This window comes from Galleria mellonella, unplaced genomic scaffold (genome assembly GCF_026898425.1).
Source record: "Galleria mellonella isolate WM207_F2 unplaced genomic scaffold, CSIRO_AGI_GalMel_v1 utg139, whole genome shotgun sequence".
Taxonomy (NCBI): domain Eukaryota; kingdom Metazoa; phylum Arthropoda; class Insecta; order Lepidoptera; family Pyralidae; genus Galleria; species Galleria mellonella.
This window is the reverse complement of record NW_026441995.1, coordinates 6012008-6156186: the sequence shown is the minus strand read 5'-3', so window position 1 is coordinate 6156186 and position 144179 is coordinate 6012008. Positions and strand designations below refer to the sequence as shown.

General features: G+C 30.5%; 1 protein-coding gene across 3 annotated transcripts; it reads right to left on the bottom strand.

Annotated features, from left to right (window-relative positions):
- Positions 1–42545: 42545 nt before the first annotated feature.
- LOC113514894 (cell adhesion molecule Dscam2-like) lies at positions 42546–101297 on the bottom strand. 3 transcript variants are annotated; one of them, XM_052903532.1, is made up of 34 exons: positions 101090–101297; positions 93162–93378; positions 82996–83141; positions 72052–72210; positions 69885–70013; positions 69196–69301; positions 68725–68929; positions 68401–68620; positions 67960–68107; positions 67702–67868; positions 67533–67623; positions 67061–67239; positions 66833–66978; positions 66620–66755; positions 66424–66543; positions 66028–66213; positions 65446–65590; positions 65209–65366; positions 64682–64919; positions 63885–64024; positions 61203–61273; positions 59697–59946; positions 58224–58405; positions 56068–56191; positions 55135–55264; positions 54709–54893; positions 54047–54223; positions 53725–53954; positions 53340–53652; positions 52820–53048; positions 48836–48945; positions 47034–47186; positions 44098–44169; positions 42546–42649 (listed from the first exon to the last, which is right to left on the bottom strand). In XM_052903532.1, the coding sequence occupies exons 1-34, from the start codon at positions 101094–101096 to the stop codon at positions 42624–42626; spliced, it is 5295 nt and encodes a 1764-aa protein (XP_052759492.1). In that variant the 5' UTR covers positions 101097–101297; the 3' UTR covers positions 42546–42623. The 3 variants fall into 3 exon arrangements, with proteins under 3 accessions (XP_052759492.1, XP_052759493.1, XP_052759495.1); XM_052903533.1 differs by having other exon boundaries at positions 48836–48942; XM_052903535.1 differs by lacking the exons at positions 72052–72210; positions 82996–83141; positions 93162–93378; positions 101090–101297 and having other exon boundaries at positions 68725–68922; positions 69885–70011.
- Between the last annotated feature and the right edge of the window lie 42882 nt (positions 101298–144179).

Here is a 144179-nt window from a genome sequence, read left to right as displayed (position 1 = left end):
TACAAGACTTATTATATTATAAGTATATCTATTTAATTAATATATCTATTTAAGTAAAACTAATAAATTAGATAAATATATTAAACACTATAACTGCACCAATCGTATTTATTAATGATGTACTAAACACGAGTGTTATAAATAACATACGAGTACATAATCAATATAATAAATTTCTATCAAGAAGTCACAACAAAAACCGTGAATAATATTTTATATAACAGTTCTAATGATAAATAGCTACCGTAGTCTATTGACATGTACAGTATCAAAAAGTCATCTGCTTGTTGCTAACCCTTAACAAACCTTATTATGGTTGTTTTTGATCACCATCAATTTGTCTGGTTCTAGTACCCCTCCATACATAACCCTCATGGAATGGATTTTACCGTGAATATTATAGAAAATGATAAATAGGTACAGAGCAACTTGATGGTAAGTAAAAACGATCATAATAAGGGTCATTAAGGGTTAGCAACAAGCAGGTGACGCTCTTGATATTGTAGATAACAATAGGCCACGGTAACTATTTATCATACGAACTGTTATATATTTTATTATATTTCCTTGCTTCAATGTCGTATAAAATACAAGATAGGCTTACTGTTGCCTTAGCAACAATTATGAGGACGACTTCTTCAGATTATATTATGCTATTCTCCATTAATCTGGAGATAATAAATCCCTATCACTGAATGTTAAAGCGAAATGTTTAAATGGAGAACTAAGAATCAGATTACTATTGATATTCTAACAATATTGGTTGAAATTTATTTATTTAATACTATCATTATGATAAAACTATTAAAATTTTCACGTAAATTGTATTTTTTTTATACAACTTAGAATGGCAAACAAGCTGACGGCCACTTGATGGAAAGTAGTAACCGTCGCCTATAGACATGAGCAGTACCATGGACATAACAGAGTATACTCTTTCACCCATGATACTCCCCATGTGTTGCCATTCCTGAGGACTTAGGTGTTATTCCTCTGTACCCTGTAAATTCGCTGCCATATCCCACCCTTCAAACCGAAACACAGCTATGCAAACACAACTGCTTTACGATTGAAACACGAATTCTATTATCAAAAACTTAAAATATATATCTATGCATCTAAATTAATTTCAAACCTGCAAGCCGAAGACCAAGTTTAACAATTTAGTTGTTTTTTTAGACGTATGTATGCAGCTGACCATTTGTCAATTTTTTACTTCTTATTTAGTATATTTTCTGTATTTTGTAAATATTCCACAATTTTATCGTCTGATACTTATACAGAAAACTTAATATTTTTATAAACGAATTTTATTATACATAGTAATTGCTTATTTTCTAGATCTAAAGTAGACAAATATGCTCAATATTATTACTATATAGCGGAGATCACACATTAAAAAGCTTATTTCGACTAGAGCAATCAAAATTGTCGAATTATTATATTGCAAATAGGCCAAAATAAACAAATGAAAATGCCCTCAGGATCAAAAGAAAAATAAGTTTTATGAATCATTCGATGCGTTTCTTCTCTAAGTTTTTATTGTAAATAAAATTTTTATGAAAATATTGGAAATAAGCGCTACAATATACTTCAAAATGTTTACTGGTAAACAACGGCAATGTTATAAACATTAATAAATTCCCATTAGCTAACACGAAATATGAATTTTCTGCTATAGAACTGTTTACACAATAATCTGTATATAACTTGCAATGATATAGAATAAAAGATAATTCAATTATTATCCGCATTGCTATTAATACTCGCTATTTTTTTTTTATAAAAATGATAGTTTCTTAATATACATAAAATATTTTCGATACGTATCAGAAATTTTAATAATTTGTCCACCAACTTGGCCGTGTTCTTAGACACATTTAGTAAAAACGAGGTCGTATATCGAATAACCTATTAATTTAATTATCTATAGACCTAGCCTTATATGTAAATTGATATTGCCTTATTAATATACTAAAACGCATAAAAAATGCCCTCGATTTTAAGTAATAACATTAAATGTAACCAAATAAAATTTTACAGGACGTTTAATAAACTTTGTAAAAACATAACAAACTTTTTGTTGCAGATAAAATAAAAGAAAATATAAAATATGTACATATTTTTTTTTACAAAATATGCAATTTTCCGTGTAGTCTCGACATAAAATGTGGTCCCTTCCTTTCCCGTAGATATCGTAAGAGGTGACTAAGGGAGAGCGAGGGATAGGCAGCAGCGTCCCTTTTAAAACATCTTTAAAGCCTAACAGCGGTTGTCAATCCAAGCGTGGCAATTACTGGAAAAAATCCCCTAAAGGGAGGCCTATGTTCAGCAGTGGACAGTTAAAAGCTGATATGATGATGATGCAATTATTAAAATGGTAACATACTCGTAAGCAATCTCTTACAAACAGCCTCATAAAAAACAGTAGTTATAAGAATAGAAGAATAAAAGAAGAAGATATATATTTGGTGTTTATGATTTGATGAAATAAATTAATAAATTTAAGATAATAATATCTTTTTTCAAACTGACTTTTATGTATATTACTGGGATGGCAAACAAGCATACTGCCCATTTTATGGTAAGTTGTTGCCGTAGCCTATGAACGGCTGCAATACCAGGGGCATTACGCGAACGTTGTCAACCCTGAAGAAACCTCTTTACTCGCTTTTTGAAATGCTGTAATCTCTTGGAAAAACCTCGACAAGGAGTTCATTCCATAACCTGATCATTTGTGAGAGGAAACATCTCTGAAAATGTGCTGTACTACGCGACCATTTAGGCTTTAAGGTATGGGGTGAACTCCCTATCGATAGCGCACTATACAATGGTAGAAAGTGTCCGTGGGCTTATTTAGAAGTATTATTATTCATTTACTCAACGACGACTTAAGTCATCACAGTTTATATTTTACTGGAATTAAGAATTAGTGCTCTGTCGTAAATAACCCTCGATAATTATGCACTACTTAATTTATATTCAAATTCTATCTCTAAAGTAAAATTTCCTTCAACTAATTGTCAATTAAATTTCTATTTCTATGTAAACCTAAACTTTACTCAAAACTAGTAATAATAGTAGTCTCTGAATTCAGATATCCAAATAAAATAGGTTTAATATTTAATTTTGCCCAATTTTACCAAATGGAGAGTAGGCACTTAATTTATTCGAAATTGATTAAATAAATATGGAGCAGATTAATTTTGATATATGTTTATTGTCGAACATAGGTTAGTAAAAATAGTTCAATATTATGATAGGACATCTATAACTGTAAAAACTAACATGACCTAAAGATCTTCAAATATAAAATAAATTTCAATTCAAATAACCACACTCGTAATTTAAATAATCTACTTTAATAATTAATTAGCTAAAATATAATACAAAAATATTATAAACGATTAATTTATATTCCTTTATAGTATGTAGAATTTGTATCACTATTTGTAAAAAGATCTTAAAATGTCCAGCTATTTTATAATCAAATATTAATACATATTTGATTATAACATTTATTGTGATATACATTCTGTTTTTATTTTATTATTATAATGTTATTGTTTATAAAGCAAATATGGCAATATTTGTAAATACAATTTGGTATTATGTATTATAATAAACTAATAAATATTTAGTGTTCAGAATTTGATATTTATGTATGACTGACTACAATATTCGTAGGTTGAGTGTTAATAAAACAAATAAAATAAAAATTGGATTCAAGTTTAATACTATAATGTTTAAGAGTAATTAATGTAATTTGGAAATTTCTAATAAATGATTCTATATTAAATGATTACCTGTAAATTATTTGCGTAAATATTTATAAATAAATATTTCAGAACAGTAAAACTCGTATTTATATCATTTATTTAATTATTACAACAAAGTTATTAGTGATTTGTCATTTAAAGCTTATAAATATTACACCATAAGACTTTTTATATGATTTTTTCCATGTTACAATTGAATATTATAAGCCCATCAGTAAAAATTCATTTTCATTAATTATACTGCCTTGATGACTGTTATATACCCGATTAATATACCTCGTATCATATAACTATGATAGTACATTTAGTTAGAAAAGCTAACCGTCGTCTTAAACGACGGTTAGCTTTTCGTATGTGGTGCTGTTCGTGTTAATACACAAACAGCATCTCATAGTGCATATATGCAAATATGGTAGCAATTATAATGATAATATGTAATTTCACTGTTGTATACATGTCTATACTTCAGTTTGAAGAGACCACCGATACAAGCAACACTGCGTAACGACAGAAAGAGGCTCCCATGTACACGACATTTGTACTAAATCCTATTAAGGTAGCTGGGAGTAACAAACAAATAAATTCAATGTCACATAGTCATTTTATAACAATAATAAAAATTTGATGGCATTTTCATGGCATTTATTAATATCTAAGTAATCTATTATTATGTACTATAATCATCTAAACTACTTAAACTAATATTATAAACATAATAAACATTATATATTCGTATTTTATTTATAACAGACAAACTAAAAAAAATATTTTATCAATTTGAAAACTTTCACCTATAGACCTTTATTATCAGCATACTCGCTGCGTACATCCTAAGTCACTATTTAGACTGGATTTTATTAAAAAAACAGACCATGCTACGCAGCGGTTTGTTTATATTACGTTATTAAATTGTAAAACTATAACGGTATATGATGTGAAGAAACCAACGCAAAAGGGTAGCAAGCTCATGTCCATAGCGAAAGATCCGAAGACATGTAAGCGTATGGGGTGAGTTGCTACCAGTCGTGTGAAATCCTTTGCTGCTTGATATTCATGTTGATCTGAAATAATAGATTTAAATATGAGGGAATGATCATAATCATCACAAGCTTGGATTTACCAGAGACTTTATATTATACTATCGTGAATAATATTAGCTAGTAACTATGATAGCATTATTAAACAATATGTCCCACATACAAAAAAAAAACACTTCAGTTGTGATAAAATTTGAACTAATTTTGATCTAAAAATTAAACACCTAATCCTATTTTGATAAAATTTCTATAGGACCCATCGTACTTACAGATTTTTATTTATGCTTTTGGATAAAAAGATAATTTTCTAAATCGGTTTAGAACTGACATAGTTATGTGGTAACAAAATTTAAAAAATGCAATTGAATTGAGAACCTCATTCTTTTGAAGTCGGATTAAATTTTATTAAAAAAAGCTTTAGTGTGTAGTATTGTGTTGGAAATGTTGTTTAAAAATTTTATACTATCCATTTTCTTTACAATTTCTGCATGTTTAAATTAGGCAATGTTGTGGGTAAAAGTATCTTCAAGTCAGGTTTCTTACGGGACAAGCAGAGACAACCAAGTTACAATGACTTATGTTTAAAAAGTAATGTGTATGACATTTATACATCCCTTATTCGCACTATTTTTATAAAATATTTCATCGGTGTTAAGTTTCAGAGCTCTTTATTTCAGATTTAGAAACATTTCTTCTTCAGTGCATTATCGACCTGTATATATACCTGTATAATAGTATATTGATCGGTTTGTCTTCCCTCCGTGTCTTGAATAAATTGTTTTATCTTTGAAACTTCTAATATAGATATTTTACCATATAATATTAATTTGTTATGATGATGATAATATTAATATGACAGGAATCGAGTTTGTATTGGAGTATTCATCGAATCCTCTAAGGCTTTGGACACGGTTTCTCATGTTCTCTTGCAAAGGCTCGAGCTTATTGGAGTGAAAGAACTTTCATTAATGGTTTAAACCTATTTTTAGGTTAACAAATTAAAGGATATTCAAGTTTGTCTTTAAAGGTACCTTTTGATGTACCTCAAGGCAGCATTTTGGATCATTTATTATTATTCATTATCTATATAGATACAGATACAGAAATAATATGTCATGTTGACGACACTGTGATTGCCATTCGGGATTGTTCTTAGACAGAAGTCTTCAAAAAAGCAGAAAGGAGCATGGCAAGGAGCAGACAATGGTTGAATCATAATCTATTCATTCTTAACACAGAAAAGGTCAGTTATATGTGTTTCTATAAAACAAAGCCTTCCAGCACACCTGCTTCTTTGGCAATTAAGGTACATTCTTACTCGGGTTATTTCATCTGTTCTGTGAAACTTTGAAGAGATCATCTTTACTAAAGTACTTGGGTATTCTTCTCAATGAGAAACTTACGTTCAGGGATCAAATTTGTGCATTGTTAAATCCCGTTTGAAAAACTATACATAGCATGAAACTTCTCTGAAATAGATTGAATAGTGAAACACTGTTACTTCTTCATAAATAATCTGTCAATTTATATTGTTTTATGGGATTACCGCATGAGGTCGTGCTGCAAAAACTGATATGCTCTGTCTTAAGCGTGCTCTAAGATCTATTTTTAAGAACAATGCTTAGGAAAAATTTCAATATCCCACATGTTTTCTACATTCTGAGGCCGAGGTACTGATGGTTCCACAATTATTTATTTTAAAAGCAGTCACTTTATATCACAAAACTTTTTAATTCTTTAATTTCTTTTTAACTCCTTTTAATTTCTTGTTACATTTCAGGCGGCTAAAATTAGACATTCCTACCAACAAATCTTTCTTTGCTCATCGTTTTGGTGCATTTGCATTTTCATCAATTTATCATAAAAAAATGTGTCCGCTTGTAGATATAATTGACATATTATAAAACACAAATTAAATAATTATCTTTTTTTATTATATTACGAGGCAACTGAAAAACTGTAACTTTCCCTCACTAGTTGTAAAAGTTTTGCAGCCCCAAGTCAGTTCACTAGTCGGGGTCTACGAACTGCCTTAGTCAAAAGGTCAGCTACTTGTTCAGCGGAACTTGTCTTCTATATATCTACTAGACCTTCTTGTACTGTCTCCCGTATTGCAAGTATTCATAGGCTACGGTTAACGCTTACCATCAGGTGGGCCAAATGTTTGTTTGCCATCTGAGGGGTATAAAAAAGTATTTAAGTTATATTAATTGAAAAAATAACAAAATTGATTTACGTGTATTTTGTCTATAAAAATCCATAACTACTCTATAGCCAACAGATCCCACTCTTCATCAGGTGGACCGTCTGCTATTTTTCAGTCCAATTTGCATTAAAATATTATATTATAATCCAAAAGTTCAAGTTAAATGCTTTCTCTGAACATACTTACGGATATTTGTCAATGAAATAAGGCGAAGTTTGCTCAGTTTACGACGTAAAGTATTCGCACTATTATGAACTCGTTGAGCCGAACGCGACATCACGTACAATGAGCTTACTAACAATACCAGTTCTACAATATATACCCATGGTTCAATAGGTAATGGTCCCGACTCCTGCCAACAATGTATTTATTTATATTTAAGAGCGTTCATAACTTTTGCCTACCGATTTGTCACAATGTCACAATTATCCATCGATTTGAAAACAATTTCATTAATTTGAATGTTTCTAATTAATTTATCTAAATAATGTTAATCATGCAATAATATTATTATCAATTTCATTTTTATTTTGATTGCATAAATATATTTGAAAAATTCCGAAGCGGAATATGAAGTGCAAAATTTTTTGTAGTAAATTCTTATGCAATATATTTTATGATTAACGTATTAGTTCGGTAGAAGACCACTTTTTAAACACATAACTCACTGTATCTACAAGTATATTGCTTCATAAAAAATCTTCTGTTATTTTATTACTTATGTTTAACATTGTTTACATATTTATTTTATTTATTTGATAATGATTATTATTATACATAATTATTACCTTTAAGCTGCTAGTGATCACTTTATAAGGGATGGTAAGATGATACAACAATGTAGAAGTTAATATTATCACGAGCTGAAAAAATAAATTGAGTAATTCATTTATATTATTTTTAAAACTTATATTATTTTTTTACGATATATATATATTTATATATTCATCATCATTTATAAATCTAAGATAGGTTCAAAGTACCTCTAAAGAGAAGAGTGAGTACAATAGCTCAGTAGTTTCTTTGAGTCGTATGTATGCGGCAGACCATTCATCAAGTTTCGTTTTCAGATCGGGTGTATTTTCTGTACATCGATTATACTTCACAATTCGGTTATCAAACACTTCTACAATTGATATGATATTCTTATCAATGAATCTCGTTACACACAACAACTGTTCATTTATCACGTCTAAAGAAGATGAATATGTCAACGATTGTACTATTAAGCGGAAGTCACACACAAACATATTTATTTCGTTATAAACCATAAAAAGTGGTACCGATCTAACGTAGTAATAATGTACAAAATACATAAATAAACTCGCCCTTAGTGTCATTAATACAAATAATTTGATGAACAATTCGATACGTAAATTCTCCATGTTTTTGCAGTAAATATAATTTTTACGAAAATATTGAAAATTGACACACACTTTATTATAATACATTTCAAATTGTTTGCTGGTAAACAACGGCAATATTATATACATCGAAGCACTTCCATTAGTTAAAGCAAAATATGTGTTATCTGCTATAGAACTCTTTAAACAACATTCTATATACAATTTGTAATAGTAAAGAATTAGAAATAGTTCGATTATTACTCGTGTTAATATTAGTACACGCCATTTTCTTTTATAAAAACTATAGTTTCTGAATACACATAAAATATTTTCGATTCGTATCAAAAAAGTCAAGAGTTTATCCACCATTTTTATATTATTCTTGAGCACGTCTATGAAAAACGATATCGTCAGTTGATTACGTGTAAATACTTCTATTTATAAATTACTTATAAATTAATAAACCTATTGTAAATTACATTACTTAGTTATCTATTTACTTTAAATTAAATTAAAATTCCATAAAAAGAACCAAACACAACTAATTTAGATTTATTTGAATATATTAATTTTATAAACTCATTGTTGCACACAAAATTGAAGTAGATACAGCAGTTTGTTACAGAGTTTTTTCTTAGAAGGAACCTCACAAAAACCTTTATGAGCAAAGGTAAATAGATAGGAACAGTCTTTATTAAGTAGATGTACCATAAAATGTAGTTTGAAATCGTCTCATCTCTTTTATATTACTCAAACTAACTAGACGAAATGTTAATTATAAGAATAAACTTCTGTATAATTTTAATATTTATGATGACCATGAGACTGTCAAGTGATTAATGGGTTGGTTTGGAAATTTGTAATCCATTTTCTGTTCTACATTAAACGAGTACTTGTACTTGATTATTCTGAGAAAGTAATTATCGTCAAAGTAATAATTTTACCAAAATACTTTATTTTTTACAGGATTAAGTTACATTTGTCATAGAAATTTAATTAATTACTCGTATAACAAGTAAGTACAATTAAAAAAAAATCATTCCATCATTTTTAAACACAATTTATGCACTATTAATACAGAAAAACTTATATAATATTATTGAACTGCAGAGCCATAATAGTATACGAGATGACAAATGCGAAACATGTGGTCGGCAGGGTCATGTCTATAGCGAAAGAGCCGAAAATATATAAGCGTATGGGATAAGTCGCTACCAATCGTTTCAGATCATTTGCTGCTTGATATTCATACTCATCTGAAATAATAGATTTAAAATATGTGAAAGCATTACTTTACTATTATAATAACTTTCTTTATGCCTTACAAATTAGTCGTCACATTTAATGATAATGTAGCCATGATAAATTGAGTTAAACGGACCATAATTACCTACTCATATATTCTATTACTATTTTTTTTTTATATTTTGTGTAAATGAAATTGTAACTAATTAAATAAACTAATATGGTTAATCAATTATTGTGATTTTAAAGATTAACCCTTTCGATAATGACCCTGAATTATGTTGACCCAATATGATTTTAAACAGACATTTTGTTTTGCGTTTATCGTATATTTTCAACTAAAGATACAACCGTCCTCTCTCTAAACTGCAATCAAAATGAATCATAATTATCCAGTGTCATCATCGACTTTAATTTTTTTATTTGACATCTGGTGTTAATTCATTCTTTTCATAGAGAGCATATTATCAGTGTTAGTAGAATCGGAGTTCGAAGAAAGATTCCGACTTTGGACGTGGGTAAACTAACTTGCCATAGAATTTCTGTTACGATTTCGGCAACTTCAAATGATATCTAATATCATCGTATCAGTAGTTAACTGAACATAGGCCTCACCCATAAAGTGGATTTTGCAAGTAATTGCCATGCTTGTCAGACATATTGGCAACCGCGGTTAGGCTTTAGTGACGTTTTAAGAGAGACACTGCTGCCCATCTCTTGACATTAAATTCCCTTACAACACTCACGGGAAGGGAAGGGGTGGCCCATTCTATGTTGCGACCATAAGGCTCATCTCTAATATGTATGTACATCTAAAAAGGATAAGAAAACATAAATTGAATACCCGTTTACATAATTATATCCAGATGAGTAATAATCATCATTTAATAAATCAATTCTATTTTAATGTTTATCAAATCAAACACAAGGCATGCTGTGATTGCCTATAAATGTAAGAACAGTTAGATCTAATCTACCAGTGTATTGTATTGAAATGTTTAGCTGTATCTTATGTTGGTAATCCTATAAATAAATAATATGATTTCATACACTCTCTAAATAAGAAAGTAGAAGACAGATTCTATAATTATTATACTTTTGACATGAAGTTCGTTTCGTCATATCTCTCTTTTAGTAGTTGATCTGAAAGACGTCGTTCTATCAAAAGCTATTAAACTGGCAGTCTACGATTGATGTGTCTGAAATGATTAAATTGTTAGCGAGGAACAGTATATATGAGGAATTAAAAAATAGTGTTTTTTATAGATTTCCGGGCAATTTTTCCAATTATTTTTTCATAAGAAACTTTCTAGGATTTCAACGAATAACAAATAAATAAAAAAATACATCCGAATTGGTCCATGGGATTCATTTTTATTTAAAATTAAAAACAGAAGTGCTCTCTTATATGTACTTACGGATATGTGTTAGTGAAACGGTAAGAAATTTCTTGAGTCTACGTCGTAAAGTATTCACGCTATTCTGGATTTCTTGAGCTGACCTTGACACCACGTACAGAAGGCATACTAACACCATTACTTCTACACCTTCTATTATGTTTCTGGTTAAAAATATTCCTTTTATCTGTTGACAAGACGTTTATCAGTATTTAGAATCCGTGGCTTCGGCACTTCAGTGAAGAGGTAGAATACCGTGATATTTTAGCCAGTAGAAGTCCGGCAGTATTCACTCGTCTACCTTGAGACGAATGGATGTTCATGACGGATTTTTCTAGATAAAAAAAAATCCCAACAACAGCCATCCAATTATTAGATGTTGTATTTTTTTATATTCTATTAGTGATCCACTCCGGCTTTGCATGAATAGGCGGATAGTTGAAATTTAAATTAATATTTTATAATAGCTTTAATAGGCAAATGTTTGATCTTTTGAGCTACATTATTTAAATTTTGGTAGGGATCTATATTTCTTTATATCTTATGTAGCTTATGTATATATTTCTATATATATGAAAGATTTTTAAATCGATAGAGTGGTTGTTCCATAACAAACATGTACACAAAAAAAAATCAAATCTTTCGACTAGTATTTAAGTAAATCAATAAATCAATTATTCAAATAAATTATTTTTGAAAAGTAAATCTTTCAAGAATACTAGTACCCAAATTTCAAAATTCGGAATGCAATATCAGCTGAAAATAAGGGGCAAGACAATTAGGAATCAACAGGTTTTTTTCAAATAATAGTCTAATTAGAACAAAAAAGCTAATAGATAAAATAAGTATTACAAACTTTATATTGATAAAAAAATTACAGTCGGTAACAATAATTTTGAACATACCAGACCTTACTAGAAACATCCGTTTACGAGTATGATGGATCAACTAGCCATCATTGTGTTCAACTATATTATATGGATCCCAACGACCCGGCCCGGGGGCAAAGGTATAGTTAGTAATAGAGTCTATTTTCCCCATTACTAGCAGTACAATTTAAATTATCAGGTCGACCTCCACGCGGTTCCCATAGAAATTATCGTAGTTAATTCTAGTGGAACTCGTCACGACCTGCTTTCATCCTCACCTATCACCTCTCACTGGTGCGTCACCAGTGTATGTCGATAGCGCAGACAGGGATACTATTTCATTATTACCCATTAAAAAAAATCGACCCGGCCCACCACCCTGTCAATCGCAAGATGCGTAATTACAACAAAAGTATCGATATGAAATTGAATCAATCAGTCTGTCTGAAAATCAGTATATCCACTCACTGCAAAATTAAAATGTTATTTATATAATTAATTCAATATGTCAAAAATTACTAATGGTTAAAATAACAAAATGTCAACATTTTAATAAATAAACAACGTCAGCAACTCTGTACTTATAGAAATTCAATTTGAGTTTACTTCAACCAAACATTTTTGTGATTAATATATTCCTCCATATTATAATAGGCCTTTCCACAAAGTTTCTTTTTTATAACAGCTTTAAAATGCCTTTCAGGTAGGTTCAGGATAGATTTTGACAGTTTATTGTAAAACTTTACACAATTTCACAAGAATGAATTAAGAACGAACCTTTTCCAGTCAACAGAGTGGCAACAGTAATTATAAGTTTCTATTATTATGGTTGTTTACTTGGGTAAAAGAATTTAAGTTATAAACATTATGTTTTTGTAATAAAACTATAGTGTGTATATCTGTAGCTTTACCCCACAGTAAAATACCACAAGCCATAATGCAGTGAAAACAATTAAAATAAACAATTTTGTCTGTTGCTACATATGTTGTCTCATTCTTCCAATCGCATAGGCAACAGAATTAAGCCTACCAGTTTTCTTTTGTATATTCAGTCAGTAATACCATGTTTATTGGTATCACCATCATGTATTATATTTATATATAATTATTATATTAATTTAATAATAAAAAAATGTAGGTAATTATTACCTTAACTTTGTGGGTTATCGCAGTATATGTAACGCTAACATGGTACAACATTGTAGTTGATATCATTACCATAAGCTGAAAAAAATGCATAAGCTTTTATCTACTAGTTCCTATTACTAACTCTTCTCTTTACCCCAGATGGCGATTTACCCCAGATATCAAAGAAACTCCATTTTGTTGAAGATAATTAATTCTCCATTATGTACATTTCGAATATTATTTTAAAATTAAATAACAAGAAACTATTCTTTAATAAAAACCGCGTAAAACTAATGAGAACATTGCGGGGGGAAAGGGATTGTTAGTTATGAAGTTTGACAGCCCCATTGTTAGCAATATGCCCTATTAGGTCGACCTCCACGTAGTTCCCTCTGGAAACCATCATGAACAATTCTTATTGAATTCGTCATGATAGGCTAACTGACCTGCTTCATCCTCACCTATCATCCTTCACTGGTGCCCCGCCGGTGTATACCGATAGCGCGGGTGGGGCTACTATTCCATTATCATCCATTAAAAAAAAAAGAGAACATGGCTCTGAAAACTTACACCTACATATAAAATAGATTCAAACCTGTAAACCGAACACTGAATTTAATAGTTCAGTGGATTCTTTGAGTCTTACGTATGCGGCGGACCATTCGTGAAGTTTCGTTTCCTCTTGTAGCATATTTTCTATATTTCGATAATTTACAATTCTTTTATTTGGCGTTTTTATAACTGATTCAATATTACTATCAATTAATCTTATTATGCATAGCAATTGCTCATTTACTACGCCTAAACAAGACGAATAAGTTATATATAGCATTATAGAGCGAAGATCATACACTAAAAAATTTATTTCGTTTATAGCCATAAAATAGCGCGGGACGTGTAGAAAGAAATTTACAAAATAGGTAAATGTAATTACTCTTAAAGTTCCAAAAACAAATACTTTGATGAATAATTCGATGCGTTTTTTCTTCAAATTTCTATTGTAAATACAATTTTTTTGGAAAAATAAAGAGTTGTCGCTTATTTTATTAAAAAATTTTTCAAAGTGTTTACTAGTAAACAACGGCAATATTATTGACAATAATGCATTGCTTTGAATGAACATATAATGTGTAGTTTCCGTTAGATCAGGGCTATTAAAACAACAACTTATATAATATTGAATAAAGAAAATAATTAGAAATAATTCGAATAGTATGCGCACTGATATTATTACGCGCCAATTTCCGTTATATAAACAATAATTTCTGAATATACACAAAGCATTTTCGAATCGGATCAATGATTTTAATATTTTTTTCACCATTTTGACGATATTCTTTAATTCGTCTATAAGGAAAACGGAACTGTCCATTAAACACACACGTGTATTAATTTATAGACTACACATAAAAGATTGGTCCCATTAACGATATGCATAATTTAGCATTACTTTAGTAACATTTATTACTTTAGTAGTAAATATTATTATATTTATAAAGCAGTTACAGTTCAATCAGATAATGCTTGATTGCAATCTGAGGATCTCAAAGTCGAATCTCAGTTTTGACTCGGTTTCGGTTTTGAATGTTTAATTGATGTTTGCGTCTTTTAAAAATGAACTTAAGTAGCATTTTTTTTATACATGTATATATTATTACTACTACTTGGGTGAGGATGTCACCCTCTGTTGTCAGGAGCTTCTGAATCGCATTATTTATAGACTAAATTTCTTAAACCGACTTCTTAATCATCAAAGGACTTTGAGCAAAATGTATCTCGCTTACAGTCAATTTAGATCCTTCTCTGCTTCTAATCTTTCAAATAGCCTCTAAGTCGTTGAGCGATCTATAAAGAAAACTTCTTGTGATTTCTGTGCGAGATTATAATCCGAAGGTAGAGGGACTAAAAGATAATCCATACTGGCAATGTTATATAACATACCATGCAGCGTAAAATTTCCGTCTACTAGATAGAACAACAACGTCAAATGCAAAAAATCAGTATACGTAGATGACTTAGGACCGTTGCTCATCAATCAATGTGAGTAATCATTGAGAGAAAAGCCAGTATTTAACATAGAACAGTTGATGGCTAAAATTATTATGATGAATACGTACTATAAAGGGTTATGTAGCTGTGTTTAGACCTAATGGAAACAGTAACTGAGGCCTAGAGACAGGAGCATTCTTATTCGATGTCTTCTTTGAGGACGATTTGATAGTTTGATATGTTAACCAAGTAAAGTTGACTGATTTATCTATAATTTCCGTGAAGTAGAAACCATTAACTAAATGTAACTTTGAATTCGTAAATAATAATATGGACTGAATAGTTATGTTTACTCTCCAAGAATACTTTACACTTACTTTACGACTCATCCCAATTTCGCTCGAGTAAATAGGTAAAAAGTTTAATTAAATAAAATAAAGACTACTTTACGTATTTTGAAAATATACTTTTCGAAGTAAAAGTATTTAAACAAAGTACTTTTTTTTATTATATATGTATATATATTTAGCTATTATAAAAAAATCATTCTTCTTTAATTTAATTTTCTTTTTCATTTAATTATATATTATCGTTATACTGTGGTAAGAGTGTGTAAGTTTAGTGAATGCTAAAGTAAATTATGAAAGCACTTTGTGATACTGTTTCATAAATAACTTGGCCTTTGAAAATCATGTAAATAATTTCTTATTATAGCGCCACTATACTGCTTTTCTTTATCTCTGTTATGCATAATCATATGGATAGTCAATCGTTATACAAAAATGGGCATCTTACACGTACCAATAATTTATGCAATACTCTTTTGACTTGTTCCAGTAGTTAGCTGACTATGCGATGTCGCCAGTGTTTGTACAGCACTGCAACGCGCGGTAATGGATTCTGAAGTAACTTAGCAAAAATTTTATATTTTCAATTAAAAATAAGGTTGGTCTTGTTCAGTGATAAACATAGTATAATGTACTCATTGATGATCACTTTATTACATTTCTGAACTTATGCTAATTATAATAATGTTCATATTGTATTGTTATACATATCAGGTGTTAACTTTTTTATGCAACTTATGTAGTATTTTGAATTTTATGCAAGTAAATCTTATTAATTTAACCACTTTTATCTGTTCTCCATTAACTAAAGGTTTTCTGTATGATATTTTCTTACTGGTAAGATCACTTTTGTACCTTTTATGTCTATAATTCGTACTTTATCGTACTGTCTTTTAATTTCTTCTTTAATTGTCACTATATATTTTCATATATTAAGCAACAAATATATAAATATACAATAAATTAAATAAATAAATAAAATTTATATAATTTTGTTAAACTGTAGAGCAAGTATAGTATATGAGATGACAAATGCGATGTATGTGGTTAGTAAGGTCATGTCGATAGCGAAAGAGCCGAAGGTATATAAACGTATGGGATGAATTGCTACCAATCGTACGAAATCCTTTGCTGCTTGATATTCATGCTGATCTGAAATAACAGATATAATAATTATACGCTTAACTGTCTGTTTCATTCATTAAAACTATCCTAAATTATGTAATCAAATGAAATAGATATAACTGTAATACTTAACTATATGTTAATCAAAGTAATGTATAGACTATTGCTTTAATGATGAATATTACATTCGTTTCATATTTTGTTAATCAATAAAATAAAATATATGATATACCAATTCTATTGAAAATGTAATAACATCAACCATGTAGATGACTTTGCGGACAGAGATAGACATTATCTTGACTCTTGAACACTGGTCTCCCTCATTTTTTGCCACAATAAACGATTCTGCGCCACTTGCATCCAGCGACTGCCTGCAAAACTTTTGACATCATCATCACACAGAGGCTCGCCTCAGACTATGCTTGCCTGCACGGCGTCACCACTCGAAAACCTTTCATCCCTATCGGTTAATCTTTACTTGAATTATACAGCTGGCCAATTGCCACTTCAGCTTGCAAACAACTGAAGTAACTGACTATATTGGTTATTTTTGTTTTTCTACTAATATTCAGACTTTAGATATTACTGTTCTTACTATCTTATTATTCTATTATTCTCTAAATATACTTACGGATTTTTGGTAGTGAAATTATAAGAAATTTACTAATTCTACGTCGTAAGAAATCTGAACTATTCAGGACTTGCTGAGCCGATCTTGACACCATGTGCAATACATATAGTGACGTCATTACTTCTATACATCCCATCCATATTGTGGCCGATAATGATCCTTGTTCCTGTAAATAAAATATGTATTAATTTTTAAATGCAAAATAAAAACGAATAGTTGCAAATTGTTATACAGACTATAGCTGCAAGTTGCATCTATGAGATAAAGACAAAATTTCAAAACATATTATTTTGACTAAGCGCTCTTTTTAAGTAAAACCCTTCTAATTATTTTTTCTTAAATATCTTCTGCACATAATATAGTCATCATTTAGTTACAATTTCACTATATTAGTAAAACAAGATTTAACACCTCTTTAAAAATAACAAGATTTAAGTAGACAATTTTCTATTAAATAATATAATATAAAATTTATTTAAATAAAATTATATAAAAGCTCGTTTAAATTGCAAAATAAAACTCTGTTGAATTGTTATATAAAAGTTTTTGTTAGATTATTGTAAATCATTTTTCTTATTTAATGACAGATTGTAAAAAAACTAACTCTTCTCTATTTAGTAATTGTTATTCTACTTAAATAAAATATTCTAATAATTGTTTATTGGAATTAAAATTTTTATTATAAAACTAGAGTAGTCAACATATTGTCAACATGATTCGATCAAAGTATATATATAATATTTTCCCTGAGAAAAAATATATAAACTGCACATGCCCTAAAATTATTATTTATTTCATATTTTGTTGTAGACACTAAAATATAACAAAGGTTAACAAATGTACAAAGACAAGCTTTACCCTACAAGACTTCTCTTCTAGCAAGCTCAAAGCGGGAAAGAGCATCAATGTCAATTGTTAATTAACAAATTACATATAGGTAATTATTACCTTTACACTATTGATTATCACGTCGTATACAAGAGTAACGTGATGCATCATTATTATTGATAGCATTATCATGAGCTGAAAAAAAAAACATTATCACTTTTTCTGTAATTATATTTCTATAAAGAAATGTATGTGTATATGTGTATATTATACACATATACACAACTTATAAAAAGAAATTATAGTCACACAGGATAGTTTTTATTCCGATAAGAAAAAATGGAGCCGATAGATATCGTATAGTCGGTAGGGAACAAAACAACGTTTGCTATTTATTTTTTAAAGGGATGAAAATAAAATGAATCCACATGTGCGATCAGTATGTGCTTGTAAAGTACCGATTATTGATGACAGGTGAGGATGAAATCAGCTCGGTTGGCTCATCGTAACGAATTCGTTTGTCTTAATAGGTATATTAATTTATAAACGAAAGTAGCATAATACAAAATTTGAAATATTTTTTCAAATTTCATTCTTTATGCACCTTAGAATGACAAACAAGCTCATCTGATGAAAAGTGGTAACCGTCGCCTATAGACATGAACAGCACCATGACCGTCACAGGCAGTATATTGTTGATATCCATGATACCCATATGTATTACCGTTCCTGAGTACTAAGGTTCAATATATAAATTTCACCCTTCACCCCGAAACACAGACATGTAATCACAACTGCTTCTGTCTGTCTCTTATAATAAAAAGAAATTGTATTTTGTGAAAAACGAAGACTGGAACCACCACACGGCGAGATAGCGTATTATACCATTACACTAACACAATCGTTACGACATAATGTTAAGAATTATAATCCTAAATGAGATAATGCAAAAAAATTATACAGATCATGTTTCTAACCTGCAAGCCATATACCGTGTTTAACAGTTGTGTAGTTACTTTGAGTCGTGTGTAAGCGGTGGACCATTCGTGAAGTTTTGTTATGGCTTCATCAAACATTTTTATAACTGATACAATATTTTTATCAATAGATCTCGTTATACACATCAATTGCTCATTTATAACATCTAAAGAAGATGAATAAACTAAATATTGTACAATAGCACGAACATCGTACACAAAAAACATTATTTCCATAAAAGCCATGAAAAAGTCTGAGGTGTATAAAAAGTAAAGTAAATAATGTACAATTGGAATTGCTCTTATCGTTATCAATAAAAATAATTTGATAAATAATTTGATGCGTTTCTTCTTCATGTTATTCTTGTAAATATAATTGTTATGGAAATATTGAAAATTGATGTTCAGTTTGCTAAAATATATTTCAAAGTCTTTGTTGGCAAACAATGGTAATGTTATTATTAATAATGCATTGCTTGGAATCAACACAAGCTCCATGAATTCTACAACATCATTAGGATTATAATAATAGATTATATAATAATATGTAATACAAAGAATTAATAATGATTCTATTAATATTCGCATTAATATTATTATGCGCCAATTTCTCTTATAAAAACGATAGTTCCTAAATATACCCAAAATATTTTCGAAACGGATCAAAGTTTTTAACAATTTGTCCACCATTTTAACGATGTTCTTCGAGTCGTCTCTAATATAAAATGAAGCCATCTATCAAACACGTTCATTAATTTGTTACGCTACACATAAAATATTATTCCCATTAACGACATACTACTTTGTTATGACATCACTATACTCTTGACTGACTAATACCACAGTATAAGTAATAATACTAGAGTACAGTATGCATACACCCCATGGGGAGGGAAGGAAATGTTAGCAATGCAGACTACCACTCTCATTACTAATAATATACTTGGACTTGAATAAGTGGTCCCTCTTGGAAACCATCATGCCGAAGTCCAAGTGTATTTATTACGGTAGGCTAACTGACCTGCCTTTTCATTCTCACCTATCATCCCTCATTGGTGCCCTACCAGCGTATACCGTTAGCGCAGGCGGTGTTACCACTCTATTGTAATCCATTAAAAAAAGTATGCACACACCCTGCCGCCCACTGCGATCTGACCTCACCCCTCTCAAACACGTGTCTGCTATCATATTCTAATGATTGTCTCTAGTTTATGTTCCAATAGCCACCTATGTCAGAGAAGGATAGACGATGCATTATTTACGAAGTATGAAGAAAATAACGTCACAGCACAATCTACATTATACAATACATTAAAGCGCGCTTTTCGTGCGCTATCTTTAACTATACACACACACATTTTCACATTTACAAACATTACTTATTTCTGTAGTTGTAGCAATCATAGATCGTTGCATTTTTACCGAAGTGTCCGGGGTGTGCTTATACTAAACTACTAGATAAAATTGTATTTAAAATAGTTACTATTTAATATGTTTAGTCAGATCTGTAAACATAAACATAATTTTTTTTAGTAGGTCAGTTTGGAGAGCTCAACAGGTTTGATAGAAGTTTACTTTATAGGAGACAACGGCGTCATTTCTTTTATTACAATTATGATGTAATATTAAGATAAAACATACGCCACGTTTTAAGTAAGACCTTTAGAAATATAACTATGAAAACCACATCTAATTTGGTGCAGTAGTTTTTGTTTGACACTGTAACCAGAGGGAGACTTTGTACAAAAGTCAATTGCTTGGGTACTTTTATCCCATTCGTGTTTCAACTGCGAAGCAGTTGTGTTTGCATGGCTGTATTTCAGTTTGAAGGGTGGGATATGGTGTGAATTTACAGGGTACAGAGGAATAATACATGAGTCCTCAGGAATGCGTTGCGCATGGGGGGTATCATGGGCGAAACGGTATACTCTGTTATGTCCATGGTACTGCTCATATTTATAGACGACGGTTACCACTTTCCATCAGGTGAGCTGTCAGCTAATTTGCCATTCTAAGTTGTATAAAAAAAATAACAAATATATTCAAGTTTACAACTTTATTATATTAGTAGAATAAATTAGTGTGGGATAATAGGTGAGGTGAATTTAGACAGTCGTCCCATCAGGAAATATACAATGGGAATTAAACACGATGGTTTCTAAGAAAACAACAATGGAATATGGAAAATAAAAAAAGCAATATCAAAACTAATTCTATAATAATTTCAAACACACATATTAGATATGATGAATATAGTAAAACTTATATAACGTTGTTGAACTGCAGAGCTATAACAGTATATGAGGTAAGAAATGCGATGCAAGCAGACAGCAGCGTCATATCCATAGGGAAAAACCCAAAGACATACAAACGTATGGGATGAGCTGACACCAATCGTGTAAGATCTTTTATTGATTGATATTCACTCTGATCTGAAATATGGAAAAGTAATTTTATACACATATGAATGAGTCTCCTAAATTATTTTACAAATTAAATTTTGAGAATGAGGCATTTGTAGAATTTCCATTATGGTGGTGTTATGTTCACATTACATTTATACACGTTACATTTATATTCTGCCATGGAGCATATATAACATATTAAAATTTAAAAAAATTTCGCGTACTGAAATCCTTACAATATTTATTCGTTTAATGATTAGATTTCAATATCATGACATCTCCCGCACGGAACTGGCCATCTCCCACGGGTATCTTTAAAATAAACTTAGAACAAAACTTACATCATCATCATATACAAAATTTAGGGTAAGAAAAATTTATAATTATAGAGATAATATGTCTAACCAACAAGTGGGATGGTTCTTTTATAAAGATAATCATAATTGCATGAGCTAAATATTCTATTTTTTTATAAATATACTTACGTAAATTTGTTAGTGAAATCGTGAGGAGTTTACCGAGTCTACGTCGTAAAGTATCTGCGCTATTTTGAACTGCTTGAGCCGACCGGGACACCACGAACAATAGGGATGTTAGTACTGTTATTTCTAGTGTTTCTATCCATGTTATGACTGATAATTGTATTTGTTCCTGTCGACATTTTATTTATCTAGCAATGTAGTGTAATGTACTCACCTATTGATTGACTGGCAATACGGTTATAAAAACAAGACAATAAACATACGAGTGAACGTATAATGTAAATCTGTAAATGTTTTAAATTTATATGGAATAGCAAAAATAGAAGTATTTGCTAAATTTATAATTTCAATTCATGGATGTTCAAAACTGTACTTACATTAAATTACATATTTTTTCTATCAGTTCTTCTACAAATTATTTTTGATGAGTTCATAACATTACATTTAAAGAAAATAAATGTTTAAAACGTACGTAAAAAATATAATATATATAAATAATTAAATATAATTTTGTGATAATATGGTTCCTAAATTAGTTATTAGAATTAAACGACTCTTTAGTAGTTTCATTTGAGTAGCATCATTATATCCAGTTGGATAGAAATATATTTATGAAACAGCTATTAAATTCTGCGATTTCATAAATTTTGAGATTTTAATATTAAATTAACATGAAAAAAATAATTATTACCTTTACCACAGGTAATACAATACTTGCCTTTATTTTGTTAGTCACCGCAGTGTATATAACAATAAGATGATAGAACACTGTTGTTGATATCATGATCATTAGCTGAAAAAAGAATTCGTACAATCTTTTGTCTAAGATAGATATAGTTTATGTATAAATAACCCTGAATAAAGTATATTTTTTATACGGATATTATTTCAACTTTTGATTAAAATGCTATTTTCTATTACAAGAAACTTAATGAAAAAAAATATACATATAAAACAGATTCAAACCTGCAAGCCGAACACTGAATTCAATAATTCAGTAGTTTCTTTGAGTCGTACGTATGCTGTGGACCATTCGTGAAGTTCCGTTTTCTCTTCTAAATTGGTTTCTATTTTTTGATCATTTTTAATTACTTTATCAGGCGTTTTTACAACTGATGCAATATTTTTATTAATGAATCCAGTTATGCACAGCAATTGTTCATTTACTACGTCTAAAGATGATGAATAAGCTAAATATTGTACTATGAAACGAAGATCATAAATAAAAAAATTTATTTCGTTAAAAACCATAAAAAATTCCGAGGTAAGTATATAGGAAATTCCAAAAAATACAAATGTAATTCCTCTTAATGTTGCAAAAACAAACAATCTAATGAGAAATACAATTCGTTTCTTCTCCACATTTCTGCTGTAAATATATTTTTTATTGAAATATTGAGAATTATCGTTCACTTTATTATAATATATTTTAAAGTGTTTGGTGGTAAATAAGGGCAATGTTATCAACAATAATGCATTGCCTTGTATCAACACAAAATGTGTGGTTTCTGTTACATCGGAACTATTAAAACAACATTTCACATAATAGTGGATACAGAAAAGAATAAAAGATAATTCTATTATTATTCTCATTAATATTATCAATCGCCAGTGTTCGTTGTAAAAACGATAGTTTCTGAATATACACAAAATATTTTCGAAACGGATCAAAGTTTTTAACAATTTATCCACCATTTTGACTTGATGTTCTTCGAAACGCTTATAATAAAAAATGAAGCTGTCAATGAAACACGTTCATAAAGTAGACTGCGTTATATATTATAATAAATACTAAAACTAAAATATTAACCCGTAAGTAATGCTACTTTGAATTAGGTAATTATATTATACTATGACGTCAACTCTATATTCTCATGACTGCAAAATATTGAACTGTAACTAGACGAAATCGTATTTAAAACAGTTACTATTTAATATTTTTTAGCCAGATGATCACCACGACAGGGACGTAATTAATTTATTTTAGCAGGTCTATTTGGAGAACTCAGGTTTGCTGGAATGGTATTACTTTATAAGACATAGCGACATTATTTGTTTCTTTAAAACTAGATATAAGTACATAATAATTTAATTTACCATATCAGCCGTTAACTGTCCACTGCTGAACATGAGCTTCCTCCTATTAAGGGATTATACCAATAGTTGCCACGCTTGGCAGGCGGGTTGACAAACGCAGTTAGATTTTGGTGATGTTTAAAGAGGGACTCTGCTGTACATCTCTTGACCATTACGTCTCTTAGTATCTCATTTTATGCAGGGATTACACGACCTAATATTTTTATAAACAAAAATAAATTTTAACAAATTATTGTAATTTCCCGCCTTGCGTGTTCAAAATATGATTTTCGAACTTGCGAAGCAATATTATATATATTATATTTATATATAAATATTGCACTTGCCAAGTGTAGTATAATCGCTTTACATAAAGTTTATTATTATGTCCACCGAAAGGACAACAGTAGATGCGTTCCTTTACCTCATTTAGGACTACTAAATTTCGAGTGCCTCGCCAATTAACTAAAAAAATTAATGAATAGAATAATCTTGTTATTCATTATATATATACAACTTCTTTTTGGAATTGTTTATAAAAATGTTCAGTATTATCGACTTTGAAATTTTAATTTATTTAGACTACTACTATATAAATGTGTTATGTACTAAAATTAATAAATTTGTATATGCACTCAGACGTCTACGCAATACAGCCAGTAAAAATGCAGCTCTTACCGCGTATCATGGCTACGTTGGATCTATATTGCGATATGGAATCTTACTTTGGGGTAATGCAACATTGATTAACAAAGTATTCATTTCACAAAAGAAATGCGTTAGAGCTATCTGTGGATTAGCGCCTATGGAATCATGTAGAAACTATTTTAAAGATATAAAAATATTAACAGTTACGAGTTTATATATCTTAGAAATTGGAATCTTTGTTAAAAAACACCCACAGTTATTTAATAAAATTTGTGAAATTAATAAATTTATCAAAAGGGACCCTACCAAACTACACATGCCTATATGTAAGAGTAGCCTTTATCATAAAAATTGTTTTGTGATGTGCATAAATATTTACAATAAGATACCCCAGTCATTTCGTGAAATGCCCTTTGAAATTTTCCGAAGAAAACTACGAAATTGGCTTATTGAAAAGTGTTTTTACACGATAAAAGAATTTGTAAGTCTGAATGGCAGATTAGACTAAGAATGCATTTTACGTAATAATATTAATAATATGACATGTACAATTTTAATGCTTTATAACTATAATATCGACTATTTTTAAATGTTGACATAATTAACTAATTCAATGTAACAATTAATATGTATTTAGAATAATTATTTGGACATACATAATTGATAAACTTTTACTTAACATGTGCTAAGACAAAATTTGCATGCCTTTAGATAAGGCGAAATGTGTAGTTCAGTTACCATTTTAAGACCTTTGTACCACATTTCGAGCAAATAAATTATTCTTATTCTTATTCTTATTCTTACTTTTTTAAGCATCTATTTACTCTTGTGCTAAAACCAATAAATGAACCTACGACTAACGAATGTATGCTGCAAACATAACCACAAAGATTGTACAAAAATTGTTATTCGCTTAATGATTCAAGATCTCCTATTTTTGTATTAGGTACGAACTTACATCATGATATGAGCATACATATTATTGGCCCTTATACAAAAATGGATATTCAATAAATAATGAATGCAAATCTCTTATGACTCGTTCCAGTAGATAGCTGACTATACGCTGTCGCCAGTGTTTGCACAGCACTGCAACACTGGTTGCTGCGCGGTAATGGATATTGAAGTATCTTAGCTAGCTGATTTTTTATATTTTAAATTACCAGTAGAACTGATCTTCTTTAATTTTTATATCCATGTATTGACAATTTTATAACATTTTAAAAAAGGTAATCCAGTTAATAATACCTAGACATAAGTTAAGTTAAATAGTAGAAAGTAGTAAGTAGTTAGATTGGAAGTGGAAAGTCTAGACTAATGATATAGACTAACGACTAAGTAGGCGTATGAGTAATAAGGGTTTCCGCTAACGATAGACAATTCATATTGAAACTTTTCTCCGTCAAAATATAAAACACAAAATTTCACCGGCCCAGCTTTGCACGGACAGGTGGAATAAAATAAAACGCTTATGTTGCTCGTTAATATTGTAGCTTTCACTTTTGTTAATAATGCATAATGCTAATAAAAATCAATTTTGATAAAATAGTGAAATAATTTTTAAATAGATTGAGTAGTTTTTAAATATATCTATTACAAATATACAATCAAATCTAAACAATCAAATCTTTTCTCTTCATAATATTAGTATTAATGAAATTGAATGACACTAAGCACTTTGACATGACACTTTACTGATGTGATATTCTTTGCCGCATAGACGTGAAAACAAAGTGTAAAGATACAAACCGCATAAATCTATAGGAAAGATTCTGAAATGTAATGTAATATACAGGCATTTTATCCAACTTTATAAATAAAATTTTATATTCAAATCAATGGGGTATAAATAAACTGATTTAAATGTGGTCTTATAGCTTTTATGCAGCATACGATCAGCATCTCTTTTGGAATATCTCAATATAATCTAGATCACCTAAAAAGTTATTTATATTCCTCACACTATTTTCATTTCCTTTGCAATTTCCATTTTCACTATTTTCATATCCGGTTCCTTTCGGGATAGATAGAAAAAAGAAATTAAATACCAATAACTCAGAAGTAATATTACTTACTAGAAGTAGTATAACTATAGTTACATTTGAAATATATGCACAAAATCCAAAATAATTTTGGAGCATTTAAAGTTTCTACATAATTAAACCTTTATAACTTTCGTGGATCATATGTAATTATTTATCGTGCAGTACTGCTCCTGACATAGTCACAAACCGCACTCATGAATAAGGGATATTGAGTTCGAAACTAATCGGGCAACCCCGAAATTAAAACGTGAGTAAAGCCGACGTAAATAATTACAATAAACATTTATACATTTTTTCAGCTTTTTTCAAAATTTTATTTTACCTACATAATAATACATATTTTTAAAAGAACACTTTCGAATTACTTGTTGAGTCAACAAAATCAGCTCTAATTACAGGTGACTCAATAGTTACTATATCTCATAATATTATGACAGTCTAGTCGAAGGAAAATATCACTATATATATTATTAAACTATATATATATATATATATATATATATATATATATATATCAGTTTAACTATATATATTATAAATATTACTATGTATAATTATTTCAGTATGTTGCTATAATTATGTCACATATTTTCACCACATCTGCCCTTCATACGCTTTCTGTTTTTACCTAACGGTTAGCTGGTAGAGAATGCCATATGGCATTAAGCTCGTCATTTGGACAAAGTTTTATTGTGAAATAAAGAATAAATAAATAAAATAAATAATAGTCCCATTACTTCAAATATAATATAATGTTAAAAAAAACCAAGAAGATAGAATCACCCAATACAGCGACTTACAAGATCACAAAAATTCAAGACAACTTTAGAATTTAGAGTACCTAAATGAAATACTCTGAACAATACGCTTAAATTTCTAAACTACTTTTTAAACAAAATTAAAATATAAATATCTTCTTTATACAAACCAGATAATCCACCGTGACCTAAACACGGTATATAACCCTGATCATTAAAGACCATCCCTTCTAATGGAGGGAAAGTGGTCGATTACTATTACGACCTACTGAGTGGGAAGTTAGTTGGACTTTTATGGTATCAATTTAAGGTCAAAACCGGAGCTGGGCATTATTAACATTGCAGTATCGGATTATCAAAAACGTTTATTAAGGATTTGTATTATTTAACAATTTACAGTCTTCTACAATGTTTTTTTTTTTGTTTTTAATTATACGTGACGGTTGCTACTTTTCATTAGGTGATGTAGCAACTTATTTGTCATTCTGTTTTGCATAAAATTATATGTAACGTGAACTGTGTATTGATGAGAATGGAATAGTAACCTCACTGGCACTATCGGTTTATATTGACATGGTATTATTGAAGAATATAAGTGAAGTCACATCATTTGGGTTACTCGTATCGTCATTCCATTCACCACAAATTTACAACATTGTTTACTAAAGGGAATAGCGTAAATTGACCTCCTTGCATACGACGACGACCACGATCAAGAATATATTGAAGCAATAAGGCGATTTGATCCTGTTACCAATAATTCCTCCTCACATCCCACTGTGAATGTTCAACCGATATTTGTAAAGCGTTGAATCCTATTTTGCGGCCAGTGAACATATTTGAGCAATGAACAATTTTAAACATGTAACCGGATATTATAAGTATCTAACAACCAAATCGATTCACGTGAACGCAGTAAGTCATCATTTCGCTCGTGAACACCAAAGGTATCATTTAAGTTGAGCCCTTTGAAGCCAACCTTAATGGATGAGGCGTAATGTAATGACAGTTCTCACAAAGAAACGACAATAATTTTCCAAGCCAACGATTTACAAATGACTGTGTTCCATAAATTCAACATTGATATTTATTATGGGAGTTTTCAACGTCTTTCCCAGTCGCTCTCTACAATCTATTCGGTTGGAAAATTGCTAATGAGGTTGAATGGTACTGAGAAAGGGACATACTTGCACACTGTAGAATTTCCTTATCCCAACTCAATCATTTTTGCAAGTATCTCTTGACTTTCTTATTTACTCTCAATGCAAAAAGATTGATTTTATGTCGTTTTTGTATTTGTTGACTTACTTATTCACTTCCGATGCAAAAAGATAAGTTTTATGTTTAATAACAATAGTTGTTTTATTTTTATATTAAATTATTAAATTTTGTTTATTTTTATATTATATTTTTTATATTGTTGTGATTCTTCCATTTGGAGAATAGTTTAATTGGCATAGCTATTACTTGTATAAATGAGACTACACACAACATGTTACTGAAGGCAATGTCTGAAGGCAATCAATAGAAAAATTTACTGCTAATTTATTCCGTGGGGTTCTTTTGTATTATAATGTAAACAAACTTCATTTCATTGCTTCAGTTTGTAGTAGTAGAAAGGAAAACATAATTATTAAAAACTTTATTTTCCCGCCATTATGGAGTATTTACTCATTATCAATAGACTTTTAATGACTTTTTGATATTATTTACATTATAATATGCTTTGTCGCATAGTTTTGTGTAAATTTCACTATTATTATAATAGCTACATATATTCGTAACATTTAGAACATCAAGTTAAGAGTCGCATACTTCTCTTTTTATAAGTTAAAGATATTTAAAAAAAATTCTATTAACATTTATTCAGATAATAGTGCTTTGTGTGCAAATTATAATTAAATACATAAAAAAATAATTATATGTAGTACCTGAATAAAGATAGTTCTTTAATTAACAATACCGTGGAGACCATTTTTAATTTGAGATTAATAGCGAATAAGTGAAAAAGTAGACAATATTCCCTTCACTTTTTCTTGATAATTTCTCCGTGCGGAAAATTGCAAAAGGGTTTTAAAGTGCTACGGATAAGCGGGAGTGGGTGGATTAAAAGTAGGGGGTGATACGGGAGAGGGAACAAGCTCGTTAGCGACAATTTTTCTCAAAGCCCTCCCGAGGGTATTGTCACAATTCCGATTGTGACGAATTGCGCTAGGAACAATAACTTCTCTTTTTTTATTATATTATATGGATCCTTATAGGTTTTATTATTATTTTAAAAATTTATTGGGATAGCAAAAAGAATTTTCAATTCCTCAAGAATATCTAATTTAAAAGCTTCAAATTGGAATTAGGTAAATTACAATGGAAAACTGAAATTTATGGAGTAGAATCAAAGACAGAAGTAAATAAAGCAAACGTTTGTAAGGAAAAATCAGGATTCTTTTTAGCGTAATACCTACATAATTTGTGTAGGTATGACTAAAAATTTAACTTACGACTATGTTTGTGAGCTGCAATAAATCATATTGAAATGCATTTAAAGTCATGTCTATATTTCTTTTATACTACCAAGATGACAAACAAGCATACGGTGCACGTGATGATAAACGGTTATCGTAGCCAATGAACGCCTGCAATACTATTACCAATTCGCGCGCTTTACTGTCCTTTAAGAAAAATTTTTACCCCTTTTGAAGGATCTTGGAAAAATCTCAACAGTGTGCTCATTGCGTAACCTAAGCTTTCGTGGGAGAAAAAAATCTCTGAAACTGCACTGTACGCGACCATCTAGGCTCTAAATTATGTGGGGCGGACTGGACTTCCTGTCTGTGGTGAGCTGTATGATGGTAGAAAGTGACCATAGGTATTATGTTAAACATTTCCATAAGCAGAATGTTCTAAGCACAATTCATTGTACAAGCCATACGTAGAGTGAGACAAAGTCTCTCTTATAACTTAAGGGTTTGATACTGCTTGTAAGCCTGGGATCATTAAAAATTCTCATAGCTAGCTCATCATTGTACTGAGTTGAAGCCATCAAGCTGCTATCTAAATACTCCTGTCATACAGCAATATTCCATGTGGGACCGGACTTGCGATTTTTTATTATATATATATAATCTTCTTCAGAGTAAGTATTTAGTGCGATAATTATTCACAATATAAAATTAAGGATTCAATATTTCCATTAAACCTATTATCAGTATTTAATTGTATTGTATATAAATAAATTTATTATTTTGTTCGTAGCTAGATAGGTTTTATTTAATGTAGTTGTTTAGTGGAAGTTAAATCGTAGTATGATTTTTCCTAGGTTACTATTCATTTTCAACTTTAAATTTATAAATAAATTATACAAATACGTTATTGCTTTATATCTTTTAATCGTATTACATTTTATAAAAAAATTGCATCAAAAATTTTTTAACGAATTAATAAAAATAGCATTATATATTGGATTAATAAATATGCTGACTTTTCATAAATCATAATATATTTTAATTTCCGAATTTCCTTTTATAGTACTACGTGCTTACTCCTAGGGCTTAATATTATAGCATTATGCTTATGTACTCCTAGGGTCTTACAATATCCTGGAGAATAGAAGAATAACATGGTATTGTTATTTTACTGGGTCATCACAACAAACATCTTTTTCCATCACCCAACAAATTTTATCGTTGTCTTCTTAGTATACAAGCAACTAAAAAGACAACAATAAATTTTAATCAAAAAATATTTATTAAATTTCTTTCATAAAAACCAAAAAATAACAAAGAAGAAGGGAGAAAAGAACTTAATTTTATGAAAGTAATATACAATATCTGCTGTTTACTAAATAAAATTGATATCGCCTCTAATATTGGATATTGGGAAATTCTTAAAGGTGTCTATATACCTAGTACTACATACCTAGTAACTACTGGCAATTTAATCTCAGTCCGCCAAGTGATTGTATTAAAAGCTAATTTATTTTAGTTCGTCGGAAGCCTGCCACGCGGCTGTTAATTACGAAACTAATTAAAACTGTCGATTTCGCAATTAATCTTTTCTGCTCTATGGGGGGAGTGTTCAACAAAAATAATAGCTAGCTTGTTCATGGTTGAAGCGTTTCCATGTACATTAGTATTAATATATTAATAATGTTTTAATGCACCTACTCATCCGTAATGGAGTCCATATCGTCATAGTTGTAGAATAGTGACGGATCTTTATATATAATCTTCGTCAGATCCGTCAGTATTCTACGACTATGACGATATGAGCCACAAGTAGATACTCTTTGCTGGATGTCGATATTTAAATAAAGATAACAACGATTGATCAGTCAGTAATTTAAAAGCTCACTCTGCTTTATAATAATACTAAACTACTGTACTACTTAACTATTGACTGTAAATTATATATGGTATTTACTACTGGCACAATGGCTTCTTATGATAGGTATTACAGAATGACGACTCTCAAAAGTCATATGTTCAGATCTAATTGACACTTTAATCTATGAATCAATAATGTGTAAGCTGATCTTATTTATAAAATTAATAGCTATATTTATGAGATCATCTTCATCTGTGTTGATGACTATAATAAACATCTTACATATACGGTGTGATAAGACAATGGTATCCAATATCCATATCCATTAACATGTCTGTAAATACATAAAATAATTGAAATAAAAATATATATAAGCTTATGGTTAAACTGCACCCACCTTAAGTAGACTTACGTATTGAAAATATTTTTGGCACGGTCTGCAGAAATGTAGCAAAATTTCATAAAAGGTAATTGTCTTCAGCGTAACTAGATCCACTTTTTTTGACAATCAGATGAAGAAAGTGACCTTATTTGCATAAAAATATAAAATTGGCATAGTATTATGTATGGAATCAATTTTTTTCTATTATAATTTTCTATCAGGTTTTCAACTACTAGAGAGTGTTCAGCTCTTGGTTCCATTTACATTTGACTTTCAACAAGACTTGCTGTAGTTGCGAGCAGTTATTGACCGATTAGAATGGAAAGTAATTCAAGGAAATAGTGGCGTAGGCTTTGAAATTATTTGGCGCTTATATTATTTGTATTATAGCAGTAGAGGAACAATATAATTAGCAATGAGAATCCATCACAGAGTTCTGGTCCATATTGATTAAGTCGCAGAGACGAAGATTGATTGCACTAGCGACGATCGTAATTGTTTAGGCCTTGGCATACTTAATGACGTTCTGCCGACAAAACGTCCCCCTGATTTAAATAGGCTTGAAATTAACTTTTTAATAAACCTTAAGGTACTGAAGAACAAATTCATTAATCATCTGTGGAAATTTATTTGGTTATTCTATTATTATTCGTTATCATAATTAGAACTCGTCTATTTGATTAGCGTTTCGAAAGAATACCTACATCTTCAGGAATGGAATTATTGAAGTCACAGTGAATTCTGTACTGTTCGTAAGTGCTGTTAATGTTAATAAGAAAATGGTTACCACTTTCCATGGTATCAGTCAACATCTACTTTATTCTTGTTCTTACTATTTTAAGTTGCACAAAAAATATAAAAATCATTGAATACTGACCGTATTAGTACTTTAAAATAATATAATAATAACTTGTACCTACGACTACATTGGTGTGAATAAGAAGAAGCCTACGAAACCTATCTCAAGTATTAGGTATATGCCAAAATTCATAACAATTTTTTAAACCATTAAGCCAACAATCAGACAATCAAAAATTTTAAATTCGTAAATACTATATGCAAACGGTTACAAACCCCATATAGATTTGGATGAGATTAGATCTTGATATCTCCAGACTGCGGTCTACCTACTAAGTCGTTCCCGCTAACGAAATATAATGAGAGCTTAGTAGGGATATACCACGAAACGTCATTCCGATTGTTTGAAAAGGGTACACGATGTTAGGTCGAAATAGTGTTGATTACTAATCGATAGTGAATATTATCGATTGATATAAATTAATTGATGGTGCTCACCCAAAATAATCCGAATAAAGATTGTCCTACTTACATGAAGTTTTGCACAATTTAATCGATTATAAGTTAATAATCTATCTATAATATTAATTATATTATTAGGTTTTTCAAAACTATACTATCAACTAATTATAAATAATCAATCATATCGATTAATCGATTGCTTTAATTTATATTTGATATTATCATATAGTTAATATTACAATATTTGTTGCATAAATTATTTGATAGTTTTTTTAGTAAATTATTATCAATTTCTTGTTAATAATCCATTTATCTTAATATTGACTAGCTTTTACCCACAACTTTGTCTGCGTGACCGGAATATGTTCAGTGATCAGGATAAAAACTAGCCTATATGTATATATAATGTATATAAAATTTCGTAGTCATAATTAAAGACTCTAAGAGGTAATAATCATAAACATATGAACTACCTCTCACGTTAGTACTATTAGTAAAAATTACCTAATAAATTATTATTATACAATATTTATGACTCCAGTCAATATATTTTTTTTTAATCTATGCGCCATCATTTACTCTCTTTGTTTAGCGTAACAGTTGACTGGTAGAGAATGCCATCAGGCATTAAGTCCGCCCTATAGACATATTTTAATGTGTGCAAAAGTATAAACAAATAATTAATTAATTAATAATCGATATCAATAAATATTCTACAACACTAATGCAGTTAAGAAATATAAATGGAAACGCTAGACATGCGGGTTTATCAATTATGTAGCATCCAGTCAGTTTCACAGTGACTTTAAAATCAATTTGTCACCTGTTGTTTACAATTAATAAGAACGTACCACAGTTACGTACCCTTAGTTCCTAATATTTTTAGAGCAGTATTTTGGTAGTAACTAATCATGTTCATGTAAGTTCATTAAGTTTAAAAACTATTTAATATGATTCAACATTATGCCATAGACTACGGTAAATCATAGAGCATCTACGGTTTAACATCAGGTTCATCTTATTGGTGCTACTTTGTTACTTCAGCGGCATAAAATAATTAACGCTTACTTTATGTATTACCTTTATATAGCCGAAAATTTATATTGGAACTGTATTGAAGGAACTAAATATATTTTGATAGAATTTGGTGCGGAAATAGTTTGGTATCTGGGCTAAATTTTATAGCATATTTTTACTGCAATTATATATTTTATAATATCTCATTCCATGTAAAAAAACTACAACCTACTTATAACAAAAATGATATGACAATCAAACGTACAACTTTGTTAATAAAAACATATAAAAATGAGTTTACAAAATTTGACTATGATATAATTTAATATATTATATAAGTTCTAGGACTCAAAAATATAGATTTTTTTGTGGACAAGTTCATAAAAATGCATGATTTCTATTGTCCTCCATCCAAGTCGAGTGAAAAAAAAATTTTATAAGTATATATAATACGTTATTTAGATTTTTCAGTAATAAATAATATCAGTTGTTATTCTCTTAAAAAAATGTTTTTTTTTCTTGTTTATAATAATTATAGTTAACACTGACATACTACAGGCTGTTCTAGTTTAATTATTCATCTACGAGTATAAATACTTATATAATTCAATATTCTATCTTTGTAAATATTCCCAAAGCTATAATTCAAGGACAGGTAAGGTAAGCCCTCGAGAGGTGTAAGTTTCTAAAACTGATGATTAATTAGACACTGAAGACAGGATAATCTCATGTTAGTTGTAAGGATAGTGTTTAATAACCTTTCATTTCTTAACTATCTATTTTTTTATTTAAACACTGACAGATCTCTGTTTTTGCGATAAATTAAAAAATGCTTTAATAACAATTATAACGTCAAATTTTTGAGGTTCCGTACCAAAAAATTTTGTATCTCCCAACGCTATAAATATGTAATGCACTAATAACAACGAGTTGAGTATTATTATTATTATTACTTTAGTTAGTTATTAGTTGAATATTATTACGTGTCTATTGCAAAAAAAATATTAGTAAATTTTCTTTGCAAGAGAATCCAATGAGGTATTATGATAATAGATTTTATTTCACGAAACAAAAAAAAAAACATAGACTTTAGTCGTGACAAAGCTAGTTATTTTGTTTTAGAAATCAAACTACTGAACCTTAAGAATTGTCATGTGAAAACACAAAAACCTATTCACATGAAACCTGTGTGAGAATCAAACTGCACTTGACCGATTTTAATTCCTACGAATAATGTATGTAAACACCGCAGACTATATGCCAGCGTATTAGATAGATATATAGATAGAGTGTTCCCATACAAATGCTTGAACCAAAAACAGGTCAAATTTTTCATCCATATGTGCGAAAATCGAGTTTTCTGTATGTAGATTTTAATTAATACATTAATATTAATTTATGAGCAACATTTAAATATGTACTGTGTGGTCCTGACATAGAATGAGTCACCCCTTTTTTTCCCGTGGGTATTGTAAAAGGCGACTAAGGGGATTTAATGGTCGACGGATGGGTCACAGCATCTCTGTTAAAATATCACTAAAACCTAACTGCGATTGCCCACTCGCCTACCAAGCATAACAACTATTGCCTAAGAAATGTCTAAGTAATGTAATGTAAAATGTCTAGCAAAGGACAATTAGCGGCTGATATAACCATCATCATCATCATCATCATCATATCAGCCTTTAACTTTCCACTGCTGAACATTATGGAGGCTTACGTTCAGCAGTGGAAAGTTAAAGTTAAAACCTTGGGCGGTTTTGCCAATAGTTGCCACGCTTGGTAGGTGGATTGGCAACCACAGCCAGGTTTTAGAGATGTTGTAAAAGGATCGCTGTTGCCCATGCCTCTGCCTTCTTTAGTCGGCTTGACAGCTGAAATAATAATATATAATTATAACATATGTATATTTATATTAGAGAAATTAAATGTTTTGATAACAAAAAATGTCAACCAAACATAAAATTAGCTGACTAAATATTAACACGTTTTGATACTCAATGCTGCATTTTTATAATCTAAGATTCTGGCGTATATGCTGCTTAATATTCGACTTTCGATTTTCAAAGTTTCTCCATCTCTTCGTACAGAGTCCTCAGTTTTGTAAAATTTTATTTGTGCACGTAATATATATTCATTGCTTCAAAAGCTTTCAACGAGTAACAACAAACAAAATACGCATTATGGAAAAGAAACAAGTACGAAATAATAATGACGGTAAACCTTTGGGTATATACAAAAAGTACTTATCCACGTCGAAGCAATTTATGTAAACGACCTCTGTTATCCATGTTTTAATGTCCACTCAATCCCATTGTTTTCTATTTGACCTAAAACTTGGGGAAAATATACATTACAAAGAATAAATACAATTTATATCTAAATAAGAGGCGATACTACGAATTTATTTTATCTTATTTTTTTGAAAAAAAAAAATTACAATGAATAATCGGAACTTTCGTAATGCTTATAATTGTGTCTGATTCTAAATATTGCACAGACTTCAATATATAATTTTGCTTTTTTTATATATATTTTTGGGTGACACTAACATCATGCACTTAACAATCCTGCTACATAATTATTACAACCTTTGAGGTGTAGCAATTTTTTATACTCTTAAATTTTTTGATGATTGGTTCGGGTAAAAAATATAAAATTGCTTATGCGTCATAGTATCCTAGTATCCTATGACGGATAAGCAATTTTACATTTTTACTCGGTGGCCCTAAAGAAGAAATATGTATATATTACAGAAAACTATTACAAACTGCCTTCGATATAAAATTCGTATTTTTGTGTGATTATATTCATAAATCGTGGCTTTCGTGGAATTTTGTCTACATGATAAGGTAATAGACATATTGAGTGGTGTATATAGGGATATGTTATCAAGTCGACCCAAAAGTTCTTCGGGTCTGGCCGTCTGCCCCGATAATACTTCGAGGGACCGTTTTCCATCAGGCCGGATTTTGGGAATAAAATTTGCATACAAACGTGTTATATACGGTAATGTACCGAAATTCGTTTTGAAACTACATCCGTAGATACTCGGAATTTTGAGATAGGAATAATAATTGTACGGCTTTACTGTCCTTTATTAAAATTAATCTAAATATATCGTTAAAATGACCACGTTTGGAATTAATAAAGTAAAAAATAATACCTCCAATGCTTTATAAACAAATGGTCGCCAATTAACATAAAGTGGCCATGTCTATTAAGTACCTAAACACTTGCTACATATTCATAGGACAAGACCAAAAACCTTAGTCGGCTATATCGAATATTTAGTGTCCCGTAATATCCATAATGATGTTTTTTTTTTTTTATATTATATAAAAAAATATCTATCGATTCAACCGTTTTAAAATTTTGCACCTACAACGAAAAAGGTTTTATTTTACATTTTACTAACTGACCTGATAAACGTTATTTTGCCTCTTACAATTTTCAAGTTGGAGCAAACAATACATATTTACAAAATTTCATTCGATTCAGAAGATTATTCTGAACGAACATTGGGAATTTTTATATATAAAAATTTCAACGATATATTCTTGAAAATGTGTCACAGCTGTCACTATTCTGTATACCTTTAATTACATTGAATATAAAGACAGCGAATCACTGCCATAAATATTGCACTAACATTTTAACGTTCTGGCATTTTCCTATACGTTTTGTAGCCAAGCCATATGTTACCAGCGGTATAGTGACGGCATTCTTAATTGTTACGGCTCAAAACCCTTTTGCGGATTGCGGCCAGTGGGGATGCGGCCTAGTAATTTTCATTTAAAGTATTGTATCTACCTTTTTCAGTCACAATTTCATTTATATATACACATATACAATTTCGGTGATGAAATGGTTTTGTATACCCAACTGTCAAAGAAAGTAGATGAAATGGTTACGTTTTCAATGCGTATGTACATATATAATATTATGTTTTTTATATATATTTGTTGCATATATCTAATGCAACTTATATTTATAACTAATTTAACTAATTAACTTATAATGAATAATGTTATACTAATTATTCGAGATAATAAATTTAATCGAAACTTATAAAAAATATTAAGACAAAGAAAGTAAGACAAAGAAACGAAGAAGTACATTTTATTTACAAAAAATAAATTGTAAATATCTCGGAACTATTATAACTGTGTTATTTTAATTTTCCTACCTACACTAATGTACTTACTTGCACATAATCCCTCAAAGCTAGAAAGTTAGGCCCCATTTATTGAATTAGAAATTACACTAGTCACTTACCATCTTATCTTTAATAAAGTACGCCGTAGTATAACTACGTATTGGGGGGAAAGGGATTGTTAGTAATGGAGACTGAGAATCCCATTGCTAGCAATATACCCAACTAGGTCGACCTCCTCACGGCTCTCCCTGAAAACTATCATTGTTAATTCCTGATGAATTCATCATGATGGGCTAACTGGCCTGTTTCACTTCATCGATCACCCTTCACTGGTGCCCCGCCAGCGTATCCCATTAGCGCAGGCGAGGTTACCATTCCATTTTCACCAATCAAAAAAAAAAAAATACTACGTATTATACAAAACTCTACCACCACTGAATTCACAACAATACGAAACCAACTAAAAGAGAACTCAACAGGTTTTCGTGGAACTGCGCACGTGTATCTGACGTGTAATATCTTTCCTTGATATCGCAAAACTTTTATCATTTTAGCCTGTTAATTCATTTTTCGTCTACCAGAATTCACAATAAATAGTTTAGCAGGTAATTATAACATTTAATATCACCAGTTTCAGGAATTGGGAAGAAAGTTATTAACCATTTCCTTATCTGTATATACCTAATTATGTATTATTTTTTATTTATATAAAAAGGGTATAGTACGGTTTCTTCAGGGTTAGCAACGAGCACGTGACATCCCTAGTTGCAGGCGTCTATAAGATACAGTAAACATTACCATCAGATGGGGTGTATGCATGTTTGCCACCTTTGTGGTATAAAAAAAGGCAGAATAAAAAAAAATACTTATATATAGATACCATGCCTAGTTTTAATAAATATCTATCTACTAATATATAAATACTTTATTATATAAATACATACATCTCCTATTTTATTTGTACAATAAGCATGTTTATATATTTTTGTTTATGAAATAAAAATATAAACAAGAGTTAACAAAGTCCTAAGGGTAATCTAAATACTTTAACTCAAATGAATCTTTATGGTTTGAGTCGGCTGTAATATTACATAACGGTGCCACAAACTTCTCCACCTCGTAGGACATGTCATTACATTATCAACACAATATAATACTATACTAGATATCACTAATTCGAATACGTCAGCTGAAATACTTATTATTCAAAATCATCCATTAATTTTAGGATATATTTGACTATTTTACTGAACTAGGTGTTACCAGTTAGTGTTAGGTGAACTAGGTGTGCAGAAGTCCATACCACTAGTTTTTTTTATTGGAATTATTATTATGTTACCATTAGTATGTGTGTAACTGTCAACACTCGAAGATTTACCGCCACTATAACTATCAAAAGTTCCACAACCTTCCATGCCATACCATAGTATAGTTTAACAGCTGTTAAACTATTCACTGCTGAAAATAGGTATCCCCTATAAGTGAGGTTTTGCTAGTAGTTGCTATATTTGGCAAGCAGGTTGACTGCAACCGCAGTAAGGCTTTAATGATGTTTAAAGAGATGCTGCTGCCTCTCCCTCGACCATTTAGTTCTCTTAATCGCCTTTTACAACACCCATGGGAAAAGAAGTGTGACCCATTCTATACCGGAATCACAAGTCGGACCAAACCTTCGATATAAGTTATAAATCTCCGACTGTCATTTTATTCACATACGTTTTGCGACACGTTTCACTTCTACATGAGGCATCTTCAGGTAAATTATTAGATAGTTACTTAGAGCTTAGTGTTAACTATTCGGCAGTCAAACTGCAAATGACCAATTTAAAAAAAAAAAGACTTCCAAATGAAGTCTAAACAAATATCCGAAACGACAAATACAGTTTGTTAAATTTACGTTGCGCATGTAGACATCATATTAAATATGAACATAAGTTTTAAAAATATTATATTTCATTAATATATGCATAACATATCATATTATGTTTACGCTTTAACTTCTTATCTATACAAATTTTAATTGTAAATAATTACATAGCCTATTTAATTTCCTGTTTGCCCTTTGGTTGACTTGTAAAGAACGTCAATGTATTGTATATTTATTTATATATTTATGCATTAAACTATAAACAAAAAAAAATTATGAGAATAAGAAAAGTATTTATATATCTATTTGTTATCAATCGTTTGTTTGTTTGCAACAATTCAATTAAACCTTTAGATTTGAGACAAAGCGCTTGGGCAAAATTTAAGTTCCCTTATAGTATTTTTGGTCATGTATCATATTCAACAAAACCTAGTAGTATTTGTGGGGTACTGAATTACATAAGTAATTCAGTACCCCACAAATATGGTAAACATACTCCCACTAATATAATAACACGGTGAGGTAAAGCAAAGCATCAATTTATTTATCCAAGCGTTAATGTTGGCAGCAACATGGGAAGACCTTCGTAAATAACGAGTATAGTGTTTTTATATGTGTATACTCTATTCAACATTTACTCGAAGACACGTACATAATTCAAATTACTATAAATCACGCATTAAAATTTATATATTAGTGCAATATATATCAGTGGAATGTATACTTTAAAATGAGGCAACTTTAAACATACCTATATACCTGCCGTATCTGACCTCAAAAAGGGAGCAGGGAAACAATTTATCACTCACGCTCTCTAAGCGAACAGATGGTCCCTTTTTATATGTTGTATTTAATTTGTATTGCAATGTTTCGGCAATGAATAATTATATTATCATTCTAATTTTAAAAACCATTGTTGCAACAATATCAAATACTTTTTATTTATTTTTATACTTAAATATAATCTTACTTTGTCTCAACTAGTACAATAAAGCCATCCTATCCTCATCACTACTGAAAAGTATGTAGGATTATAGGTACTTATAATATTTAGTAATATTTACTAATAATTAGGGTGAAGAATCCATGGTACATACTTAATTAAGGACAAAGGACAAAGACGCATTGACCCACACTAGACATATACAATTTTACATTAGTGTTGAATTTACCTTCATATATTACAATGCGCGTTAATATAATTATGGGTGCATTTATTTTTAAATTAGAATCTTATTTTTAGATTTACTAAAGTAAATTGATAGCGAGTACTAATCTGTATTTGTATTTCGTGGAAACGATGTATATGAAATAAATTTTATAGCTAACATAATAACATAGTTCTATAGTTTACGATGCTCTTTTGAAAGAAATGACTCATATCAAAAATTATAAATTTTTATCAACTTTATAAAATCCTCAGTGCTTATTTTTTCTTGTCTGTACAATTTCAACAAAACACCACCATTTGTTTCAGATATATAGCTATGATTTATAAGTTTTCCTATCAAGATTGTGTGCTTGCCACACTACGCTAAAATATCTTTGCGTGTACTAAGAAAAATATCCATTTTGTATGAGATTTTAAAATATTTAGGGACGCTTTAAGTTTATAAAACGATAGGGAATTATAACTAAAATCTCATTGTTATACTGTAAGAGGCAATGTTCAATAAAATCGATTATGTGTTTTTTTATATATATTTAAAATCCTGTTAAAGGAATGACTAGTCTTGTCAGATCAGTGACCTTTGTAGCGCAGTGGTAGGTGCCTTGCTTTACGTAAAAGAGGACCTGGGATCGATTCCTTTTCGGTCTAGTTTAGAAAACGAATTTTTCTGAATTGACTTTCTGTCTGGGTATTCTGGTGTTGCCCCCAGATATTTGTTACCAGGTTCCTCATAGCATATGGTATCCTAGCTTAAACACCAGGCCGTTAGTGTAATTGTAAAGTATTTTAAAAGAAATACGTACCAACAAAAATATTTATGCATTAAAAATTATAAACTTATGTTTTTTTAGACTAATAAACTCTGTTATGATAAAAAAAAACTGCTTACAAATGTATTGGACAATTTTAGAAGTGGACGTTTTCTAGTCTAACTTTCTACTCATATAATGATGTCTTGGAATAAAGTTAGGATGAGTAAGGTTTGTTTCAAAGAAAAACTTCATAATATAAATAGACAATATTATTGTATAAATTTTTGTATACATATTAATATGTATAACCGAATTCTCTAAATTACACTGACTAGACAATTTTTCACTAACGAATTTGGCAGTTTCGTTTCTCAACTCCCTGAGTCTTGTGAACAACCTGTAAATACATAATGTTACAATTAGGCTACATCTAGAACATATAATAGATAGAGTTTCTAGAAATGCATCGACAAGAATGGTCAGGATCCACAAAAAAAGTAAAAAAATGGCAAAACCGTTTATTTTCATTACAAAACTAAACTACTGAGCCGATTTTGATAAAATTTCTATGGGACCAAACTGTAAGTATATCCTTTCAAATGAAAAAGAATTTTACAACCGAATTAAGCAACGTCCTTCTTTTTGAAGTCGGTTGTAAGTGGTTTAACTTTTTTGTAAATATCTCTTATTTTTATATTATCAATACATACAGTACTTTAAGGCTAATTACAATTAAAAAAAAGGTAATTATATTCTTTAAAAAAAACAAAATATTTAATATTTTACCAGAAATTCACCAAATGGAGGTTTTAGCAAAGCAAGCAAGTGTGTCCGGATTAATTTCACTTACTCTTGATTTTCTTGGCAAAACCATTTCCTACTTATCATAATACTCAGTAGACCAAAAAAGGAATGGAAAAAACTTGTCATACAGATAGATTTTTTTTTTCACATCTGTTTTAATGTAGGACAAATCGTGGAACAACGGGAAACAGACGGTATTTCTTTATAAGATTACAAAGGCAATAAACAAATTAGTTCGGATAAAACGAAACTTCAGTGGTCCTATGTAATTGATTAATTAAATTTGGCTGTAAATTACTGACAGTTCAATTGAAGTTCGAGCGAATATCGATATAAATAGATAGAATACATTAAACTTAAAATTTTATAATACATACATACATACATATCTGTCACGCCTGTCTCCCATTAGGGTAGGCAGAAACAATGGAACGCCAAATGCTTCGATTCAAACAAACCTCTTTCGCTTCTTCCACATTCATAAAATAAAATTTTATAATAAAATTTTATAATACACATATTGAATAATTCTTATATTTAATAATTCTTAATAACATTATAAATGTGAATAGGAGTCTGTTTGTTACCTTATAGCGTCTTGACCAATCACTATAAAATTGGGTATATACATACTATATAGACTGAAGAAGGATAAAGGGTATTTCTTATAACGATTACGCGGTCGAAGTCGCGAGTAAAAGTTAGTTTCTAATATAAATTGTAGGAAGCTTGACAATGTTACTCGAATCTAACATTGTTCACTGATACAAATAAATGAAGTTGACGATTTTACAATATATTTAACTGAATTATAAAAAAAAAGGCATTATGAACATTATTTTCTGTATGTAGGATGTTTTACTTCACCAATTGGTAACAGATTTTGTGATAGTTATTTGAAAGGGTTTAATTTCGGAATAGCCCCGTACTAATTTATAAAAACTGAATGGTTCAGATATAAAAACTCAAGATTCATATTCCCATTACGAAATATTTATTTATCATTATTAGAATAAAAAAAATGTAAACTGTATATCTTACCGTGATCGGGGCAATAGTGCCGTCGGCGCCGTCGTCGCCGTTGGGCATCACATGCATCCACGCAAGTCTCCTCTGCATAAATTGCAAATAATTATTGAGAAATAAATAAATATATCTGAACATTATATAAATAATATTACTATTTAAAGTATCAATTTAGTATTAGGTGATCGAGATATGCTTGACGACTATAATACTGTTTACGTTCACCTTTAATGAAGTTCATTTTTAACTTTTTTTAAATGACAAAACCTACAAAAATATTAAAATAAATTCAATATATCTATAATATTAAAGAAATTAAATAAATCAATAACAGATTATTCAACAGAACATACGTACTGGAAGTTAATATATTTTTAAATAAATTATAATAATGTACATTTATTCAACGTCTGTGTTCGATATTAATAAAATATAAATAAAAAATGCAATTAACATTTTGAAATCATTAAAATAACACAATAATAAATTTTAATCTTATTAATATTATAATTTTTAATGTGAATTATGAAAATTTTCAAATAATATTTGTTACTCAATAAAATATTATCATATTTGAGTATATCAGAAATTATAATTTCATATTTTATTGGATGTTTAATAGTCACAAATCTGATGAGAGACCTCGTTATTGTTATAAATAAACTTAGGGGTTATATAGTTAATTATTATAATAACTGTCTAAGCAATTTGAACTACGCATATTTTAACATCGAGATTTGTTATTAAAATCAGAAAGTCACGTCTCAAGATTAATGAATTCGTCTTCAATTCTACTAAAAGCCCTTCGCGTGCAAAACGCTCGGGGAGGTAAATAAAGTTTCTAATAGCTTCTAATTTTATTCTAAATTGGTTCATTCCAGTTGTAACACAATTTATAGTTTTTCTCAAATAGTACGAACTCTACAGCTTTTCTTTAGTAATTTGGTAGGTCACTTAATTGGAAACTTAGATAATATGTGTCTAAATAGAAATTACTCCCTAATAATGCTTTATATACCTACATAGAAATTTCTGTTAGGCTTCCACAAAAGCAGCATAATGTTTAATAATGAGGTGTTTTTGTATTATACATGGCTATCTTATATCTTGTAATTTGTAATATTTATCAAGCAAACTGGCAAAACCAGTTATTTAAAACTAAGCAACTGAATCGATTTTGATAGTCTTTTTATGGAAAATCTAAAAGTATATCCTTTTAAGTAAAAAGGAGTTTTCCAAATCGATGTACAACTGACGGTGTTATGAGGTAATGAACACAAAAGAAAAAATATCAACAGAATTGAGAATATTCTACTTTTTAAAACCGGTTGAAAACGCGTCAACTCATCTGGCCGGTTTTAAGATATTTTTTTTCACTCAACGCTACATTTAGATATTATAGTCTAAGTTGGAAAGCATCTTCTCCTGACCTTGTTTAAGTACAACAAACTTTTGTGAAAGTTGGAAAAGTACATCAAATAATACAATCGGACTGAGTAGGGTTTCCATTTCATTTGGCCCATCTCTCGAGTTAGAAAGGTTAACAATATTCCAGAGTTATTTTCATTGAAATCAGCAGGACACAGGACATGTCCTTTCTGATACTTTTAATATTATTATAGGTACTATTTGAGTTTCATTTTATGTACGTACATGATTAGGGTAGTGCACAACTATATACGTAGTATAACATACTTGTATGTATATAACAAACTTTTTATAATGTAATATTGTTTATAACATGTATTATAAATCAACATTTAATATTATTTACAAAAATAAATTCAATTTTAACCCAATTAAATATAGACCATCATAAAATTAAAAAGAGTATCACCACTATCTACCAATAAAATAACAAATAAATAATATAGAAGGCATAACTTAGTTACACTAAATGCTAATTTAATTAATAACCAACTAACCCATCAATTTTTTGTGTGCATAATGAAAAAGTTAAAGTTAACATGGTAGCTAGGATGAAGAACGTACAAACAAAAAATTTACCGAATGAAATACGAATAATATTTTAGATAGATAGATTCTCTCTTTTTTGTTTCCTCCAAAAGGTTACAATAGTAAACTTATTATAAATATAAATAATTACAAGAAATAATCACAATGAGAAAACAATGGGCGACCTTATCGCTAAGAGCGATCTCTTCCAGGCAACCTTTGGATGGAGAGGAGTAATTATAAACAATTTGGTAGGAGGCACGATAAAAAAATTTGTTAGTTCTAGATATGGGAGATGTAATACATATAATAATATAAAAATTATCCCTACTCATTATTATATATATACATACACACACATATACATATATATACATATTTTACTATGGCAACACAGACAATAACCCGAAAAAAAAGGGTTTTTACGCGGTATTTTGTTGTAGTAGTTGTAGTATCCACTAGTTCATAATTGTGGTTATAAAAAAAAAATTGCCACGGATTCATATCAAAATATTGTTAAGATAGATAAAGAAGTACTCGTATTTTCTTACTATTATGTTACCGAGACGTAACAACATTTTTTTTTATTTCATAAATGATCACGGAATATATTTAACATTTTATAATACAGATTCAGATCAAGTAAGTTTATAAAGAAAATTTAATCACAAATTATACAAGTATTATAATGAACACTATCTTAAGAAAACAAATTATTGCTTCTAATAACAATTACAGGTATGAATGAATAAATGAAATTGTTGTTTGTATTACATATGACGTTATATGTTACAAGAATAAAATGCAATGTTAGTTTTAAGACCTGTCGATTTTGTAGTAAATAAACGTTTTAAAGGTTATTTTTCGTGTGTAATTTCCCTGCACAATAGTATAGAGTCAAATACCCCCTCATTCGTCCATATGTACGAATTCACAACGGAATTCGCTTTTCTCTGCGCACAAAATGCACAATGTAATAAAGTTTTCTCACTCACCGTCACAACATGACTGGTGTGGCGGCGGTGCAGCGTCGTCATCGTGGCGAGCGAGCGCTCGTAACTGAAGTGTGTACGCGCGGGAGCCACCGCCACCCTGAACCGCACCGGGACCGCCGGCGAATGTCGCGTATGGACTTATTTCGTACACATCTAACAAAATAGAATGATCGCTTTAGATTGAAAAAAAATTTAAGGATTCGTTGGAACTAATGCTACTTCATATTTATTATAAATAAATGTAAAAGTTTGTGAGTATATATGGATGGATATTTGTTACTGTTTCCCGTAAAAAGTATTAAACAGATTTAAATGAAATTTGATACACAAATAGGTTATACCCTAGCTTAAAACGTTAGATTATATAAACAGAGTGTCTCTATACAAATGCATCGAGAAAAGCGTGTCAACTTTTTCATACAATTTCACGTGATAAATAGTTAAGGTTTATTTATTTATTTTATTTTATTTATTTATTTAAGGTAAACAAACAGCTAGAACAATACATTATATACTTAAATAGTAATTAGGCAGCCACTTAAATTTGCACAAATAAAATACAAATTTAAACAAATACTATTGAAAACTACAGCAACATTGTCAATAATAATGCTCAGAAGCTAATTTGAAAATTAGCTGACTAAAAGTTGTCTTGTTTTTGAGACTCGATGCTCTGTCTATATAATCTAAGCTTAGAACATAGAATACTTTATATACTGATACACGAGAGCGGGATATGTTTGAGAAATTTGAGAAGCAATACGTCTCGAGAGGCTAAAGATCAAATAGCTTGAATAAATCATGTATATCTTACTGTTTATAATTTGGAAACGTAGTTGCTCTCTATTACGGGATACACTGATACGATGTTGTTAAATTATAAGGAAAATTAGACCTCATATAATAAATAACAAACAAAGAAAACGTTCGCAGTCGTACACATGCTAATGGTAGCGGAATTAAACAAAATAATTCTAATCAACTAACCGGTAATAAGTATTTCGGCAAAATAACATCTAGTTCCGTAAAGAAAATTATAATGTAAACAGTGGAGTTAAGTAACACCGTTAGATATTGACTCAGTATATGTAGTGCCAAATTAAATATTAATAAATACAAATTTAGGCAGTTAAATCACAAGTGACTCCAGATGTGGTCCGGATGTAGTTGGGAGAATAGCTATGGCCAAATAAGCCTTCAATAACAAAAAACGCCTTTTCCAGACTAGATAACAAAAGATATTAGAAAGCGGCTTATCAAGACCTATATTTGGAGCTTTTACATTTTAGCTTTGTATGAATGTAAGACGTAGACATTAACTCAGAAAGAAATGGATAAACTTAGAGACTTTGAAATGTGATGCTGGGGAAGGATGGAAAAAATTAGCTAGAAAGATAGAATTATCAATAAGGAGGTCCTGCTTATGGTTAAGGAAAAGAGACAAATTATAACAACGATTGAAAATATTAGACACTTGAAACGATACGACGAATTTATGAGCATTATGATAGAAGGTGAGATATAAGTAAAAAGGGAAAAGGGAGACCAAGGCACGGTTACATCAGGCTGATCAAAAGAAAAAGTTGATGTTGATGATAAGACATCAAGAGGTGAAGAGACTCGCAGAAATTCGTAGTGAGTAGCAAGAGTTCCATTGACAAGAGCGCGGTTCTTAAATAGGATAGATAGAATTACAAATACAAATATTACTCCATACTCTGTAAATTTCCGTTTTTATCTTACTAATATAGCCATGTCTAGACATATCACACTCACTACAGTCTCGCTTTAATGGTAGTTACCTGGTGGATCAGGAGGTAATTTTGGTGTCTGATGTGGTGGTGCTCTGTAAGTACCGCAGCCCGATTTCTCGGCGCTTGTTGAAACCCGCGCCACTGCGCCGTCACTCCTGCTATGCAATTTAACATATCCTTTAAAAACCGATCAAGAATAATCGGGCTAACATTTATAGGGTTGTTTAGCAGTAAATTCTTAATACTGTAATAATAAAAAACGGTCAAGACGAATGTTTATTATAATACCAACTGTTCACCAGCTGCTTCGTACGCATAGATTTTAGAAATAGGAAAACCAATTAAATAAACCACTTTTAGACGCCATATTAAGATAAAATATATACTAGATTTTAAGTTAGATCTTCAGAAATACAAATATGAAAACTGCATTCAATTTGCTGCAATGGTGTTTCGTAAACTTGGAACAAACAAAACAAAATTTCCAAAAATATTTGTTTGGCTTCTATTACTTTTATTAAGACCTCTCAAATATTTTTTCCCAAATTATCTCTTATATAGAGTTATCGTTCAATTATAATTTTATTATATTAGTAAAATTTATGAATAAGAGTACGCCACCTCATTGTCATTTTACAAAAATCTGTATTTGCTATTTAGCTAGTAAAATTTAATCTAGTTTAATCAATATAAGACAACAAACAGATATAGTTATTCTATAAATTATGTTAATTTCGAAGCAATACACACAAATTCTTCCTCAATGTCGATATAATAGCTAATCACTAAATAATATGTAACTTGTCAATATTGACTGAGATCATTCAATAGCTACTGCGTTGAAAAAATCCTCTATGAAGAAGTACAGCCAAAAATGTATGTACAAGTATAATGCAAGACGAATTATTCTCTTTGTATACAACATAGCCTCAGAAACCTAGGTAAGTACGCATTTATATTTGAAGTTAAATCAAAGCTCTTCGCCGCTTTTCGTCAGTGGCTTTGTTTTATCTTTATCCTTGTTCCTTGAAGAAAATTGAATTAGATCTCTTAATATTTAAAAATGTACTTTGTATTTTGCTTATACTGAAATTATTTTAAAATATCATTATTTAGTTGCCTGTATAAATAAAATTTTAATGTGTTTATTATCAATCAACTTCAAAAGGAAGGAGGTAACTTGGTCGTATTTTTTTATTGTTTTATGTTTGTTACCTCATAACTCTGTCAATTCTAAACCAATTTGGAAAATTATTTTTTAATCGAAAGAATTTACTTATAGATTAATCCCTTAGAATTTTTTTTAAAGTCGATCTAGTACTTCAGGTTTTAGATTCAAATAACTGGTTTTGTCGTAATTGAAATCGTTTTTTTTTTTTGTGAAACCCAACTTCAATTATATACGAGTAGACGTGTATGTAATACATCAAGGCTATCTCCCATTGAGGCAAGCAAAAGCAATGGAATACTTTAGTGTTCCATTTTGCTTTGCTCCCTAACCTTTATACAGATTGACCTCTTCCACATTATCAGTCTATTCACACGAATTAGGTACTAATATTATTAAATTGATACTTTTCCACTACAGTCGACGTACGTCTATCGGCTTCAGTAGAGATTTCATCCCTAATGGTATATAGTTTATAATCATGATCTTTATAATAACAACTATGATAAGTTGGTGATATAAAAATGTCACGATTAATAATATACTCAAAAAGAATATAAATCACTCTAAATATTCGACAATTCTTTAAAAAGTAATTTGCTGTTAATGTAAGCGTTCTTAATATTGATTCTACACAGTTTCCAATTTCATAAGTCGACCAGAACGAATAACTTTACATAGTGATTAGTGGAACTCATTGAACAGAACTTTGTGAAAACTTGAGCAAAAGCTAGGAATCGTGAAATATTATAATATTTAAGCTTACCCGGTGCTAAGTCAAAAGGAAAATTAGTAATATCGAAATCAGTAGCTAGGTCATAAATCTTTTCTTGGCAAACAAACTGACGGCCCACCTGATGGAAAGTGGTAACCGTCGCCTATAGACATGAGCAATACCATAGACATAACAGAGTATACTGTTTCGCCCATGATACCCCCCATGCGTTGCCATTCCTGAGGACTCAGGTGTTATTTCTCTGTACCCAGTAAATTCACGCCATATCCCACCCTTCAAACCGAAACACAGCCATGCAAACACGAAACGGTTGAAACACGAATGGGACAGAGGTACCCAAGCAATCGACTTTTGTACAAAGTCTCTATCTAGTTATAATAAGTACATTATTTAATTTTATTTTTACTACTGGAAAGAAAGTGAATTACTAATATACTAATATTTAGTCAATGGCATGTTTAATAGGAACAAACTGGTAGGTGGTAACCTTATTATATGTATAATTGTGGCAGTAAAAAAAAGTGATGGTAGTGATAATTGTCAAACTAAAATTGCCATCACCATACAAGAAAATAGGATATAGGATTTGTTATACTATCAAATATACAGGATAGTCTATAAAATTTATCATTTTTCGTAACTTTTTTTCGCCACTAAATTCTAATAATTAAAAAGTTTACAACTTAAACTTAGAATTAATTTGTCAAGATTGTTTACCATTTCAATACTGTGGTAACATGACTTAAATATATATTATGAAATTATACAATAGCAGACAGTATTCCCGAATTTCTAAATAGGTATAACACGTCCTCATACATTTGTAATATTATGTTGTAGTCAATGACTTCTTATCGTCTAATAAAAAGCGTAAATTGTAATATAAAATGGTACTTAAATCATTAATATGATACATCCAACTACTCAAAAGAAATTCATCTGTATATTTTAGTTTATCAAAAAAATTGCCGTCTTGCCAAAAGTTCACATTAATCTTTATTTAGAATAACAAATATTGCTTTTCTTGAAAAGGACACAGAAAAAAAGCTATTAAAAATATACTTCATTATTCTTCACATTTTGCAAATAAATTTTATAGACGACTTTACATTCTAAATTCAAAATGTATTTGAAATAAATCTTTAAACATTATTATAAATATATTAAATATGTTAATATTCAATATCATCAAAATATATTCACTTAAATTTCAAATATGGAATATAAAGAGGTCATCATAATGTGCTTTGGCCCTCAAATCTGTTCTGACGCATGAGAAGGGTCGATGGCATCCGTTCGATTGTTGGCGAGTCTTGTGTCAGCGTTTGTCGCGCACAGGTTACCGGCATTAACGAATCTTTATGCTTCAACCTTTTGCACTTTTAATTTCTATGCTTTTCTATTTTTAAAACTTTCAGGTCGTATCGATATTGTTATTTTTCGTATAGTTAATAGCAAAACAGTTTATAAATGAATAACGTACGACATATTAACTGTATTATAAGTGTATATTTGTATACAATGCATGTACGACGTACTTATTAATAATATATCTATAATTGTACAGAGCTAATGCAAAACTTAATATTTATTAAGCAAATTGATTTGTTCTTTAAAAGACGTTAAATGAAATCATTTCTTTTAACGTCTTTTAATTTTCATTGGAACAATCCGAATTGTTAGTACTTAACTGTTTCAATATATATGCCTTACCTCTAAAAGTTGAATTATTACCAATACGTAATAATAAAAATGCAGTAAAACAAAATATTGGTCCGAATCACATCTTTTTTTAGTATTATAAATAAAATATAAATCATTAACATAATTTTAGAGAAATATTCTACTAATAAAACTGATCATTTTTGTCAATAAACGTAACGAATGTTGTCAATTTCACCTGTATAATGTCTACCAATTGTTAAAATAATATTATAAAAATATTTATTTTATTTGTAATGAAAAAAACTCACAAAATACCGATTTCAATAATTCTTTCTTCTACAGAAAGCTACATTGTTAGTGAGTACTATGGGCTATATTTTATTTTTAAACGACCAAGACAGGCCGGGTTGGTCAGTAATTAAATTATTAATAAGGATAAATCAGTGAGTTTTATTTACATTACCTCTTACGTCTAAGAAGTATAGCTAATATAGTGAGCGCAGCAAGTGACAATGCAGCACATAGTGCGAGCAACAATGCAAGCTCGCCAGCTGTGGCTGGAAATGGTGCGTCCACCTCCTCAGCGAAACTACCCTCAGTTGGTGAAGTGGTGAACTCATACACTTCACGCGTTAAACCAGCCTCGTTAGTAGCACGAGCGGCAACACGATACCGTGAACCAGGAGTCAAACCTGGTCAAAAATAACAACCATATCTTAATATATAAAAAATCCGTGTCGCGATATTTGTTTTCGTTAATTTTCCTAAACTGCTTAACTGATTTTAAAGAAATTTTGTCAATTTAAAAAAATATACGTTCACACATATACAATAACGAAACATCTTTATAAATCACATAATTGTGTCACAAAATTAAATCATTATCAACAACAAGTATTTTACTTAGAGAGTGAAATCATTTTCTGCAAAATAAAAATATTTACTGTTCTAACTAGAAGTACTGTATTATAATAAATTCTTACCCCCTAATATAACCTCTCCTCCAACAGGCACATCTCTCGCACCAGCCACGCCGGAACCAGCCCACTCTAACTTCAATGCAACGGGACCACAACCACCGTCGCTCCACACGCTAGTATCAAATCTCGCGTGCGTTGCATTTGTTCTAATCCACCTCACATCTGTAGGCGCGTTTGGTGGTCCACCAGAAGTTCGAACAGTTATTTCAGCCCCTGGAGCACCCCCAGATGAACCATATGCTTTATATGAGGAACCACAACGTAAACCTGTTAATGTAATTGGACCCGGAGTTGCTGCTTGAATTCGCCATTCACCCTGGAAACGAAATCAGAATGAAATCATTTTTTTAGACAAAAGATTTTAGCAAATTCATAATTTTCTTTCTACCTCAGGTGTTGCAAGCCTCCAATGCAGTGTATAAGCTTTAGGTAAAGCATGCCCAGGTGATCTTGGAGCTGGTCGTAATTCCAATTCTAATTCTCGTGATCGAGCCTCCAATAAAGCTAGACCAGGAGGTATGGGTGGCCTCAACACCACTATTCGCCATGTAGCAGAATCTGACCCGTGAGGATTTTCAGCCACGCAGGTATAATTGTCAGCATGTGATAAATCCAAACCTAATGTAAATTAAGACGTTTAAAAAGTGGTGTCACATAAACCTTAGCGTCTAATAATCATTTTAAAAAATTACAAAATATATAATACTCACTTCGTATTAACAAGGCATCGCCATCAAGGTGGAATGGGGGACGTGGATGCAACGGGCTTCCACCTCGTAGCCAACGCTTGGCCGGAGGTGGAGCTCCACCTACAACGCAGCGTAATGATAAAGAGCTCCCTGCAGCTCCCATAGCTAATCCTCCAAACGAAGAAATACGTGCTGGTGCTACAAAATATGAACAAAAATATTAAATACTATTCGTGTTAAGAAACTATACTCTTATTATTTTATTAAAGTATTAACATTTTTTTGGTTCTTTATTTAAGAAATGACACCATTTTTATAACAATGATTCTAAATGATTCAAATACATTTATCTCAGATAAAGTGAGTTTCTAATTGAATTCAGCATAGCAAGAGGTTGTTGATGGTATATTGCTTTATGGAAACTTAAATAAAATAATTTGTCTGTTAAGCCAATATGAAATTTCTGTTACCCGAACGTAAATGCCAAATAATATTTATTTCTGATATAAATATATTTTAATACACTTATATTAAAAATTTCATTATCTATTTCTTATTTCTTTAATTTTTCAATTGCAACGCCAGTATACTTATCTGTTTGCTATATATCTATGATTGGCTAGTGTAAAGTGCCTTTTGGCGTTATATCTGCCATGTGTACCTTTGTTACAATTTTCTTTTACCTAAAGCACTAGTTTGGCAAGCAACCGCAGCAGATGGAGGGCCTTCTCCAGCCGCGTTGGCAGCTCTCACCCAGGCCTCATATGTTCTACCAGCACGGAGACCACGCAAAGATTTCATGCATTCCACAGAGCCACCCTCCGGCTCAGTGCGTGCGCTGATACGAGATATGTTAGCTTCTTGGGATCTACGAAAACGATTTATTTTATTTCATTCAAATTTTTCAACAATTTCATTCAAATTTATTCACTAATTTCTGCATGAAATAAAACATCAAATCAAGCAAAAATCTATCCATCCATATTATATTAATAAGATGACGCGACCGTAAAATGTTATGAAACAATACTATCACAAACAAGTCCTACTTATTAAATTCTCTAATCATTATCAGGATTTATCGTTATTTAAAAAATGTCATAACTCACCCGGACAAATCCTTAACATATAGACTGTAATGGGTAAGTTTTCCATTTGGCTCTGGAGGCGGCAGCCACGAGGCCCTTAATGAACGCTCGCTAAGAGCAATCAACTTCATTCCTCCTGGGGCGCTTGGTACTAAAATTTTATATTATTATAATATATAATATATTATTTTTATTTATTCTAAGAATATTATCAGTTACATTATTTATAATTATGTAAGTATCTCATCTAAATAGTTTCGTAGATGAAATTGAAAATTTAATTTAATACCTATATTTTATTAATTTTTCTTATCACCTTAATAAGTTTCCTTTAGTGCATCATGTTTGCAAATCATGCAAATAAGCTACCAGTCATTATGTTTTAGGACTATGATATAAATTACCTATTGCATATTGTAATAACAATGTTTGTATTGATTGTAATGTGCTACTTGGAAAACATTTTTAAATTTCATAATTAAAGATTTTTCTCTGCAAAAAATAGTTATTCTAATCGTATATAATTAATATGGAATCAAATAGGAAGTAAACAATTAAAAAAACATTCTCACAATTAGTTCAGAATTGAGAATTGATGATTGTTTAAAAATTAACACATTTTCATTCTTTATCACTTGTTCTTTTTTTGAAAAACATAACATCATAACAAATCTAATAGATTGTACAAGTGCTAGTTTTAATATTTACACAAGAGAATTCATGTAATTTAATAATAGTAATAATAAACTCTTTATTGCCCACAATATAAATGTATACAAGAAGTATTTATTACAGAATGTGCATATACAAAAAGCCTTATCAATCTATAATCTAAAAGAAATCTCTTACAGACAATCTGAATTTTTTTAAATATTAGTAAGCGTAATATTAATATTAAGTATTACTAATTAAATGTAAAAATAACACCAGCAATTGAATAGTAAAATAACTAACCGTCCTCATCGGTCCTGCACACTTGCGGAGCGGACAGCGGTCCATCACCTGCCGCATTATGTGCTCGAACTCTTATTTCGTATTCCGCATACGAGGTTAGTCTGGATACAGTGGCCTCTTCACCCTGTGGTATGATGGATTGATGTCACGTTTAGATTTCCATTTATTCAGTGACCAATATTTTATATTTGATTACCTCTATCGTATAACAAGGGTATATTAAGGTTTCTTCAGGGTCGGCAACGCGCACGTGACCCTAGTATTGCAGACGTCTATAAGCTACAGTAACCGTTTACCATCAGTCGGGCTATATGATAGTTTGCTACCTTCGTGTTATAAAAAAAAAATTATAAGTTCTGACTATTCCGCGACTAAGGAAGCTTAACGGTCGAGGGATAGGCAGCAGCGTCCGTCTTTAATCATCACCAAAGCCTAACTGCAGTTGCACGGGGGGAAAGGAATTGTTAGTAATGGAGACTGAGAATCCCATTGCTAGCAATATCAGGACCCAACCAGGTCGACCTCCTCGCGGTTCTCCCCTGGAAACTATCATGGTTAATTCCTAATGAAGTCATCATGATGGGCTAACTGGCCTGTTTTCATTCTCATCAATCACCCTTCACTGGTGCTCCGCCAGCATATCCCATTAGCGCAGACGGGGTTACCATACCATTTTCACAAATAAAATGCAGTTGCAAACCCACCTACCAAGTGTAACTAATTTCTGCCCCCCCCCCCTGGACAATGATTGTCCCAATGGGGACAGTTAACGTATAATCATGATGATCATAATTATCACATAACGTACTGTAATTGACCCTGTATTTTTATGCGTAGATTTTTAAAAAGTTCAACAATTTTAGCGTAATTGAATAACCAATGTCGAAACACTTTTACAAACATTGACATTTATATAGGATAAAAGTACTTATTTAAACTTTGATCGCAGTTATTTACAACTTTACAATATTTTCCTGGAAGTTCCGTTATAAAATGTATATAGGCACTTGTAGCGAAAACTTTAATATAAATGGTTGAAACGTTACAATATCCCTTGGCTGTACAATATTCCGATTTCTATTTTTAGTTAAACAAATTTAGAAAGGGATTTTTGAATTTTCACGTGTTAGTAATAATAGGTAGTTAATAAAAGTGAGCTTCTCGAAAATCTTTACTGTATGATAAATGTGAAGTTGAATTTATTACCTCTTAACGCCTTAACTAGTCATTCTGTTTGGTATATATATATATATATATATATATATATATATATATATATATATATATATATATATATATATATATATATATAATATAGGGTATGAAGAAGGTTTTAGACTACTTTTCTCAAGTCAATAAACATTTACCGATCAAACGGACTGAGTCTCAAGTAAAAACTAATATTATATAGATAAATGAATTAATATGAATAATCTCACAGTATTAACGTAATAGCTACTGTTATTTTATTGAATTAACTATAAACACTTAAGTATAGGAATATTTTTTAAAGGAATTTGTTCAAGAACTGCCTATATATAATTTATGTACATGAAATACATGAGACACCTTAAAATACTTAAAACGACAAAAATAGAACATTACAACTAAAATTATCAGTATCTACTCGTACCATATAATCTCATATATATCTTAAATGACTGGTGAATGATAATGATAAGTGAAATAATCAAAAATGTGTGTCTCGACTCATGTAATTTTATTTTGTTTAAAAATACGGATTGTCAATAATATTGTAAATGTATTTTACTATTATTACTGAAACATTCTGCTATATTATTGGGCTGAACATTGATTTATGGAATTCTAATACTTTATTTTTAAATTTTAATTCGTATTGATTAGTTAGGCTTCAATAATATTTTTCGCCTCATTATTGATAATTGGCTGTTACGTAGTAACTTGATACTAACTTTCTTAATAACTTAACTATTTATCTACTCTATTTATATTATGTCAAGTATTTATTTTTAACCGTTACAAGACCCTTTGGATTCCATTTGGATGATATAATTTAGTTTTTTAAACTCGTTTAAAAATTCATTAAAATTATATCTATTCTTTCAATTAAAGCAACTGAAAATGAAACTTAAAACTAGAAAGGTACTCCAACTATCTAAATAAATATATCTTACCTGAACTCGTAGATAAGCATCTTGAGATGGAAGCAAGGGATCCACATCACGTCTCGTATATTGTAAGGTATAATGTGTTATTAATCCTCCTCTATTATCGATAGCTGGCGGGCGCCATGACACCCGCAGTGAAGTAGAACCGCTGGCCAAACACGACACTCCTTCAGGCCCACCCGTCGGTGCTACAGAATTGTACACATTGTTGCAGAACATTCCAGATATTTCCAGTTATAAAAATGCAATAAAGCCGAGGCACAAAAGTGCTATCAATTTGTTCTGAATCGTTTGACCTAGATCGAAAAGGCCACAGTCCAATTAAGCCATTTTGCATTTTGATGGGAAAATTTACGATCGTCGCTTCACGTCGATAGAAGTGCGGATTTATTTACGCGAGACGACAAAACTGGCTACCGCCTTGTTGGAGTTCCAGCTTTGCTGTTGAACTTTTGAAGAGGTATCATTATGGACATTTAATAAAACGACTGTTTTAAATCTTCGGCAAAGTTTTTATCCGTAAAGTTTTTATGTGAATCTTGTCACCAAAACGTCTACAGCAAAACATTGTATTAGATTATTTTCTTTATTAACATGTTAAATTAAAAACGGTAGATTATATTTAAATAAATTGATTAATAACCCTCATTTTCTGCCGCGTAAAATATTAAAAGATTTTATATTATATTGCATACTCTAATCCGTACTTAGCTTACAATTTCTCTTTAAAATTTTATAAAAAATGTTTGAAAATTTTATAATACAAAATGTAATAATTTAACACAAATATACTTCACTTTTATATTTAGTAATAGCTTAAAGATAAAACATTCTGATCACGAATACCTTTAATTGCGGGTGTCCGTAGATAGAATAAAATTATCTAACCAAAAACAATAAATTTATGACCGTGGTCAGATAAGTCCTATAATACGATCAGACCAACAATATAAAAGATTAATTTTCATAAGAGTTTAAGCCTGTTTAACATGTTTTTTGGTAAAGTTATAACAAGACCATGTATTTTTTTTTCTTTATACCTGTAAATACCTTATTATTCCGATGGTAAATTATGTAATAACCTCGACAGGACAATGCTAAGACGTATGGAGTTCCCGTTTCAATTCTAGGTATGGCCAAACTAAAAAATTAACTTATCTAATTTTCCAAAGAAATATTAGTCACCTGCGTAGGTGTCTCTGTCACATATGAATATTGCGGCCATGCTTTCTAGCATGTTTAAAGAAATTAATACAAAATATGAAATTAAGGCATTATAATAATAATATTTACAACATTAACAATAACAGGTGCTTGTTGCCAAACTAAAATCCTATTTACAGTACTGTTCCTACAGTATCTCGTATTCCTACACGAGATCACAATGTAGCGTTATTCTTCTAGGACCTGTAAGGTGAAGGAGCTTCACCAGTTACGTAATTTTAGTTGTTAAGAGAGAACATAAAATTATATACTTACGTGATTCCAAAGTGTGCCGATAGTGTGGAGGTGATACAGGGCCGGTTCCTGCCGCGTTATACGCCCTTATTGTTACCGCATATCGCGTGGCGGCCTTTAATCCCCTCAGAGTTGTGCTGGTGGCGTCGGCACTAGCCCCGCTCTCCGATCCTGGGGTATCGCTAATGGCGCCTTTGCCCTCCTCCGTCACTTCCCACCACTTGATCGTATAGCCCAGTAATGTTCCGTGCCAAGTCTCCCTCGGTGGCGGCTATTGAGAAAAAGCTTAGTGATTTTGTTGACATTGTCTTTTGATATTCTTGTTTTACTAATTTTTAAGCTAATTCTAAATATACAAAAAGAATTATATTTGTGTATATAAGCTCTAAGATTTATACGTCAAAACTATTTGATTAATCACAATAAAAATTAACACATAATATACATTTCTCATTTTTATATATACAAAGGTAAATAAATGTATATAGGTAATATTTATAAGGTAATGTTATAGGTAGGTAATATAAAAACATATACTGATAAAATATTGCATTAGATATAAATTAAATCGATTTAATTAATTAATTTACGTGTCATACTCGTTCTTGTCTAAATAATGATCAAAATAAAACAATAGTCTTCAAAATTATAAGTATCGTTATTATCTAATTAAACCCAATTTACAATACGAAATTCGTGACATAAAAGTTGCCCTAACAATTTTGTAATGCGGCATCAGAAAGATGTGTTGTTGTTAGCATGCCAATGTTCTTCAGCGGTTTTGATGTTCCCTCTTGTGAACTCCGTCATTTATAATCCGACTTGGAAAATTCTTTGTTTTCTGTTATTTAAAAAGATAAACTTTTAGATTATTCTACAGGATTTTCATCAAAATTGGTTCAGTATGGTTTTAAATCAAAACAACTGGTTTTGCCAATACTGAAATCGGTTATTAAAAAAAATTGTGTCGTGCCACTAATTTTGTAATATAAATTTCACTCTACGTAACAATACTGGTAACACTACATTATTGGGCAATATTATGAAATTAACGTATTACAATATATGCACTATTTCATAATATGGCATAGATATCATTACGGCGACATATCATGAATATGCCACCAAATAAATGTATATATAGACAATGTCTGTACATGGGAAATATTTAAGAAAATTAGTATAAGGAGGTCTTAATGCCAGACCCATAGGATGTCAAAATAATGATTTTTAGAAAGTTTGTCTGTCTGTAAGTCTGTATATTTATTACGGCATTACGCAAAAACTACCGTACCGAACTGAATGCAGTTTTCACAGTTGTGTTTTTGAAACTCTAACTTAAAACTTGGTATACGGGTATGTTTCGTCTTGATACACCAACTAGAAGTTATATATTTCATTGGTTCTCTTACATCTAAAATACACATGTACGACTTAGCGGCCAAAAAGTCAGTCATACAATAAAATTATACAATAACATGTCGTACTATGTTAAAATATAATAGCGCCCAATATAAAGCACACTACCTGCCAAGTGACATGAAGCTCGCGAGCTCTAAGTGCCCGTACTGTGATATCGCGCGGTGAGCCTCCCGGTGCTTGTGAACAAAATACATTATTGCATTGTTACTATGAAACTGTTACTACAACGAACACGTATCTACTAGGTACATATTGTGTAGTTTTTATTTTATTGATTAATGAGATTTATATATCAACCATCAATGATATATTAAGTACAGTTATTTATTTAAAATATTAAATAAAGAAAAGAAATTAAATAACTTTACTTAATTTTATAAAATTTTAAACATACTTTTATAGCGAACTGAAATGTTAATCATGCAGAAATAATGTAATTGGATAGTAAGTATCTATCAATTTTTTACTGATATATTTACGTGTAATTTTATTCAGTGAACAGTAAAAAATGACTTTTCGAAATAATTCAGAAATATTTGAAATTGCTATTGAAAATTGACGAATAATATATTTTGTATGTATATAGATGTTATTACACTTCAGTACACTTTTACAATAATACTCTATTCCAATAAAACTACAGTCATGTGCAAATTTATTTGCAGATAGTGATCTTATAAAGTCAATCTAACTTTAGTTATGAAACATAATATATTTTTTATATATACTTTATTACTTGTTACCCTTTTGACTACTTGATTTTATAAAGATCACTGTGCCTCTAGTGCCCGATCCAAAATGAAATATATATATATATATATATATATACTGCAATTGTGTTATTTTTTAATATTTTTGTCTACACCAATTAACTTGAAATATTATAAACTTACTCCATATTCGGTCTCTATTTTACTATGATGTTAATAAAGTAGGCAGATAAATAAAGAAAAAATACATGCATTTTCTGATTCTCTGACAAAATGACTTTTCAAGACAAAAGCGTCCACAGACATGTTATTTATAGTATTTAGAAAGGATTATAAACAATCCATCTAATGCAAAGTAGTATGTGCCATATATAGACACGAACAGTATCCTGGTCAAAACAAATTTCACTGTGATGCCCATATAATGCTTAACTGCAGTTAACAACCCGTCTGCCAAGCGTGACAACTACTGGCAACCATCCCCCCCCCCCCCAATGGAGAGGCTTATGTTTAGCAGTGGACAGTTAAAAGCTGATATGATGACCCCGTGAACCCGTTATTTATTTAGATTATTTTGAATTTTTGTGAATTTCCGTTTGTACTACCATAATCGTTTTATATTTCATCTAGTTATATAAAATCCTTAAATCGTCACTCCATCTAGTGACGACTTCAAATACATTACCGAGATTCAATTCGGGGTGGTTCTGGTTCTGGACCGTTCCTTAAAGCAATATATGGAGAAGGTCTATGTTCAGCAGTGGCCAGATAATTGTAAATGTCATCATTAGATGAAGATAATGAAATAAAATCTTAACGTTGCATAATTTAAAATTGGTTAAAAATAAATTATAATTTGGGTAAATTTTAAAATAACATTAAATTACGTTATTTAAAAATGTATATTACGTCATAATGGAATTTGGAGTAATTGACACTTGATGAGGGCCAAATTGATGGATTGGAAGCATTGCAATGTACTGATGTATATAAGCATTATGAACTTCGTGGTAAATATGAAATATGGCTTAATACTAATCCAAACCAAATTATTTCCCTCACATAAATATATTTAATATTGTAATTTTATTGTGAGTCTTGATATTTTTTGTATAAATGCCTTTAACTACTCACCGTAAAAATTTTAATAGTGGTATTGCATTAAATCATTGAAATATACCGGATGGAAAGCATTGACGGGTGTCATACGATGTTTATTATATTCAAAAATTTGGAAATGTTCTTAGATTATATTAGTGCGGTTGTCATTTCAATCTATCATTATTTGTTTTATACCTGTTCAGTTTTACCATATGTATATACTAGCATAGTATTATATTATCTGTGATAATGTTGGTAAATTTTAATAATAACGATAAATCTCAGCAAACTATTAGTAACATAATACCAAATACTATATTTTAGTATTTGAACATTCACTTTATTTGTAACACAATAGCGCTGCAGTTCATCAAGTTCTATCAATATCAGCCATTACCTGTACACTGCTGAAAATAGAATATTTAGAATACAGTATATTCATTTGGTATAACCCATTTCTTAATGGATGTTAGTATTCATTAATATTAAAAAAAAGTGTTTTTTCGTAGACCCAATTAATATTATTACCATAAAAATAAAAATTTTCAAAAAAAGAACAATATGTGACTGTTTGTCAACGACACTACATAATAAGAGGTGTGCACATATCTTGTACTGTGTAGTGCTTTATACCTATATAATAGCAATTAACTTGACAAACGTTGTCTTGTCCAAATTAAAATTTTTCTGTCTCCAAAAACCTTCATCTGACTATTACGAACAAAAAAAGAATCGTCAATTCGTTCCAGCCGTTTTCAAATACAATACACTTATCAACAAACGAGTTTTCATTTTTATTCACACAAATAGAGAGACCGTAATGAAATAAATACAAACAACACAACGTCTGTTGGTTTTTGCTATCATTATACATCACAGTCACAAAATGTTGGTTCCGACATAATTTACGCATATGTACCTACTAGCTCCTAAAATCCCCTGTAAAGGAGAAAGCGTCGATATTAAGTGTATTTACCTTCTTCTCGAGTGGTAAAGTGTAGAGGTGCGGTATACGACGAGCCGCCGACGTCATTGTAGGCGGCCAGCCTAAGTGCGTATCGCGTGTCGGGAGATAATCCCGCCACCAGAGCACCCGCCCGACCCGGCCCTTCTGACCTGCGTTCAGTCGATATGATACCGCGTAAGTAATCAAAATATTGACATATGGTAATATTTCGATATTACTAATGTGAATAATGTATTAGAAAACATAATATTAGTCATAAGTAATTTTAAATAATAAATGTAATAACAGTTGACAAATTGCGGAAAACTCATAAAACTGTATGTATATATACAATTTTATAGGTTTCGCGTAAAAATGTACTGTCATATCTTAGGTCATGTCATATTATTATAATATCTATTCTAAGTATATATGTATTATCTAAAGATAAAGTCGCAGTTATTCAAATAAAATTCAGATAATTTTCTTTCACAGATTTATACGATTGATTTACAATATAATTAACCTGTTTTATTCATATTACACATATAGATATTATCTATCTGTGTAGCAGATCTAATCTGAATTTGTTTAGCCGTTTAACTTGTTATTAAGTAACAAATCTCTAAATATCTTTACCTACTTTACTCTAAATATCTTTACATGAATTTCTTTCAATTACTCTAGTATAATATACAATAACATCACTCTTTAATAACATATTACAACTGTCAAATCAAAACATTAATTTACATAACAATTGTACATTTCTAACAGAATAGAAATCTCAGGAGCATTTTCATATTCATAAGATGAGAGGAACTTACGCAACATGAAGCAAATCCGAATTAGCTAACGTGATGTTGAGGATTTCTGATGAGTCCCAAGTATCAAGCAGAGCAGGCAGCGGGGCGTCAAGCGGAGCGTTTGTCAAATCCCGATTAAGGGCGCGGTACTGGAGAGAATAATGTGAAACTAAAGCACCACGAGGTATTCGCCAAGTAACTCTTGCTCTTCGTGACCATACTTCTGATACTCTAACTTCTTCGGGTATAGCTGGACGTTCTGTTGTAAAAATATATTAGTTATTGTAATATTATCTTCAATAATACTATCGAATCGATTTCAGAAGATTTTATATTAAAAAGGGAATATTTCTGTACAAGAAATAGCAAAAATTCTAACAAACAGTAACAAATAATCGACACCCACCTATAAACATAAAAATATACCAATGTTCTGCAAAATATAACTAAATAAAATTGTTACAGTAACTCTACAAATACAAGTAAAATTGTATATTTAATAACCATATGATCTCAAAAATATATTAAGAGATTCACTAAGTATTTACCTTTTACAAATAAACGATAAATAAGCTCATCGCTTCCATAAAGGTTACGAGCAAGGCATCTATACTCGCCAGCATGTTCTGGCCCTGCGTGTGTAATAGTTATTTCTGATAATATCACACCATTCCCTGTATCCTTTGTTTCTATTCCACCACTGCCACTAAAACAAATATACCAGTAAATATTGTAAAACATTAAAAAATATTATTACAAACAAAAATCAATTTATTCAGACTTACTGTAAAGCTAACGGTCTTAAATCATGAGTCCAATGTATATGAATTTCAGGTTCACCTTTCACCGTACATGAAAGTCTTGCTGTAGAACCTCTAACAACCCATCGCGTTTCACCGCCACCTCCTCCTCGACTTAACCTTGGAGGTTCTTTAAAAAGATCATGTTATATTTTATGTTATGTATAACTATTTGTACCAATACTAACGTAAACTACTCAAATTCAAATTAAAGTTTTAGTTATGAAAATGTAATTTCCTACGGGAAGCCACGACTATGAACCATATCGAACTTCTATGTATAATAAAGGATATTCCCAAAATTCAAAAATTATAAAACAAGCAGACATTTGTTCTGCAACAGAAATATAGAGAATCAACAAGTGAATAAACTTAAAAATCTCCACCTTTTGAATTCAAAATCAAAAATATTTTTTTAGATTAACCGAGAACAAATTATAATGGAACAATTTTCGTTTTTACAGCATTTTACATTTATAAACTTTATAATATTGTTCTCAAATATGTGGCAGTTACCTTATTTATTTATTTATTCTTAAAATGCAAATTAATTGATATGTTGCTTACCTCTTACATCAAGGTAAAAAGTATGATGTAAAAAAGCGTGTTGGACACGTGCTGTACACCGGTACCAGCCTTCATGGTCTGGTGATGAAGCTCTCAGCCATATCGTACCATCTGAGAGGATTGATCCTCCACTGGCATCCGTTGAATCTGACTGTCCCCACAACACGTGCCGCCAGTTTTCGCCATCTAAATTTAAATTATAAATAAAAATTCAAAAGGTTCACTTTAATTATTCAGAAAAATAATGAAAGAGACGTAACAAAAGAAAAGGCATCTACTTTTGTATATGTTATATGCTACCTTAGTAGCTAGAATATTAAAATAAAAAATTAACTATTGAAATATAAAAATAAATAAATAGATTTACTGTTATATAGCTAAACAGTTATTTCATACCTGGTGAGTATTCCCATGAAATTCTTGGTGAAGGTTGTCCTTTAGCAGAGCATGGAAGAAGTATAGCTGCGCCGGCTGATACTGAAGTATTTTGGGCTCGCCAGACCCAAGTAGGTGGTTCTGTGGGGAAAGACTACTTTCAATGTGACGCTGTTCAATACCTTAAATTCTCAAAACTTATATAGTTCATGAATACCTTTGACTGTTAAGATAGCACTGTGACTTACAGTACCGAAATCATTTGTTGCTTTACACGAATATTCACCACTATGAGCTGATGTTAGATCTTGGATTATCAAAATTGTAAAGAAATCCATATTTTTTTGTTCCACCTAAAAAGAATTAACATAAATAGTCTTCAAATTTTATCATTGTAGAAAATAAAAGAAATATATGAATATCAATATACCTTTAAGGCTGACGGAATTGGTAAATTATCTTTATGCCAAGTGAATTGTATTGGTTTATCGCCAGATACTAAACTACACGTCGCTTGAGTACTTCCTCCTACTTCAAGTTCTTCTGGAAAATGAAATGAAGCTATCTTCGGAGGTTCTGAAAATGAAAATAAGAACTTAAATCAACTTAGATTTATTATAGCAATTATTTTAATTTTTTAACAAAAGTCCTTACTTACTATGAATTTCAATGCGTACTGTTCTACGAGCTATTTCTCCACTCTCAGCGTGTATTTCACAAGTATAACTTCCAGCTGCAGAACTTCTTACTGAATTTAATTTTAAAAGACCGCGATCATCACCAGGCTCGATTACTGCTTCTACTACAGAACCATCATCCCGTCGCCATATCACTTCCCTACAATTATTAATAATTAATAAATTATTAATAAGTATGCTCATGACCGCAATTCTTGCCCAAACTAAATTGTAATCATAATATTCAACTTATTGACATTTTGTTAAACATATTGAAACCAAAAACAGAAAGACGTCAACTTACCGCCGACCTTAGAATTATTTTCTTTAAAGGTAATCTATCGAAAATTCAAGTTAATCATTGTTCCGAACTAATGCTTTCTCAAAATTAAACTACTTTTCTAATTTAAGTTACAAATTAATATTATAATTATAAAATAATTTTATACTCACTTGATAGGATATCCCGAATAAGGGCAGTATAACGTTATATCTGTATCAGTCTTCACATGCATAGGAGATAAATATCGAATATTTGGTGGACCTGTATATAATTTCATAAATTAATAAGTCCTTACCACTTATCTGATTGAACCAAAATATTGTAATTGTGCATATTTACCATAAACATTCAGTCTTGCATGATGAGCATGTGATCCACGTGAATTAGTAGCGTTACAACCGTACCTTCCTCCTTCATCAGCACTCCGAATAGTCACACTTAGAATCGATACAATGGTCCCTTCTTCACTATCAGATAAATTTTCAGCTCTGGTATTAACACTATATCTAAAACAAAAAAGGAATTTATGTCAAAGAAAAATTAAAAACAATTTATTATTTATTTATGTAGATAATAATATTTAGAAGAAACAGTCACCTATCAGGTGCCGCAGGTAGTGGTCTATCGTCTAATGTCCATAATATCCTGGGAGGAGGCACACCAGTAGCTGCACATCTCAAAGCAATACTTTGACCAGTTCTTGTAACAGCTTCACTAAATGTAGACACCAACCTTGGCGGCCTGTCTGAAACCCAGTTCAACGATTAACAAATTAATTTTAAATATATTACTAAAACAAAATTTAATATCATATTACTAAAGAAGTTTTTCTTTAACAAACAATAAAGTTGTGTATATAATTATACAAAATAAGAAATTGATAACTGCACAGCCGAAGTTTTTGGATCTAAATTTATTATGATTTGCACATTATTTCTATTTACAACATAACTCAGCAATTAACCAATAAGAAAGGATGTTGTAAAATTTACAAAAAAAGACGAGAGATAATTTAGTTGATTAAAAATAAAATATTACCAGCAATAATCAATTCGGCAGAGGCTACAGTGGATTCCGTATGATCGTGTACAGTACATTGATAGAGGCCGGCATGGTGAGACCGCACAGGTCCGATGGATAACCGTGACTGTGGAGCATGAAGAGGTCTACCTTCGTGCTGCCAACTCATAGTAATTCCACCTCCACGTCCACCATGTGCTGAGCAATTGAAAAATCCAGTTCCACCGGTTCCTAGCATCTGCAAGACAACTTTAATTAAGGACAATCTGGAAAATAAAAGGTACAAAGAGACTTGAAAATGTAAAGATTTATATGTTTATAATTGTCCCTTTTTCTACTCACCAATGGATTAGGTGAAATTGTCATACTCAATGGTTCATAAACCGTTAATCTTATGAGCATTCGTGGAGACGATTCGAGGCCTGACGAGCAAGCATACCGGGCAGCATTTTGTTCTCTTACATTTGGCATTATGAGAGCTCCACTACGCACTGTTCCTTCTCCCGTTGCTGGTGTCCACGTGCCGCTAGGGTCCTGCCGCTGCCAACTATTCATTAAGTTCAGCTATACTATGAAATTTAGATGATATTTATTCTAAATTGATTTAGTAATAAGAATATTCAACATATCGTTACTACATTGACTTAAATATACTTTGATCTTTACCTATCCCTTCATCTTCAAATTACTGGTTCAAGTTTAATTAAGTAAAACATAATCACAAGTTTCTTTTTCGATTTTTATGATTTAAATAAAAAATTACAACTATTAATTTTCGAAGAATCAGGGAAAATTTCAGAAAATATACCTTACCTTATAGTGTGACCATTCACGTGTCTCAATATACATGGAAGAATCACAGTGTCGCCAGCTCTAGCTTCAATTGAATTTATTTCGACGTTTTCTAACCAACTGCTATCTGTTAAAATAAATTATATCGATAAATACACAAACTCAGTGCTTATAACATAAACTTTCAAAAACACTATTTTGTTAGTAATATTAACTTTTGTCCGTAACTTCGAAGGCGTAGAATTTGAAAGTAGATAACCACTTCTAGATAATGTATCAAGATAAAACATTGTTTTTAATTTAGACCTTCTGGAACATTACTATGAAACCCGCATTCAGTTTGGTGCAATAGTTTTTGTGCAATTTCGAAACAAATATACAAATAAATAAAAATTCCACAAAATATTGTTTTAGCTACTATTGATCTTATTTAGATCCCATATATAATTTTTTCCTAAATATCCCCTATGTACAGACTATTTTTTTTATTACATCTTTACTATCTTAACTAATATTATGAGAAAATAAATTGTCTATCTTAGCGCTATAACAGCTTAACCAATCATTATAAAATTTGATAAACACGTACTAACTACAAAAAAAGACATAACTACTTTTTTTCCCGGTCAGTGGATACATACCGGTTATATGGACGAAGTCGCAAGTAAAATCTAGTATTTATTATATTAGTAGGATATAAGATTACTAACCATCAGTTGTAAGTTTCAAAGGCAGACTTGGCATATCTAGTGCTACACACGTATACTCAGCTTGTATGTCAGCTTGAGTTAGTTCGGAGCCCAGTAAGAGGCCCCCCGCTCCGGATATCCACCTCGAGTCTGAAGCAATACTTAATCTTGACTACGTAAACACAAAGGCAAGTCGCTAATTGCTTCTCGGATCTTGAAGCTTTCCAACCAATTAACTTCAAGTTCTTGCAATTATGAAGAGCATCTACGCCAAAGCAAAAAATGGGCACGCGACATAGGCACAATTTTGATATCTATTTACATTTATAACTATGTCTAAACTAGAACGTTATAAAGGAGAAAGATTTATTGTTTTACTTAACAAATAATTAACCTATATAAGAAAAATTTCACGAATAAAAACTATATTAACAATAAGTATCATGAGCTATATTTCATTAAAAAAAAACCCATGCCATACTAGGACGGGTTATTAGTGTATAATATTGATTGAATAGTAGAATTTGGATTTAAAAGTCATTTCATAAATTTAAGCAAATACTTTACATTTATAATAAGTTTACTATTGTAATCTTTTGGAGGAAACAATAAAGAGTATCTGTCTATCTACTATCCCTAACCAAGACTTTATCAAGGACAAACATATTTCAATAGTAACATTAAACAAGGAACGCGACAAACAAAAGAGTACTCAAATGATCATTACAGTGGTGTTTTAATGAAGATGTTTTGTGGTCGTGGACTATGAATATTGTTATATCTGATTTTTATTGCATTGTTCTCCCGAGTAATATACAGTGCTTTATGCTTTATACTACACCTACGGGGAAATTATAACACAAATCATATACTTACTTCGTTATTACAACTGTTGAAATGGACTGTTATCATTTTAATTTATCGGCCAGTAAATTATTAAGTATCTATCATAGTGCATACATATGTTTAATTGGGCAAATTGTTTATGATTACAAACTATATAAATTCGCTTAATTTTTTTTTTCGAACAATAGAATTTAAATTTAGAATTAAAACTTTTTAAATTGCGACAGCGAATTCTCATTTTGGTGTTAAATAATTTAATAATAATTTATTATTACGATTTGAAATTTCAACATAGACAAGTACAGTCAAGTAAAAGCTGGGCTTAATAGACTGCATTCTTCTAATGAAAATATTGAAATTAAAAATAATGAAATTGTTCAATATACATCATCATAGCAGCCTTTAACTGTCCACTGCTAAACGTAAGCTGGGGAAGCTTGGGGGGTTTTGCCAGTAATTGCCATGTTTAGCAGGCGGATTGGCAACCATAATTAGGCTTTGGAAATGTTTAAGAGGGACTATGCTGTCCATCCCTCATCCTCTCTTAGTCGCCTCTTACAACATCCACGGGAAAGAAAGGGGTGTCCTACTCTATGTCGAGATCACACGGCGATATATACTTATAATAATATATACATATACTTATGTATTAAAATTAGGAATTTAATCTTTTTTAATTTTTTACCAAGAATTCTCACTTTGATGCCAAATTATTACTAACTTGATAATATTGGATTGAATAAGCCTTCATTATTTTTTGTAGGTAAATAGTTAGATTTTTGAGAAACCTATCAACATCGATATTTTGAATAGGGGCATATTATAAATACTTGTGCAATCCTACTAATATTCATTTGTTTGACCATGTCAAAACTTCTAAATAATTGCGTAAATCCGTTTTCCAATTTCATCAATACAAGGGCGATGCCGACTTTTAAACAATGTAGATATTACTTGCTCTGTGGCTAAAGAACATTATAACATAGAACAAATAATCACTATCGATTTTCATTTTCATACTTGCCCCTGTTTTAAACTTAATAAAAACTCGAAATAAAATCCTATACCAAATTGCCTGACTAATTATCCTTCTGTTATGAGGAGAGAGCTGTGCCTAATTGTAGAATATTATATAATCTAAGGTTAATAAATTATGAAGTTACAGACTTTGTCCACTACTTTGAAGAAAATAAGTAGCAAATTTTCGTCCAGGTATGGTATAAAATTAAGCTTTACAACGTTTTATTATTTAAAACGTTTGAGCACAAAACAAGTTCGTTGAGATCCGTTATTTATGATACGTAATTTACATTTTATTGATAAAAAATGAATGGTTACTTACCGGATGCCAAATATCCTGATGATAAAGGTAAACCATCTTGTAACCATGTTATATCCACGAGGCCAACTTGAGGAGACACGTCACATCGCAGCACCACTGAACCGCCCACTTTAGCTGGAGTCAACTGTCGCGCCGTATGGGACAAGACGTTGTCTTCCACTGTATGAGTACAAATTATAATATTTGAATTTTGATGAAATTATCTAAATAAATCATAGTATTAAGTAATATCCCGTGGCTTCGTCTGCGCGAATTAGTACATACAGTATTATACAGTACACAAATTTTATTCAAAAACGTTCAGTAATTTTTGCGTAAAAGAGTAACTATCACCCATCCATCCATCAATCCTTAGTTACACACTTTCGCATTTATTATATTACTAGCAATGCACCCTGGCTTCGCACAGGCAGTAGAACATATATGTTTACATCTTTTGCATCAGCTTGTTGCGTCGAGTATGAATTAGATGGATATAGAAAGCTATCCTTAAAAGAAACATTGCACACTTTTTTGTAGACCTATAAAAGAGAACCAATCCCACCAGACATTACTTTTTTTTACAACACAGAGAGCAAACGAGCATGCGGCTCATCTGATGGTAAATGAAAACACAAATCATGCCTAACTGCTGTTGCCAAACCGCCTGCCAAGCGTGGCAGCTACTGGCAAATCTCTCCTTATGGAAAAGACTTATGTTTAGCAATGGACAGTTAACAGCTGAAATAATAAATACTATTATTAAACTAAATGTATAAACCTTCCTCTTAAATCACTCTATCTATTGATGAAAATCGCATTAAAATTGGTTGCGTAGTTTAAAAGATCTAAGCGTACAGAAGACTGGAAGCGACTTTGTTTTATACTGTATAAGCAATAGGATTATGTGTAAATATATCGGACTTCTATGAATGACTTGAAAGTAAAGACCGTGCAGTGAGTTGCATTAATATCGAACAAGATATGTGCCTTATATGTATACCTACACATTTAATTGTTAAAATATAAAGCTTCAAATATAATTTTCTTTATATTACTTTAAAAAAATTAATAAAACATACAGAAATAGAAAAAACATGTCAAACAATTATTTCGACACTACAATATTATGTTAGTACAAATAATAAACCTTTTTTTATAAAAATCCTATGAAAATAAAATAGAACGGTCTCATTTTAATACATAATGTAAAAGTCAAGCTCCTTTATTATAACTTTCCGAAAGAAACAAGAATGAATGAAAATATAAATAAAAGAATAATTGCGTCCGACATGGCTTTGTTTGGGAAGCCATCTTATTAGCTTCGTCAATCGCAAAACCGAGTTTAGCTTATTATTATTTCATTCAATCCAATTGCCATAATGTAAATCTTGTTAACTAAAATTGGTATAAAATTGAAACTAAGACAAAAAAGAATCGATTCACTCTCCATTTTACTTTATGGAAGAGAGATTCGATGGATTGTTAGTAATAGCAGAGAAAAAGATACGATTAATTCTTCGTAAATTCTTTATAATAAGCCAATTGACATAACTCCATTCCCATCCCTGATTGATGTAACGCTTATGCGAGAATGCTATTTAATTTTTGTTAGTTAAAAAACTACAGCTAAAGTCAATTATTATCAACTGTAGATTACAACTAACTGAAACTATCAACTTTTTCTCATATGATTCTGGATAATTCGGACGGGATCGTGAGTTTCGATGGATTTAGATGGGTGCAGACAAGGCCGCGATAAAAAACTAATCGGTACAATTTCAGAAACTTATTGATTTAGCTTTGTTTGCTTCGGTTTATCAAGAAGTTCCAGTGACAGCCGTCTTGTTTGAATAACTCCACAATTGCGTATAAATTACTATAAATGAGCTCTCAGAACTGAGAACTACATTCTATTCTATTTTACGTCGCTGTGTGTTATTGTTATAAGTAAGGTAATTCTTTACATATGTAACACTAATAAAAATATATGTATTCTACTAAATCATAATAATTGTAAATGTAATATACATAGATGCAAAAACAAAGGGAGACTTTGTACAAAAGTCGATTGCTTGGGTACCTCTGTCCCATTCGTGTTTCAATCGTGAAGCCGTTGTGTTTGCATGGCTGGTTTGAGAGTGGGATATGGCGTGAATTTACTGGGTACAGAGGAATAATACCTGAGTCCTCAGGAATGGCAACACATGGGGGGTATCATGGGCGAAACAGTATACTCTGTTATGTCCACGGTACTGCTCATGTCTATAGGCGACGGTTACCACTTTCCATCAGGTGGGCCGTCAGCTTGTTTGCAATTCTAAGTAGTATAAAAAAAAACATTTTTTATTATAAAACTAAAAAAAATCAAGTAGGGGATTTTTTACACTACATATGTGACAAATTCTTATAACATTCTGTTTTTTTATTATTAAGATATTTAAGAAATAAAACTAAAAATTAATTTACCCAAATAATTATAAATTATATTACGTATATAAGAAACGACATTACTATACTATTTAAATTGTACATAAACTGATGAGTATACAAAAACTGCTTCAGCAGATTGCAGTGATCTAGAAACTATATAACAGAAAGTATAAATCATTCTTATACTGTTGATATAGAATCATTATTATATAGAAAAATATTATCTAAAATTGAAACAATGTAGATAAATATTACTTATAACATCAAAGTGTCGAATACTTTCTTTGAAACTCATTTGAATGAGAATAAGCCTCTTCTGTGGCCCGCATTTGTTGCCTTTCAATTCTCCTTTTGTTACCAACGTCATTGTGGAAGAAAATATTAAAATATGGTAAGTAAAATCTGTAACTTGTATAATAGTTTTGAAGTTTGCCATCAAATACGAATATTTTTAATATACTTATTTCAATGGATGTAGCTGACCAACACTGTCGTCAAATACATTTGTTGGTTTAAAATTCTTTATTAACCATTACATATAGCTCTTTATAACAAATTAAGAATAATTTGGTACATATTATAAATAAATTATTAATATTACTTGTATTTACGCTATCGAAAAACACTAGTAACTAACTCGACCATTTCTTATTTATGCTCTGCTTTATCCCGGATCATTTCACTATCAAAATATTTATGAGGATAAAATATATAGAAAATTGATCTCACCAGATTATTCCTACATATGCAAGATATTGTAAAATATTATAGTACTGAAAACTTTAGGTAAATGTTGTATTTTGTGTGCTGTATATTCTACTGTTTTTTTTTTTTTTGAGAGAATAACAAAAGTAAGGCTACGATGTCTATCTGAGAACAGAACCAGATTACGAAACCCACTCCAGTAAAATAGGTTGAAGTCATATCCCCGAAACTCTTCACAACTGCATTGGGAGATAATTTTCAAACTGGGCTAGAAAAGATATGGTGAATTTACTGGGTACAGAGGAATAACACCTGAGTCCTCAAGAATGGCAACGCATGGGGGATATCATGAGCGAAACAGTATACTCTGTTATCTCCATGGTACTGCTCATGTCTATAGGCGACAGTTACCACTTTCCATCAGGTGGGCCGTCAACTTGTTTGCCGTTCTAAGTTGTATAAAAAAAAAGAGATATGGTATAAACATCAATGGCGAATAGAATACTTGCCGTCGATTTGCCGATTATAAAGTAATCATGAGAGAACCCCTGGAGAACTTGAATACTATGCTTAATGACTTGAATAGCGCTTCTCAACAGATATGGTCTTAATATGAACATAGACAAAACTAAAATCATGTCTAACGTTCACGTCACACCTATACTGGTTATGTTTGAGAACATTACAGTCGAAGTTGTAGACGAGTATGAATACCTGGAACAACTTATCCGACTAGATAACTCCAACTTTAATCGAGGGGGGGAGGGATTGTTAGTAATGCGGATTACCAGTCGCACTGCTAGTACCCTATCAGGCCAATCTTCACGTGGTCCTGTAAACCAACGTGCTGAATTCCAGGTAGATTCATTACGATGGGCTAAGTAGCCTGCCTTTTCATTTTCACCTATCATCCCTTATTGGTGCCCCACCAGCGTATACCGTTAGCGCAGGCGGAGTTACCATTCCATTATCATTCATTAAAATTAAATTCAACCGAGAGGTCAACCGCTAAATTCATCTCGGCTAGGTAACGTTCGGAAAACTACGCTACATCATTTTATCCAAAGTACCTCAAAGTTTGAAGACGAAGATATTTAACCAGTGCGTACGATATCCACAAAAGAACCGAAGTCACCAAGATAGCCCAAAGAGAGAGCAAGCTGAAGTGGCAATGTGCTGGTCGCATCATGGCTCGAAGAACCGACAACCGATGGAGAAGAAAAGTTCTCGAACGACGACCCTATACGAGTAAATGCAATGTAGGACAACCTGGAATAATGACCTCAAATGCATTGTAGAGAGTTTGTATAGAGGCCTATGTTTAGCAGCAAATAGATAATGCCTGAGATGATGATCATAAACAAAGGGTTCTTTTAATCTTTTTTAAATGTTATTTGAAAATAACGGATAAAAAATATTAAAAAAAAATTATTCTCCAACAAAAAAGAACATTAACTTTCTTAATGTAAGTTTTATTGGGGGAAGGGATTGTTAGTAATGGAGACTGAGAATCCCATTGCTAGCAATATACCCAACCAGGTCGACCTCCTCGCGGTTCCCCCTGGAAACTATCATGGTTAATTCCTGATGAATTCATCATGATGGGCTAACTGGCCTGTTTTCATTCTCATCGATCACCCTTCACTGGTGCTCCGCCAGCGTATCCCGTTAGCGCAGGCGGGGTTACCATACCATTTTCACCCATCAAAAAAAAAATGTAAGTTTTATTTCCAAAAACGACATTAGCAAAAAATACAGCCAAAATTTAACAATCTTTATATATAGTTTATATAAAGCGGTAAAATAACCACATTAAAGTGCAAAAAGTAAAAAGCCATCGTTATAATGAATCGACTAATGAATATAAAAATTTCAAACAGGCTCCAATTATAGATGTGATGGATACATAAACTTCAATTTCAAGTTAATCGTTTAATATAGCCACTGTGAAAGAAAAAACATTCTTAATAAAACAAAATTATTTTCAATAAAGAAAATGTTGGTTTCGTTATAACGAGGTTATTTTTCCGAGATGAGGAACATAATGTCGCTCAATCTTTAATTAAAACTTTCCGAGTCCCTCAGTGGAAAAAGTAATTGGACTGAAAATATTCATCTTTTCAAATTTCTAATATTTAGGTTTGAAGGAAACCAGAATATAATTACGAAAACAATGAATATTCATATATTTTAATTATGTAGATAAAGTTGTAGGTTAATAATAAAGTTTGATGATAACAGAAATAATGATTTATTTTTACCCTTATATGTGTAATAGGTGAAATTAATCCTTCTTGATATTAAATTTTAATGATCATCTAAATTCTAAAATCGACAGTAGTAGTAAGTGTTTCTAGAAACATCTCAAACATATATACATATATTAGTTAATTCTGCTAAGACTGATTTTCTCTCTTCATTAGTAGAAAAACATAAATCGATTTACCTCCGGCGGTGGAGGTTATTTTCCTTTTGCATTTTTATATTATATTTTCCTGCCTATATATTTATTTATTTATATAATATCCCTTTTAATCACGCACACACATACACACATACACACGCATATTGTATTCTACAATTTTTTTCTTGTTTGCATTGCGGACCCATTTCCGCGGTCATAGCTGAAAAGCAGTGTTTTGCTTCTTGAGTAAAATTGCACACAAGGAGCCTTTTTGCATTGCGCGTGCGAATATATTTATAAGCTATCTTTTATGTATCAAATTGTTTGTACTATTTATAGATGATTGTCTTGTAACTTTACTTCTCGTGTGTGCTTAAGAAACAAGTAAATTTTTTATCTATCTCTCTAAATAATATTAAACATTTTTTTAAGAACTAAAACTGGCAACAACGAAATTCCTATAATAATGTACATATATCAGTATCATCACTAGATATCTTTCAAATTTATAGTAAATTGCTCTGTAATATTTTCGCCTTAGTTCCATTTTTACTTAACCATTTACTTTTCCATTTTTAAATGTGTGATAAAAAAATTATTGTAAATTTTTTTCACGCCAACTTTTTTCTAAATAATTAATAAGGTTTTATCTTAAAAATAATATATTGTTAAATTCAAACAATTGTTATAAACTAGAAGTGCAATATTTTTAGTGTGCTACATGTATTCCATCTCAATATAATAAAAAAAAATTAGGTGTTGCCAACAAGACACTTATAAAAAAAATAATGAAAATTGATACCTTACCAAAGAGTCCTCCGGTAATAAAGACACTGTTAACGAACGTAATTAATATAAGAAACAGCGCGATAGGCTTTCCTTCCCTATTAATATTCTCAATACGGGGTACCTAATGGAAATCGATATTCCCAAAGGTAATTTATTTATTTCACGAAAAATATTAATTGCCCTAGCATTTTTGAATGCTAATTACAATAAAATTCTTAAAAATTATATAACTATAAGTACTTTTGTATTGACAGTATTTAATAAGTTTGCATTAACAATGTTAATAGATAATATTAAAATTTACAATTTGAATTTTTTTTTCACAAAGCAATGACCAAAGTACTAGTGGTAACCTCCGAAACTCGAAGCCTATCTACATCGCAGCGTCTGCGTCAGAACTATCAGTTACGCCACTGCTTTAAATAAAAATAGAATTGCTCTCTAATTAGTAAATGTATTCAGTATTATATGCACAAAAAAGAAAAGCACAAGTGTAATTTGAGAAAAAAATGTTATAATATTTGTTTTACTCTTTTTAAAGTAGGTTGAAAATCAATTATCTATATATTTTTGTTAGTAAATAATCTCAATTTTAATTTTATTAAATTTAGATTAGCTTCAAAATCTGACGCTAAATCATTACGCAGTAGGCCGCATATTTAGTAACATATGAAGACAACAATATTTAATATCCTAGTAATATGCGAAAACTAAAGTCATAAAAAGACGTTAACTAACCACTTAATCATCACGTATCTGTTGTATTAAATAAATAAAAAAGATAATAATAAAATTTCTTGTGCCGTCAAATAATAACTAAGGCATCTGAAAATTCCACGTAAAAGAAATATTTTAGTGACTTATATTCGAGTTATCTGAAATTGATACTTTTTTATCGATCTCTGAGAAAATAAGGTAATTTTTAACAAGCCCTAATATAAAAGTCCAAACTTGCTTCTTACTCCGTTTAGCTAATGCTTTACTATTATACTTGTCCCAAAATTTACCTTATAGACATTCCACTAACAAAAGAAAAGTTACCTTGTCGCAAACTCACTGTAATGTCATTTTTAATCCCTTAATTAAAAGTTTTCGTATAAAAAAAAGTCGAGCGGCCGTGGGCTATTTTTCATTTTATTCCATGTTTTCCTCGCTGTGTAACGGAAAGTTAATTGGTCCAACTCAACTCGAAGTTGTAATTTGTTTAGCCCTCTTTCCGTACATCTGTTTATTACAAGCCAGTCGTGTACATTTTTTCTAATTTTTCATTAACCTAAGCGCAAATGAAGCACCGAGATGGAACACACACAACCAATATTGAAGAATGTAAAAAATTACAAACGCGTTATTTTTCATTAACTGTTCTCTTTCTGTGTTCCTACTAACAACGAGCTCGCGTTATTAGTATTAAATATATTACAGAGACCATTTGAACCTATATTTCTCATCATTGTCCACGTAGAATGGAATAAAATATACCTCATATTTTATTACTTAGCAAATATTCAAACATTATTAAAAACTTCTTATATTATGAATATAACTGCAATCCTATAAATAAAAAAAAAAGAAAAAGATTTTTTACTAATAAAATCCTAAAATATATTCATTTCTTATTTTATTACTCAAACTAAAAAAAAAACATATTTTTATCATTTCCTACGTAACCCACTTTTAGACGTAATCGATCCATCATTCGTTGGCTCAATATATAAGTATAGTAGTGAAAAAGGATGTCAAAATTCATACTCCTTATCTCTTATCTTATTCTTTATGATTTTTTAGAGTATGTTTGTTCAATATCACAAACAAAACTACCACTTGAATGATCATAAAATGAATGAGAATTCTATGGCATCATTAAATATGTTTACGTTAATACACCATAAAACCTGACTACCCCATAGTAATTGAACCTATATCGACATATGATTACTCTTATAACGTCATTGAACTTCAAAGATGACTCTTGAGAATTGTGCTCCAATCTTACAATAGATGACATAACAAAGGATTGAAAGGTTATCTGATTTTGTAAACAAAACCTTCTACTCACTAACATGTTCCATTGAGTGTAATGACTGTGTACCTCTACGTTTTAAATTTAATCGTTATTCTACTCCTGATGTTAATAAATTTAAATATTTTTTTTTTTTTATGCAACTTAGAATAGCAAGCAAGCTGTCGACCCATCTGAAGGAAAGTCGTAATCGTTGCCTATAGACATGAGCGGTACCATGAACATAACAGAATATAATGTTTCGCCCATGATATCTCCCCTGCGTTGCCATTCCTGAGGACTCAGGTGTTATTCCTTTGTACCCTGTAAATTCACTGCCATATCCCCCACCCTCCAAATCGAAACACAGGTATGCAAACACAACTGCTTTACGGTAGATACACAAATAGGATAGAAGTACCCAAGCAAACGACTTTTGTACATAATCTCCCTCTGGTAAATTGTAATTCTGTATATTTGCTTCTCAATCGCATACTTAAATAACTTAACGGATTTACTCGTAAATATGATTTAGTACAGAGGTGGTCTATATTTCAAGTGATATTGTAAAGAAAAAATACTTAACCCAATTTTCAAAATTCTTTCATCTATAAAAAACTAACATATTAGCTAGTAACATGAGTTGTATTTCCAAAACATTATAAATCCCTACACTATCTACTCGTGCGAAGACGGGTCACCAGTCCTAAATTAACATAGAATACATTTTACCCCAATTCATACGAACCAATCCGTGGGAAGTATCTGGTATATCTATAAATAAAACCTTTGCTTAAAACCGCTAGCTACTAGTTGCTCTTGCAGCGTAATATGTACGAAACCCATTATTTCTCGATCCCTTGAATATTCTGGGAAAATCACATATATCTAAAAATAATATTTAACTATGTCTTCGTAGATAATGTCAGTCAATTAGTAAAATTACATCTTTTATAAACAAGATGTTAGATTTCAACATTAACATATGCAAAATTATAGATACCCAAAACCTATGTTAGCGTTCGTAAGACTGAAACAAGAAAATAATATTTATGGTTATAGTACCTGAACTGTCATATGACCATGTAGTTAGTATTACAAAATGAGACAATTGTAGAAAAATTTTGCGTCATCTATGTGAATCTCTTTGAATCATGAACAACCTCTTAAACGCTATACGGACGAATTGCTTTTTAAAACTGCAATAAAACTGCAGCTATACGGCAGCATTAACTGCTGCGGCAAACGAAATACTATTCTCGACTGACTATATTCTTCTATTCTTTATGGCCATTCCCTACCGACCTTAATTTTATAGTAAGCAAAAAGGAGCTAATACTCGTAGTGTACAGCGATATTTATTGTCGAGAATTTGCTTTAAATTAGTTACTTAGTCAGCATTGTAGATACATGCGTGTTTCTACTACCAATTTACGTTAAATCGCAGAAAGTAGTTATCGGTTTCTCATGAAACGTGATAATATCTTTTGTCCTATAAAAGATATAGAACCATATATTTGTTCACTCTATATATATATATATATATATATATATATATATATATATATATATATATATATATATATATATATATATATCTTGATACGATACCGCTGAATATCATTCATTTCATAATTAATACTTAAATATCATATTCGAGTAGTACTATTCGTTTCTCAAATGTAATTTACTTGTACCATACTGATATTGTCTAAATTAGTTGTGTAGCGGTTTAACACACTACCTCACCATGCCATGATCGTGAGTTCGATCACCGTGCAATATAAACATTGTATTAAATGTACGTCTGTTTGTACTGTATATAATATGTAATTCAATTAAAAACAAAGCTATCTTAATAAACTACGGGTTCACTTCCTAAATGACTTTTAACACATTTTTAAATCTCTTTGTTTTTCTCTCTTTTTTTTTGGCTTTTTGCATAGGTATTTTAATGCCTTATTTTATATTACTTATTGTAGTAATTTAACATTATTACATGTATGTATTTATGCAGGTAAGTATACATATATATATATATATATATATATATATATATATACATATACATATATTTGTGTGTGTGTGTATATACATACATACATATATATATATATATATATATATATATATACGTGTATTAACTTGTACTTATTTTAATAGTAAATGCACCACCTACTTAATTTTCTGTTTGCCTCATGGATGACTGGTAGAGAACGCCGTTAAGTGTTAAGTCCGCTATAAGTACACTTGCTTATATAATTATATATTCATTGAAATTTAAATAAATAAATAAATATGTAGATATATATTTACAAAAAAATAAGTATTTAAGTATGTCTATCTATTCCACATAGTAATAAAACCTTTGCTTAGATAGCGTTATGTAATATGTCCATCGGTATTTATTATCCTCAACTAATATTATAAATGTGAAAGTGAGTTTGTTTGTTTATTTGTTAGTCTTTCCCATCTAGACCACTGAATCTATTATGATTAATTTTGATATAGAGGTAAATGGGACACAATGACGGTTATGGACTACATTTTCTCTCGGTCACTGAACATATTTCGGTCACGTAGATGACATCGCGGGTAAAAACTTATTATTTATACAAAAAAAACGAGCACGTACCTGGCTGTAATAATACTGGTCGAGATAGTACGACCCCTGCACGATTTGATGCCCTGCACCGAAGTACTGCACCACTAGCGCCGCTTCCAGCATCTAAGAGTGATCTTCGGGCTCCGACAACAAGTCTTCCGTCGGCGAGCACATGCCTGGGGGACAACGAGTATATTAGAGAACAATATTACGCATATAGTTATTATATCCGAGGTTTTAATATATAGGATGCAACAGCCACGTTTGTTTCTAGTGGTAATATTCTCGGCAAAATGTGAGAATGTCGTGTGTAACATTTACCACAATGGCAACTTTCGACAAATGCCTCTAACTAATCTATTAAGAATTATAGTCGTGAGCATATTTATTTGGATATAGAGCGTTTCTATCCTAAACATAGATTTACACATTAATATTTTTTTTACAAAATATATATAAATTGTTATAGTAAGTAGTTTAATAAATTATATGTATTTGATATTTTTGTGCATTACAGGTTTTTGTATTTTATGCACGAAAAAAATTAACTCACTCTTGCGCCACCTGCCCATTTCTATCTGTTCTCCTTTAACCAAAGGTTGTCTGTAAGAGATTGCCCTAGCGATAAGACCGCCTTTTGTCCCTTTATGTGTATATTTCAAACTGTATTTATGTTACTGCATTTCACTTGAATAATTCACTTGTCATTGTATATTTTTATTTATGGTGCAATAAAGAGTTAAATAAATATATTAAAAAACATTACAATAAAAAAATGTCTCCGTAAAGATAGAATTGGATAATACCTGGTCTTATTTTATAAAAATTCCCGAATTAAAATTATCCACTTAAATACCTACGGAGATAAATTTACTTTCTTCTTGGACTGTCCAATAGAGAAATGAACTTTTTAATCCATATCTGTGATTTACACCATTACGTCCGATATATACCTTTAGATACGTTATACCACGTCCATGCTCACACTATGTTGGCCTATAGAGCAATTGTCTATATGTAGGTATTTTAAAAATATTTATAATTAATTAATAAGAACATGTTTTTCTAAGAGTTCTTTTCACTGCAATCTTAATTCACTTCATAGATTAAACCAGTTTTAAGATGACATTTTGACATGAAGAAATATCAAAGAAACATGCTCGTAATAAAGAATATTATACTATATGTATTTCTAAAGTTTAATTAAACTATCTAACGACATAGAAATACGTTATGACGCGTTACATGTTACATGAGCAACTCATTTAATGCGCACTAAGAATGTCTCACTTTGGTCATATCAGCACAAGTCAGCGACGCCACTAGCGAATAACTTAGACGGAAGTTCCATCATAAAAGTCTTACGAGGGACTCTTAGCCTTAACTTAGTTACGGACTTGTAATTTGATACACATAAAAAGAACAAGTCCGAGAATACGGGGACTACCTATATAAGTAGAACATTGTCTATGTAAAGTTTAAGAGGTCTGATTCTGAACTATACATGTTATATGTTACGGTTGCACCTGTTTCCAAAAAAAATATTACAATTGCAGAATAAACCAAAAATGTAAAATAATGTAGTACGTAGTTCATCTATATGTATATATATATATATATATATATATATATATATATCTCAATAAAGTTTAAATAAATAATACTAAAATGTTATAATTATATTTAATATTATCCGTTATTATAAATTATATATAATTTATATTATCCGTTTTAATAAGAAAACTTTTCTAATATATTGATTTTTGATCATTCGTTTATTATAAATATAAAAAAATTTAATTGTATGTGTGTTAGTCAATAACGCTTAAATGGTTGTACTCGTATAGTTGTTGAAGAATAGGGCCTATATAAATAAAGATCGTTTTGATAACACTTTTACACTATTTATGCAGGCGAAACTAATGATTACTATAATTTATCGATATTACAATATTTAATTTTTTTATGTGATTAATATTCAAAATACTATTACAATTTTCTTCCCCAAGGAATCGAAACTTCCCACGGAATTTTTATATATACGATTATATTAAACTTATAATATATTCGTTCCAACAAACCTACTTACCTACCCTGATAGGCATATTGAATCTTGATACGTTCGACGTTATATGACAGGCCATCTACAGATTTTTGCGATATTCGATCACTGCCAATTTTCCACTGACACACACGAGTCACAGTTTTTTATACACACTGACATGGAAATCTAATTTTCTGCTTCAATGTTTTGGTATTCGTCTATCTTCACGGAACAAAATATTCTGAAAAGGTCTAAAAGTAAAATAAAATAGCAAGGAAAGATAAAATGACCCCGTAGTTAAAGGTCGCAAATCTTAGGTTTGTTGGTCCGAATAATACCTTTGCAAGAATACAGAACGAAAAATTGTTTGTATACCTACTTATTTGAATTAGTTAACATGACAAACATAATACATCTATTATTTCGTATGATTTCGCAAACATTTAGTTATTTACAATGGCACTAAGGGTGGCGAAACTAAACAGAATAGTACTAATTTACTAGCTATACATTACACATTTTGATTGTGACCTAAACAAATGAACATCTAAACAGGTACACGGGTAAGGTGTCTAAAGTTTATTGCAAAACGAGAGTAAATACCTATTGCTAAGTCAATGTTGATACCATTTAAGCATGACAAGTACTCGTAACTAAGACCAATTTTGTTTTACATCGAGTATTCGACTCAAGATTGAGTGACAGATCAGATATGATCATAATGGAGAAAAATGTTAGTAATTTATTGCTTATTATAGGTGAAAGAATTTTTGAAATCGATTGAATAGTTTTTGAATTTATCTATTACAAACAATGAATCCAATTTTTCCTTTTTTTAATATCAGTATTGATTTAGATTAATATAATATTTATGGCCACTTTATTGTACATAAAGATTGTCTAAATTTCTGAATAGGCCTAAATCTAAATATCAAATTAGAAAAAAATCAAACAATGAAGTAATCGTATAATTATGTATTCGTATGGTTCCGACATAGAATGGATCACCCCTTCCTTTCCCTTGAGTGTCGTAGGGAACTTAATGATCGAGGGATCGTCCAGCAATGTCCTATTTAAATATTACCAAGCCTAGCTACGGTTGGCAAACCGCCTGCTAAGCGTAGCAACTACAGGCAAAAGCCTTCCAATAAAACGAGGCCTGTATTAAGCAGTTGACAGTTAACGGCTGATATGATGATGATGATAATTATGTTTTATATCTAACAAATATTTACTCGTTTGAAAGAGCCACGTGATACATAAACAATAGGTTTAAATTTACATTTACTATTTACATTGAATACTTGGCAGTATTAACGTCTTTTAAGCTTTCATTGCTATTCTGATGCCATAAGTCAAGTGCCACCGTTATCATTTGTTGCACGCTCACCTTGACGTGCCTTAGTAACTATTTTACAGCATTAACAAGTAACCCTACAGGTATAAATGTTACGAAGTCTCTAAAATAAACGCCTAAAACACGTTGAAGCGATAAAACAAGTGTTTTGAGGATAAGTAACTTGTTTTAAGAGCATTTTAGCTGAATAAATGTAAACTTTGTATTCAACGCGGTAATGTAATCTGATATTATAAATTTACAACACTCTTCCTTGATATTATACGGCTTTATTATAAAATATCGTAAATTTTGTATTATATAGGATATCATAAAGCTATTATATTCGGCCAAGTTCAAAGAGAAGGAAGATTCGCAATTCTACTCCTCATATTTTTTTTGTACCTATATGTTATTTGATACTTTCGCTAATACAGCACCTATTTTCTTTTAATGAGCTATATGTATTTGATCTTGTACTAATTATTTTCGGAACTGTCTATGTGTTTTGTTAAACAAAATTTTCAATTAATAAACACATATACAATCCTTCTTGTCGCAAAGGTAGCTAAAACAACAAAAATTACGAAAACTATAGTTAATCACCGATGAAAAATATATTTAACAATGTGTGGGTACCTACATAGCTATGTAGCTATAGTTCATGTGAATTACAATAAGAATATATATATATATATATATATATATATATATATATATATATATATACTACCCACCCTTATTCTAAATAATGACTTTATATTTATACAGCATATACATATATTTTGGATTAAAAAAAATATATTTCAGATCTGAAATCGTTAGAGTTACATGTAAAGCGGAAAGTGACTAACAGACTGCAAAGTCCGCCATTTTATTCAACACTATCTTGTCGTTAGATGTTGAACGAAGGAGCAACTTTCCGAAACACCCGTAACACATTCGCCGGAATAAGCTACCGAGATCTGTCTATCGATTGTTATTTATTACCTCCCACCCCAATAGCTATTGAACTATTTGCGATTAAATATGTGGCTGAGACCTACTTTATCCTGCACCCGAGATAAACGGAAATAACAAAACTGCTCAGTTTGTTTGTGGAAATCGGTTACATACAAATGTAACGTAATAGTCGTTTTTAAAGAACATAATACAACATTTTAGGGAACGTGTAATATGTACATTATTCATTTTTGACAACACACTCTTGTTTATCACCAGTTTATATATTAGAAAAAATAAATAAGAAACATTAATGAATATCGTGTAACATGTAGCATATTTTATTCCGTACTACAGATATTAGGATGCCCATTATATAAGTGCGAATATATATAGATATATATATTTTAAACAATATTTTCATTCGGACATTTGGTGAAACTATAGGCATAGTATAGCGTACTGCGTCAATACCGAGAAACTGGTAATTCAATCAGAACAACGAGTCAAAACAAATTTTACACTAGTGTGTGTGTCATATAAATAAGTGTATGTGACAGTTCTAAATTTGTATAGAATAAAAGTTGCAAAAATAGCAGAAATTCAGAAATTTATTATAAATTTTAATTTTAATTCAATTATAATTTAAATATATATATTTCTACAAATTCTTGTACAATTCTTGTTCAAAGCGTAATTATATGAAAAATGTATAATATTGCTATTTTTTGTTCTAATTTATATTATATCTAGATAAACACATTTAGTTTTAACCAACTACATTCACATAAACATGTGAATTTGTTAAATTTACGCTGTTAACTTTGTTGATTATACAATACTATCATACCTACTTGTACAACAATTAGTCCATTACCCTAAGGTTGTCTTGAAAAGATTGCTATCAGCAATAAGACCGCCTTACTGTACTTACATAATTGTATCGTTATATTTGTTAATTATCTTGCTTATTTCCTATATTGTATAATGCAAATGAAGTATACTTATTCATTCATTCATTAAAACTAATTTCACTCCAAAACATAAAATTAATTAGAACTTGTTTTGTTCATACTTCCGACAAATCAGCTTTAAGCTTATATTGTGTAAGTGGGAGAGTTGTCCCACTTTCCGATAGGATATATATTAGAACGAGATATTATTCTAACATATTTTGTTATTATATTTTTTTTTATTACCAATTTATATACTACATAGTTTAAAAGAGAAATCAAACATCCGTATAAATAATATAAAGAAAGTTACGTACACTATTTAATCGCGAATACTCATCCCATACCGATGTATGGTAGTAACAGGCACGTTTTCGCTTCAAAACTTTCTTGTAAGACATGTGATAAAAACTCTTCCGTTTTATTAGGTGCCTCGTGCTCTATTAGAAAAGTAAAGTGTATTGGAACAGAAATTCTTTAACAAATGGAAAAGAACGCTTTAATTATATATATATATATATATATATATATATATATATATATATATATATATATATATATATATATATATATATATATATATATATGAACATAAGCCTTGGAGATCTTATAAGAGAGACGCTGCTGCCCATCTTTCGAACATTAAGTTCCCTAAGTCGCTTCCCACGATGGCCTATGTTCAGCAGTGGACAGTTAACGGTTCATTTGGTATTAAATTAAATCCTAATAAAAATAAATATCTAAAGACATTTAGGTTTTGGTATGTTTATAATTTGATAGATAGATAGATACTCTTTTTTGTTTCCTCCAAAAGATTACAATAGTAAACTTATTATAAATAATCAATAATCACAATGAGAAAACAATTGGCGACCTTATCGCTAAAAGCGATCACTTCCAGGCAAACTTTGGATTTTGCTACTCAATAACACTTAAACGTCAGAAGGTATTTGAATGAAATTCGGTACACAAGTTAGTTATATCCAAATTCAATACATAAGAATTATCAACACATTATAAAAAATATTAAAATTAGTAAAACATAAAGCATACATTATATACTGATTCATAAAAAAGCCACGGCAAATAACAAGTTAACAACCTACTCAGAATAACGAAACGGTTATCTACCAAACATTGCAGCTAAAAAATATACGGCCGCTTTTAAAACATCGTTAGCTAAATAAAGTTGGGAACTTGAAGGAAACAATCTCTTATTAAAAATACTCAAGTGTACAAAGGAGGCTGCATGTTGGAGCTCGCTTTGAAAACTAGATATTTGGTGCCAGCTGTTTGCCATTAATTACTTACGTCAAATTACTGGATGGTTAGTTCGTAGAAAGATACTATTCGTAATATATTAGTTAGTATTAGTCTCAAATAAATTATTGTAATAGTTAATTATAAACTTTCGCGTTGTTTACACATATTTTAAATTCACGTAAAGTTCCTATCGTGAATTTAAAATACTGTGTTAGTAGATTACTGTATTTTTTTTACTAACTTTTACCCGCAAATTCGTCCGCGTGTCCGGGATATTTATTTATTTAACATTGCATTTCACCTATTACGTGAATTGTTGAAGGATTTTTAATAAATATAAGTACACAATACGGTCTTATAACTTGGACATGTTCATTGGTCAGGATAAAAAATAGTCTGTATACTTCTCCACCCCAAATAGTTTCATTATTTATATTTTCATTACATTATTTATATAATATTATTTATATATTTATATCTGCTATTAATTATCCACTACTAAACATAGGCCTCCCCATAAGAGGTTGTTTTGTCAATACTTAACAAGCAGTCGGGTTGGCGACCGCAACTAGGCTTTTGGTAATGTTTTAAGGGGGACACTGCTATCCATCCCTCGACCATTAAGTTCCCTTAGTCGCCTCTTATGAGACCCACGGAAAAAGAAGGGGTAGCCTATTCTATGCCGGGACCTTACAGCCAAGTATTATACGAGTATGTTATCCAAATTTCATTAGGAATTACTTATTATCAAGAGATGATTTTTATAAGTACTGAAAATTTGACTACAAATATAACAACTTACGAACTTAGTCGTTCAGTCGTAGCTACACTTCAGTACATTAACCGTTTTAAGCACTTTTTTCCTATTAAAACTAAAATTACACTTGTTCAAACACTTATTCTCCCCATTATTGATTATGCTGATGTGTGTTATCCTGATCTTAACGAAGATCTTCTTAATAAATTAGATCGTCTAATCAATAGTTCTATTCGTTTCATCTTCTGTCTGCGTAAATATGATCACATATCTCCGTACAGATCTCAGTTAAAATGGCTCCCTATACGCCAACGCAGACAGTTGAGGTTGCTTTGCAACATTTTCTCTCTTCTTATTAGTCCCTTATCACCAGAATACTTGAAATGTAGATTCAAATATCTCTGTGATTCTCATACACGCGAACTTCGTTCTAACGACTCTCTTGTTCTCTCTATTCCTCTACATCGTTCTGCTTTTGTTTCCAATTCCTTTACTCTTGAGGCCTCACGACTCTGGAATGCGCTACCCATGGACATAAGACAAATTTCTAACAAATTTATTTTTAAGAGAAAAGTCTACGAATATCTTTGGAAAAAACTGTGAAAGCAGTTCATCTTCATCATCATCACTTTTGATCTCTATCGTTGTTTATTTGTGTTATCGTATATAATCTATAAGTAGGTATATTTATATATGTATATTTATATTTGTATATATGTATTTTTTTACATATTTGTATATTTATGTAATATTTGTTTAATATATTCATGTATGTATATTTATATAATCTCTATTGTATGTGTTGTAATTTTTTTTCACCGCATATTAAAATTTCTGTTTTGCCAAAGGTTGACTGGGAAAGAATGCTATATAGTATTAAGTCCGCCTTTTGTACCAGACATTTTTTTTGTAATGTGGTCAATAAAGCATAAATAAATAAATAAATAAATACTTATTAATATCCTACTACTGGGTACCAATATTTCCTTATCAGTAGAGGATATCAGCCTACAAGCCTCCAAGTTGAACAGCGATTTAATAATTTGTCTGAAATTGCCTCGTTTAAAAGTGAAACACGTGCTAAACGTGCGATAACAAAATGGCAGTCGAAAATTGTTGACCAATATCGAAGATAGTGGAAATTCTGATAGTAATAATGGTAATCAATCTTCGAGTGTTGGCAGTCAAACATATACTGATGATAGCGGAAATAAACAAAATAATTCTAAACTAATAACCAATTCCTAGTTGTCCAAGTAACTTGATATAGGGTTACTGTTTTCATTCTTTTATTATTAATACGTATACAATTAATTCATAGCGAAATATTCAAGTCATAATCACAGTTTCATAATAAAGAATAGGTATTCGCCCCGAGTGTTGGCAGTAAATATTAACTTGCCGGCTCCCGTATAGGTTTCTTGTAAAATATAGGTGAACTTCGACTAGTTTATTTAATGGAGCTGTCGCCGAGTTTTGCTATAACTTTAACTAACTCCTAATTTCTCAACAAATCTAAGAGATCGATTAGTTGATGAGGGAAATTTTCAATGTAGGTAATAATTATTTTAAGCTGATTCTAAATTAAAAATTCACAATAAGAATTACGATCCCAATGTCCTTTTCAAACGGAGGAGATTCTGAATTCATCAGTGTGTTACGTTTATCAATCGCATCTTAGAGTTACCTGGAAGTGATCGCTAGTTAGAAATAAAGCCATTTCATGTTGCCTAGCTTATTTTTGTAACCCTTTTTTTATGTTTTTACAAGTATTTTCAAGTAATTGCATCTTCTTTAAGAGGAACAATAAAGGGTATTTATTTATTCATTCAAATGTGAACTGATTTATTACTTAATATATAAAATTCGTTATAATATTAATAAAATATTAATAATTAACTTAAAGATTATAAAAATAAGAAATAAGAAAGGGAGAACTCTTTTATCCTGTACTATTTTGGTAATTTCATTGTATACCACAAAAAAAAACTTAATAAAAAAGATTTTTTATAAATCGGTTTATAATTGACAGAGTTATGATGTAACAAACATAAAAAAATACACCGAAATTAGAAGCTTCCTTTTGAAGTCGGTTAAAATTTCATTTGGAGCTTTCTTTGTATAATTATCATAATTCAAATCATGACACTAGCCTACGTTACTACAAATGTGTATGATTTTAATTAGATTCGACTAATATTCCCGAGTCGGACTACATGAGAAAATCCATTCCATTCATTAGAAGGCACGAACCGAGACAGGCTTGCTACTAAAGATATGGATAAGTATTAATCTAAACCCCTCTCGATTTCCTGTTTAACTAAGATATTAGTACAGTCATTATAATAGTCTAACGAGAAACTATATGATTATTTAAAAATATTTCTATAAGCATCAATTTTATTTATTACATATATTTCATCATTGTACTTCATAATTTAAAGAAAAAGTTTTTAATATTAATTTCATAGATAATTAACGGCTGATATGAATGTAGGAATCATGTTTTAATAATGCGAGTTTATTAAAAATTCCAGCCAATCGTTGTCCACTGTTGAACTTATATCTCTCACAAATTGCAAATAGAAACAAGTCTCAAGCTTAGTGCATCTATTAGCTGCCTGTAACACATTTGACATCTATATTTGCTAAATACTCGAAATACAGAGGTACATTTATAAAATAATAATGATTTATTTCTATCACAATTTTACAAATATAATTAAATAAGTTATAATTAAAATGCAAATAGTCACAGAAGGATTGTGAGGGTCAAAGCCCAAACTAAGCTATAAATTTAGTACATCGTGTACCAAATCCTACTCCTGCTTATAAGTAAATTATGTAAGGAAGAAAAAGGCATATAACGCTAATATAATTAAATAAGTAAAATCCTCTCACCTGAGACCGGGTATAGTCGTCAAAAGTTGCCCTTCAGCCGTCACCCAATGTAAATCGGGTGCCGGGTGTCCTGTAGCACGGCAGGCTGCGTAGGCGCCGCGTGTAGCAGGCCACAACACCCGCGACGGTGGCTCCAACACAAAATGTGGCCTTTTGTCCCCGGTACTCGCCGCTTGCGCCACCGCTAGTGCGATAAGGATGCACGATGTCGCAAAACCTAAAATAAAAATGTTAATAAATCTACTGTCACGTACATGTCGTTGTCAAATAACTTTTATATGGGAGGAAAATAGAATGGTTACCCCACTTGCCCTATTAGTTTATCTTGACAGGGTACCCATAAGAAATGATGGGACCAAAAATTAACCACAATCGTTTCCAGGGGATTATATTCGATTGATCGTATCGATGAGATATATTGCTAACAATAGGGGTACTTATCCTGTTACTAACAATACCATCTCTCATAATTAATTTGAGCACTTACTTAAAACAGTATTGATATTAAGGCTTGCTAAAGTCATTATAATATTTAGAATTGTTTTTATACGACTTAGAATGGCAAACAGACAGCCCACATGATGGAAAATGATAACTGTTACCTATAGACACGAACAGTGCCATGGACATAACATAGTATATGTGTCGTCCATGATACCCTTCATACGTTAAAATTCCTGAGGACTAAGGTGTTAGTCTCTGTACCCTGTAATTTCCAAATAATGAGAAACTAGGTATAAAGTGTATTTTAATGATGAAATTGATGAGATTACAATGACTTACTATTGACGGGTTTTCCAGGCTACTCCAGAATATAACGCCATAACACCTAATTCCTCAGGAATTGCAAGGCAGGGGGGTATCATGAGCGAAATAGTATGCTCTGTTATGTCCATGGTACTGCTCATGTCTATAGGCGACGGTTACTACTTTCCATCAGGTGGGCTGTCAACTTGTTTGCCATTCTATGATGCATATAAAAAGCTAGTCTTTGTTTGTGTTACTGATATGTTCATAAAAATCGTTTATTATTAAAATCTCACTAATAATAGGATTTGCGGAATTATTTTATACTAGTTTTTACCCGCGACTTTGTTCTCGTAACCGGGATATATTTACATGTGTGACATTTTCCATACCATACTATATGTGTATAATAAATTTCATAGTGATTCGTTAAACCGCTAAAGTGCTATGAGGTAACAATCAAACTCATTTTCACGTTTATAAAATTAGTAAGGATGTAGCAGTGTAATCTAAAGTTGGTGTACTACTTGTTAAATGGTTTGAAACGAAGTAAAGTCGAGTTTCTTGTCAGACAGACTTCTTGCGACTTTCGCAACAGAGAATAACTTCTCAATTCGTAAAAGAATTATGACGGTTTGAAAGCGCTACAAGTAGTAACGAGGCTATTTAGCCTTTTAACCGCCTCGGTAGTATTTATCCGACAAATATTTTTCGTGCCCGTATCGTTCCTATCGCATTGATTCGACAGAAAATGTGTGCTTTCACATCTGTTTTTTTCTGTTTATTTAACTGCCTACTGCCTATAGAATACTAATAAAAGTTTACTACATTTTAATTTTTTTTTGTCTTATAAATATAAAAATAACTATGTATAATAATTTAATTCAAGGACCAATGACACAGCTAATTTTAAAAAATCAAGCAGTCAAAATGTTAAATCAGTGTAATCTTCAATCCATGGTAGGCACATTAAAAATCTACAAGAACAAACTTATATCTTCTGAAACAAAAAGTAAATCAATATTTTTGATCCACCCTTTCTGCTTGTCAAAGTTTGATTGTAGAAGAGCTCTTAAAGGGATAAGTCCGCCATTGTATCTTAAATCTTTTTCGCGTCAGTATACTACTGGTTCTTAAATTAATCAAATTTTAAAGATATTTCCATACTCACATTGATGATTCTTTATCAGGATAATTATATTCAAATAATATTCTTGAATTTTAAATATTTTTTCCAAATTCTTAAATTTTTCAAAGCCTACACCAAAAACAAAAATTACCAAACGCCTATGTACAAACAGTACCTGTTTATATGAGAGAAATGGAGTCTAACAGCCACATTGCATGCAATACACCCTCTATCAGGTCGACCTCCATGCGGTTCCCCCTGGAGACCATCGTGATTAATTTATTGTTCAATCCGTCACGAAGGACCAACTGACCTGCTTTATTATTCATCCTCAGCTATCAGCCCTCACTGGTGCTTCACCAGTATATACAGATGACGCAGACAAAGCTATTATTTCATTTCATTTATTAAAAAAATACTGTCAAATTTCTTGAGGACTCCTCTCAATAAATTCTTTCCACCGTATATTTATTTAAAAAAAGAAGACATCACAAAAATGGTTATGAAAAGATTTATGTCTAATTGATTTATTCTTTTAATTTTTACTTTCATTATATATAATAAAGTAAATAAATCACAACATAATAGTATATACATGTATGTACTTATTTTGTACGCAAATATTTTCGTACATATTTGACCAGTTTCATTAATAATGAACAGTTGAATATGGTTGAATGCTCATTAATGTAACATACCAATATTAATTCGCTGCACTGTGAATATTAACTGTACACATATACATATTTACGTGTTATAAATATACTAGCTTTTACCCGTGACTTCGTCAACATAACTGATTAAAATTTACTGACGGGGATAAAAGTAGCCTATACCCTTTTCCATCTCATATGGTACGTGTATACCAAATTTCATAGTGATTGGTAAAGCCGTTAAAGGTACTATTAGGTAACAAACAAATACCCTTTCACATTTATAATATTAATAAGTATGTACAATATAAAATATATTACATAAAATTACCAATTCAACTAATATTATAAATATAAAAATATAGTGAAAGTGATTAGAAACTTTGTACAAAATTCGTCTATATGTCTACCTCCGAGTCACTCGTGTCTCTGCCACAAATATGGTAGATTTGTGTGACTGTGTTATGGCATGAATGATATAAATTCTACCATGAATATCAGACGTCACAACATGGTACCCAGGATGCTACTTTTGTTGTTGTTACCATCCCTAATGACTAAAAGTACAGTACCTCAGTTCCCTGTAATTTTACTGCCATTTGGTTTTGAGAATGGGACCCTGAAAAACAAAACAGCCAAATGCAAGCTTATAGTCAAAAACACAAGTAGAACAAAAAGAATGAGATGAGAAAAAAAATGCAGACTTTTAAGCAACTTCCAAAAAAAAAGGTTCTTAATTCGTCTGATATGATTGCGACTATATTATATGACTATGCCGCCAATTATAACCTATTTTTATAATTTCTCTTACAGTCGATAGAGTTTGTCTGTGTTTTAATTTTCTGACGATTAAAACTACCGTTTTTATTTTCTCAAAAAACCGCTTCTCTCGAAGCAAAATCTGTATGTAAACACGCGATTCCACATTCGAAATTCAAATATTTGCAATATAGAATATGAAATATCTCGACCTTTATATATATATGTGTGTATGAAGTCAGTTTTTTATGGAGCAATATGTATTTTGTGTACAAAATATTTCATACATGAAAGTATATCTATCTATTAGAGATAGGTACTGAATAGTAGTATCTATATATTTTAATTACAATATCTATATACTGGTCCAATAACGAATATGTTAAAAGTCTGTTATCCAAAAAACAATACTGGATAACAGACTTTTAACATATATATATATATATATATATATATTTTATGGGTGAAAATGGTATGGTAACCCCGCCTACGCTAACGAAATACGCTGGCGGAGCACCAGTGAAGGGTGATCGATGAGAATGAAAACAAGTCAGTTAGCCCATCATGATGAAGTCATCAGGAATAAATCATGATATTTTCCAGAGGGAACCGCGAGGAGGTCGACCTGATTGGGTATATTGCTAGCAATGGGATTCTCAGTCTTCATTACTAACAATCCCTTTCCCCCACTTTTAACATATTCGAAAATAGATATCCGACCGATGTAGGCAATATCGAAATGAATGATGACCTTTTCTCCGTCATCAATGTTCAGAGGAAGATAGATATCGGAACCTGTATCCATTTTACCTATACCTGCTATGTTATGTACTTGATATGAATAAACTGATGTCAAAGTACTCCAAATATCAAAATCGAGTAAATAAACACTTTCACAGAGATATTGGATCGCTTTTAACATTTGAGGAATCATTTCAAATTGGCATTTTGTTATGTTTGTCTCATTCTAGCACGCATCGTATAACCAAATCATTTTATGCATTGAATATTAAAGTAAACCATGTTTATACAAGTAAACAAAATTTTATTTGTAAATCATTTTACAAATAAAATTTGTTATAATATATATCTTTATAGTTTCTTTTCCATTTAGATAAAATAATACTTTTTGTATTACAATGTTACTGCTCAAACAGAATCCTAATAAATCCTGAAGAGTACTATTAATCCTTCTAATATTATACTCGTATACATATAAATTTATAAAGGTGTTTGAACGTTTGTTATCCAATAAACCTTAACGGTTGAAAAGATTTGAATAAAGTTTAATACACTAGTAGATTAAATCTAAGGTTAAGAAAGTTAATATGTATGTGTATATATATATATATATATATATATATATATATATATATATATATATATATATATATATATATATATATTACATATATTTTAATCCGTAATGATTTACGAGTCATTATGCACTGTTAATCTTGTTCTTTCAAATATATTCGTAAGAATTTTGTATCGTTATCTTTCAATTCAACTGTACAATATAATTTATCTAAGTAACAATATAATGTAAATTATGGTAACCATATTCCCGCACATATGTATAAAAAAGTTGTCCTGTTTTTGGAAAATCACTTGTATGAAGAAATTCCGTCCATCTAAAATATAATATTATGTAATCTATGTAATATAATTTCTATTTATATACGCTAAGAGACATACATACTCATAAGCACAAATATCTTATAATGAATGAATTGAACCCTCAATCATTTTGTTTTGAAAAAAAATGAAGCGATGTGTCAAACTACACTATCAAAGTCGATACTTCTATTATTATAATATAGTAGTATATGTTTCTTCATGTACATTATTTAAGCGCATAGAAATGCAGTTCAGCTTTATTTTCAAGATTTAGTACCATGTCGTTCATAGTAGGCTATAACATAAATCAGTGGGAGAAGGCCAGTTTATTTACTGCGGACCGATTGCCGCCGCGACCCATTTGCTGAAAGCTATTACGCTTTTTAAAGAGAATTATCGTATCTCATTAAATTTGGGTCCTATTGAATAATTATTATGAGTGTCATGTTATGCAGGTTTATTTCAATACGTTTTCTCTCTTATAAAATAAATCTGTTTTCTTTTAATATACAATTAGGTAATTAAATTCGTAATTGAATTTAATTACCTAATTGTATTAGAACTGGTGATTGCTAGTTTAAGTAATAAATACCAGACATATTACATTAACACAATGCTCTCTACTTACAAAAACTAAGCAAAACTAGTATACATAAAATTATATTTAGAAAATACCTATACCAAAATAGATATACTTATATAAAAATGTTTGTAATTATGTAGAAATCGAACCTACAACTATAGGAACACCTATATAACCTAGAGACAGAATGTTAAACTACTGTTCTACTAACCAAATAAATTTGTGGATTCATTTAAATATTCTCATTTTATAAAAAAAAATTGAGTGAATCGGACAAACTACTAAAGTCAGGGGGGAAGGGATTGTTAGTAATGGGGATTAGCAACCCCATTACTAGCAATAAACCCTATCAGGTCGACCTCCTCGCGGTTCCCCCTGAAACCATCGTGATTGGTTTATTGTTGAATTTGCTACGATGGGCTAACTGACCTGCTTCACCCTCATCTATCATCCCTCACTGGTGCCCCGCCAGTGTATACCGCTAGTGCAGACGGGGCTACCATTTCATTATCATCCATTAAAAAAAAACTACTAAAGTCAAAGATGAAAGAAAAAATAGGGTCAGAAGTGACGATTAGCAAACCACACAAGCGAGGATGAACCAAAATTGTTGGATGAGAAGGGTGCTAAAGTGGAAGCTCCGCGCTAATAATCGCGAAAGTGGTCGACCACCCAAAGGTTGGATACCAAATTTAATAGCGATCGGTTAAAGTGTTAAGGCGCTAAAAGGTAATAAACAAACACACCCACTTTCAGATTTACAGTATTAGTAAGGATAAACATATTAGGATGATATCAATGACCATTAGTAAGTTATATTCTTTAAAATAATATGTGGTTTGATTCTCCGACAAGTTATTTTAAGAAAATAAACATTTTAAAATTGGCTGTGATTTATTAGACGTATTACAATATTTTTTACAGTGTAATCTTCATAATAACATTTTTATATAGCTTTAAATACTTCGTAAACTTACTAGTGATAAATTATAGTGGCATAAGTAACATTTATTTCAACTACGTGAACCCACCGAACGCAAATGTAGAACGCAGTCACTCTTAATGCTAGACCAATCCATCATTTATATTATTTCCAAAAATACAAAAAATTAACTATACTTATAAACGTTATATTTATTCAAATCTATACTATATCAAATATATATAGATTTGAATATATATATATTCAAATCTATATATATATATATATATATATATATATATATATATAAAAGTTTTATCTATGTATTTTTTGTTATAATTGTTTTAATTCTAACAAATGACCTGTATCGTAGGAGAATTAAAATTTTAAAATTTATTGTTATAACAAAATTAGTGTGGGACTCATACGGTTTGTAAAATATTCATTAAAACCTATTAAATATAGGCGAGGGCATCGCATAACATACACACATAAAATACCGTCAAATTGAGAATTTCCTTCTTTTTGAAGTCGTATGAAAGTAGTAAACTAAAGAGAAATCTGATTGTAAGTAAAGCAACACAAAAGAAACAATAACATATGTATATAACATAAACGTAAATAAATAATGTTCAAAAATACATTTTATCATCATATTTCTTCCTTTTAATATTATAAAAACGCGAAAATTCGTTAAAATGTTGCGATGTTCGTTACTATATCACGCTTAAATGAGTGAGCGAATTTAAATGCAAGATTCTTAATAATAATTTACCGTATAAGCTCTTTTTATAAATTAACCACGTTTGCAAAGTCATGGAATATATAGCTATTTATTGTATAAATTTACTCAACTACTATTATAAAGAGAAAAGATTCAATTGTTTGTTTGTTTGTAAAGGAAAAACTCAAAAATTACTTAACCGACTTTATAAACTCTTTCACCTATAGAAAGCTAATATTATCATCGAGTAAAATAGACTATTATTTTCGAAAATTTTATCTACCAGTGACAAAGCTGACTGAGTCACTTCTTTATTATAATTCAAAGAATTAAGTTTAAATAATAATTATTAAACGCAAATAGCATTATATATAAATAAAAATAAGTGAAGTAAATAAATTCTTCAGTTGGAACTGACTACCAGACTGATAACACAAACTCTAAAGTGATGACTTCAATTTTGTCTAGAGGAATAATTATTATAAGAATAATTTTGTTATAAAAATTTAAATTTGCTTTCAAAAAAAGATCCACCTTTTATCATAACAAAAATATTATAAGACTAAAAAATTAGTTCGATAAAAAAAATGGTCAAAAACTGTTTACGATGATATCAGGTAACACAAACACAAATTCAATTAAATTGGGAACCTCCTTTATAAAGTTGTTAGAAAATTCATCCCTTAAGGAACTTAAATAATTTCTCTTAAGGGAATTATTAATAAAAACTTTTAAAGAAATTACCAATGAGATATGTCTTTATCAATTGGTTTATTAAAAAAAAAACAAACCTTGCATTATTCACACTTGATAACGATTTTCCAAATTGCAAATATTATAATTAAAATTCTCCCAAACAGTCAAAATCACACATCTCACGAATAATTCACTTCGCAACATCATTACTCATTATTTGTATAAATGTATTTTGTTACGTGAGTTTGTAAAAGTTTTCCCTCCATAAATATAGGGGATAAAACACGTGCCACCCTCACGGAGTTGAAACGCGGACTGGCGAGCTTTACTGACTGGGTGATGCGTTCGTTCTCCCGCTGCTACTTTGCTTAATACGCGATTGTTAGCTCAACTTTAATAAAGCTATTTTGATTTTAACTAACCTCTCCTAACCTATTGTTATCGAAAATATACAATAGTATTCCTATGCAAACGTTACCGTATTAATTTATAAAGGAATATAGTACATACTTTATTACTGTATATCTACCCCGTACTCCCTGCCTCCCTCTCTCTCTCTCTCTCAAGCTGTTAATTTTGTCTTAATGTTGTTAATAACAACAATAAGACAAAATAAATACAACAAATTCGTTAATCGCCATCAATTTATACATACTTACCTTACCAGTCATAGGATAAAGTTTGCCGAGTGATTTTAGATGACAAATTCTGAAAAAACGACAAACCTGGTTCACTTAGTTCCCGCGTCTTTTGTACGCGTTCTCGTTCTCTCTTCAAATTATCCAACACTTTTGTTGATTTGCTTAAGTATCACTGTATGTTACACGGAGATCGCGACTGATAGAATAATTCGCAACTGGCGGAGATTTTTCGTGATCTTGGCGGAACTTGACCAGCTCGACGCGCAGATGGATTATAGACTGATTTTGTCCATCTACCCCCCAATGTGATCCCAGATTTGATAGGGAATATGGATAGGTAAGGAGAGTGGAAGAATATTGCGTTCGAAAATGTTTAATGAATATACAAATGCTGAGATTATATTTACCATATCGCCCCCCAAAGAGCTATCAGGCTCTTTAGCAAAATTAGATAATAAATAAGAATAAGAAGATCAAAGAATTCTAAAAACATTGGCTTAAGGATTAATAATAAAAAAAATAAGTTTGACTAATAATATATATAATAAATTCAGCTATTTGTTAATATATTATGTGACGTTTTGATCATCGTAGACAATTTTGTATACTTCAGGGTTTTGGTCACATTATAAAATCACAAGAGGGGGAAGAGATAATCCAAACACCACCTTCCCCACGAAGTGTCAACTCTGAGCGACACTTCCAGGAATTCTTCATTTTCTGCGGCAATCATTATTACCATTGCCCAATTTATTATTTCCACAACATTTTCATCAACTGAATGAAGCCGGCTAACGCAAAAAATTGCTATCAAAACCTCAAAAAGCATCAAAATGACAATTCAGGAGACGGGTCAGTAGATTTTGAAACGAAATATTTCGACAGATATTGAATTTGTTAACATTGAGTTATGCAGTACTTAAAATCAAAAACCTTTTGGAATAGAAACAAATGTGATTTTATTTAATTAGCTTTTGAAATCGTAAGTTTCATAAAAACGGAAACATAGATCGACCTTTTGGAATTCAGTGCAAATTTAAATAGTGACTACGTAAACTGATAAGGAACCTTTTATACAGCTTGGTATCTCTATTATATTTGGCGAACGGCCAGCAAAAATAATATTTATTGCTTCCATGACTGGAAATTGCTGAGGTATTGCCCAAAAATATGATTTCAAAATACAATTTTAAAAAATCTTTTTAGGTAGGTTCAAACAGCAAAACAAAAATTTAAACTTCTGTGAATCTAGAAAAAGAATGGGATATTATAATTTACAGTTAGAATTGTTATAAGCTGATTCTATAATCCAACACTGTAATAAGTTACATTGTTCTATTTAAGATTAATTAGATAATTCTTGTTATTATTTTCTATTTATCATACTTATTATATTATACTTATCATAATAAATCTTACCAAATTGTAGTCATTAATTTTAAAAGACAAAAGAAAGAAACTATTTCCATTATATAGACAGTGGATTACTAAATTCCGTTGTTCAGAACCATTGAATGAATAGATCTTCGTCTTATTTCAAAGCTCCATTGAAATGGAAACATTTAATTGCAAATGGCTCATGGACACAGTTGCATTCAAATCGGCGCGTAGCCGTTATATCCGATCCAAACTGGTATTCAACGAGGAATAGTAGTTATAGCTGTGAATAAGAGATTATATTATTGTACTTGAAACTGAGTATTTAGTAAATGGTCAGCTTATTAGCGGTTTACTTGCTTCACAGAAATGGATTAAATAAAGGCGTAAATGCATTTAAATACTTCGTTATTTCTAATTTTTAACCCTAAATTTAACCAATTATAATACAATTAATTTTAAACTTTCGCGTTGTTTACACATATTTGAAACGTTGGCAATAAAACAGCATGTATGGTAGGTACTATTTACCTGCAAACATTTTTCATCGCATTAAGTCTCTACAAATTAAACACAACTATAATTTATTTTTAATTTTGAAGTTTCTACAAAAAAAATGCATTAAAAATGTATTGAAATTATATTTTGGGGGTAAACTTTTTAAAAGAATTAATGTGATGAGGATTACTTACTATCAATAAATAGTAATAATACATATACAACAAATAGTTTAATATAAGAGTAAAGTATAGCAATCTTAATATTAAGAACTTTCAAAAGATTATATTCGGAATATAAATATTTATTATAATAATAAATATTTAAATACAAATGCAATATCAATTTCTCCAAAATCCATTACTATAGAGTTTAAAATATTTCAATGGAACATTATTATTAACATCTGACAGTTACTGTTATTATTATAATGCAATAAATTTATATTGGGACCTGTATACACTGTACCTATAACGGATCATTTGCATAATTGGCTGTACGAAGCTCATTCCGATATCCGATTTCCATTTTCATAGAATACGGATGTAAACACTATCTAACATTCTGTGCTTATACTCCGGACAATCGTAGATTTTATAGTTTTCATTCATTGTAATGGTCGGTTTGCTGTAGTATATATTATTTTATTTTATATAGATACTTGTTCTTAACACAACTTTGTACGCATAACTAAAATATTATTTTGATTGACCGAGATAACAATATATGTGGCAATAAATGTTTCTAAAAGATAAGTAAAAGGAAAAGAAATTAGAATAAGTGTGATGAATGAAAAAGATGCACGATATAAATAACATTGGTAGACGAATGAAATTACGAAGATGGCATTACGACTTAAAAATGTATAAAGTGTTTTCGGAGTAAATAAAATTAATATTTTTATAATTCTCACTTGCGACCTCCCACATATAGCTTATGATATATATAGTGGAAAGTCACAAAGGACAAGTCCTTCTCTGTTCCACATATGTGCAAAATTAATTTCACATATATGCATATATAATATACATATTTTTTTCCCGTGTCTGTCATAGGAGGCGACTAAGGGAGCTTATGGTGGAAGGATAGACAGCAGCGTTCTTCTTAAAACATCGCCAAAAGTCAAACTGCAGTTGACAATTCACCTGCCAAACGGGACAAGTAGTGGTAAACCCCTCTTATAAGGAATAGGCCTCCCCTGAACCTACAGTAGTACAGTTAACGGCCACGGATACAACATACATCCTATTTGGATAGTTTATAACAATCTGTATAATAAAAAAACATAAATACATAAAATATTTTTTTTCTATGGATGATAATAGAATGGTATAAATTGGCGGGGCACCAGTGAGGAATGATAGGTGAGATTAAAAGGTAGGTCAATTAGCCCATCGTGATGAATACCTGGAATTCAGTACGATGGTTTCCTGGGTGGACCACATGGAGGTCGACCTAATAGGGTATATTGCTAGCAATATGACTGATAGTTCGCATTACTTACAATCTCTTTCTCCCCTAATATATCTTATTATGTCTTAACAGTTCCTACCTATCTATATGAAAATTAAATGATCTTAATTATTTACTAACTGTACTTTTACTGTAATAATGGCAAAATAAAACATAATTTTCTCAAATAGGAAATATATAAACTCCAAAAAGATCAAATATCACTGCTTTCCGCACTGAGGCGTCCATTTTAGGGAAATAAAATACAAAGAAAATATTTTATTTTTATATTGCGAAAGTCACTTTAATTTAGGGCTATTCAAATATTACATTGATATTTTTTTTAAACAAATGTCAAATGATAAAAATGTAAGGACTTACGTATATCTTAAATTAAAATACGAACCATCTTTTATTCTATAGTTCATGCCAGAGCGCAACTTTTATTGTAGTTATTCAGAGCTTTTCTCATTTTATATTTCTTAGGTCTTATGTTTATTAAGCACGAAGACATATTCAGTATTTGTTTATTTTATTTATTTTTGTAGTATTGAACGTGTAATTAGATACGTAAAGGATTCCCAGTTCTTTTTAAATCAAAGTGCGTTTAGTAATAAAACACTATTCACAACGTGGTTTCAGAGATGTTTTCTCCCACGAACACTCAGGTTATGGAATGAGCTCCCTGCCGAGGTTTTCCCAAGAGACTAGAGCATGGGGTTCTTCAAAAGGAGGGTAAAGAGTTTGGCTAATACGATGATGATAATGATTATTCTTTATTAGTTCAATACTAACCAAAAAGTGTTACATTATGGTTACATGTAAGTCATGAGCTCTTCATACTGGGTACAGGTGTTATACCTGAGTCCTCAGGAATAGCAACGCATGGGGGGTATCATGGGCGAAACAGTATACTCTGTTATGTCCATGGTACTGCTCATGTCTGTAGGCGACGGTTACCACTTTCCATCAGGTGAGCCGTCAGCTTGTTTGCCATTCTAAGTGGTATAAAAAAAACACGATTTACAATATTTAATAATAAATTGTATCCAATTTTTTAAGGCTGTAAAGCAGCAAATAAATAGGATAATATTCTCAAATAACTTGAAATAGGAAGATGTTCTAAATTCAGCTATTATTTTTATGTGTACTGTACGCAATATTTCCACAGTCTTCTCTGCGATTCGATGATTCTTTTAGAGTCGACACTACATATTACAATTCTCATTTTGTTGCTACCATATTGGTTTATTCGGGTATACTAATACCTATATCTAAACGGTATATTGTGTATTTGTGTGTTTTTTCCGATCTTTAGTATAAACTCTAAGTTGAGTGACTTGAAAGATTCTAATAAATGGAAGATCTTTAAAAGTATGTACTTGAAACTGAAATTTCTACATACTCAACGCTTAGATTTCAAATTAGATGGTATGTTGAGTAACAACTGTCGTGAATAATTATTTTTTACTAACTTTTACCCATCGGCGTGATCAGGATAAGAAGTAGTATATATTCTTCTCTATCCCATATAAAACGTGTAAACCAAATGTCATAGTGAGTGGTCAAGACGTTAGTGTGCTAATAATTAATAATTATCGTACATTTAACAAACGTACAACCAAACTTACTCCACATTTATATTATTAATAAAGATTTGTAACGTAAGTAAAATAGGCGTAAATAATTAGATGGTATAATTTATCTATAAAAAATATTATACTTGGATAAATAGTGTCTTCAATAACTTTAAATATATACTACACTTTAACTGAGACAAGACGACTTAAAAAACGCACTATAGCACAACTAACTTTTATTCATCAGGCCCAAATAAATAACCGCGTTAAAATTCACATCGTCATCAATCACTAGGAAGGTACCATTCCCTCTAATAAATATTAGGCCGTCCCAAAAGATTATATCGATTCCTCTTCTTATTGAATCCATCGAAAGAACTCAGATTTGCCTCTGAGCGGATCAAGTTGAAAAGCGGTAGGTACATTAATTCGCCTAATGCGTTGTATCTATTCATATGAATATTTACTATATCACAATATATATGAATGAGTACTTTTGCTTCGCAAAAAATTGCAATTTCAATCGTGAAGACACACCATTTTTTGAGCACAATATTTTTTTTTAAATACTGTCAATTAATTGTACCTTTTTAGACTGATGGGTTATAAGCTAAAGATTTAATAAATTAAAAAAAACACTCTTTATTTGTAAGGTTTGTGGGTGATCATGGGCAGCGGTAGTCACTTACCATCAGGTGAGCCGCACGATCGTTTGCCCCCTGTGTTGTTAAAAAAATATGTTTTCCTTTTGAAATGGATCGCCATTTTAATTACACATTAATATATTTTTGTATGCATGTATATTAACTTCAAATTAACTAAGTTTTAACACATTTTTGACACTCGACACTGTCTATATAATCTAAAACTGTAGTTGTTGTAATTGGTACAATCACGCTTAAAATTTATTGTTTATTGTTATCAAGCAGGGATGGTCAGCAGCGTCTCTCTTAATATATCTCTAAAAGCCTAACTGCAGTTGCCAATCTGCCTACCAAGCGTGGTAACTACTGGCAAAACTCTCCTTATGGGGAAGGCTTGTGTCTAGCAGTGGACAGTTAACGGCTGAAATAATAATAATTCTTCAAATCCTTTAGTTACAATTCATATGATATTCTTTACTAACATAAGATCTGCAATAAAAGGTAACATTACACGTCTCATTAGCGAGGTCGTTGGAACATCGTTAACTCAAGAATCCGCTTACAGCCTGTACCTATCTACTTTTTTAAGTATATACAAGGGTTCTGGCCTTTATAACAACTGTTTGTAAAGACAAAATGACATGTTTCTCGTATGACTTGAATGGATCATTTATATTAGGTTACAGAATAACGTAGGACGTGTACTCTAATAAGTGATAAAGAGGAATAAATCTTTATTTAAAAATAACTTTATGGATTCTTATTCCAACATTAGATTTATGGATTTAGTGTTATATGTAAGCTTACTGAAGGCATGTCGCAACTATATATTAATTTTCAAAAAAATAATTTATCACTTTTCTATATTACTGACGGATTTTTAAAAAAATTCTCTGCTAATACGTTAATCATCCAATAATATTCTTATTAAGCTGTAACGGAAATTTTGAAGAAGTAGCTGCAAAGTTTTTAGTTGTAGATTTATATGCAATGTATTCTATCATCAAAGTACATATTGAATAAAATATATATCATTATAAGATAATTTAGTTGCTTTTCTTATACTTCATTCTTTTTAAAATTAAACCTAAATGTTATTAGTATAATTAATTCTTCTGTACTATTGACATATTTCATTCTGTTTTCGTATTAAGTATTATATCTTTTATTACTTATTTTAATATACTCATACTTTAAGGAGAATATTAAACTTTAAGAGAGTACTAACTTATAAATACATAACTTCAAACTTCCGTGATATATTATTACCTACAAGTATATCAACACGCATAACTGGCTAGAAGTTATCTCACGGGGCGAATAAAACACTAAAAGCTATCTCAAAAGTTTATTATTTACCGTGGCCGTCCCAGTACTAAGTGCAGGTTTATGCAAAAGTTTCACACCAAAACTGTAGTATCATTACTCCAGAGTTTTCAAGCAGGTGCCAGCGACCGCCGCTTGAGTGACATAATTCTGCAAAAAACAATCTCACATTCTTTCATAGTCACTTCTAAACCTACTTTAGGGATATTAAGACGTAAAAAGGTTTTCAAAAATTAAGTAATTCTCTTAAATTTACACTATCCAAGTTCATGTACCAAATATTATTAATAGTTTCAACTACCATTCTCAATAATATTAATTTATTGCTTCAGATATTTTTACATTGGCAAGCTAAACACTGGCATATTGAGTAACGAACAAAAACTTTCATAATTAAAATCTTTGAAAGCATCGAATTAATTTCTGCTCGGTAACTTCGCAACACATGATATTATCGACCATAAATTTCCAACGGCATTCTGAAGCGTAATGCCAAGTCTCGCATCACTAAATTTGCTGCAAGTGAGTTACAGTTAAGTTCTTTCAGTAGAGCAATATACACAGAAATTAGGTTGGCACTAATATCGCAAAACTTTGAACTCCTTGATTACACATTTGTAAATATGTTATCATAATCAAAAATGTTCTGTATATCACTGAATTTATACGCATATAATTCAAAATATAAATTCCAAGTCAAATAAATCAAACGTGCAAATTTCGCAAATTTTGGCGTTATAAACACACAATAGAGTCACGTGTATTACGTTTTGTTCGCAAGCAAGTTTACTAAGTCAGCTCTGCAATCATGTTCTGCGCGAATTTAGAAGTTCGACTTTTCACAACTTTGTAGTGTAGTTACCTACCGCTTTAATGCTTAGCAGTGACGCTGTGCCCGTGGAAGGTATTACCAACTTCAAGCTTGATGCAAAGTCAAACTTACTAATCGTCCTTTAGTAATTCTCTGAGAATTTAAAGCAAGTAGCCTTATTATACGGTACTTTTCTTTATATAAGTGTTCTGCTTGGAATGATAAAAAGTTGGTGGCTGCCTTGATAAAAAGTGGCAACCATATAGGCGATGATTGCAACTTTTTTATCATGTGTGCTGTTACTATAAACAGTACTAATACTTCCTTGCACACACATTAATATTTTCTTTTATAAACATAGTTTTATTCATTTTAAGTAGAGTCGGAACCGCGACGTTCGAATTGTAGTTACACTTAACCAATTTACATAGTACTAACCAAGTTATATAGTAACAGAAAAATCATAATATCTTTTCAATTAATTATTAATATTAGATACTTAAAAGGTAAACATGAACTTGTTTATTGTTGAATTCAAAACTTTGAGTTGATAGTTGAGAACATGTTCACATTTAAGGTGAACTCAATGTCCAAAACTGCGATGTTAGTATTTCAAGTAGTAATATTCTATTACATTCACTCCCCTGGCGCCGGCAAAGTGACAGAGGACGTTCTTGTGCAACTGTCGGCAACTTAACCAAAGTGTCTATTCACTCGCAGAAGTTTTCGAGACATAAAGGTCAGGAGAGCACCGCGCACAGCCAAAGTACAGTGCACAGAGCTTCTGATTATTGGAAACTAAGCAATGACACCTATAACCACTTATACGTACTACCTAAGCAGTATATAAAAACATTTCCAATATGGCTCACTTTAAGACGTTTTTTATATATTATGTCTTCGTTTGAGCGTATTTGTTATGTGTATACTTGTCATAATTGCACATTCTCCCTTTAATTAGAGATTATAAACCTACTAATAATACATTGGCCAATCTGGTATAATATTTTATTTCTTACTAGCAATAAACCGTGACAAACCGTCCGCGTAAATCCATACATAAAGTATTCTATGTACTAAGTTAATTAGTTACCATCCATCGTTACAAACTTTTATATTTATTATATTAATAGAACATTATCTAGTTAACGTATAAAACTAATAAAACATATTCTCTCTAAATTATATGAGTAATCTACTTTATTAATTTATCTCAGCTAATATTATAAAGAAAAAATTTGTATTTGAAATAAATAAATTGAAAAAATACTGAACCTATTTTAAACATTCTTTCGTCTATAAAAAACTACATAATCGACCAGTAACATAGACTTTATTAATAAAAAAAAGTAACACATAAACTATAATATATAAGTATTAGTTACTTACTTACACTTTATTCATAACAATATTAGACCATTAATGCCCCGCCCTAGGTTGGTCAAATCTATCAGCTTCAGGGGCTTTTACACAGATCCCAGACCTCGTGGTTATATAAATTGCGCCTACACCATTTTCTTACGAATTATATTATGGAAATTGTTCAGTAATAATAACTTCAAAGTGATTAATTTTTGAGTGCTTTTCAATGGAGGATTATATAAAGTTATATACTGATTAGAAATTATATAATAATGACATTTTAAAGGTCAAGAATTGTCTATATTCTATTTTATAATACATAATTAAATTAAAATATATGAATAACTTTTTTTGTCTGTTGATGTCCAATAATAGTATAAATCTAAAATCGATTAATTGATGTACCGAAATAATCTAGACATGCAATATTTAAAAAAAATTGAATATATTATATATATTCCATTTTTTATATAATTCTTTTGATATATATATATATATATATATATATATATATATATATATATATATATATATATATATATCTTATTTAATAGAGAAACCACAAGACAATTTATAAAAGAACACTTTACCTACACAGTTTTCTATAGACGATTTTTGCTACAAATAACATATAAATAATACATGTGCATACAAGTCTACATGACATTCGCATAGCAAATATTCAACGTATGTTTAAAAAATCTATACCATATAAAAAACAATAATACAATGGATGTATGCTACGGTAATATTCATCAACATCAAAATGCTGACTGAAACTACTGTACATTGTTTCTTATAATTGCATGACATAACATTACATTAAGGAGAAAAAAAGGATATCTTGTACCAGCGAGTACTATATGTAGGACGCGTTATGAAAGTGTATAAAACAAGAGATGTATCTAAAGAAAAAACCTTTATATTTGGCTCTCTCTACCCTAATCTACAAAGTATCCAGCTTCCGGATGGGTAAATAATCCACCACGAAATTAATCTTGAAAGATATTTATCAATGACAAGTGACTATTTAAATAAATATGGGCCCAACTTATGTGTCAATACATGACTCCCGTTTGGTAAACCTCTGTTCGATATGGAGTATACATGGCTTACATCCGGCTCAGATAAGCTAGTATCCGGTTCACACCAGCCGCTTCGTTGTGCTCTATTAAGTACGAGGTCCGAAGCTTTCCGCTCTCTTTAGCAACTGCAAAAAGCTGTGTTTAGAATCAAACATGGTATATTTTAGATAAGGGTTGAAATTTATTAGTGAATTACATACAAATAGTTAGCTGTGCCCCGTCAGCATAAACTTCATATTTCATATTTAATTTTACGTTAAAAAAAATTAAAATCAATGTTTTATAAAATATGATAATATTGCAAGTATGCAGTTGTGATAAACATAATATTATCATATCAGCTTTGAACTATCCACTGCTAAATATAAGCGTTCCCTTTGGGGAGTTCTGCCAGTAGTTGCAATGCTTGGCAGGTAGGTTAGTAACCACAGTTAGGCTTTGGAGATGTTTTAAAATAGACGCCGCTGCCCATACCTCGCCCTCCGTTAGTCGCCCTTTACGATACCCACGGAAAAGGAAGGGGTGGCGTATTCTATGCCGGGACCACACGGCGAAGTTCTTATAATAATACTATTGTATTGTCATCAGAACTGAAAATAAAGAAGCAACATTTCAACAAAATCGATTAGGAGAAACTGATTTAAAGTTCAGCTTCCAGGATTTGGCCATCAAAATTTATAATAGTTTTGTCTGAGTGAGTGACTTTATCTTTGTTTAAAATTTATGCCCAGTATATTCATTTGTTCATCCTCATCATCATATGAACTACTCACATAAGGTTTTGGCAGTATTTGCCACGCTTGGGAAGCGGGTTGGCAACCACAGTTAGGTTTTTAGTGATGTTTTAAGTAGAACGCTGCTGCCCATCACTCGACCATTTAGTTCCTTTAGTTGCCTCTTACGACAATCACGGAAAAGAAAAGAGTGGCCCATCTATGTCCGGACCACATGGTAATTAATTTGTTACCTTCTTTTATTGTAATTTATAAAAATATCGACGACAGCGACATATAGCTGAAAGGCATATAGTTTAACTATGGTATGTAACCTGTTCTGAATAAATAAATAAAAATTCACGACATAAACTAATGTAATATATATACTTATATAGTTATTCGTGCCATGCAAGTTAGAAACACGTAACCAAAGGCAATGAGTAGATGACTCGTAGACAAAAGAAAATCAACAATGGCACCGAGACATGAAAGCGCATCGCAAATGGCAGAACTGCGCGATAATAGGGCGCTGTTTAGCGACTGCTCGCTTCCGGACCGGCCGCACCGGAAATGGCTCCACCCAACAGACAACCTTCATTTCCTGAGCAGTCCTTTGAGTGCGGACCCTTAGTTGGAATGATGTTAATCTATGTTTGCGGTCATAGTATTTGCTATTTTATTCGTACGCGTCAAAGTTTTTTATATACCTCCATTTTCGATATATATATATGAAATTTTTATTTCAATTTTTAAGAACGATAAATATTATCATTTAAAGAAAACTACAGCCAATAGATGTGAACAGTTTCATGTACATTACAGAATCCATTACGATACCTCATGTGTTGCCATTTCCGAGGACTAAGAAATAATGCGCTCCTATTTTATTGTTTATTCATATATACATAGATATACATACAATCATAGTTGCGAAACATGTGTGACAGAAATACAATTGTACAAGATTTACTTAAGTTTCTCTTTACTCGATCAATGATCATCATTGACATACAAGTATTAACAAAACTATATTAAACAGCATTTAAAAAATTACAAAATAGACAACACTATCCGCACAGTCTAAATAGGAATATCACCGAACATCAATACGTTTATAAAGGCACATAAATTCCTTTTTAGCAAAATCTCAAGTTAGCAACAAAGCCGCTACTCGACTCTAGTGGAACAAGCAACAACAAGGATCGCGACTGGCGTTGTCACACGTTGCGTTCAAATGAACATCGCGAACAACGGACTATCTCGCTCAACTGCTGCATACAATCCATGTCAAATAGCAGGACTGGCCTTTTTGTTTGTGAAGTGCAGTGTAGTATGCAAAAATGTAGTTGCGAGATCATCATTATTTAAAGTTCTCTATTTTCACAAATTTGGTATATGTTGTCATAATTGATAAACCTATCAAAACTTTAGTGTTCAAAACGTCAGGTATTTATAGAATTAGTACAATTGTTTTCTCACTTATGAATTCTAATTTCTATCAAAAACCAACGGCCTCCAATATTACCAAATAACAGAGTAGTAAGTATAAATAAAAAAAAATAGTGAATATTTATAGTGCTTTATAACACATTACCATTACACATACAGTGCAGTACAGTAATACAGTCTATCCTATGATCTTTGTATTTTTTATGCAACTTAGAATGGCAAACGAGCTGACGGGTCACCTAGTAGAAAATGGTTACCGTCGCCTATAGACATGAACAGTATCATGGACATAACAGAGTACAATGTATCGCCCATTACACTCTTCATGTGTTGCCAATGCTAAGGACTAAGATGTTGTCCCCCTGTATTCTATAATTTGATTACCGTATCCCACTCTTCAAATGTTTTTTGAGCATTATGATCAATCTAACAATACATCTTGTTTTTACTATTCTATAAAGATTCTCACCTTATTACGCAACTAACTTAATCATCACTTCGTCTCATTTTGAAAACTAAAGTGAGTTTCTAAGAATGGTAGCACCAGTTATTCCAATTCACAATGCCGCCACCTTAACGAAAAGGTGCCGTCAACGATCTTACTTGTTTATAGAATACCAAACGTAAATCTCTCACGGATTCGCTAGTGAAACTAAATTTTGACTTTACAGAAGAGCTCTACAAATGTTTGAACACTATTCGAAGATATACCTAAAGAAAACATGTAAACTACACACTCCTGTTATATCCTGTTTGCGTATTTTTTATAATTTTTGATTGCGGAAATATATTTTGAATTATACAGTTTTAATTTTTAATCATGCTACTTCTGCCAGCGGTATAAATATAATTACATAATTAATAAACAAATTAAAATTTCGTAGCTATAATCTCTATTAATAATAATACATATATAAAACTTTCCGATGAAAACCACTAAAGGACCGCAAACAAATTAAAATATGTTTATTCTTGGAGAATAAGACAAATTGGGTAATATATCAAAATGTTCGCCGAACGTCTTATTCAGTATCCTATCCCACTCATAATGATATTTAATTTTCTTTTTTAATAAATTGCTCCACATTATTTATACCTTCTGTAATAAAATCATAAGGTTTGGTGTAAAAATATATGTATATCCTTCTAACCATGTTTCAACCTATATCGATTATATGCATTATGAGGTACAAAGAACTGTATCTCAAAATTTATTTATTTATTTATCCCAAAGTATTATGCGAAATCGATATTCTACATAGTCATCTCATGTTAAAAGTTCGAATCTGTTTTGCTACGTCTCTAACTATCAACTTATATTAAATTGGCAGTTCACTAAGTACCTCATATTTTTTACATAAATAACACTGTGATGTTCTTAATAAAAAATGACAACTAAAAAAATTTTACTACGCTAAAAATCCGTAATACGAGTATAATAGAACTCATTATCGAGTACAATTCGCTCTCCAAGAATTTCATATCATCTAAAAAATAAAATTAAAAATCCTCTTAAAAAATACTAAAAATAATTGTTCACAGAAATCGTTGTCAACTTCAGTGCGACAACAATAAGATTGAATGAAATCCTAAAATGTAACAGTTAATGAAAAGAAATTATTATAAGAATTACTCAGAATACGGGTACAGGTGGACAGCGTCGCTAAAAGCGGATTCGTGTTCTGCGCGCGCATGGCGGCGACGCGCGTTGCGGAAGCAACATTTATCATGGCTTTACACGCGGCATACATTAGGGTTAACTAAGTCGCTTTTAGTTTTTATACCCGTAGCATGCACTGGAACGGACTAAATATCTTATTTTATTAACACACAACTTCACAATTATACATAGCAAAATTTCTAGCTAGAAAACAGGCAATAGGATCAGTTCTAAAATGCCATTTTAAACTTGTCTCTAAAATTGATATTTGAGTTTGATAATTTCACAATAATACTATAATATAAACCATTATAAAGTAAGCTTATAATCTAACAGCATTTCCATTAATATAAATTCTTAAAATAAAGATTTTGCTGTGGTATCAAATTGAAATTTTAATTTTAAAGATAGTTTTAGAAAATGCCACCTCAGCGCTAATGATTTATTAAATATTTATTTATTTTGTCTTCTATATATATGTTTAAAAATAATTATAAAGTTAATGAAAAAAGTATATAAGATTCTCTCAAATAACATACAATGGTATTTTACCGAACCCATACTTGTGCATAAGCTTGTGAATATTGTAACTTCAAACAAGTCAACAGCAATAATAGTACATAATATACAATAGTTATATATATTACGTATTCAGAAACAATACATTCGATTTCAAAAACAATATTATATATTCATTCAATGCTCAATGTAAATAACAAACATTAACCAAATAAAAAATTGAAAAGTTGTTTCAATAACTCCGGATATAATATTTCAAAAACAGAGCACTGAGTTGTAATAGTAAGTAGGTAAACGGAAGATTTAGTTATTTATTTATTTAACACTTTATTTAAGATTTGTTGAACAATTTTTAATAAGTATAGTGTAGTACAAAAGGGGGTCTTATTGCTAATAGTAGTAGCTAGTATAAGTATGTAGGCAGGTGGCGCGTTAAAAGAATAATATCTGTGACAGCATAGTCATATACACATACATAAATAAACACATGCATCCAAATATATATATATGTATGTATATATATATATATATATATATATATATATATATATATATACACATACATATATAAATATCAATACATATACATACAAATATACCATGCTAACACACAAAGATCCACGAATAATGCTAAAAATTCGTATACAGAAATGTAAAACTTACAATTATTCTACGATTTTACATAACGATGTACAAAAATATGAGAAACATTACCCTCTTTGTTTTAATATGTTAATCTGTTTAACTATGTCTACTTAGTACAACTATATATTAACAGTAATAAGTAATCATTTAAAAATTCAGATAAATAATAGAATTCAACAAAACAGGTATATACATATTTGATTTACACAAAAACCTTTTTAATTTATTTATTTTATGCAGGGTTATCTCGATAAAAACACATGCCAAGATTATGTCACGAATAGAAAAATAGACTTTATGTACACATAGTAAAATACAAATTATAATGTACGAACTAGACTTCTGAACCGACTTTGTTAGTCGAACAAAAGGTAGCGTTATGCTCTATTCACAGCTAGACAGCTTCAATTTCTAGTTTTATCGAAAACTGTATTTTACACTACAGTAAAACAACCCAATTGAAATTTTATACAAACTACACTTTTGACACTACTTTATTTACTTTACACACAATACATTTGACTTTTATTATATTATTATTATTATATATAGAATATTAATTATATTTACTAATTGTATACTTTTGCAAAAATTATAATAAAAAGATCTTCTGTGTATTAATCCAACTTCATACTCCATCAGTATCTATATCAAATTTAATCACGTTTTATATTCAACTATAATATTAGTAAGATATCTAAGCAGTAGACACAAATAAAATTAAAGTATGTAAGAAAAATATCCCTTCGTATATTTTCGTAATAGGCTCTTAGACTATCAGTTTGAGGATAAAGCTTATCTTGGAGACTAATTTGGCGGCATTCTAACCGTACTAGTCCCCCTCAAGTGTGCAATCTTGCATTGAAAGACCTCCATACAGCCCCAACACAAAGAAGCTTTTATCATAGAACCGACCGCGTGAAAATGGCACCCACGCCTCGCTGGCTTTCAGACAAATCCTACAAGAATATTTACTCACTGTCATAGATATATTAAGCTAATACCAAATTCTAATTTTTGTCATAAATAATAGCAGTAGGATCTGTTGTAAAAATAGCTATGGCTTTATTTTATTAATAATATCAATATTACAATGGTTAAAGTTTATAGAAGTAGGATAATGATGTTTTTTACATAATCGTAGTAAGTTTTTTTTTTTATACAACTCAGAATGGCAAACAAGCTGACAGCCCACCTGATGGAAAGTGGTAATCGTCGCCTACAGACATGAGCAGTACCATGGACATAACAGAGTATACTGTTTCGCCCATGATACCCCCCATACGTTGCCATTCCTGAGGACTCAGGTGTTATTCCTCTGTACCCTGTAAATTTCCTTCAAACCCAAATACAGCCATGCAAACACAACTGCTTCACGGTAAAAACACGAATGGGACAGAGGTACCCAAGCAATCGACTTTTGTACAAAGTCTCTGGTAAAAAAAAATCTGGTAAATTAGTAAGAAATTCGAATTAAATGGCATAAAACCGAGACCACACTCTACATAATATACATTTTGCATCGATGTATACGGGTAAATCTAGTTTAAATAACAATTTAAGTAATAATAAATGATCAAATTAAAAAAGTACAGTTCCTATTTGTCAGATAATTAAAAAATATAATTAATTTTTTACTTAAACAATTATGGCTAAAAAAGTAAATTTATTTGTTTCTTTCTTAATGGTGATTTAACTATTTATCCAGTCTTTATGAAATTTATTATACACAGTATTGATTGATTTAATAAGCACATAGTATACATACATGAAAAAAGAACACACGAGAAAGTTACTTTTTATCCCAGTTATGCCTACAAAATTGTAGGCACAATTGTACACACAATTGTAGGCACAAAATTGAATAGATTTTTGTATGAATTGATTACATATTTTTTAAATATTTTGTCAAGAAGATATTTTAATTTTTATTTTTAATTCTATTTATCAAAAAATAACAACGGCATCCATATAAGATCACTTGTCTCCATTAAGACCCTTTTCCCCTAATAATATATGCCTGAGCTGGAATAAGATATTTGCCTATTTATTTTTATAATAATGGAAAATGTAACTCCTAAAGCACGAATCTCCATAGTAACAGACATATGAAGAAAGAAAACTAATAAAAATATTTAATTATGCGATTACTATACAATATTTTAACATTTATTCATAACTATGATTTCTTTATATTTTTTATGTATTTTTTATACCACTGTGGCAAACAAGCATACGATCCACCTGATGGTAAGCGGTTACCATAGCCTATGAACGCCCGCAATAGCAGGGGCATTACGTTTTTAACATTCGCGTTGTCGATCCTAAAGAAACCTCTTTATTCCTTCTTGACACCCCATGCTATAGTCGCTGGAAAACCTTCGATAGGGAGCTTATTCCATAACTTAAGTGTTCGTGGGAAAAAACATCTCCAAAACCGCGTTGTACGCAACCTTCAATGCTCTAAGGTATGAGGGTGAACTCCCTGTCGATGGCAACATCTGAGTCCTCAGGAATGGCAACGCATGGGGGTATCATGGGCGAAACAGTATACTCTGTTATGTCCATGGTACTGCACATGATTATAGACGGTTACCCCATTCTAAGTTATATAAAAAAAAAGCTATTCGATGGTAGAAAATGGCCTTGGGCATCATGTTGAACACTTCTTCTGAACACAATTCATTGTACAAGTGGTAGAACATACAGAGTAAAGTAAAATCTGTCCTAAAACTTAGGAGTTTGATATCGCTTGTAAGCCTAGGACATCGACAATTCTCATAGCTAGTCGCTGCACTTAGTCGATGTAAGTAATGTATATACTCGTATGTCTAATCAATATTTACTATAAAATATATTTTAATATAGATGTAACTATGAATTATCTACTAGGTATTTATTTAATCCATTTAACTTGCAATATAATAAGATGCAGATTTATAATGACATAATTAAAAATAATAATAATTTATAAATTGTATTTACACATTACATTCCTATCAGTGCGTATAAGGTAATTTAAAATACACATAATGCCACTTATATTTTGCAAACATAATTTATAATATTACATCATAATATTCAACAAATATAGTTATGACAAAATAGAAAAATCTATTGTGAGATTTTCATTGCCATTCAATAGAAGGATTTTACGTCGAAATAAGTGGACGAGTGTAAGTGGCAACTAAACAGCCGAGATAAAATCTAGCTTTTGTTTCGAATAAATGCGAAGCGAGAACACCGCTGGAAAGGCTAATAAATTGCGCACTTTTGGTTCCACTACCTTTATTTATATTGGATAACTATAAACTTCTTTTTTGGATTTAATAAGAATTTATTTTTATTGCTTTCTATTTTCAATGCCTAACCTGTACGTAGCATTTATATACTCACAAATTTCTAACCGCGATCTCGTCCGCATAACTGAGATATTTTAAGTGACCGAAATAAGTTCAAAAAATTAATAAATATTAATAGTAATTTTCAAATAAATGTAAAACGACTACATCACAACCTCTCACCACATTCTCTTCATAACTAGATACAAATTACTGGATAAATACTATCGGAAACTATTTGAACTAAATACCAAAAGACGACTAAGCAAATTCCTTATGTCTGCCTCTCAGGTTCGACATACGTAGCAGATTTGCGTATCTTTCATATTGACACATTCTCAAACCGTAATTGTTATAATAATGCATGATTGGCATGTTAAATCAATGTGAGTATATAATACAAGTAGCTATATAGTAAAATGGTCATGTTTGTATATCATAATTACTTTTTTATGCAACTTTAAATATACAGTTACAGTATTCATTAATATACAGTACTCATTATACAATATTCATTAACAGGGTCTCAAAAAATGTCTTTTCGTAGAAAAAAAATTATATAACCAAAAAATATATCTTCTAGACTATGCTGATGTTGCCTACCTAGATCCCACACAGGAGCTTCTTGATAAACTTGAGCGACTGCAAAATCAATGTATTAGATACATCTATAACCTTCGAAAGTATGACCACATATCTAGTTATCGCAGTCAACTCAAATGGCTTCCTATCAGGCTACGGAGAAATGTCCACATTCTTACTCTTCTTTTCAATATCCTTTTTAATCCAACATGTCCACATTACCTTCAGGAAAGATTCAAATTTCGCGAAATTGATGTTCGCCTGAGATGCAGTAATGACTTCATTATAGATTTGCCTTGTTTTAATACTCAAAGCTATGCCATGTCATTTACTGTACATGCTGCACGTCTCTGGAATTCACTTCCTAATAACTTAAAGATGGCACAGTCGCTGAAATCTTTTAAAGCAGGTATCATAAAATTTTATTTTGAAAATCCCTCTTCATTGAGCCAATTGTGAATATATGTATTTATTATGTATACATGTATGTGTATGTAGGAGTGTATATATGTATGTGTATGTATGTATATATATGTATATATATATATGTATATGTATATGTATGTGTGTATATGTGTATATATGTATGTGTATGTGTATAAGTTTTTATTTATTAATGTTATATTATTATTAATTTACTTTTATTATTTACATATGTAGGTATATAGAGCTGTTTTTATTGTGTTATATATTCAATTTTTTTTTTACTGGGTATTATTTAGTTTATCTTTAATTGTACGGTTATTACCCTTATACATTCTACAGTTTTCTTTCAGCTTCTCAAAGGTTGACTGTAAGAGATCCCTTTATGGGATAAGTCCGCCATTGTATACTAAATCATTTACTAGTATTTAATCTGACTTATGTACAATAAAGATTTTTACAATTACAATATAACGAAAAAATGTATTAATTACACAATACAAGGGATTCCGTAATGCGGTTAATAGATATTATTTCTTTTTTGTCAATAATTTTTCTTTTATTTATGTTGTTTATGTTGATATATATTTTTTTTTTACAAAAAAAAATTTTTTGACCCCCTTTTATGAATACAATTAATGAATAGACCTCATTAATTAATACTAACACTAGTAACAAGGAATAGATTTTGTTACATAACATACTGTATGTATACCAGAAAAATACTATCCGCATTTATTCGATAGCCAGGTATAAATGTAGTTTTCATTCAGTGGGAGTTATAATAATATCTAGTAGTATACTTCGGACTGTAATTGTCTTATGCACCTGGTGAATCTAGTTAAAAGTTAACAATTCTATGCCAACTCTGATTTTGTATACATTTCAAGTTCCATTATATTCAGTCTTACTCGTATAATGTTTAAATAATTTAATTTATTTACGAATACATTTCTTTTTCAATTCCACTTTCTTTTACATTGGAATATATTTTTCCTTTTTTTATAACACAAGGGACAAACGAACATGAGGCTTACTTGATGCTAAGTGACTAACGCCGCCCATGATTATCTACAACACCAAAGGCATAGCAAATGTGCTGCAGGTATTTTTAAAAAAATTATGATGTCGTATCGGTTCGGAAACACTGCTGCTGAAAATTGATTCCAAAGAATGGTTGTGCGTGGTCTTCCACGCAAGTGTTAAGTATTAAGTGCCTTGAAAAACACACGGTGGAAGACCGCCTCTCGTCCAGATGGTTGGGATGAAACTTTAGTTTGTGACGAGATGTACAGTGATGAAAATCAGCGGCAGGTTTCAATCCGAACAATTTTTCTGAGCACTCCCCATGATAAATTCGGTAGAAGATGCACAGGGATGCGACATTTCATCAATATCCTCTACGCAATTTCGGTGGTGCTTACTGTTTTAATAAACAATTGTCGCCATCGTCTTTACATCAGCCGTTAGCTGTCCGCTATTAAACATAGGCCGCCCTCTGTTGGGGAATTTTGCCAGTAGTTGCCACGCTTGGCAGGCAGGTTAACAACCGCAGTTAGGCTTTTGATGATATTTTAAAAGGGGTTCTGCTGCCCATCCCTCGACCATTAAGTTCCCTTAGTGCCTCTTATGACACTAACGGGAAAAGAAGAATCGCTTATTCTATCCCGAGACCACATGGCAATAATATAGTAGACATAGATATAATAGACAATTGTACCTACTTTAAATTATTGCTTCCTGATTTAGTAAATATTTATTTATTTATTTATTTTTATTTATTTATTCATAGGAAAACCAGGGCTACACTACAGCAAATAGATACAGTTTTAGGATAACAAAATAAGCCACTAATAGGTTTTCACAAGTAGCTTTATGTATGTATAATGTTTTACAAAAGCAAAATTGTTATGTTTATAATAAAACAATTAAATTATACATTAATATTTGTCATGCCTGCCTCCCTAAATTATACTAGGTAGACAAATATTTTTATACAATATTGAATGACCTTAGATTATATAGATAGAGCGGCGAGCCTCTAAAACGTGTCAAAATTTAGTTAGCTAATTTGACGTTTGGGTGACAATATCTTTTTATTAAATTAAAATAAAACGCGCTCTTTTTAATGTTGCCAGTAATTGTATAAAAAATTTCTCAAGTCAGGTCGAATTTTTAATTTTGAGTCGGCAACTATTTTTTTTCTATTAAAATATAAATGTACATACTTACATATACGTATTACTTATAAATAAAATAAACATACATATAATAATTAAAATGATGGCCATTTTCAATTATTTAAAAATGACAACATATTTTATATCTATATTCATACACGAATCAAAGTATTTAGTAAAGACAAGCAGTATTACGAATCTTTGTACACTGTTAAGCTTATCTTTCTAAATATATTCGTAAGAAATTAGTATCGCTTTTATTTTTCTATTTAATACAATATAAGTACAGTAACCTTATTTACGCACACAAAAAAAAAAACAAAATATGGAGACACTCTAAATAATCTAAAGGATTAACAAACAATTAAACGACCCACTTAATAAAAAGTGGCACACGACGGTTATGAACTAATTATAAAAATAGTGAAAAACTAGGTATCGAGAGTCAAAAATCTGCTATCAATGATGTCGAATAAAACAACCACTTCAGTAGGAACGACAGGAAACTTTAATAAAATGTCTCACAGGACCGGTCACCAAATAAAAAAAGCGACATGTACATAATTAACAACGCCATCTAGTATCTAATTTGAAAACTAAAACTTCTATATAAAATATATTTCTTAAACAAGTTTTTTAACTGCATATTTAATATCAATTATCGGAAACGAAGTCGCATGCACATCTAGTACATTATAAATGCGGACGTAATGGTATAAACCATTAGAGATAGATAATGTAACCGCAACATGTATCACGATAAAAGCTGTAAACGCCGCGTCGGCGGTAAATTTGATCGTATTTCCACTCTCATCAAGAACAGAGCACGTAATTTGCTAATGTCAATCTTATTTTGCCATTTAAACATACATGTACCTTGATAACAATCCGTTGGAATTTTATTACTTTAATTTTATCTAAGTTTATACTATAAAAATATAATTTTGTTGCAAACAAATTAACTTTTGCTCTAAATTTAAATAACTAAGTTTTATATAATGTAGTCATATTTTACTAAGTTTATATTATCTATATCTGAACTAATATAATAAATTGAAGAAAGTTATTTGAACGATACTACCAGTCGGATTTAAAGAAATATTTATAGGCCATTCAACATCACAATACGAACACAGGCGAAGCCGAAGGATACAAGTAGCGCTACATAAAATAATGACTATTACTAATTAAAATGGAAAAAATACAAAGTAACTCTAATAGAAATCAATTCATAGCCTAAGAATACTTGCATTACCCAACACTCGCCAATTAGCACATATTATACTTTCTATTATCAAAATGTTCGTATATTTATAGCCATCACATTGTGTGAGATCTATGTGTATACTTGAATCGTACTATATGTATCGAATCAGAATGAATAAATAAATAAATTATGCGAAAAAATTATGCGAAAAAAATATAACCCAAAAAAATCTTTAAAAGAAAGGAATGCTTCAAATTTGCTTATTTTCCAAAATCTTAAAAGGTATATAGTCGTTCCAAACCAGGTGAATTCAAAACTATACACATATGATTTAATTAAATTAAACGCCTCTATTAACAGGATAACTGAAAAAAAAATAAAACACATTTATGCTCCAAAAATTTATATTCTAACTAAAGGTAGCAACCGCTTTCAACATGAAGCATACGAGATACTCTACACGGGCACGTAGCACTTTAACCTCCGCATCTGAATAGCTACGCTCGTAGCAGATATCTACGTCGTAGCTCCCTGTTTACCCCATGCCATTTAAGATAAGGCCAAAATTCCAAATTTCGTAGCGCAGATAAGCTAATGAGAATCATTCTGGACTATACCACTAGCATATTAAACCAGTTGCACAAAATTCTGGTTTTATTGTCATTGTCTTTGTAGATTTACATAATTATGTTTGTTTTTTAACTTTAACACGTTTTCTTTTCACATTAAGGATTTATATTATTATATACATATAATACTTTTTTCAGTGTAGCGATAAGTTTACACTACCTCTTATTACGTTGCCTTTGTATTATCTGATCAATAATAACATGATATTGAAATGTGTATAAAAATAAATATGGGTTTTTTAAGGAAAAATAAATTTAAATAGTCGTGGTAACACTTTCAATTATTATATAAATAATATACTAGTGAGAATCTAAATAAGTATATATGTATATAAATACTAAAATAACATAACTCGTCACAAATACTATAGTTATATACGATTTATATTCCATACAATTTCTCGTAATTGGGTACGTGGCAAACCTATGCCTCTTGTTAACTTCTGATTTTTATTATTTATATTTTACAAATACAAGACATTCGTTAGGAGAAAATCCTTATACGTATCTACGTGAAGCGTCAACTTTCAACGCAAATAATCCCAAATCTTTTGGCGCCCGAGTCTTTCTCGCGAGCTAAATTCCAAATACAGGGATTTATAATTTTTCATCCTCTTTCAACTTCACGTATTTTAAGTCTTCTTACTTTATATTGATATTGCACTCACCTATGGTAAACAACACTGATATTAGATATTCCATTGTCTCGATTATGGGATATTTCGGGATCTTAGATGAACCCGAGGGATTCGATCATGTTACTAGTACTTTACACTAAGATATCGGCATCAAACCTTAGCAAGATAAATAAATATTAATGTTTTAATATTTAACATTATATAGTTTATCTTTTTCACCTTGTACTCAATTTTGAAAAGACATTACCTTACTTAATCTTCTGAACATAATATGGATAATTCTTATTACAAAATACATCGTATATATATTTCTAAAATTATTCGTTCAACAATATTAATACCACAGTCATTTTCTTTTACAATCTGTGCAAAGATCATATCAGTTTATAATATAGGAACGTTACGAAGTTTGCATGCGACTAAAGCACATTGATTCTGAGCATATTTTACTCTAGCTTACAAAATGTGACATATAAAAGAGTACGTGATCAAAATTAAACTTTTGTTTCAACTATATATATATTAGTTTCTTTTTTTATATTACGCTATACCTTCGCAAATGCTGAATTAGAATTTCAATTCATTTATTTACGTATAATGACTTACTTACTAGAAACTAGAAGATTGCATTATAATCATGTATACTCCTATATTGGTCCAACAATAAATTTATCAAAATTGAAATCAGTTTTAAAATATTTATACGACCCAACCTGGAGTTATAAGATTCTAGACAACCTTCATAATGTACAAAGACTTTTGAGATGGTTTACCCAATGATGACTTTATGTGCCCACTAAAGTACAAAATAAGTAACATTCATTTTTAAATGATCCAAACATCACCATCTTATCAGCCGTTTACTGTCCACTGCTGCCTAAAGACACCTTATAAACAGCCATAAGGAACAGTCCAAAGCCACCTACATGTACCGACTCCCTGCAGTGCATTTGAGGTAGTCGCTTCAGCTAATGGCAGGGCCATCCTACATTGCATTTACCTATACATGATCGCTACTCAAAAACCTCAGAAAAGCCATGCCCACTTAAGAAATGTCCAGTGTCCATCCCAAGCACAAAAATCTTTGTAAATACATGTGTAAAAGTGTGTATGTCTCATTTTTAAGGGCCCAAACCCCCTTCAAAATAATTTTGACTTCTAAATAATTAAATACTTCTAATATTAAATTAAATCAACCTTAATTATCAAAATAACCACACTAAAGCATTCACACTTCGTTGGTGTGCGCTAAAAATCACTTTCCTCCAAGTTTTATAGCTTTTTATTGTTTATGCGCCCGCTCGCAGCCCATTACAGCACTTTGGGTGTGAATTATTTGGCAACTTGTTTGCTGCCACCCATTAGAGGATTTATGTACTTACCACGCTATGCACACGCTACAGAATACCGCTAAGGCCATGACCCGGTTACTTAGTGTTTTATTCCACATGTTACAACGTGTGCTAATACTATACTATACTTTTTTATAGCTTACGATTATTTAGATTCATTTCTGTAAGCCGATTACGAATCTATGACAAATTTAGGTAGATAAAATTTTGTTAAACCAAACAAAATACTGTAAATAATGGAACTTATTAGATATTAATTTTATTTTTCGAAACTTTAAATAATACAAATGATAAGCATTCGACAAGAGACAATAATTATACATTATTTGTATAAGATAAATATTGAGTACTTTATCATATCAGCCGTTAACTGTCCACTGTTGAATTTAAGCCTCCTCCATAATGAAGGGTTTGCCAGTAGTTGCCACGCTTGGCAAGCATTAAACACCGAATATAAAATAGTGAATTTTACAAACATTATAAAATTAAAATGAAGTCATACCTCTTAATTGTCAGATCTAATTATTAAATTACATCTCATTAATTTGATCAAACGCATCAAAGGCGCTTCAACGTGCCTCAGTGGGATTATTTCGATAATTAACAAATACTTAATAATTAAGTTTAATTTTATTATACTTATGAAGAGCAAAGAGAATAAATTTCATCCGCTCCATCACATACATATTGTGTACATTCATTGTTGTATTTACAAAAGAGTGTAAATTGAATGATTTTTTTTACAAGCTTTTATTGAACTTCCTTCGTTTGTATATCTTTCCATACATTTCCGGTTCAAAATTATTCGTTTCTCGAGTAGGTACTTCAATGATAATCAAATAAAATATCACAGAGCTAGTCTGATGATGGCACCGGAAGGCAGTCATTGGAACTTTGTAGCATAACAATGCAAAGAAAGAAAAACAAAACAGGAATAATTACGTCCATCTTCTTTCCCATACCCCTAAGTTACGCATATTAAACAAACCAACCCAATCGAGTTTAGACTCCCTTGATTTGGGGTGTTTGGGCATACAATTATCTTACTCAGGTATGATCATGGAATTATAAAACTACTCGTATCAATCTTTATAGATAAAAATAAATTGCCAAATGAATGTAAACTCAACACTTCAAAACGGTTGCACCTATTTAGTTAATTCTTTTTTCCATTATATTTATAATTGTCAAGGACAACAGGACAAGATTCGTTTGAAAAAACATGTTTAAAGAATCGTACACAAAAGTGAAAAATTTTGATAAGGGATACACAATACAAAAAAGTGAGTTAAGTGTGTCAGAAAATAATAGGGAGATCTTCAAAAATATTAACAGATCTCATTTTGTTAGTACACCCAGGCGCAATTGAGGCGGATAGTTATTTTTAAAAATTTTTAGATACCTACAATTATTTCACTGTATATCTGGAAATTTGCAATTTCAAAGTAGTAGTAATTGGCTTGTCTTGTTATTTTTCACGTCTGCGTTGGTAGAATAATAAATAAGTATATTTTTGTAGTATTGAAAATATTGGGTTTTTTTTTTATTCTTCGTTTATAACGAGAGCATAATTTTATAAGACAACAAGATATTTAAAATATATTAACAGTAACATTTATTTATTACTTAATGAACCTTATATTTTTTTCTCACTTTAATTAGTTAGTTTGATGTTAAAATAATAAATAGAAATTGTCAATATACATTTCAAATATTTATTGTGATGTATCTTAATTGTTTCGAAATTATATTTAGTTCTCCGCCTAACTCCCACGGTATATAAACACAAATGCATACATCCAACTGGCAAACTCACAAAGATGTATTGATTAGACAGATTGATATCGAAAATTCTGAGAAGGGTTAGGTATTTCTTCTCCAACTTACATGAAAAGTGTACCAAAGTAAATGTAATAAAAATATTTTTAGACGAACATTCAAATAGAATTCTTCAGTTACAAGATAGTTGCTTTCAGTCTCAGGGCTAATTCAGATGAATATTTACATAAGAATAACCATAATATGAGTATTATAATGTTAAAAAAGGAGGAATTGTTGTGTTTGTATTTTTGTATGTGGCAACATTTTCTATTTCCCGCGTTTTTTACTACTTCTGTCTTGGAATCTATTGTCTATGGCGTGTATAAGCTATAAACATATTCAAAGTAAAGTATAAAAGAAGGTTACTTGTATTATTCCTAACAATAATCGTAATAACAAAATATGAAAACACAAAAAAATATATAAAATACTTTATTTAGACACAAAAGTCAATACAAGAAAGCGAATGGATCTCATCCTCTTAAGCTTGTGAATACCTATATTAAGATGAGATTGCTCTTGCTTTAGAATATTAAGTAGTATACTTCCATTACATCTGTACTTTCTAAAAGCAGAAGCAAACATTTATATTTATTCTAAACCACGCCTTAACTAATTTAAAAATATCAATAACAGTTTTCTTTACCGCAAATTTAACGACACCAGTACAATTTAGAAAAACGATTATCATTTATTTGTTGCTTGTTTTTGTTTTTCATTCTTTTATCTCTTTTACTGTGTATTATGTGTATGTTTGTATTGTAATTTGTGTGCTGTAAGTAATGTAAATAAATTATCTATCTATACAGATTGATAAAGTATCTATTATATGTATTCATTTGCTAATATGCAAGACACGTTATTCGTAGATATAGATATTTAAATACAGTAGACAGATAATGTTGAGCGTTTCATATAGGGGCCATATTTTGCATGTCGACTCGACACAATCTAGGGATTAGACAGCATTGACATTAATCTACAACTCGATATCAATATATATTAAGTACCATCGCCGCACAATTGTATGTAATAACTACATAATGCTTATTTCCAAGAAGGGTTGACGTCAAGCAAGCGCCCGGTGGTAAAACTAAAAGCCGAAACCTTGGCTAATATGGATAGAAACATAATACGCCGACCACTAAATTCATATAATTGAGATAAGAGTAGTAATATAATGAGTACAAAATGCTTATTAATAGGATTCTTCATTATATTTCAAGAATTTATACTTCTTTATTAATATTATGAAGTTTAGATAAGCTCTGATCCTAAGTTGAGGAAGATATTATTGAAACAATATAATATACTAGAACAATTTTGATATTTATATATAAAATACTTTTAACATTTAATTATAAATAGAATCTAGAATAAGATTTTGAATTTACCAGTGGCGTTTTTTTGTTTTATAAGTTTTTATAAAAACAAATTTAAGCACACTTTCACAGAAATGATAAATATTTTGAAAATGTTTCGGAGCATCTCCGACGTCCTTCGTGGAAAGTAGCTCTTATGTGTATGTAAAAAGGTCGGTCAATTTGCTCCTACATAAACATCTAACGTCACCTTATTAGCTGTATTTATATATCTTAGGTATTTTGCATATCTGTATCTCGCATTTTATTCGGTATTGATTTATTAGAGAAAAACTGTTAATACACCAAAATAAATTTAAATCTAAACAATTTTTTTTCAGATATTCTATAATTAAAGTGTGCTAAGTTTAAGGGTACTTAACAAATGACTTTTATGGAGTAAAATTAAATAGTTTTAAATTTTGCATTTAATAGACATTATTAATTTAATTATGTATTTAACATTATTGATATAAAATAAACACAATACACATTGCATTCGGATTAAACTAAAACCATCATCCATGAATACACATCAAATGGACTTTATACGTATTTAACGTCAATTCTTTATTATTATTATAATATGATTTCGTTTCAATACTAATTCAATTATATCAAAAACTGACTTCACTAGCGACTGTTGACCCTTGTAAATTAACATTACACAAATAAAAATAATTCTATATCCTTTAATAAAGAAAATACAATATTTTTATTTGAAATATAATCAATATTTACATTTGATTATAATAACATTTTATCGACAAATAAAATTTTATAACAAATACTTCAACCAAGTTCCGACAAACGACATGATATCTCTCAAAAAGAGCAATCGTGTTCCCGACGGTGTTGCTTTGACGAGCCGCTCTCATCAGTAGATGAGAAGCTAAATTGGACTTGCAAAATGACAAACGGAAAGAAGGGACGTGGTTTGGAATATTTAATAAGGATTTGAAATTAAAACTTTGCCAACAATTGCGAATAATGAACATCAAATTCTATCCTATTCACTAGGAAAATACTGTTCACAGGCATACCAAAACATGAATAAAAAAGTGTATGTAGAGTAATGTAATAAATAAACGGAAAAATTAAGACAATTTTGAATCACATTTTTGCATGTGTTGTTTATAATTACAATCAATAGGTATAAATTTTTTATGTTTTTACATATATTTTTAGATATAAGTATATAAAACTACCACGAAGAATACCTACATAAGTATATTGTTTTCATACGTACCTTTAGATATCATTAGATTATATTTAGATTGTATACCTACATTTATATGAGAGTACATATATCGACCTGCCTCGGCTTTCATGGATAGATAATATAAGTATCTGTAATATTTTTAAATAAATATATTATATTGCCCATGTTTCTTGCTGGTATGTAGCTTTCTACAGATAAAAGGACTGATAAAATGACTTAAGTATTTTTTTGTTTATCCATTAAAAAATTCTCTTCATAATATTCGTTTAGACAAATTCACTTTTTCGTTTAGAACTATGCATAAAATATATATAGTTATGCGTATATATATATATATATTTCAACTTGCTATTCTAAATATAGTCTTTTGTAAACACGTAAAACAAGTAAAGTTAATCGAGTTATTAAATTGCAAAGCAGGCATCGCTCCATCACAAAAGCACACGGTCAGTCCATTTGAACCTAGAACAATGAACACCTACCACACCAATAATTAATAAGCCATACATTATATACAATGCACATGCAAAAGGTAACAGTGGCCGACTGTATATGCAAAGCTATACTTTTTATATGTATATACTAGCTCTATAAATTACAAAGGGCTCTTTTTAAAGTGGTAAAACTGCTTCTTTCGTCTATATTTTTTGTTTGTGCCTACATTGTATCATCACCAATTCTAAATCCATTTGTTTGAGTCGGTGTAATTTACTCCACTATAGGTTTTAGCACTTTTGAGAATATATTAATATTGTCTGTCTTTAATATTATTCGTCCATAGTCTTAACGTCAAACATAACCATAATAAATTAATTTATTACAATATATGTTATGGTCGAATTTCGACCACGGGGCGACCACTAGTTTAGTCACTATTTTTTACAGAGTAAATTTTAAAATTTCTAGCAATTTATTCTAAACTAACTACTACATACACTTTCTTGTTAGTGACCTCGGTCAGTGTGACTGTGGTCAATGCAACTTAGCCAAATCGTCAAAAAAGTAAAACAGAATAAACATTTACCAATTTTTTTATAGAATCATGCTGAAAGTGAAATTCTTTATTTCAAAAGAATCATGCAAATCGTCTTATAAATCTCGAAAAATCGAAAAAATATGTACAAAATTAAGATCTAAACTATTAACCTCTTCTTTTTAGAAATTTCGTGAAATATATAATATTAGGTGCATTATACAATATTTACAATAAACTTAGCTAAAATTAGTATATCACATAAAGTGAGAAAACTCTGACAGTTAGTTCTCTCTGCCTACCTTATAAGAGACCTAGTATGAAAATACAAACATAAAAGTCCATGCATTAAATTACCGATGTTCCTCACTTTGCTACTGGCTCTCGCAATCTCTACAAAAGATAAAAGGTTTTATGAAATCCCCCTTAAATATGGATATTCTCTAATGGATTTTATTCATTATTTACCTTTCAGTTCGACAGATATGAAAAAGGTAAACAGTGAATCTGTCCATAAAATATTTAATTATGGATTTATAAAAAAGGTACTCGAATCACTTAATCGTACCCGCGACATTCTCGACGTGGCATTTTTCGTGACGTCATTATTTATACATTATTGAACTACCAAGAAGGTGATTGATTAATTATTAATTGCTTCATAAAAAAGCAACTTCTATCTTGATCAGAACCGATAAACAACAAAATGTTCCATGGATACATTAAAACGATTTGTAGATTTGATCTGTAGATACCCTACAATGTAAATAATGCATGTTTACGTATAGGTTTTACTCGATGACAATATTTTTTTTCCCTTACAAATAAAAATATAACAAAATTAAAATAAAAGTAAAAAGGCAATAACCTCTTTGAATTGTAAAAATAATTGTGAAAATTGATCCAGAGTTGGCGACGTAGTTGCGCATTTATACTCGTAGTTATAAAATGATTAAGTTCCATAAAAAAAAAACCGAATTCAATTGTGGCAAAAAGAGTTATTTTCATTTAAAAACTAAACTACTGATTCATTTTAAAAAATCTCTATGGCTCAAATCTCTTTCAGGTAATAATTTTCCAAATCGATTTACAACTGATGGAGTTATGAAGAAACAAACATAAAAAAAAAATTACAAGCGTAAAGCGTATTGAGAACATCCTTCTTTTTGAAGTCTGTTGAAAAACAGATAAATTGATAGAAAAGAATTTTAATAAATTAATAACTATCGGTTTAACTAAAGTGTAAATTTCATTATTAAAGGTTCCGAATAGGTGCCGAAACTAGTCGAGCTTTTTCAATCTAATTACACGTAAGTTAAACCAGTAATTATTACGTTAAAGTATAATGTGTACTTATGAAACTTTTAATTTGAAAATTTAACCACCCATAACGACAAATTCACTATTAGTAAATATATTTGATTCTACTGCCTGTCGACATCGTGGATATCGATAGGCATCTATCGATATATCGACAAATAACAAGGCTATCCGTTTGTATAATAATAATTGGAAATTGGATTACGCCCGCGCCTCGTCGACTGTTTGCTTTCATCAACAATTGTTCGCGCAGACAATTCAGTTTTGTTAACAATGTGTTTTTAATAAACATTGTATTGTTGCTCGTTTCGGCGTTTTCGTTCACGAAATGCAGCTCTGTTTTTCAACTGTAACGACGTTGACCCAATTATTGTATGGTTTTATGCGAATAATTATTAATACGGGACCAAAGCGCTATACATTTCCACCACTGTTTCCCGTGTAGCCGGGATTAACAGCGGCATGCCATTTACTAACAATGGGGCCGATTCTGAATGTCATTCTCTAAATTTATCTGTAAAATTCGTTAAAAGAATTTATACGATATAACCAGCAGAGTCATCTATCAAAATGTAAACTTATTTAAACAATTTTACATATTTTTTAATTAATTAATATACTTAAACAACTGAAGCTAAATACGAAATATTTTTTAATTTACAGACCACCAGACACCAGTCAGACAGAATACCAGAGAGAGAGTTTGCACAAAAGTCGTTTGCTTGGGTACCTCTGTTCCATTCGTGTTTTTACCGTGAAGCAGTTGTATTTACATAGCTGTGTTTCGGTTGAAGGGTGGGATATGGCAGTGAATTTACAGGGTACAGAGGAATAACACCTGAGTCCTCAGGAATGACAACACATAGGGGGTTTCATGGGCGAAACAGTATACTCTATTATGTCCATAGTACTGCTCATGTCTATAGGCGACAGTTACCACTTTTTATCAAGTGGGCCGTCAGCTTGTTTACCATTCTAAGTAACATAAAAAAATTACCGATAGTAAAAAGCCATTTTCCGATAGTAAAAAGCCATTTTTCCATTACAAATTATCATCATTAATGTTACTATTATCGTACTTTTGAAAATTATACACATTTAATTGTTATATACTGTTTTAATTTAAATTACTAATGTTTTACAAACATTATTCATCTATGTAAAAAATAGATACGTAATTACAAATTACAAACATTATTTGTCTATGTAAAAAATATTCTTATAAGTGTGAGAATTTCAAAGCTCATACACTTTGTGCGGAGAAAACGTATTGCAACGATCGGGCCCAATGGCAGGGAAATCAGTTCACTGTCCACTCATCGATTTAATACGCTCAATGGTTCGGAACATACTATGCATTGTACCATTTGCACATGCAAATGTATATGCATGAGTGCATACAGTTTCGCGCTTCCGAAACGCATTTTGGTGTAGCGCCCACGATTTACGACGTCATTATTTTGGGTCGTGCTTTATATTTGAGTTGCTTTTTAGCACACGCTGTATCATCAGCATTTTTTACCAGTAAACAACTTTTATGTAGTTAAACACAAAGAATTCTAGTTTGTTATTGAAGTTTACAAATTAAATTCCCATATATATTATTTCTTGTAAATATTATATTAAACTCGCTTTCCCTCGCTACTTCTTACGCATGAATTTTAGAAGTAATTTCTAAATGGTATATCAAGGTAATATACGTTATTTACAATTAGTAATACGAGTATATACAGACTTATTTTATTCTTATACTTTATGTTAATATATAATATAAACAACTCTACAATTTCGATGAAATTTGTTACAAAAAAGTTTTCTGTTTTACATATCTCTCTTTTGATTATCATAATTTTTTTTAAGATTTTGTTAAGAAACTAAAGAAAAGAAAATAACGATTCTCCGTAATTGACTAATTAATCGATGTAGTCAAAGCAATCGATTTAACAAGATAATCTATAGATATAAAAAAACAATAAAAACATACAAACCCATTGTACAGAGATGCATCAAAACTTCATCATATCGAGCTTACGTATCATTATTTTAATGAACACCCAGACAAGCACGAACGCATCAAATCATGGATCATCAAACCACACGCTGACATCGAACAATGTAACCGTAATGCGTGCCGTCATTATGCACTTCAAAGAGCGCGAACTATGCTGACGGCCACTACAAAAGCGCCAACCAACAAAGTACTGACGCTACCCGCAATTATCTAAATGCAAGTCGAGGTGTCAACACAAAGAATCCTTTTTATAGATGCACCTTTACCCTTTGATATACTATTACCTAATGAAATAAGTTTTTAGCTTTTATTATTATTCTTAAATAACTTTTGTGTATGTGTGTCTTAAATGCCTTCAAAATTCAATTTCTTAATTCAATTTTTGTATAATTATATACTTCTTATTGTGTGCGAAAATTACTTTTTAATATACTTTTATAAAACTTAGAATAGCAAACAAGCTGACGGTCCACCTGATGGAAAGTGGTAACCGTCACCTATAGACATGAGCAGTACCATGGACATAACAGAGTATACTGTTTCGCCCATGATACCCCCCATGCATTGCCATTCCTGAGGACTCAAGTGTTATTCCTCTGTACCCAGTAAATTCACGCCATATCCTACCCTTCAAACCGAAACACAGCTATGCAAACACAGCTGCTTCACGGTTGAAACATAAATGGGACAGAGGTACCCAAGCAATCGACTTTTGTACAAACTCTCCTTCCCACTTTAGTCTATAGATTACATACAATAAATATTATTTATACATTAATTAATTATCCTTTTTATACAACTTCGGATGGCTAACAAGCTGACGACTCACCCATAGAAAGAAATTAATTAACCTGTAATTGTCCAATGAAAACCTAAAAAAAATGCCCAGTATACCTTTATACAGGACCAATTTTTTATTGATACTAAACTATAACCTCAACAACAACATTCAAACATCAATTTATGCTAAATTCACACTTGAAGATGAAGTTTAGAAACCGGTCGCGTATATAAATAATAAAAATATTTCATTAGAGACAGTACAAAGTACAAATAAGGTCGAAATAAATTTATTGTTTATCTATTTAAATAGTACATATGTATATTATATAGGCAGCACAGTAACACTCAGATTTTAATAATGACTTAAAAATCTTTGAATTAGTCTCTTGGTATATTATGCAAACCGATTTACATTTTACTCAATATTTGTAGCATCAGTAGCATAAAAAAAAATGTATTGCGATATGGAATAAAACCTTTTATTATCCCTACTAACTCCCAATAATATTTTAGTAACATTACTATAAAAAAAATATTGAATAAACTGTGATAAACAACTGTTTTATCTACCGACACTATTCGTTTGTCCAGCGTGATATGATAACGCTTTGAAGTTTCAGCCGACAAAATCAAAACGATTTTTAATCATTTCAAAAGTGAATGTACTGTATGTTGTGCTATCGAATTAATCTCCATCCGCGAAATTAAAATGTTCAGTAGGTACTGTGTGACATATTTAACGGAGACGAGTAAAATTCGTACACTAAGAATTCTCTAAGAGTTATATATACATATAATATTGTACGCTGCAACTTTGAATTCAAGTATGTTTGATAAAATGAAAGCTAAACCAAGTACACTTTTAGTAGATCTTAACGCTTTTACCCCAAAAAAAAAGTGAAAAGTCATAAAGATCTTAATTAATAATATATTGTCTACAATCTTAAAAGATCCATCTTATCGTTAACATGACATGTCTATTTTGATTATGGTTAAGCAATTTAAGCCTCCTAATGCAACAAACTACCACATCTAAAAATACATTTGTATTATTAATAAAATTAAAGATTTTCTCCGAAAAAAAGCTATTTCAATCATAAACGTACCTAAAAAATAAACATACAAAATGTAGAACCTCCTCCTCTTAGAAGTAGCTTAAAAAATTAAGGCAAAATGATTACATTAACGGTAACGGTAACCACTTACCATCAGGTGGGTCGTATACTTATTTGCCACCTCAGAGGCATAAAAAAACATTAAAATGATAAAATAAATGAATAAGTACAATTTATTTGCAATATACAATATAGGTAATAAGCAACAAAACTAAAGGTAACGATACAATTGTTTGAGTGCAGTAAAGCTTGCAACCTTAGGGCAACGGGTAAACGACTAATGAAATGAAATAACTAAAGTTAACTAATGCCATAATTTCATAGAGAATTACAATTATATACATATTATTACTATATCGTTATTCATAAAATAAAATTAATAAGATGAATCCTTAACCCTTACTGCCTTATCCTTACTAATAGCATATATGAAAGAGAGTTTGTTTGCTACCTGTTAGCACCTTAATGGTTGAACCAATTACTATTAAATTTGGTATGCACGTACCATATGAGATGAAGATGATTACAAGCTACTTTTTATCCCAGTCAGTAAACATGTCCCAGTTAGACGAAATCGCAGATGAAAGCTAGTAATACATAATGAATCCAATACTAATAATTAATAGTTCTATCTATATAAACAATATATAATGGAAGGCAATAAAAGATATTTGGTATATGCTATATCGGATTTACGCGTCGAGGGCATTCGCTTTACATCCAACATGAACGTAAGCTTATCTGGTTTTCGGGCGTATTTTATGACAGTAGGTAAAAAGCAAAATTATTCGTGTTAACACAATATGTAACTTTATTACCGGCGTCCGCAGCCCGTGAGGCAGCGTTGCTAGTTTTCAGTCGTCACACTTGCTAAACACAATTACAAATTAATTAAAATTAATTAATTGAATGTCTCTATTACTAATTCCATTTGGAGAGCGTTCTTATAATAATTTTAACTAAACCTGATTATCGTACAGTAAAACATACAGTACATGTAACGGGTAGAAATGTTATAGGATCAGAATACCAATGTTTTGCCCAATTTGAGGCGAAATAAAAAATAGCATCTTACAGCCCTGCAGAGACAGTGACGTGTGAAAAGAAATATTAATAGTTTACAAACACACGTGTGCACACGCATGCACGCATAAACACAAAGTAACTTTTGATACTAATTAATCTATTTTTTAATACATTTGATATTTCACTACTCGCAGCCTACGTGACAGATATCTATAAAAACGTGATCGTATCATAATGTTATAAAGTGCAATGACCTAAGAAATTAATCCACTTAACAATAACAGAAAACAATATGAAAAGGCATTAACTGATAGAATTTTATTATATCCTATATATCATAGATTTATATAGATTTATACAGCTGTTGCCCGTGCGAAACCCGTTTTATTCAGTTCCCGAGAAACGTCTAGAAAATCCTTTCTTAATGGACGACTTAACGTCTATGCCCCATAGAGTCTTAAATAATCTTACCTACATGTTCTATTACTTTAAAAGTAACCATTCCATTAACAGTACTATGTTTTTCTTGAAAATAAACAATGTATATGTAAACGTTTCTCATGATTGGCATAATCGATTAATTGTGATGAGACAAGTAAGTATTTTAGTTGGGCGAAAAATTTAACGACTACTCGATTTGAAACTTTCTCTGAAATGGCTATTTTCACAATAAGATATAATAAATAAATAAGATAGACGGAGGGAGAGAGACTTTGTACAAAAGTCGTTTGCTTGAGTACTTCTGTCTCATTCGTGTTTCAACCATAATGCAGTTGTGTAATGCATGGCTGTGTTTCGCTTTGATAGGGTGGGATATGGCGTGAATTTACAGGGTACAGAGGAATAACATCTGAGTACTCAGGAATGGCAACACATGAGGGCTATCATGGGCGAAACAGTATACTCTGTTATGTCCATGATACTGCACATGTCTATATGTGACGGTTACCATTTTCTATCAGGTGGGCTGTTAACTTGTTTGCCATTCTAAGTGGTATAAAAAAAAGATAGCAATTACAATTTTATTTTATTAGAATAGATATGAATAATAGACATATACACATTAAAGTCATAGTTTTATTAATACAGACATACAAATATACTTATTATTCTATATTTGACATAATAAACAAATCTTCACATAGTTTTTTTTAAATGTAATAAAACAAAACAAAAGATAACAACAATGCATTATTATCAATTGTTACAATAAAAAATTTAAATATTTAGCGAAATATTTATTTATTTTATATACTATAAGGTTTTTTATTGTCTGTACTTAGAAATATAAAATAATCTGTTATAAATACTATTAAAATAAATAGCTTTAAGCTTTTAACGTAAAAAGAGATAAGTATTATAAATACGTTTAACAGAAGTTGACCGTGAAGTGAAATGGATAAATGGTTTGTAATTCCAACGCACAAGATGCAGCGCTGCTTAGCGCGAGGTAGACGAATTATTCAAGCGCCTTTTAAAATGTGCTTTTAGCCACCCCGTAATGCGACATCGTTTGTGCAAATTGTAATGGCTGCGAAGAGTATTATCAAAATTTATAACACCTCCGCGAAATGCAAACAAATAACTTTTGAGTAAATAAATGAAACTGGATTACATATTTTTTGTTATTTTTTTATTTGAGAAAGAAACATAAGGTATTTCAGTCGTGATCTTTTAACATATCCACAACAACATTCACATACGCTATAATGATTGTATATTTGCGTGTATTTTTTTTTCTTTTATGTACTTTAAAATCACAAATAAACTGATAACCTATCAGATGGCAAATGATAAGTTTTTCCTATAATTTAAAAAAAACCATAGATGTCACTATAAAAACCTACTGTGTTTTTCATACCCATGCCGCCATATTATGCGTTACCATTTCTGAGGACTATGATATTATTTTATGTTACTATATTACTTCAGGGTCAGCAACGCGCACGTGACACCCCTGGTGTTGCAGGCGTCCTTAAATTACAGTGACCGTTTACCATCTGACGCGCTGTATTCTTGTTTGCGACCTGTATGCTTAAAAAAAATGTTTCTGTATCCCTTATTTTATTGTATTAAAATTTTAAACACAAATTGTACAAAATAACGGTATTGATTAATATATAATTTCGAGCAAGTGTTAATCAATACTGTTATTATAAATCATACAATAAACAAGTGTTTGTCTAAACTATGTTTCAAATTGGAAAACTAATTAGGTACACTATAGGAATCTACCTAACCTAATAAAATTAAATCACTCAACTTCGACGTAACTTCCAAACCTTTGACACCTGTCAAATTTAACACCAATCCAAAATGTTAAAATTATTTATCTAATACACCAATCAATAGCAATGAAAGCAATCTCATCGGCCAAGATTTTAAGAATATGATAAATTAGCTTGTGCCAACACTTAAGCAAGTACTTTGACGACGACTACGTGCAAAAACTTCGTTAAGTTTTGGGAATAAAAGTACGGAATTACATTATGTTAGTAGCTCCTTAGGTTTTCACAAGTTATAAACATAGTAACGGTCACGAATTATAAATTAGGTTAGCGTTCTGTCACCATAAAACTTCTTTGCGTAACTTCAATATAATTTTGTTGGTGCGTAAGTTTACTTTCAAAAATATTCTCGATTCCTATGTATTTTTATTGTTGTTAACTATATTAAACGATTACGTCATCAATTCTGTACCGATCATAATTTTTTTCAATCAATAGAGTTTAGTTTTATATTAGTTCCATATTCATTTTATAACAATAGAAAAGACTATTCTTCAAAATCTACTTGTAGGAACACGAATCCGCATTCTAAATTCTAATATTAAATATATTCGAACTTCTAATGAGTTCATAGCTCCACGTAATGTGTCGTCAATCATTAATGTTATTGACATACCAAGTTTATGGGCACATGATTCTGCAATCTAAATTCGAATAATATATTTTCAATCTATAATGTGTCTATACCTAAATATACTCTTTGAGAATCGCTTACTTTGTTTAGAATTTACAATCCGTAGCAACTTTGATATTCTAGATATTAAACAACACCATTGAGTCATTTTCCGCTACTTCAATACAGCTTTGTACCTATACATAGAGAGTAAGCCGAGTCTCGGATGGATCCCAGCGGATTATACAGGAATTTAGCAGATTAAACCTTCATTACTGTTGTTCGGTAACTTGCCAGGAATGCGAGCAAGCTCAAAGCGAGATTTATACCGGCTCCATCTGGATTCCGCGATCAAAACATTCGAATGCCCGCATAATTTTCGAGAATACGACTGTTTTATGTAAATAGTGAGATATACCGAATTCCTCTTAGGTGAAGGTGGGGTATTTTAAATGAAAATACGGCGTCCTCATTACCTTCCTACCTGCCTGTTAATAAATTCCAATGTCTTACTTCGACAAGGCTCGTTGACTTAAGTTATTACTAAGATTCATAACGTAGAGATTTTATTTTAAATAAAAAAAAAGCATTTTATTAAAAAAATATTCATAATATCTTTGAAGAGATATTAAAAACAGTAAAGATACTTATGGTTACAGTCGCTTATGGAAAGTCAGAGATATTTTTCGTGATATGTATACTATAAAAAATCATGTTTTGTATAATATCACTGTTTTCTGCAGTTCTATCCGCGTGAATCAGTATATAAAGTATATGTTATGTATATTAAAATAGGCTACGGTAGCCGCTTACTATCAGGTGAGCTGTATGCTTGTTTGTCACTGCAGTGATATAAAATAAGTTTTAAGTTAGGTTACTTACATTGTACCAACTTATATTCAAATTTATTCAGTCGTTTAAGCATAATTAAGTAACAAACGTTCAATCAAAAAAATAAACATTTACAAACTTTCTAATTTATAATATTGATAGGACAATATGTATAAAACTTAATACAAACGTTCTCTGTATAATATATAACCTAGGAACTTTTGGTGAAAGTGCAGTATAATGGAGGACGAGTAGTATTATTATTGTTTATCTTTTGTTCCATCAGTTTACATCTTCCAAGAAATTCAAATATACATGTCAGAGGATAGCAGTGATTTTCTTAAAACCTTACAGATGCTATTCTAATATTATCGGAAGTTTTAAAAGAACTCGGAATCTTTATTTGCCTTATTCAAACACTTTACAGATATCTGCTAGCTAATGGAAGAGTAAACGAAATCCTAGAAAAATGGAGTTATTTCCAACATTTAGCATAAAGAAAGATTACCTATAGATATAATAATTGTCACACTAAAATGAGATAATATTACAACAGTTCTTAGTAATATTGTAAATATGAATGTGAATGTATTTGTTCGTTTGTTTCCGTCTTTGCTTTTTATGAAGAGAAGAATTAAAGTGTCATATAAAAATATTTGCTTACAGTTTTGATCATATATAGATATACAACAATTTCGGATTTTACTGACGTTTTGTCGAATATCGCCGTGGAAATACACGGCTTGCACACGGATTTGTTGCACAAACATGTGTTATATCATCAAAAATATTACAACCAAAAAATAATTTTGGAAAAAGGAATGTTAGTAATGCAGTCCCATTGCTAGCAATATATCCTATTAGGTCGACCTCCACGTGGTACCCCTGGAAACCATCGTGCTAATTCCAACCATTCTAGATGTATTCATCACGATGGGATAACTGACCTACGTTTTCATTATTACCTATCACTCCTCACTGATAGCGCAGGCGAGGTTACCATTTCATTAGCATCCCTTAAAAAAAATACAACTCGTGCAACTTTCAAATTAGTATGAGATACTTAAAATTTTTGTATATGACCAGAAAACCTTCAATTCTTTTGTGTGACCCAAGGATAGACATATTCAATTTCACAAAGGGAGGTTCCCTTAAAAAGATACTTCTTTCGTTTCCATTCTGTATTTATTTATTTATTCTTAATTGCACAATAATATTTATACAAATGTCGAGCTTCATGCCATATGATATAACACTGTGCCATGTTTTTTTTAATAAAATATACTAAAATTACAAATTAAATTAAGTTATTAGAAATGCAATGATATTGCATAAACATAAATAATAAATAGAAACGAAAAGTCATTTCACTCAACTATTCCTAAGTCATCTTAAATCATTAAAAAAAACATTATTATTAATATAATTAAAATTAATAATTAATTATTCATAAGTCTCTGTTATATGTTTTCAGACATGCTATTGCATAATAGTTATTAAACGCTAAATTTTAATAGAATATTCAAGGAAAAATAATTACAAATAGGTACCTATCTATTCAAATCTAATACGGTTACTTAAAAACCGTTTCATCTCGTTATATATTATTATTCTTATACCAAAAATAAAGTCGTGTGTGATTCGACTATAAATAATATAAAAAATAACTACTAGTCTAAAAGATCTATTCAATAAATGTTTCCA

Excerpts from the sequence above, each read along its gene's own strand:
- LOC113514894 (XM_052903532.1), bottom strand. Across the intron at positions 67,240-67,532 it reads TATTCGGGATATCCTATCAA|GGAAGTGATATGGCGACGGG; the intron begins GTGAGTATAAAA and ends TAATAATTGTAG. Across the intron at positions 59,947-61,202 it reads AGCTTCATGTCACTTGGCAG|CCGCCACCGAGGGAGACTTG; the intron begins GTAGTGTGCTTT and ends TTTTCTCAATAG.